The 125,496-nt window shown below is 46.3% G+C and overlaps 1 protein-coding gene across 1 annotated transcript; it reads left to right on the top strand.

Moving 5' to 3' along the window:
* The first annotated feature begins 24,201 nt into the window (after nt 1–24,201).
* SLCO3A1 (solute carrier organic anion transporter family member 3A1) lies at nt 24,202–125,156 on the top strand. The gene is made up of 10 exons (XM_035131226.2): nt 24,202–24,597; nt 52,356–52,821; nt 97,964–98,062; nt 103,438–103,704; nt 110,170–110,334; nt 113,074–113,272; nt 114,545–114,683; nt 118,889–119,064; nt 120,584–120,648; nt 121,754–125,156. Exons 1-10 carry the CDS (start codon nt 24,382–24,384, stop codon nt 122,131–122,133), a joined length of 2,172 nt encoding a protein of 723 aa, XP_034987117.1. The 5' UTR covers nt 24,202–24,381; the 3' UTR covers nt 122,134–125,156.
* Nucleotides 125,157–125,496: the final 340 nt, after the last annotated feature.

Raw genomic sequence — 125,496 nt, 5'->3', positions numbered from 1 at the left:
CTGAAAATTCATAGCTGCATTGAGGAGGAGCAGACTTCATGGGGAACCTCCAAGAACTTGTTCCATGGTCTTTCAGTATGATGATGACAGCCAGGATGAGCTCCTCCCCAATCTCCTGTACAGAAGTCTACTTTCAAGAGTGATTGCTATGCGTGGGGTCTTGTAAATGCAAGGGCTTAATTGAATGCATTCTGGCACCATTCGAACATAGATCTGGAAGAGGGCCAGCAACTCTCAGCCCAGAGCTCCTGCTGTACCTATGTGCTGTAACAGAAATGACTCTCACTCCTCCTTTTCTTGCCTCCTTTGTTATGTAACATCCTTGGTTCTAATAAGGATGAACTAATAGCTCAAAGCTCACACAGAAAACTGCATATACTGGCAAGTTTAAGTGTTGTTACCTCCCAACCAGGACCCCTCACTCACCCATTTCTTGAAGCAAGCGCATCTTGTTTATTTATTTATAGAAATATGTGCCACAATTTTATATAAAAATATTAAAAGGGTTTACAACAAAAGGGCATGTGAATACACAAACAGCCACACACACACACAGAGAGAGACACACACACCCCCTAAAGCAATAAAAACTTTTAAACCAGAGATCAGCGCTAACTGTTAGAAAGAAAGCTTGATTCGAGGTTTTCAACCATCATGCTATGGGTACAGATTGTAAAAGGTATGGCTTGGGAGTTCAAGAACAGCATGAGGAGTCTCAGACTGGTTGAAGTTTATGAAGATGTCTTGCCAAACCCCTGCGTCCCTTCCACCAGCTTGGTTTCATGTGTCTGTCAAAGGAGCCTCACCAACTTGGGGCATGACCAACGATGCTCCTGGAAATGATCTCAGTGATGGAGCTGGGATAGAAGGGGGTAAAGGGGTCCCTAAGACATTGGCTTTCTGATAACAACCTGTTTGCCTTGCCTCATTAACCAGCAGTTGGGGGCTTGGGGGCAGGGGAGACAGGCTAGTATTAGCAATGAGAGTAAGAGGAAATATTCTCTGCTTCCCATATAGAAGGCTGCTTATATTCACACTAACTCAGCACTGGCAACATGGATGGTCTGCTGTTCTTCCCCAGTTTTATGTGGAGATACGTCCACAGTTCTACCTCCATGGTCGGAGGTATTACATCTCTGAATTCCACTTGCTGGGAACTGCCAGTGGGCAGAGTGCTGTTGCGCTCATGTCCAACTTGCAGGCTTCCCACAGGTCAGCCACTGTGAGAACAGGAAGCTGACCTCGATAGGCCTCTGGCCAGATCTAGCAGCTTATTCTTATGTCACATCAGGGATTGAAAACTTGGAGCTTCTGCAAGCAAAGGTCTGTCCCTGAGCTATGACCCTTCCTCCTAGAACATTTAGAAGCATTGCAAGCTGCCTTGGATTGGGTCAGACCAGTCCATCTAGCTCAGTATTGTTCATGCTGACACAAAATATGTGGTTTCAACAGGGACCTTGAATCAACCGAAGTAGGCAGTTTCTGGTCCAAGTAGATGGCAGGCAAGATCAGGACCTTGGCCAGCTCCTTGCTCTTGGCTGAAGCATTCTCCTGCTCAGGAAGCTAGCGCCAACCAAACGTAAGTCTGAACAAACCTGAAGTGTGGAAGGCTCTGCCTACCTGGAGGAGCTGCCTGGCTACTTAAAGGGCCCTTGACTTATTTTGTAGCCCTTGATTTCTAAAAGGCTGGGGAGACAGAAGTACGGCAGCGGAGGCACCCCCTGAGTCAGAGGATTGTGGCAGGCCTGAGTCCTCTGTTCAGGAGAGTGCAGAGTAAGATGCTGGTGGTTCTGTTCTGGAGGAAGCACCCTGAACCTTGCCCTTGTCAGAGTCCTCCATGGGGGAGGCTGCAACTGTTTGAGTGTGCATGCAAACCCTTGTGTGTGCGCACAGGGGGAGTTATTTAGGCCTTGGGGAATCAGGGGAGTATTAAGCCTATTTGCGAAGATTGAGTTTGCATATGTAGCTGTATTTGATTAGGTAATAGCAAGGATTAGCAGCATTTATAGCACAGAAGTTAATTGTACGCTAACAAGGTAATTAATTGACTGGTGCTTTTGTACCCACTTTTTGACTTCTACTTTCCCCTGAATTAAGAGCCAAACTACAAGAGAGCTCCATGACGAAAGGATCTGCCTCATTTAATTTAACCTGCTGCCTCCAACCTGATACCCTCGAGATGTTTTGGGCTAGCTGGAAGTGGTGGGAGTTTGAGTCCACCTGGACGGCACCAGGCTGGGGAAGGCTGCAGTAAGCAAGTACTCAGTTTGGATTTGGCCTCTGAGCCCTAGGAGAGGAGCACCCCCCCCCCAATAAACACAATTATTTTGCCCAGTATGACTTGCCTAAAGCAAATTGCCCTGTAAAGTTCATACATGCCCTGTTAAAGCTCGGACATTTTTAAGCCAAGAGATTTGTTCACGAGTCTTTGTCATCTTGTCTAGTTAGGCTCTAAATATAGTCGCTGTTCAGGGAGGGTGGGGGCAGTCAAAACTCCATGGCTGTCTGGTGCAATTCAACACAGGCATGGTCTGAAGCCCTCCCAGGAGGGAAAGGAAAAGGAAAACTGAAAATATTGCTCTGGCTGGGAGGAAAGGAGGAAGGAAACAGAGAAGGTAGAAGGCAGGAATGGGATAGATCTCTCTCTTCCAAGGAAATAATCTCAGTGACATTGTTGACCTGGAAAAGCAGAGACATTATTTTCCTTCTGAGAGATAAAGTTCTGTCAGCAGAGCAAAACAATAATAATAATAATAATAATAATAATAATAATAATAATAATAATTTTATTTATACCCCACCCTCCCCAGCCAGGACCGGGCTCAGGGCGGCTAACATCAAAGTATATGATACATTAAAAACATAAATCAAACAATCGATTAAAATACATCTGAAAATCAAATTTGGAGCAGAATGAAATCAGATGGCAACCCACAGATTATATCTATAGAGGTTGGGAGCACTGAGTGCTTGCCAGGCCCAACTGTTTGTGCTGGTCTTATATGAGCCAGGGGGAAGGGTTAGGGAGGCCACTTACACACAGGGTCTTATTAAAAAGAAAAAAGAAAACGAGGGGGCGGTCAGACTGGGCCCCGACCAAAGACCTGGTGGAACAGCTCCGTCTTGCAGGCTCTGTCAAATCCTGCAGGGCCCTGGTCTCTTGCGACAGAGTGTTCCACCAGGCTGGGGCCAGGGCCAAATACTATCTGCTTTTATGTTCTTTGGGATTTTACTGCCACAGATCTCCTGGGGGTACTTATTAGGACTGAAAAGCAGGGTGATGATTAAAATTAATCAATTAAAAAGCATACATTCACATCAAGGATCCCTGTGGATCACATCAAGGATCCCTGTTAGCTAGAACTAACAGTGGCTAAAACTCTCTGCAGGATTTGGTCATATAGATCAGTCAAACCCACAACCCTGAGATTAAGAGTCCGGCTGAGCTTTTGGGGGGCCCACTCTGCCACAGCGTTCCTTCTGTAAAATCGACTCGCTATGTTCCCAAGGGCAAAGCCAGGAGAGATTCAGGCAAATAAATGCTGTACTCATCTCACACTGGGACAAAATGCTGAAGAAAGCACAGACGGGGGATAAAACAGTCGTGCAGCTTGAGTGGCTTGTTTGTGTCCTCTTGGGTGGGAAAAGGAAAGTTGGAGATCAGGTGTCTTGTGTAATACAAGAAAGCCATTCACACAATTGGAGTTTGCTTACAGCTGTTGTGCTTTTGTGTACAAGTTTTGTTTTGTTTTGTTGCCCTGGGCTTCTCCCCTGAGCTTTCTGAGTTCTGGGTAGCAGACTAAGACCTTTTTGTTTGTCCCAGCTTACTATATTTAATGGATTTAAGCTGTTGGGTTTTTGTTTTGCTTTTTAAAGTTTTATTGCTGATTATTGCTTCTACATACATTTTAGCACTTCTTTTAATGCTCTTATTTTATTTTTAACCAGTGGTAAGGTAGATTTACCATTTTAAATCAAATAAATGAAAAATGAAGTTTTCAGTAAACTGAATTTGGTTTTAAAGATAATTTTTTTATTAAAAAATCCTCTGGTGGCTGAACCTGACACTCACTTGTAACTGATTCTGAGCTCTCTTTGGAGAGGGTTTTAAATAACTAGCTAATGAAATAAAACAGGATCTGAGCCAATAATGTTGACTTGGCTTCTGCTACATCCATAGCTTGTGCAAGCTGGTGGATCAAATTGAATGGGCTGTGTGGCTTCCTTCCATCCCCGAGAGCCAAGAAGCTGCTAAAGCTCATTTCGCTCACTGCAGGCAGATGAAGCTTGGAGAGAGAATGAGAGGTCAGGCAGGGAATTGTGATTGTAATGTAGCTGAATATATCTTTATTTGCATCTTTTGGGCAAAAAGAAAAGAAAAAAAGAAGGGACAGTGGATACAATCTAGCTGACACCTCATTTTAACTTCTCCAGATCCTCAGCAATTCCTCCTTCGGCTTGCAAAATTATATTGGCAGAGTTGTTTTGGAAGACTGTCATGCACGGCAGGGAGTCTTAGTGTGAACATTTGATGGAGAAACCCAGAAATTATTCTCAAGATTCTCACACTGCAGTCAAGAGAAGGATTTTGTGTGTGTGTGTGTATGTGTGAGTGGGGCAGGGTCCTAGACAGCAGATCACAAGGTCTAGCTGAAATAATTAAAAGCTGGTCACCTGTCTGACATTGTTTGGTTCTGATACTGCATTTACAAACAACTACTATGCTATCCCCTTCTGTCGTCCCCTTCAGAAGGGGATAGCATAGTAGTTGTTTGTAAATGCAGTATCAGAACCAAACAATGTCAGGCAGGTGACCAGCTTTTAATTATTTCAGCTAGACCTTGTGATCTGCTGTCTAGGGGACGACAGAGGACAAGATGGTTGGACAGTGTTCTTGAAGCTACGAACATGAGTTTGACCAAACTGCGGGAGGCAGTGCAAGACAGGAGTGCCTGGCGTGCTATGGTCCATGGGGTCACGAAGAGTCGGACACGACTAAACGACTAAACAACAACAACAACACTATGCTATAAGTAAGACCGTGATAATAGTCAGCATTTACCCAGAATTACATTTGACTGAGTCATATCCACTCATTGAAATCAATGAGCTTAAATTAGCCCCAATGATTTCAATGCATCTATGCTGAGTATGTTTTTGGATGTGTACACACACCATACATTTAAAGCATAATTAATGCACAGGATTTGTCCCCGAAGAATCCTGGTGCCTTTCATCACTTGTTAAGAGTTTGGGGGATTGCAGCTCTGCAAGGGGTAAGCTACAGTCCCCAAGACTTTTTGGGCTAAGTCATGCACTTTAAACATATGGTGTGTGTGCAGCTCTTGTTGTTGACAAGCCGTAGTGTTTTAGAAGGTGTATGATCTCATCAATTCCTACCCGGAAATATTATGTGACCATTTCCATATTGGGCTGAGATTGCCTTCAGAGCTCTGGGTTAAAGGCCAGATTTGAAGCAGGTTGTCTCTCAGAGAACCAGTGTGGTTTCTGCATTTAGTTTGGTTTCATAAGTTCCCCCTTCCCTGTGTTACGGAAATCACGGGAGGGGGGGGGCATATCTTTGAAGTTGTTAAATGTTATAAATATTATGCATAAATGTATCATTTTGACTCGACAGCTCAGGGAAGTTACCTAGCTTAAAAATCATATAAAGTCAACTCCAACCCTATTTTGCCCTTGAAAATAATAGCTGGGCGATTTGAGAGATCACTGGCCAAATGCTTCCCTCCGGAATCGGCCAGGTGAAAGACTATGTAAACCAGGACCTTATTGTTCTTTTCCTGAGGGTGCTCAAGAAGTTCCTCCCGGTACTTATCACACATCTTGCTTCTGCCCTGAGCCATTATCTTATGTTAATCTTATTTACCCTTATGTTAATGTTGTGTAGACCTCCCCTTTTCTGACGTTTTAGCTATGTAACAGTGATGTAGTAATGATGCTTTCAAACTGTATTATGGGATTGAGGTGGGAAGTTTGAAAAGTTCTTGTCACCCAACTCCTGGTGTTCAGTCTTGGCTTGAACCTGCTGCGCAGTAATAAACTTTGCTATTTTGCTCCGGTTGGTGGCTGGACTCCTTCATTTCATTCTGCAGTGGACCGCGGGCTCGTGCGCGACAAGCTGGGTGGCAGAGTAACCTCACACCCAGAATTTTCCTTAACACCTGAGAGTAAATTCCACTGAATTTAACAGTTCTTGCTTCTGAGCAGACATAGTTTGGATGGCAGCCTTAGCCAGGAAATGACAAAGCTCTCTGACAGATGCACTTAGTTCATCTGGCATGGGAGAGTTCCCAGGTTTGCACATAGTAAGGAGGAGAAATCTGACCTTTTATTAAAGAGAGAAACAGTAGGGTGTAGTGGTCAGAGTGTTGAGTTGAGACCTGAGACACTCAGGTTCAAATTCCTACTCAGCCATGAATCTCAGTGGTATTTAATGGCCAGTAGCTATTAATAAAACCACCACTGCAATTTCAGCAAGGTTCATAATTTCCATTTAGGATATTGTTGGAGCTATAATAGCCTATGAGTGGGAAACCTTTGGCCCTCCTGTTGATTTTGAGCTCCAGCTCTCTTTCGCCAAGCAAGCATGGTTAACAGTCAGGGATGATGGAGTTGTAGTACAACATAAGAATGCAAGAGGAGCCTGCTGGATGAGGCCAATGGTCCATCTAGTCCAGCATCCTGTTCTCCCAGTGGCCATGCAGATGCCTGTGGGAAGCCCTCCTGCAAGACAGGAGCACAACAGCACTCTCACCTCTAGTGGCTTCCAGAAAATGATATTTGCTGCCTTTGGTGGTGGAGGCAGAGCATGGCATTGTGGCTGGTGGCCACCAATAGCCATATCTTCCATGAATTTGTCTAACCTTTTAAAAAGCCATCCAAGTTAGTAGCCATCACTGACTCCTATCGGAAGAAGTTGCATGAAGACGTCCTTTCTTTTATCCTGAATCTTCCAACATTCAGCTTCCTTGGATGTAGGGTTGACAGACTCAATAGAGGACAGGACTTCTGTGCCTTTAATTGCCCTGCTCTCTTTTGAGTCTGGAAACCTTAAAGAGAAAGCAGCAGACCCTTTGCTTGGAAATTAAACAAAGGGGTCTGCTGGTTTCTCTTTAAGGTTTCCAGACTCAAAAGAGAGCAGGGCAATTAAAGGCACAGAAGTCCTGTCCTCTATTGAGTCTGGCAACCCTACTTGGATGTCCCTGAGTTCTGGTGTTATACGAGAGGGAAAAACACTTTACTCTCTCCACTTTCTTCATGCCATGCATAGTTTTATAAACTTTCATCATGTCACCTCTCACTTGTCTTTGTGTGTGCAACAAATCAACAAAAATATTTAAGCAGGAGGGAGGGGACATCTGAAGGGCACCAGGTTGGAGAAGCCTGGCTTAGCCATTTGGCAACCCTTCCACCTGGAAACAGCTTTTTATTTAGGCATTTGGGCCTAGATTATTCATCCAAGCCAGATGAGCATCCCTCGTGGACCAGGTGTATGTAACAGCTTCCTGCTCTTTGTAGTATGGCTTTCTTGCTGATCCAGAATAATGCCTCAGATAAACAGTATGATGTTAATGGCTGGGGAGTAATTACGCAGTGTTTGGTCTACAAACAAACCGTGTTTATTGAGGAGCTTTTGCTTGTTTGCCACCAGCTGCAGGGCCAGCCAGCACTGAAAGCTCTCAGCAAACATCCTGCCATTTGTTTTTTTTTGGGGGGGGGGACTCAGGTGTGGTGGGTTGGCTAATATGGTGGATGCAAAACTGTGCACCAGATACAGATGGGTATATCTTCCCATTTCTTTCAGTTTCTCATTTTTCCAATCTTATGTTATACACATCCATGTGTGATTTTCTTTTCTAAAGTCCTCCTGAAAGCTCATCAGCAGAATTTCTCCTAATATACACATTTTTGAAAAGCACTTTTCCCTGATATGATGTATTTTAATGTTATTTTCACTAATATATGCATTTTAACACACACTTTAAAGGTAAAGGTAAAGGGACCCCTGACCATTAGGTCCAGTCGTGACCAACTCTACTCTGGGGTTGCAGCGCTCATCTTGCTTTATTGGCCGAGGGAGCTTCCGGGTCTTGTGGCCAGCATGACTAAGCCACTTCTGGTGAACCAGAGCAGCACGCGGAAACGCCGTTTACCTTCCCACTGTAGTGGTACCTATTTATCTACTTGCACTTTGACATGCTTTCGAACTGCTAGGTTGGCAGGAGCTGGGACCGAGCAACGGGAGCTCGCCCCGTTGCAGGGATTTGAACTGCCGACCTTCTGATCGGCAAGCCCTAGGCTTTGTGGTTTAGACCACAGTGCCACCTGCATCCCAACACACACTTTACCTTAGTGTATATACATTTTTGTAAGCAGTTGTTGGTTGGAGAAGTGCACTGCAAAATTCAGAGAAAAACCAATTTTGGGGCAGAGGAGCTGTGTTTGGGTTTGTGTATTGGTTCAAAAAGTGTGGATCAGGTAGTGTAAGGTAAACAAAATGGAATTTCTCCCCTACCCTTAGAGGTGGCTAATCTGTAGACATCCAGGTGTTGATGGGTCTCAGCAGTGCTTTTTTTCTAAAAAAAAGTTTAAGGGTACTCTCATTCTCCTACTCGTATTGAAATACTGCCCCTCAATGAGGTCAATCTTAGATTCACAAAATGTTTAGGGGTATGCGTACCCCTGCGTCCCCCCAGAAAAAAGCACTGGTTCTCAGCCAATCAGACTCCAAGATTATCCATGACAGCACTTCCCACCTTTAGATGGAGCCTCTCAAAAAGGTAAGCAGTAATGACCCAAATAGATGCAAGTTTTCATGACTCTTGGTCCAGGTTCCAGCTTCATATCTCAATGGAAGGAGGACTGAACTGAGGGTGCAGTGATATATCCTGTTCTTATTTTGATCTGGAAGAAAGTGTTTAGCTGCTTAGTGCTACTGCCGATACCACTGCAAGTAAATTTAAGGTCAAGAGGATGACAGGCCAGATTTGGCCATCAGGCTGGTAGATGGCCACCCCTGCTTAATTTAAATGATTTTTAAAATTCCATTTAGGAATCACTTCACATAAAACATCTCAAAGCAATTCTGCTGTAAAAAATGGTTTCCATACATAAGACCAATTCCATATATGCAGAATTAAAAACAATTCCACGCATTACAACAACTAAAACAATTTCACGCATGAACACAGGTGAAAACCTCCACCCAAAAGGCTTGTTGAAAACACTAGTTTTTCAACAGGCACTGAAAAGAAGATAGATAATCGTCTGTTTGGTAAGTAACAGGCTCTGATGCCAAACCCTCCAACTCATACCGGTAGCTTCCACTATATGTTTTGATCAATTTCACACTGCAGATTGTTTGTTGCCTAAACGGAACTGCTAGCTACACGTTACTCAAAATCAGTCTGTGATATGCAGTGCTCCCCACCCCCCCACCCCCCACCAAGAAAAATAGGTGCTGGAACTCACCATGAAGTTGTTACAGTAAATCACTGGGCAGCCCTGAACAGATGCTGGTTTGGCAACAGTCATGTTCACTGCCCATGAAGGTGCTGAAAATTACTGCAAGCTGTCTCCCTAGCTGGTTTGGTGCAGGTCTTGGTTCTGGTGCAGGTCAAATAAATGTGTGCCCGTCTCCCTCGTTGTCTTAGGTTCAGGCAGAGGGCTAGGGCAGCTCAGAAAGGCCCTCGCGCAAATGCTCATGTGTGCAGTGGTAGAGGCCTGGCTGGAAAGCTTACGGCCCACCACTGCTACACAGGAGTGAAGTAAAGGAAATGCAAATTGGCTTCACCCCATAGCTTTACCAATCGTGGCTAGGAGCAGCTAGGAGCTAGGTGGAGTTATAGGTCTAAAAAATGTGTAGACTTGCACACACTGGCCAGTTTCCATTTTGACATGACAATGGGTCATTTTGGGCTTCTCAGAAGTACATAAAGGCAAGAACAAGGCGGGGGGGGGGTGAGCATCGGCTTGCAATGGCACCCACCTGAGAGGTGCCAGAACTGTGGCAGAGAAAAAGCGCTGGTGACAAAGCATTTGGAACAAGGTACCAGATAGCTTGGCATGAAGAACATTGTGAAGCGAATCTGGGTAAACAGAATGCCAAGGGAGGGTTGTTGAAGAGGGAAGCTATAACGCTGGCCAGAACCCGTCAATTGTTCTCATCTGTTTTGGAAGTGCTGCTCATTTGTCTTTTTCTCACAGCTGCATCGTAATATGATATTTGTAGGATTTTCAGGTGTGAAGTGCAGCTGAGATTTTAAAAAAACTCCTTGAAGCAACTATGATTTACTTGCGTAGCAAGGAGAATGAAGACACTGTGGATTCCAGTATACTACTCAGCTGTCAGAACCTTTAGATTTGACCCATCATTTTTGTATTTGTGAATGTAGGTGACTACACTGGGTTACTTGAAAACCTGCCTTTACTGCTAAGAGATGGAATCAGTCACCTTTTAAAAAGAGGTGTGGAGGGAAGAGCTCTTTTTAGGGGGACTGCTGCCTTTGATATTATCTTCAGAAAGGCAGGCAAAGGCTTATCTCTGGCTCCTTGAAAGATTTTTTTGCTAACTGCTTGACAGCGCTGCTCTGTCTTTTTCTCTATCCTCGCTTCAGCAAGGATAATAACTGTTGTGAGCAGAAGCTCAGACACAAAAGTGGTGGGAGCGTCATATCACATTGAATCAGGGGAATAGGTAGGCAACACTCGTTTCCCCGAGAGGCATCAGGAAGAATGGTATTGCTCACCCATGTGGGTCAGTCACTCCATTGCAAAAACCTTGAGAGTATTTCTAGTTTCCAACTAGACTAGTTGGAAAAGGACAGATTAACCACCCAGCCCCAACTTTGCTACCACTATGCCCCATCTGAGCACCATCTGGGCAGGAAGAGGCTATTGATGGCTAAGCTCTGTCTCCACGGTTGCAGTCTGTAATGCTTCTGAACAGCAGTTGCTTGGGAACCATAGGAGAGAGATTGCTCATGTGGGTTTCCCATTAGAGCATCTGCTTGGCCACTGTGAGAACAGGATGCTGGACTAGATGGGTCATTGGCCTGATCCAGAAGGGCTCTTCTTATATCTTTATGTTAGGTACGCTGCAGTGATGCCGGCGTAGAGATGGATGAATCTGTCCATTTCTGTTTCTCGTTGTTTCTCATTTTTCCAGTCTTCAGTTCTCTGAATTTCCACATGTTTTCACTTTTTAAAGGCCTCACAAAAATTCGCCATCTGTGAGAATTTCTCCCACATTTTCTATGCAATTTTGCCTACGGCATGCATTTTTACAAAGCCATGATTCCTTTTTGTATCTTGTGTGTGTGGGGGGGGGGGTTATGCATGCTTTATCCTAGTATATGTGTTCTTGTACACAACATTTGGCTGGCAAAGTGCATTGAAAAATAGGGGAAAGTGTAAATTTAGGAGAATTGGTTCATCTATCATTTTGGAAAGTATAAATTAGGGGCGATTCGCCTTTAAATGTGAACTGAATTGAATTTATCCCCCATCCCTAGTTGAGGCTCATCAAAACACCTTCTTCAAAGCTCGAAGTAGAAGCAGCCACCTGTAGTTGTCTTAGCACATACTGCTGCCCTGTGCCCAAGGCAGCTGATGGAGCATTTCGGGATGACCTTCGGAGCTCACCATTTTTGCAGGGCTGTGCTGGGCAGCATAGGGAACAAACCCCAGCAGGCCATTAATCATGACCAAGCGTGAGATTTGTGATGGTCCGGCTTAATAGCATCCTGGCAGCCCTTCCAAGATTTAAGTCAGCACTTTCTGCTAGCAGAGCCTCTCTCTGGCTGGACAGCGTTTTACTGCATTTTACATTTCACAGCACCAAGAGGGCAATAAATTTTGGGAGCAATAAATGATTAGCTGCTAAAGGTTCTTTCAAGTTTACATTTGCTTTGCAGTAATCACCACTGGGTAACAAGCTGGTTGCATGTTGCTGGTGGCACCGAGCATACCGCTTTGTAAATTACTCATTTCCTGCTTTTACCAGTTTCTTTTACTTAGTGGTGAGGGGTGGAGAGGGGCTTGCTCAGGACGTTTCAGAGTTCCTCTACCAAAGAAAGTGGGGAGTTGAATATCAGTTATGTAAACAACCAATCTTCTGGGCTTTAATGCATTCCTAATGGTCATTCAGAAATGCAATGCATTCCTAGGACCATTCGGATGGAACGAATATATTTCAGTGGCCATTCTCAGTCCTGGAAGGTCAGGAAGGATCAGGTGGGGCATAGACTCATGACACAAATTTGCACAAAATGTGCACACATATTTATAGACAGGCAGGCGTTTTAGGGAAATTTTCAGAGAGGGAGAAAAAACCCCACTAAACTGTAACTGAGATGTAGCCAATGTGGTGCCCCCTCTGAATGATGCTGGTCTACTTTCCCCATCAGTGCTAGCCAATGGTAGATGATGTGGCAGTTGTAGTCATTAGAGGGTGCCATGATGGTTATTGTGTTGCCCAGGCTAACTCGGCCATGAAGATTTCATAGAACCATAGAATTGTAGAGTTGGAAGGGACCCCAAAGAGTCATCTTGTCCAACCCCCTGCAATGCAGGAATCTAAACAAAAGCATCCATGACAGATGGCCATCCATTTGCCTCAGGGAAGTGGAGGGGAGTCCCATCAATACAGCACTTCACAGCATGCCTAGCCACTCTAAAGACAATTTAGAGGGAGAGGGAGAGAGAGAGAGAAGGACAGGAGAGCCAGAGCTCAACACAAAAGATTCAGGACTCTCCTGGAAGACAGGCAAAGGGGGACAGCACAGCATTTCCTCCAGCAAAGAGCCACCCAGGCTGATGGAGTATAGGACATATTGGATCTCAGGTGATGGAGAACCACCTCTATCATTAGGCAGCATGAGGCAACCACCACAGGCAGAAAAAAAATCCACATGAAAAACATATTTATTCTAGTGCCCATTTCTCCTCCTTTTAAAGACTGCTGTCAGCTCTCAGGCCAGGAGGGCAGGTAGGGGAGCAGAGTCAATGGACAGGTAAGCCGGGCTAGCTTTCGTAAGCCTCCAGATCAGGCATCCCCAAACTTTGGCCCTCCAGATGTTTTGGACTACAATTCCTATCTTCCCGACCACTGGTCCTGTTAGCTAGGGATCATGGGAGTTGTAGGCCAAAACATCTGGAGGGCCGCATCAGGGCCCACTGGGAGCTGTCCAGGGTGCTGATGTGCCTTTCGTTGAAAAGAATCCAGCAATTGCCACCACTTCCCTGGCAAACAGTAAGCTCTAGCAGATGAGATAGAAGAGACAATTGGCCCTGGCTTATACAAACACTAGAACTGTGGTAACATTTAAAAAGTTTCTAAGTTTTGCACATTGGACCTAGTTTCCACATGATTCAGTTTGCATGGGGAGACATAGTGGGATCATGCAGGCTGGCTGTGCCCTAACCATTGCATCCTGTAGTGACCCCGTGCTGTCTGTGGGGGGGGGGGTAGGATCTGGCTGGGGACGACGACTACTGAATACATGTAGGCTGTCTCCGCACACCTCCATGGTCTGGAACCCAGCCCAATCTAGCATCTCCCACATGGTTTAGTGAACATTGACTGCTGGTGAATTATTTCAAAGACCCAGTTCCTTAATGCTTATTTCTTTTTGGAAGCTTGGCATGAATTCCTCACATCTTTCCTCACCTGTGCCACACACTCTGCCTCCTGCAAATCAAAGGATGTAGCAAGTGGAATTGACAAAGGGAGATTCTCTCTGCAGGACAAATGCTCATAGGTTCTGAAGCAATGGCTCTATTCATCTACTCACACTTACATTGTTAAGAATGACCCTCCTTACCACCACCCACCATGATCTCTCTCTGTGTCCTCCCTGGAACTTAATTACATTGACATTCATGTCTTGAAAATGTACTGAAACAGGGAGAGATAAACTATCCCCAACAATGGCTGTCTGGATAGCTGACACAAAGAATAAATCCTCTGTGCATCTCTCTGCAATGGACTCCATTATCCAGAGTGGGAAACACCTCCTCAGTCTTAGGAACTCAAGGGTTCCTTTTTTGTACATTGCAAGGCTGCAAAACTGGTTTTGGAATGGAGTGAAAGTTTATGGGGAGCTGGTTCTGTAGGAACTAACTTCTACTGTGTCTGATTCCACTGTTGGAGTTGCTGGGAATGACAAATAGGAAGAGTTCTGATTCACTCAGGTCTTGTTTGAAAGCTTCCCAGAAGCATCTGGTTGGTGAGAGCCAGTGTGGTATAGTGGCTAGAGCAGGCATAGGCAACCTCGACCCTCCAGATATTTTGGTACTACAATTCCCATCATCCCTGGCCGCTGGTCCTGTTAGCTAGGGATCATGGGAGTTGTAGTCCCAAAACATCTGGAGGGCTGAGATTGCCTATGCCTGGGCTAGAGTGTCAGGCTAGGACCTGGGAGACCACATTTTAAATTCCCACCTGACCATGATCCCTTCATTAGCAAATTCAGGATCTCTGTGTTTGCAGGATGTTGGAGATAAAGAACGAAAGACAGCCTTCACCTTCATGCCCCATTGAGCTCCCAGAAGCACCTGACTGGTGCCAGAATCCTGGACCAGATAGCTAAGGTGATCTAGCAAAGCAATTTGTACATCATTTCCTCTATAAAAAATAAAATAAAATAAATAAAGACTTCCTGGCACAGAAACAGCTTCTAAAGGAAAAAAATGCATCTAAAATTATGGAAATCAGTCTATCTATATTCATAAACTGGCAGGGTTCAGAGGCACAGATGACAGCCAAACCTCTTTATGGTGTATCGTTTTAAGTGCCTCTACCATCCTTTTCAATAATATCTCCAGCACTAGCAAATGAAACAGCGGCAATACAGAGGCATCCCTCCCCTGCAGTGAAAAGCAATGAGCACTGAGATTGCTCCTTCAATGACTGGATTAGTTCATTAGTCCGTGTTTTAGTGATCCCCTAAGTCAATACAGGGTGGCTGAGGGCTTGTGGGAGTTGTAGTTCAATTGCAAGAAATATAAAAGCATGTCATTAAAACACATGGTAATGTATCCATCAAAACATTTTTAAAATCAACATTTAAAATGGACAATAACATAAGTATGTTTTAAAAAGCATAAGTATAAATAGGCATTAAAACCTAAACAAGGTTTGCCTCCAAGAGCCGGTGAAATGCCAATACTGATGGGTAGGAATGCGAGGGGGGGATTGGATTCTGTTCACATTTTTGATGTTAACCTACACAATTTGCATTTGCAAAACAATAATGAAGCAAAACACAGGCATCCTTTGGAATTCACGCTTCTCCAAATTTTGCAGGGCAGCCCTCCAGCCAACTAATGTGTGCAAAAATGCATTTACTAGGGGATAGTGTGCTTGGAAGTGCACATATTGGAACTAAGATGCACAGATGCATTATATTAGGGAAATTTGCTTTGCAAAAATGTGTGTATTAAGGAAAAATTGCATAGAAGAATGTGTATGTGAGGAGAAATTTACACTGAAATGTCGGTGAATTTTCATGAGGACTTTTCCATATATCTATATATGTATCCACAAACTGATGTGGAAATGTGAAGAACCAAGCTTAAGAAAGGAAGAATGAGAAACTGATTCTCCCACCCTCCCATTGATAGGATATCTCAGGACTATGGCCAACAATAGGATTCCCAGTGAACATTGAAATACACCCCACTTTACCTGTGTACTTGTAATAGAGACAAATGGCTTCTGGCCAACTATGTCCTACTCGAAGTCGAACCATTGAAATTAATGGACCTAAGTTCACCACATCCATTTATTTCAGTGGCTCTACTTGGAGCAGCCTTGGTTATTTCCTTCCACACTAGTTTCTCTCAGTAGACAAATCTTCCTTATTGAAATGGGAGCCTGATTCTTGGCTATTGTTTGTAATGAAAAACACATTAATCACCCACACCTGACGAGGAGCAGGTAAGAAAATTAAATCTGGATATTCCTTCCATTCCCCCAGGCAATGAATGTTTGAGCAAGTGACACTTCTCATGTATTTAATAACAACAACAAAGGAAAGAGAAGGCTGGCTCAAGGCACGGTGGGTTTTTTTAAATGAGCGGTGGGAAATGTAACCCCTTGACAAGAAATAAGATGTCTTGCTTATTACTGCGCAAGCTGGTTCTTCTCAGAGCTGCATGGAGGAGACAGTGTGTTGCATTGCCAGCCTTGAAAGACCTACTGCAGAGATTTTGCTCTGACAATTGCATCTTTTCCGTCACAGCATCTTTCTCCATCACAAACTCTAGATGGGGGAGAGGGAACCAACTTTTACAGACCAAGGGCCACATTCCCTTCTGTGTAACATTCCAGGGGCCACGTGTCAGTGGTGTGCAGGGCCAGACGCAAATATGGACAGAGCAACAAATAATAGAATCATAGAATTGCAGAGTTGTAACAGACCACTAGGAACATCTAGTCTAACTCCTTGCAATGCAGGAATCTTAACTCACAACCCTGAGACTAAGAGTCTCGTGCTCTTCCAGCTGAGAAATGCCAATTTAACCCTTGTGAAATACGGTAGTTTTACAAATAACCCCCCCCCCCCACACACACACCCTCCTTCTAGACAAGCAAGAAACATTATCAGAATTCAATGACATACAGTATTTCACTCACTCAAGAAGAATGTGAGGAATAAGGTGGGGACGATTTCCTGAATCAAGGAGAGCCAGTTATAGAGGACTGGCAGTTCTCACAGACAGCTAATCTCATATTGACCTAGTTTCATTCTGCAGCCTTCTAGAGTAAATAAAATGGCAGCTTCAGGCCAAGAACCCCTGTGATTTCTGCCACCCCATCTCCAGAACCAGGACGTGCTGACTTTAGAAATACAGTACGTATTAACCTTTGCCTCAGTGTGCAGCTGCCCCTTGTGGCAAAATACTGACATTGCGACTTGAAGCATTTCCCAGCACCCAGCACTTAGGCCAGGCATCCCCAAACTGAGGCCCTCCAGATGTTTTGGGCGGACTGCAATTCCCATCTTCCCCGACCACTGGTCCTGTTAGCTAGGGATCATGGGAGTTGTGGGCCAAAACATCTGGAGGGCCGCAGTTTGGGGACAGTTTGGGGATGCCTGACTTAGGCTCTGCATTGGCTCTGTGCATCCAAGTTGCCATTTGGGTCCTCTTGGATGGGAAGAGACATAAAAGGCTTCCTGTTTGGGCTGCATGTCAAAATACTTCCTGGCTCGACTCCTCACTCACCTCTGATAGGTCCCCAACCTCAAAATTCTAAGAGAAGGAAGGCAGTTTTTACCCCAACTATTAAGTTGGCCAAAAGTTCAACATTCTGAATTTTCAGTGCAGGCCAGAGCAAGAAGGGTAAAATGTTTTATTTATTTGTTTGTTAATCTCACTGAACCAAAATGCATATACAGCTTGACTGTAAGAAAACCTCTAATTGGTTTACAAAAATATACAATGAAATGAAAACATTGAAATGATTGATTAAAAATGCGTATTTTAAAATATTCAAAAGATAGTTAAAATCAGAAACAAAAGTCATGTAACTACTGCGTGTCGTCCGCACTGCCTAAACAGAAATGTTTTAAGCTGGTGTCGAAAGAGTACTGCTGCCACACTACAAGATTGATTTATTACAAGTGCAGAAGGAGTATTGTTATGTGGCACCCGAAACAGTGCCAATTCCACAGATCAATATGGTTGAGCAGGCATTTATGGAGCAAGGTGTTCCCACAAGTAAAGTGGACCCAATCTATTTCCCCACACAGTTCCTGTTTTAACCTCATGTTGCACCCCCCCCAAAAAAAATCCTAACCCAGGTACTTAGGGGCTGAAGCAAGCTAATTTCCTCTCTTCTTTCTCCCCTCTTCACTTCCATCCCTCCCATCATCCAAAGACATGCTCACAATTGTGTGGAATCCTAAGCATTTAATATTCCCCCTGCAAATGCTAATGTCAGCACAAGCTTGTGTCCACAGGCTGAAGCTGGGGACCCTCCTGTGGCTGAGAAAAAGTGCCTCACAGCAGCACGCAGTGTGTTTCAGAGCCAGGGCTGCTATAGGTTTGGATTTCCACTCCGAAATTCCCCATACAAAACACCTCTCAGCTCATAGCAACCATCCATCTACATAAATTACCCTTGGAAATTCCCTCCGGGTCAACATCCAGAACACTCAATCATAGGCAGAAGTCATTACTGCATCAATGGGGGATTTATAGGCATGTGCAATATGTGCAGAATTAGGGCCCTGTGTAGCTGAGGGCCGCCCGAGATATCAGTATACATTGTTAACTGAGAAAATACCTTTGAAATGTGGCATTATTGAATTCTGGTATTTTAGTTGGTTGTGTTGTTTCTGCTTTTCATTTCTCCTACTCCTTGATTAAAGTCAGTGGATTAGAGCAGGCATAGGCAACTTGGCTCTCCCAGTGTTTTGGAACTACAACTCCCATGATCCCTGACCACTGGCCCTGTTAGCTCGGGATCATGGGAATTGTAGTTCCAAAACATCTGGAGAGCCAAGGTTGCCTATGCCTGGATTAGAGTCTATAAGGGCAACCAGGGCTAAATCCTACCAAGTTAAGCAACTATTATTACAGTTTTTGGTTTAAAGAGTAGCACAGGCATCCCCAAACTGCGGCCCTCCAGATGTTTTGGCCTACAGCTCCCATGATCCCTAGCTAACAGGACCAGTGGTTAGGGATGATGGGAATTGTAGTCCAAAACATCTGGAGGGCCAAAGTTTGGGGGTGCCTGGAGTAGCACAAGGCTCTTTGCAAAATGGCTTTTAAACAGCCCTGTGCTGCACTTTGAACTCACAACAACTGGGGGTTCAAATCACAGTGTCACTGGACGTCATAGTGAAGACTGATAGGTGAGTTTGGAGTTCTTGACTGGTAAGACTTTCTCCCTGTTAATTCTAGAGTGCACTCTCTCACTCTCTCCTGCTAGAATTTGCTGACTTCTTTTTATGAAAAGGTCTTTTAATTAAATTCAACATCTCAAGGATGTTTGCATACATACGCACACAAAGTTCAACTGTGCCAAGCTTAATGAGTCCACTATCTCAATGAAGCTGAAAATTGTGTTCCATTCTTTTAAGTGATGAAGCAATTGAGCTAATCACACTTTACTGAGCCAAAAAATCACCTAGGCCTAGCGCACTATTGCCAACTGACAGCTGTCATGTCTTAATACACAAATGCCACAGGAGAAGGAACGGGTGAAAGTTAGCAGTACACCGTCTCAGTTATTTTGTAAGCTGCAAGGCAGACCCAAAGGAACAGGCTAGCAAAAGACAGAACATTTGGTGAACTGGCTGTGCTGTTGAGGCTGGCAGTTCAGTTTGCCAAGCAAAGAACAGAAATCAGCCAGTTCACTTAGCCACCCACCCAGCTCTTCACTCTCATTTTTTTTGTGGGGGAGGTTCCATGCATTTTCACTATGGCCAGAAATGAATACTGTTGGATTGAGGAATAAAAATGAGCTGTAAAATTAATTAGAGCTTTAGAAGAGCCCGATTGGATCAGGTCAAGTCCAGCACCCTGCTCCCACGGTGTCCAAACAGATGCCTGTGGGAAGCCTGGAAGCAAAACCTTAGTGCAAAAGTGCTCTCCCCTTCTTTGATTCCCTTGTATTCAGTGCAGTGCTGGAATAAACCCTGTGGAGGCCCCCAGGCAGTCAAAATCTCAGCCCCCTCCCCACATTGAATGAAGAAAGCCTGATTGTAATTTTCTTTCAAGATCAAATCAATATTATTTTGATCCGTTGTTGTGGGGCCCCATAGGTTGGTGCCTACTCTGTTTATTTGGTAATTCATCACTATGATTCAAAGGCATATTGCTTCCAACAGCAGGTAGGGTTGGCTCACCCAGGGGGCAAGATGAGGCAACTGCCTCAGGCGGCAGAATCCACCAGGGCAGCAGATTACGATTTTGATCTTCCCCCCCCCTCACTTATTCCTGGTGAAGATACTCCCCCACCCCTTCTTCTCTGATGGGCCACATGGATTTAGGACTACTGTACTGCATCTTGCTGGGTTGGGTTTGATGTGCAAAGATCTGTAGGTGCATAGATACCTATTTCTATGCAAAGGGTGGTGCTGGATGACCTTTGGTGTGTCCTTTCTGCTGATATATCATGTTATGAGTGTATTTATGAGTGCGGAGGGGGGAATGTTGTACGTGACCGGCATATTTATTTCAGCTCATTACCTTCTCACTGGTTCTGGCCTGATCATTTTGCAAAATGTTTATATGCTGGAAATGGTTCCTGCAGTGGTAAAGTGCAGCTGCAGAATGGGATCCTGGCCCCATTTGAAATTAATGGGAACTTTGCAAACAAGAATTCAAGGTGACCATGGACTTTAATGACTATGCACACCTACAAGCTAGGACTGAAGGGGCAGGTAACCAAACAGGCTTCCAGGCAAACATAGTTTATAATGAGGCTCTTGCAGAATTCCAGTTGGTAATGCTAAGAAATGTATTTATAAAACAACCTTCCCCAATTGTGGGCTGGCTTGATAGGATTGGTAGTCCAAAACAACTGGAAGGTGCTGGGTTGGGGAAAGTTGGTTCAAGGTATTTTTTTTCCCCCATGAATGGCAGCATGTTTGCAGGTGACCAGGTATGCTGGACTTGCCAAGATTCTGGACACCCACAATCCAGATGTCAACTCTACTGATCCTTGGACAAATTGTTGCTACGTAACTAGTTTACACATCAAGGCTTACAGCGTGATTTCTTTGTACATAACAAATGTCGATTGTGCGAGTGAATGGGCTCCATTGAAATACCTGGAAAAGGTTGAGAAAAGGGTGACCCAAATGATCAAGGGGGTGGAGCAATTCCCCTATGAAGAACAATTGCAGCATTTGGGATCTTTCAGTTTAGAGAAAAGGCAAGTAAGAGGCGGCATGACAGACATTTATAAATTTACACATGGCATGGAGACAGTGGATAGAGAATTTTGCCCCCCCCCCTCTTTTCTCTCGCAGAACTAGGACTCACAGACATCCCTTGAAGCGGGATGTTGGAAGATTCAGGATAGATAAAAGGAAGCAGTTCTTCATGCCACCTGCTTGGTTGGCTTGAAAAGAGGATTAGACCAATTCATGGGCTTCTAGCCATGATGTCTGTGTTCTTCCTTCCTTGTAGGACACAGCAATGCTTCTGAATACCAGTTGCTGGAAGCTGCAGGAGGGAAGAGTGCTCAGGTCCCACAAGCATTTGATTGGCCACTCTGAGAACAGGATACTGGACTAGATGAGTCAATGGCCTGATCCAGAATAGGTTGTTCTTATGTTCTTATGCTGAATTATGTTTTTTATGTTACTGTTCTACGGTGGTATTTTTGTACGCCACTTGGGGAGTGCATACAGAGAGTGGTTCAGAAATACTTTGAAATAAATGTAGTTAAATAATAATGCACATGCTGGCCACAAATGCAGTGTGATTGTGAATGACCCCTATGCATTGGTAGTTACCAATGGGCTTTTGCATTCAGGAAGAATTTTCAGACAGTAAGAGCTGTTCAACAGTGGAACAGTCTCCCTCGGGAGGTTATGGACTCTCCTTTTTTCTTCTTCTTTTCCAGTTTTGATGTTTTATTGTTCATTTTCCATATATATACAATGTGTAATCATATTCATTTCTATCAATCCAATAAAGATATCAATGCTCACAAAAGATACATACAATTTCGACTATGTGTTTTCTACACAAATCTATGACTTCCCATCCTCTCCATATTTTCCCTTATAGTAAACATATTGCATGATTGCATGATGTCCGACTCTTCGTGACCCCATGGACCAGAGCATGCCAGGCACTCCTGTCTTCCACTGCCTCCCGCAGTTTGGTCAGACTCATGTTGGTGGCTTCGAGAACACTGTCCAGCCTTTTAAAACTCCATGGACAAAGACAACAGGCATTTAAAGGCTACTACCGTGTTCAAATTACAGCTATTTTTCAAATATTTCTTCAAATTATCCCATTCTCGAATGAACTCCTGTCTGGGTTTGTCTCTAATTCTCTCCAAAAGAGAGGCTAATTCCACATATTCTGTCCATTTCAATAACCATTCAGCCCTGGTGGGGAGTTTGTCATTTTTCTAATACGTCTGGACTGTCCTCCCTTGGAGGTTTTTAAGCAGAGGTTGGATGGCCATTTGTCCTGGATGCTTTAGCTGAGATTCCTGCATTGCAGGGGGTTGGACTAGATGACCCTTAGGGTCCCTTCCAACTCCACAATGCTACGATTCTATGATTTGGTGCCTGTGGTTCTCCCCCTTTTCCCTTTTACTCTCAGGAAAACCCTGTGAGATAATCCAACCAGCATGGCTATTGGATTTCCTGGCAGCTCATGTCCTAAAGATATATTTTTTAAAATAACTTTTGCGAATAAATAATCCCAAAATGTTTAGATCTTTGCACATGCCTGTGTGGTGTGAAGGTGTGTTTGCTCCAGGAGCGATGCACCTTCCATTGGAATGAATTCCCAGGTTAAGCTTCACAAGAGCTTGCACTCTAAAAGCACCATCTGGAGGACTAGAGAGTTGGAACAAAACACCCTGTAGAGATGGCTGGCTAATTACAGTTTCTCCTTGAAAATGTCTCTCCTTGTCAGTTGGGGAGCGGCCACGAAGAAGCCAGAGGAAATTGGAACCGGACGATCTGCAGGAGGCTGGGATGGAAAGCTCATGGTATGAATAAACAAATGTGTCCACAACTTAGTCCATGTTGGACAACATGTACCAAGGCATAGGGCGGTAATTTGCCGCCCTATTAAGTCACAGGGCTAGACATTTATCATCGTCATTCACCCTGCCTCAAAAGTGGGCCAGACCTGGTCTTCCTCTCATTTTCCAGGAACAGCGGAGCCTCATCCTGACCTCTACTGTCCAGCCCAGCACTCTCTTCACTTCCTTCTCCACATCTGGTTCCCAAAATGGTTCTCTTTTTCCACCCTTAGTAACTTGGTGGGGGCCTCGCAGCCTTGCCCAAACCCACAGCCTCACCCGAGCAATTTTGTTGCATGAGGGCAAAGCAGAAGATGGCATCTCACCCGCCCTGTTCCATGTGCAGAAGCTGCCTGGCCTGCCAGAAGACTCAGGGGAGGGAGGACAATGGAGCACAGGGCAGGCAGCAATGGTCACCTACTTGGACGGCTTCAGAAGAGGATTGGACAAGTTCATGGAGGAGAGGGCTACCAATGGCTACTAGCCGGCATGGCTATGCTCTGCCTCCATGGTCAGAGTCAGCGATGCTTCTGAATGCCAGTTGCTGGGAATCACTAGAGGGAAGAGTGCTCTTGAGCTTGGATCCTGCTTGCAGGTTTCCCACAGGCATCTGGCTGGCCACTGTGAGAACAGGATGGTGGGCCTGATCTGGGTGAGCTCTTCTTAGGTTTGTGTATCTGGAGCTGCAACCTCCCTCTGCCTAATGGCAGAGCTGGCCCTGCTCCACCCTCCTGGAAGACTCCAGTGCTACTCAGGGGCCAAAGAGGAAACTCCTTCCCCGAGTGGCAAAACCTTGCCACATAGGAAGCTGCCTAATACTGAGTCAGACACATTGTTCCATCTAGCTCAGTATCATCTACACTGACTGGCAGCAGCTCTCCCAGGTTTCAGGCAGGGGGGTCTCTCCCAGCCCTACCTGGAAATACTGGGGGTTAAACTGGCAAGCTTCTGCATGCCAAGCAGATGTTTTACTATTGAGCTAGGGCCCTTGGCTAAGCTGCCTCATACCATGGCCCACCTAGTTCAGTGTTGCTTACACTGACTGGCAGCAGCTCTCCAGAGTTTCGGACAGGGGTCTCTCTCAGCCCCTCCTGGAGTCGGATGCTGAGAGTTGAACCTGGGACCTTCTGCATGCAAGGCAGATGCTCTACCATATCCCCCTCCTCCTTCTCCTCCAGGAACAGCGCAAAACCAATATTTCCCGGGGAGTGGGGGGAGAGAAAAATACAACGACGACCTGCCCCGCTTCCTCTTCGGGGCGCGCCATTCTCCCCTCTTGGCTCCAGCCCAGCAAAGGCGCAGGCGGGCTGGGCCAAGCAAGCAGCAGCAGCAGCAGCAGCCGCGCTCTGTAGCCGGTGCTGGAGCGGCGGCCGAGAGAGGGAGCGAGAGGGAAGGAAGGAAGGAAGGAAAGCAGGAGGGAGGGAGCCGAGCAGAGCGGGCGGAGGAAGGAAGGAGGGAGCGGGCCGGCCATGGCAGCGGTGCGAGCAGCAGCGGCGGCGGCGGCAGGAGGAGCCCGCAGGAGGCGAGGCGGGCGCGGGCAGCCGTCGTTGCGCGCCTGATTGGCCCCCGGAGCCGCCGCCGCCGCTGCTCGCAGGCGGCCGGTGGGGACGCGGAGAGGGCCAAGGAGGAGGATGCAGGGCAAGAAGCCCCGCGGCTCCTCGGGAGAAGGAGGAAGCGGCGGCGGCGGGAGCAACAGCAGCGGGGACGGCGGGGAGCTGCAAGGGGACGAGTCGCAGCGCGCCAAGAAGAGGAAAAAGAAGAGCTCCCCGTGCGTCTCCAACATCCAGATCTTCCTGGTCTCCGAGTGCGCGCTCATGTTGGCGCAGGGCACGGTGGGCGCCTACCTGGTGAGCCAGCGGGGCCGGGGAGCTGGGGGGGGGGGTGAGCCGGAGAGGGGGTGCGGAAAGTGCGGAGGAGGAAAGTGGGTGCCACCTTCTTTTGGAGAGGAAGAGAGAGGAATCGGGCATGCGGGTGGCATCTTTAGCCCCTCTCCGCTGTAGCGTCAGCCAAGGCTGCGGACGGTATTGAGGGTCTGGGGGCGAGAGGGGTAGGGACCCTCGCTCTATCTCTCTCATTCCGACCCTCCCCGCGCACCTCTCATTCCGGGTCCCGTGCCAGATTCGGCAGGATGGAAGGTGATGCGAGGAGGGGCGTGTTTGGTGCAGGTGGCTTGATGGACAGCCAGCAGCCTCGGTTCCCTCCTGATGCCCAGGCAAGCTGTCCGCGGCAGCTTCCTCCGGGCATCCTGAGCCTTGCCGTTGAGCTTCGGTTGGGATGAGCAAGAGAGGGGGAAGCGTGGCCTCCCCTGCCCGCAGTTAATGGGGGATTGACACATACACACACACACACACACACACACACAGAGGGGGGGGTGGACCCTGGCTGCGGTAGTTCCTCCGGAGTAATCAAGTGTGGGGTAGAAAGAATCCCATATTTGCATAGGTGGTATGCAGTATTCCCTTCCTAGAGATGCTGTGGCTGAGGGGTCCACTGGGGATATACATTCCTAATGCTAATAATTGTAATCATCAACTTGAATTAAGCAGAGGCCACTGTGGGTCAACCCCTCCGTGACCTGATTAACTCTACCCGCTCTGGTCTGACACACAGAAGCTGAACTAACAGAGGCAGTGACATCTGTGTGTCTAGCTGGCATGGTGATTGACAGCCAGGAAGCCCCTGGTTCAAATGTGCCTTGGCTAGGAATGCACCCTGCTGCTTTATGATGACTGTGGCCTCCCCCTTGCCATTTCATAAAGGGGGCAGTTATTATTACAAGGCTGGCATAAAGGTATCCCAGTTAAGGTACATTCAGACATTTAGCCACAGTTGGGTATGATTAAGCCCTACTCCCCCAACTACTGTACATGTGCATGCTGCGAAATGAGGCCTAAGAGCACAAAAACTGCATTTGCTTAAGCCACTTTACCCTTTTCTCCTCTCCGTTGTACATTCTAAGTGCCCACATTCTAAGTTACCAGCTGACCAGAAGGGGGGAAATATCCTTAACTGTGCCTTGCAATCTGCAGTGATCAGCAGCTTGAAGTGCTTCAAGACCATGGAAATGAGCATTTTCACACCAGAGTGCTGTTTAAAGGCTCAAGGACTGGTCAAATAAAGACAATAAAAACCGGCAACCCTAATTGTAAGCTTTGTGGGGCAAGGGCTTGGCTTTTTCCTGATCATCCTGTTGACTTATGTAATTGTAGCTGTGAATAATAATAATAGTAATTTAATGTACAGCTACATACTGTAGGCTATCATGTGAATATAATTGTGTCCATCCTGCATGTTTTGCTGGCAATGGGAAAAGGTGAACAGGAGTTGCTAGCAGCAATGGCTATATGCTAAGGACTCTGCAGCATCAGGCCGGAGGCCTTTCTAGTCTAGCATCATGTTCTCATAGCAGGCAACCAGATTCCCAAAAGGGCAGCCAGCCCACAAGCAGGACCAAAGCACAGTAGTGCTTTCTCCCCGTTTGTGATTCCCAACTATCATAATCAGAGCCACACTGTCTCCTACAGTGGAGGTAGAAATATGCTGTCCTATGCAAGGCTAACATATGATGTCCTCCCCGCAGCCTTCCAGGTGCTGGTTTAAGCTCCGTAAACAAGTGCTGGATTTGGGAAGGAGGTGTGAGGCTCTGGCAGAGTTCTAGAGCCCTCCCACCTCCTTCCCAAAGTCCGCTAAGTGCTTGCTTGGCTTCAGGAAGGAGGAAGGAGAATTCTAGGATGCTGCCAGAGCCCTCATGTTTCCTTCCTGAAGCCAGGCAAGTGCTTACTGGGCTTTGAGAAGGCACCCGCCTTGGTTGAGCACTCAGTGCGAGCAAATCGGTGGCACTGTCTGTAAACTACCTCTCGACTGCTGCAGACCCTCAGACATTTCTCTGATGAAAATAGGGACATTCTATTTAATGACGACAACAACGTTTGCACCCCAGCCACTCTGGGTGGCTTCCAACATATATAAAAACTTCCCTATGCAGGGCTGCCTTCAGATGTCTTCTAAAGGTTGTATAGTTACTTATCTCCTTGGCTCAGGGGGTCGCATAACTCCACCCCCTCCAACATTTCTCTGATGACAATATGGACATCCTAAAGAATAGCAGGACATTCCTAGATCAACTCAGAAACCGGGATGGCTTCTGTAAATCTGGGACTGTCCCTGGAAAATAGGGACACTTGGGAGGGGGGGGGCGCCTGCTGCTGTTGCATTCAGGTTGTGCTTGGGGGCTTCCCATTGGGCCATTTGGTTGCCACTGTGAGAACAGGGTGCCGGGCTAGATATGGACCTTTGGCCTGACCCAGCTAGATTCTTCTTACGTTCTTCTCTGGTGAGCCACTGCAGTTCTATTTAGGGCCTGCGTTCAGCCATGAGCTTCTCACCTGGGTCCTTGCCCTGAAGGTGAAAGGGAAACAGGGAGAAGCAAAAGCGGAGAAAGGTTTCTGCAGTCACCTGGCTTGCAAATCTCCAGTGCAGACCACCTTGCAAGCAGGGGGTGGCAGTTAGCAAGCTTGGTTTTCTCATTAAGTGACTCAGCATTTGCTCTGGGGTTGCCTGCTATCTTTCCCTTTGTACGATGGGGTGAGAACAAGCACACTTTTTGGGGTGGCAGGGGGTGGGGTGGGAGATAAAAGGTTGCACTTGGAATCTGAGAGTGCAAGGCAAATGGGTTTGATCGGGGGGGGGGGGGGGACCAGCTGTCCTGCTCTGAGATCAGATGTCAGGGCACCTGAGCCAAGGAAAGCAAATCGGAAGAAGGAAGAATGGGATACCGCCTCACTGTTCCTTCTCTCACTCTGTTTCACCTTGCTGGATCTGAGTGACAGTGTGTCATTCACAAGCACGGGGTGCGTCTCATGTCTGGGTTGTCCTGTGTTTGATACAGGCAAAGGCCACGAGACTGCACATTTGCCGTTGGCTGATTCTGCCCAATGGGTTTTGTGTGGGTGGGTGTCATTAGGGAGAGGCAGCAAATTCCCTCGGTTGGCTCCTGTGAACAGATGGAAAGAGAAAGAGCGGAAAGAGTTTGAGATGTGTGCTGTGAAATGCAGGCCTGCACTGGGTGTTTCAATGTGGCCTTGCATGAAGGCAATATTTCATCCGGAGGTGCCGATAGCTGCACAGGAATGAAATCCAGGTGCAAGCGCATTGAGGGAAGTGCGCCATTGTGAGCTGGCTTGACCATTCTGCTCGAAATGCCGTGGGTTGTAAAATTGTCAGTAAATGTTAAAAGGTTCTGAGGAACTGTGCTTCGAGCCTTCCCACTCTGCAGTTCTTTGCTCCCTTAATTGGACTTTTTACACACCCTCTAATTCAGATTGCTATTTTGGCAGCTGATGTTGAAATCCAAGTTGTTCCATTGCTTTACAATAGTGTGAGTGGGCTTGCTGTTTCCTTGTTATAAAGTATGTGTGTGTGTGTGTGTGTGTGTGAGAGAGAGAGAGAGAGAGAGAGAGAGAGAGAGAGAGAGAGACTCTGTTCTCTAATTGAAATTGAAAATATCAATAGCAGGAGTTGTACCTCTTCTTTGATCTTGCCGTCAATGTCGTGGATTGAACCTATGAGTCCCGGGCCCACCCCCAGTCCAGAGCTTCAGAGAAGCTGTGCTTTTGCTTAACACTCAGTGTGACCACCTTTACCTTGAGTGATTGGAATGCTCTGTGAGCATTCTGTGATATCACAGCAGCACAGATAAGCAGCAGAGCCTCAGAGCCTGAGCCTCAGAGCTTGCTTGGAAGGCCTATTTGGACACGGCATGATATAATCCTTCATTTAAAGCATTTGTATTCCGTCATGCCCCATGTTGGCTGAAAGATTCCTGCATTGCAGGGGGTTGGACTCAATGACCCTCCTGAGCCTTTCCAGCTCCACAATTCTATGATCCACGCCCAAGGCAGTTTGTTCCAAAAACATTAAAATCTACCCACCCTCCTTGCCCAGGAGAATATGTGGAGGCTGGTTGTCAAATTACCACTTATGTAGAGTCTATTTTACTCCGGATGGGCTGTGCAGGAAAGTGAAATAGGCAGATGGGGGGTGGGGTCTGTTTTGGCACCTTGCTTTTCAAATATCTGTAGGTGCCTCCCAGTGCTTCACTTCGATTTTGCTTTGGGAGAGCTGGAACTCAGGGCCAAAGCATTGGCTTTGCCTGCAGAATATCCCAGGTCAAATACTTATGCATGCAGAAGTCCACAGGCTTCTCTCCAGCATCATTTATGTAAGGACCATAACATGGTCCCAGGTTCAGTTCTCTGCATCTCTAAGATTTGGCTAGGAATGACCCCTGCCTGAAACCACTGCTGCCAGTCAGTGTAGGCACGACTGATTGTGGTTTGACTCAGTATATGACTGTTTCCTGTGCTCTTGCCTCCCATTTCAGCGATCCCATTTCAGGTAGCAGGACAGGAGACGACCCCCCCCCCATCTTAAACCTGCACACTGCAACACAGTGGGGCTAGCCTGGAGAGCAGTCTTCCCCATATCTGCGCTGCCTCCCCCCAGAACATTGAGCAAAGCAAGACAGCCAATGTGCCTCTGGTGCTTTGCTAGTTTCCCCACCCATGAATGCAGCAGCCAATGAAAGTTGTAGGAGGGTGGAGAAATGCACAGTAAAAGGACATTGTGCCTTTTGTTTTATTCACTGTTGCAGGGGAGGGAGGAGGTGAAATTTGGAGCTGCTGGCTTTGGTGGGGCTCAGCTATGTTCTGGCACTCTGGCCAAAGGATCTTGGAGAAGTGCTATCAGCCGTGGTAGGGACTGCTGGGTTCACCTTTTATAAGGCACCTTCAGGTGCTTAGATGATGTACCCCTGGCTTGCAATGTGTGGCACAGAACGGATTCAGTGCCAGTCCTCCTCAGAGTAGACCCACTGACGTTAATGGACATTATTAAGTCTACATTCAGACACTGAGAATTTTTGCATTTGTTTTTTTTTTACTGGTTATAATGCTGACTCTTCCTTGCTGTGTTATGAAGTGGTGACTTCTTGATTGACAACTCCTGGATTGATTTGACAGCCAATCCCTCTTCCCAAGGAACTCCGGGGAATTGTAGCTCCGTGGGGAGAACAGAGGTCCTCTAACAGTTCTCAGCCCCCTTAGCAAACTACAGAATTCTTTGGTGGGAGCCATGATAGTAGCTTTCCTAGCTACATGCGCTGAAGTTAACGATGCAATTAATTACATTGGTGGATAGTGGGACAAATAATGTAGGTTTTAGCAGAGCTCGAACTGTGGCAGAATGGAAGCAGTGCTGATTGCAATGAAGACCCCAGCTGCACTAACATTTTAGAGCAGTGTCATACCACTTTAATGGTCATGGCTTATCCCAAAGAATCCTGGGAACTGTAGTTTGTTTAGGGCTCTGGGAATTTTTAAAGGAGATCTTTATTCTCTTCCCAGAACTACAATTCCTAGAGTGTTTTGACAATCAATCCCGCTTCCCAGGGAACCCTGGGAACTGAAGCTCTGTGAGGGGAATTGGGGTCTCCTAAGAACTCTCAGCATCCTAAACAAACTACAGTTCCCAGGATTCTTTGGGGGAGCCTGATTGGGAAATTTGGTAGGATACAGCTTTACGTGGATAGTGCAGGTGGGTGGTCCTAAGACAGGCATAGGCAAACTTGGCCCTCCAGTTGTTTGGGGACTACAACTCCCATCATCCCTAGCTAACAGGACCAGTGGTCAGGGATGATGGGAATTGTAGTCCCAAAACATCTGGAGGGCCAAGTTTGCCTATGCGTGGCCTAAGAGTCCAATCAGTTTCTCAATCATCTCTTGCCTCTGGTGCCCCCTGCCACACCACCTTGGAAGGTTGCCCATGCCACCCTCACTTGAAAAATGTTCCTCACCCTGGCATATAGAAACCTTTTCCTGTTGTCTTGCTGCCAAGAAGCTATAAAGAGCATTTTATTGCCTCCCTCCAACAAGAACAGAACAGCAACTGGAACCTCTGCACCCAGAGAGAAAGCCTACTTGCAACTAAACTATATAACGTGGCCAGATATGCTTATCTCCGCATCTGGCAGGCATAGGCAAACTTGGCCCTCCAGATGTTTTGGGACTACAACTCCCAGGGATGATGGGAATTGTAATCCCAAAACATCTGGAGGGTCAGGTTTGCCTGTGCCTGGTTTAAAGCACCCTTTTCCCAGCTGTTCTTGTGGCCCCTTTGAAAACTGTGAGAGGTTCTTTTCAGACCTAAACATTCCCCCCAGCTGTGTCAAAACTACCACCATACTATGAAAGTCACGAACCCAGAATTAGGCCACTGACAAAAGCAGGTGAAACTGGAAGGTTTCTGGAGAAAAATGAGTAGGCTGAACATGTGCCATATTGTCATTATTACAACTGATTTATTAATCTCCTTCTAAACTGCTGTTTCAGTGTGATTTGCACATAAGATAATTAAAAACAGATAAAACCACAAAAGCCGCAAGTACATATAAAACAAGACTTAAATCTTAAAAGTGGACCTTCATGGAAAAGACCCATTTATCTGCTGGGAAAGCCTGTCAGAACAAAAATGTATTTGACTGTTTCCAGAAAGTGCAGTAGTGGGCACATGTCAAATCTCAACAGGACTGCTTTTCCACAGAACAGAGTCAGCCACACTAAAAGCCCTCCTTTTCTGTGTTATTATGGAGAGGGCTTCTGAGATCTTTGGAATTTGCAGGAGAAATTCTCCCACAGACGGCGGCAGATGGTGAATAAGGGATAAGGCAGTTTCTCAAGTTACCTGTTCCTGAGGTGTATGGGTACTTAATATGTATCAACAGTATTATGAAAATTGTTGGTCCCAGACTAAATTACCTCAATAGCCATTATCAGAAGAAGAAGAAAAATTCCAGGGAGGCCCAAGTACATATATTTTCGATTGTTCTACAGCCTTTCTTTAGACCAGGCATCCCCAAACTTCGGCCCTCTAGATGTTTTGGACTACAATTCTCATCTTCCCTGACCACTGGTCCTGTTAGCTAGGGATCATGGGAGTTAGCCACTACACCACACTGGCACATTGTATGTTCATCCTAACACTAGCAATGCAGCATTGTATGGCAAATGATAGAAATTTACTTTAAAAAGGTAAAGGTACCCCTGGCCGTTAGGTCCAGTCGCGGACGACTCTGGGGTTGCGCACTCATCTCGCTCTATAAGCCACGGGAGCCGGCGTTTGTCCACAGACAGCTTCCGGGTCATGTGGCTAGCATGACTTTGCCGCTTCTGGCGAACCAGAGCACCACACGGAAACGTCGTTTACCTTCCCGCCGGAACGGTACCTATTTATCTACCATACTTGCACTTGACGTGCTTTCAAACTGCTAGGTGGGCAGGAGCTGTGACTGAGCAACGGGAGCTCACCCCGTCGTGGGGATTCAAACTGCCGACCTTCTGATTGGCAAGCCCTAGGCTTGTTGCTCCACCTGCAACATGTTGCTTGGTCATGTGCATCTACAGGAATTTTTCTTATGTGTATGTGCATGCACATGCAAAGTACAGTGGTACCTCGGTTTACAAACACAATTGGTTCCGGAAGTCTGTACTTAACCTGAAGCGTACTTAACCTGAAGCGAACTTTCCCATTGAAAGTAATGGAAAGTGGATTAATCCGTTCCAGACTGGTCCGTGGGGTACTTAAACTGAAGCGTACTTAACCTGAAGCGAACTTTCCCATTGAAAGTAATGGAAAGTGGATTAATCTGTTCCAGACAGGTCCACAGAGGACTCAACCTGAAGTGTACTTAACCCGAGGTATGAGTGTAATTGGGTCCGGAAGTTCATACTTAACCTGAAGCCAACTTTCCCATTGAAAGTAATGGAAAGTGGATTAATCCGTTCCAGACAGGTCTGCGGAGTACTTAAACTGAAAATACTCAAACTGAGGCGTACTTAAACCGAGGTATGACTGTAGATACTACAAACAAACAAACAAACAAACTGTGAGAGAGAGGGCGTGCGGAGAGCAGCCCACTCTGCTCACTTCCACCAGCTGGGAGAGCAGCAGCAAGAGCAGTAAGTCTGGGAGGGAAAACCAGGAAGTGGGAAAGGCGGGTCCAGGGCTCTGCAGAGTCCTGGAGGCTCAACTCCAGGTTGGGAGCAGGGAAGCAGGGGCGGAGCTACCTTCAGCAGGGGCTGGAAAGGAGGGGGTAGGTAGACCGGCACCTCAGGAGCCTGGTTTGGGACCACGGTGGAACCGTAGAGCCAGGAGGAGGGGCGTTTGGGTACCCCGTCTTAAATGCTGGGTCAGAGCCCACCAGAAGCCATTGCAGGATTCTGTTCCACACTGAGCAGACATGGCAGGAGACGTCTTTGCACTGTAAATAGCATGCACAATAAAACTCTGAAAATCCAGACGATGTGGTAGCGTGCTTACTTGGGGAGTAGCCACCCCCATCTGTGACACAAACAAACAAACTTAACCGAAAACTGAGAATGGGTAGGTTTCTTGCAAAACGAATTAGGAGAATAGTGCCTGAAATATTGTGCCTCATATCTGAAGGTCTACAAACGCTAGAAACTGGGAATCAATAAAACTGGAATTTATTGAAAGCTGGGAATCTGGGCATTAGGGTTCATCTGGGGCACGGGGAGTTGTTGCCTTGCTGACCCTGTGGGCAGTCATGTGGTTGGTTGGTCAGACCAGTGAATGGGCCCAGAACGTATCCACAGCTGGGTGTGGACACCAGGGATGTGGTCCAGGCCAGGTGATGGTGAGTCCAAGGAGCAACCGTTCTCAGAGTTCTCGGGGAAGAAGGGTCGATTCTTCAACTGCTCTGGGAATGGTAGGTATGCGAGGGAAACAGGGGACCAGCTAAGTATAGTCATGTTGTTGATGATGATGATGGTAATGATGTTCATCTGTGACAGAAGGGGTGGGGGGAATCTGTCAAGGATTCTTAAACTGTGATTCCTCCATTGCAGCAGGTTGGACCAGATGATTCTTAGAGGGCCTTTCATCTCTACATTTCTATGATTCTATGTCTCTCAGCACCCTTAACAAACTATAGTTTCCTGATTTGGGGCAGGGTGGTGGTGGCAGCCATGACCGTTAAATTGGTATCGCAGTGCTTAAAATGTATTCTGCAGATGGCACCTCTATGAGATCGTACCTGACGCAGACTGATTATGAAACTGGAGGACGTAAGGCATAGGTGATGTAATTTCTAGGGATTATTTTAAATGGGTTTACGAAAAGCATAGTGAAAAATGTAATCCCACTTACTGGGAAAGAAAGTCATTATAAAATGCTGTGCTATATAGATGGTATTTGATGCCTGCCAGGTTAAAAATAATTTATAATCTTCAGCATGATATATGTGAGGAAACCAGGAATGGACGTAATGAATACATTCTAGAACTGCGCCCCAAGTAAGGCCTTTTTGACAAGAGATTATAAATATAAGTAGCATGGTTGGATGTAATGTAGTTTTAAATCCAAATACACAACCATGGTCACGCTTGCACGTGGACTTCGCTGGCCCCTTCCAGGGAAAAACATTCTTCATAGTGGTGGATTCCTACACCAAATGGCTGGAGGTCGCACTGGTACCGTCCACTTCTACGGCGGCAGCCATCCGGGTACTACGTAAGCTTTTTGCAACCCACGGGCTCCCTGACACCCTCGTCTCGGACAATGGAACCGCATTCACGTCAGAGGAGTTCCAGACCTTCACAGCGCAGAACGCCATCCGCCACATCCGCTCAGCACCATTCCACCCTGCCACCAATGGCCAAGCGGAGCGCATGGTGCGGACCACCAAGGACAGCCTCCGCCGCATGACACAAGGGGACTGGGAATACCGCCTTGCCGCATTTCTTCTAGCACAGCACAGCACCCCAAGCACAACGACGGGCCGGAGCCCAGCTGAACTACTAATGGGCCGGCGCCTTGCAACTAGACTGGACCGACTTCACCCCGACAGAGCTCAGGATGAGGTAGTGGTGGGGAAAGGCAGGAACCCCCGGACATTTGTGGCCCAGGACGCAGTGTACGCAAAGAATTTTGGGGCAGGCCCAGCATGGGCACCCGCCACAGTCACCAAGGTGACCGGTCCCGTGTCGTACGAGGTACTAACGGAAGGGGGGCAATGTTGGCGCCGCCACTGCGACCAGTTACGGCGACGATTCCCAGGAGGAACCCGGGAGGAGAGTGGGACAGAGGGGTCCCAAGGGGACCGCAGGGCAGTGAGGCCTGTAGAGCGAGAGGGGTGGGCAGGGGAAGCAGAAGCAGTAGGCACAGAGGGGCGCCCCGAGGCTGGAAGGACACCGGAACCAGAGCCACAACCTAGTGGTTCAGTGGCGCCAGACCAGACAGCCCCGGCACAGCCAGCAGCCTCGGAACACGAGCCAGAACCAGAACCCCTGACCAAGGAACACCCCAGGCCACAACGCACACGGAGGCGGCTAGCAGACCTTGGGGACTACGAATGCAACTTCCCGGGCAGGACTGGAACTTAGAGGGGAGGGGTGTTATGTACTGAGCTGAATCCTAGAACAATAGGATTCAGAATCAGCGGGAGCTACCCAATCCAACTCCAGGTGGAAGTGAATCCGCAACCTGATTGGCCTGCTGGAGCAGCCAATCAGGCGGCTGGCAGAAGTGAATCTGCTACCTGATTGGCCTGTAGGAGCAGCCAATCAGGCTGCAGGCAGAAGTCAATCCAAAACCTGATTGGCCCACAGGTGTAGCCCTGAAGTAGCCAATCACGCAAGGCCCATTGTGTAAATAATGTATATAAGCAGATGGTTTTGGGAAAAGAGCCATTCTTCTTCTCCTCTTCTCCTTGATGACTATGAGCTGAATAAAGAGCATGAAAATCACTCTCGACTCCGAGTACATTTCACTCCCCCACAACAAACACTCTGTGAGGTGAGTGAGGCTGAGAGACTTCAGAGAAGTGTGACTAGCCCAAGGTCACCCAGAAGCTGCATGTGGGGGAGCGGAGACGCGAACCCAGTTCCCCAGATTAGGAGTCTACCGCTCTTAACCACTACACCACTCTCAAACTGTCTCCTGGGATGACAAGACCCCATAGGTCTGCCCTATGTGCAACATGGTTTTTTTGTGCAACTAAGAATGCACCCCAGTATCCTCTGCAATGTGCAAAGGATTTCATGGGAGGGGATACATAGGAAGCTGTCTTATTCTAGGTCCATTGATTTGCCTGTCTGGTCCAGTATTGTATCCTATGACTGTGAGTGACTTTCCAGGGTTTCAGGCAAAGAGAGGTCCCATCTACCATCTACCACATTTGACCTGATCTTTTATAATAGGAAATGCCAAAGAATGAAACTGTACCATTTTGCATTCAGAACAGTGCTCTGTTAAAATTGAGCGACAATCTCAGACTTTGGGCCCAGTGTTGTAAGAACATAAGAAGAGCCTGCTGGATCAGTCCCATGGCCCATCTAGTCCAGCATGCTGTTCTCACAGGGGCCACCCAGATGCCTGTTGGAATCCTGGCCCCAAGCACAAGAGCCCTCTCCCCTCCTGTGGTTTCCATTAACTGGTATTCAGAAGAATTAATGCATCTAGCTATGAAATCAGAGTACAGCCATCATGGCTAGCAGCCATTGGAAGCCTTCTCCATGATTTTGCCCAATCCTCTATGATAGCCATTCAATCTGGTGGCCATCACTAAATCCCATGAGAACGAGTTCCATAGTTTAATTATGTGTTGCATGAAGAGGCCCTTTCTTTTGTCTGTCCTGAATATCTCAACATTTAGCTGGATATCCACAAGTTCTAGTCTTCTGAGAGAGGGAGAAAAACCCTTCAGCATTTCTCTGATGAAAATCATCATAATCATTATTATTTATTATTATTTATTATTTATACCCCGACCATCTGGCTGGGTCTCCCCCGCCACTCTGGGCGGCTTCCAACAAATACCAAAATACATTAAAATATCACAGATTAAAAACTTCCCTGAACAGGGCTGCCTTTAGGTGTTTTCTAAATGTCAGGTGGTAGTTTTATCTCAGTGTCCAGGCTGAACAATGGGGGTGGAGACGCTCCTTCAGGTATATAGGACTGAGGCCGTTTAGGGCTTCAAAGGTCAGCACCAACACTTTGAATTGTGCTTGGAAACGTACTGGGAGCCAATGTAGGTCTCTTAGAACCAGTGTTATGTGGTCTTGGCGGCCGCTCCCAGTCACCAGTCTAGCGGCCGCATTCTGGATTAATTGCAAATAGGGACTGGATTAAATGAAAATAGAGATATCCTAAGCAAAAACAAAAGGGACGTGGGTGGCGCTATGGGTTAAACCACTGAGCCTAGGGCTTGCCGATCAGAAGGTCGACGGTTCGAATCCCCGCAACAGGGTGAGCTCCCGTTGCTCGGTCCCAGCTCCTGCCAACCTAGCAGTTCAAAAGCACGTCAAAGTGCAAGTAGATACAGCGTTTCCGTGTGCTGCTCTGGTTCGCCAGAAGCGGCTTTGTCATGCTGGCCACATGACCTGGAAGCTGTACGCCGGCTCCCTCGGCCAATAACGTGAGATGAGCGCCGCAACCCCAGAGTCGGTCACGACTGGACCTAATGGTCAGGGGTCCCTTTACCTTTAAGCAAAAACGGGACATTCTGGGCAGCGCACGTGCGCTGCAGCCAGGGGTGGTGCGAGCCACCCATGGGGGCGGGACAAGCTTCCCATGGGGGCGGGGTGAGCCAAGGCAGGAGGCACTGCGTGGAGCCCCTGCAGCCTCCCCCTCAGCTGTAGGGTGGCTGAGGCAGTGGGCAGACACAAGCCCCAAGCTGCTTGAAAGAGCAGCGCGGAGCTTGCAGGCAATACGCACGCCGCCTCCCCCTCAGGAGAGACACATGGCTCAGGCTCAGGCCCTGCGGTGTGGCACCCAATGCCCCCCACCTCACCCAACTACGCCTCTGGATTAGGCAGATTCATGGAGGAGAGGGCTGTCGAAGGCTACTAGCCATAAAGGCTGTGCTCTGCCTGCAAAGCTGGAGGCAGCCATGCTTCTGTTTTCTGGAAATCACTCGAGGGGGGAGTGTTCCTGCAGTGGTGGGTGCAGGAGTTATTTTTTTAAACAAAAGATATATTTTTGCCCAAAAGATATATTTCGGCCCACGCCCACCGCACCCCACTTCCTACGCCACTGATTCTGGGATCAAATCAGAAACCGAGACAGCTTCTGTGAAGCAGGGACTGTCCCTGGAAAACAGGAACGCTTGGAGAGTCTGCATGCATGAAGTTTAATAGACTTCGATCATGTCCCCGCCTTTCTTCATAGCTGGGTGGCTCAACCCCTTGATCTGCCTGGTTGTCCTTTTCTTGCATGGTTGTCTACACTGACTGGCAGCAGCTCTCTGAAGATTCCAAGTGGAGCCTTTCCCAACTCGCCAGGGACCAAACCTGGCTGCTTTGGCATTCCAAGCACGTTTCCTTTAGCAGATATAACTATTAATTTATTCATTAGGATAACTTATAGCCAGCCTTTCCAGAAAACACAATAATGCTCAGAGTGGTTAACAGCTCCAACGCCCCCCTCCAAAAAAACCCAAAACCCTAGTAGAACAATTAAAGCAAAAAAAAAAAAGCAAAGCAGAAGCAGCACAGACAATTAAATCATCAGAGCGGGTTCAGAATATAAATAAAAATGCAAGCATGTGGGGAAATGGGCTGAGGGATTGGAAAGGGTTGCGGGTACAATAATTCTGCCTTGCCTTGCTAGCTTTGGAAGAGGAGAGGTGTGTTCCTCTTCTCACCAGTCTTATCTGCCATCCTTGGGACCCCCTGAGATACTCACCAAAACCACCTGTAGCCTGGAACTGGTTGGGTGCAGCACAGCTGATTGAGGTCCAAAAGGGACACAGCAGCAAGCAGCCTGAGAAAGCTCCCCAGACACCCTCCCGGGCACAAGCCTAGAGGGAGAGACTAAGGTGGTGTCAGTTTGTTCCAGAAACTCTTATAGTTGTGAGATTTTGGGGGTAATCTGTGAGATTGTTTGGCCCCAGGGAGAGAGCCAGGGGAGATTGTGGCTGAGAACCAGGAGGCTGAGCGATATTGAGTGGGGAAGCATGTCAGAGGAAGGAATTTATATCAGTATTCATTAGCATTAATTACCGTAATAACTAATGTGTGCTGTATGCAGGTTAAATTTCTTTCTAGATTATTTGTTTCATGATATGTACCATATATACTGCTTGATATTTTTTTTAAAAAAACACTCTCAAAGTGGTGTACAAAAAGAAAACACTGAAACTATCGGATTTTTTTAAAAAAAATATTTTCTCTTTCTCATTTCTCATCTTTTCTCTCATTTCTCTCTCTTTCTTTATTATTTATTTCAAAACAAACAAGTAAACAAGTAAAAGCACATATAGCCTCTTCTTTTTCGATTCATAGAGTCATTTTCGCACCTCGTTTATGTTCTGTTTGAGACCTCATGCAGCCGGGGGGGGGGGGGGGGGGAGGGGAGTAAGGCAGAGAGACGAGAGGGGGTAATGTTATTTCCTTCTATTGCATAGTGTTTGTGTAGGATTTCGTGTCAGCATCACGTGGGTAGGTCCTTTATTTATATTTATATTTTTATTGGCAGTTTGTGGCACCTGCCACAGTGCCGGTGATATATAAACAGCCTTTATTTATTCAGAGCATGTGCCCACATCCCTGTGCTCCCCCCGCCCCCCCGGCACAACCTCCAAAATAAAATATCCCTGGTAATGTTTTCCAGAACATTCGCCAAGATGGCACAGCAAAGGGGGCTCTTCTGCAGCCTCACAAGGCCTCTCAGCTGCCATTTGACACTTATGAAGGGAGTTGGCTGTGCCGCCTGCATCGCCCTGTGTCCACATCCAGATCCAGCTTCCACTTTGCATAGCTTTTATGCAAATGCAAACCCACGCTGCCTGCTCAGAGGCGGCTGCATGCACCCTGCTATTTTCATGTTCTCGTAATGTTCTGTTTATGTTCTTGTTTGGATCCTGTCTAATTATCCCATAAGCACTTCGAAAATAGAAATTAGGGTGGACTGAAATGGCACCGGCAAAGGCCTCACTGAGCTTGGGAGTTTCAGCCTGTCGGGTTTAGTCCAAGATCGATTTCCTTCACAGTGGTCAGCTTCCCAGCAGACTTGCCAATACTGGCTTTCCCTGGTCACCTGTGGCAAGGAAGAAGGCCCTCCAGGTGATCAGGCCGGGTATGGTTCATCTAGGCTTCGGCTGACTATGACTGCACTGCTAACCCTTCTTACCTGGAAGCAACCCCCACAGAATTCTGTTGGGTTTACTTCTGAGTAGGCATGGTTAGGATTGCAGTGTAAATCAGTATATTGAGGGCAGGTAGGCGAGAGACTTGATGGGTTTGTAACTCTTCTGGCATTTATATATTTATGTGATTTATTATTTATTATGGCTTTTAGGCAATTATATATAATAGAATATATTAATACTACTAATAATAATTTATTATTTATACCCCGCCCATCTGGTTGGGTTTCCCCAGCCACTCTGGGCAGCTTCCAACAGAAATATTAGAATACACTAATTTCTTAAAGATTAAAAGCTTCCCTAAACAGGGCTGCCTTCAGATGTCCTCTAAACGTCTGGTAGTTATTTTTCTTTTTGACATCTGGTGGGAGGGCGTTCCATAGGGCGGGTGCCACTACCGGGAAGGCCCTCTGCCTGGTTCCCTGTAACTTGGCTTCTCGCAGCAAGGGAACCGCCAGAAGGTCCTCGGCACTGGACCTCAGTGTCCGGGCAGAACGATGGAGGTAGAGACGCTCCTTCAGGTATACTGGACCGAGGCTGTTTCTATTCTATTCTATTCTTCTATTCTATTCTATTCTATTCTATTCTATTCTATTCTATATTTCTTCTTAGGTTACACCTTGGGTAGGCAAACTAAGGCCCAGGGGCCAGATCCAGCCCAATCAACTTCTAAATCCGGCCAGTGGACGGTCCGGGAATCAGTGTGTTTTTACATGAATAAAATGTTTCCTTTTACTTAAAATGCATCTCTGGGTTATTTGTGGGGCATAGGAATTAGTTCATATTTCCCCCCCCCAAAAAAAAAAGTCCGGCCCCCCACAAGGTCAGAGGGACAGTGGACCAGCCCCCTAATGAAAAAGTTTGCTGACCCCTGGGTTACACAGCCAAACCCAGAGCTGTTTTTAAAATATATGGAAACTATACAGGATCAATATGATTTAGGCTGTTTTCCTATTGTGTACTGCTTTGAAAGTAGGGCCTTAAGCAGCATTATGAAAATTAGAAATTACATAAAGAAATGAGATGAATACAGGATGAACAGTTGAGCTGAACGTCTTAAAAAGTCTGGGTGACTCATCAGAATCCTCCTTTACCCGGTGCTGAAAAGGCAACAGGGGCAGCAACAGTTGAACTTCTCTGGGGCGAGTTACAGAGGTGGGGTGCCAAAGCAGAAAAGGCCCCGTCCTGGATTTCCTCTCACTTGAGATGGTGCCAGGACCTGCAAAGAGGCATTAGAAAGCAGAGAGGGACACGTGTTATTGCTTCTAGGCACATCTGGTGTCTTTTCAATATTAAAATAATGGTCACGAGCTGTGGGGACGAAGGCTGCTTTCTGGTCTCCCTGGATGCCTCCTAATTGATGTCAGGAATGCATATATAGAAAACAGCAAATCCGTATCTAGGTGCATGGACTTTCATCCTCAATCTTCTCCCTGCAACTACGGGATGAGAAAACTGGTCTACCTTCCAAGGCTGTTGTAGGATTTCTTGGGCACATGTTGAGCACTTCAACTGCAGGTGCTAAGTGTTCTTATTATGAGGCCTGTCAGACAATTAGTGGCATTTCAGTTGCTTAGTCCCCTTTTAACCAGTCATCAATTTATCCTTCAATTTTTTAATTATTTTTAAAGTGGTCAGTTTGCAAATAGCCAAATCCTCAATGATGTTGGCGTCATGAGAGGTTTGGTGGAGCAGAGCAAGTCAGAAAGCTTGGTTTTGAAAAGGAGATGAAACTATGCCCTGCAATTGGATTTCTCTTCTCTGCTCCCCCCCCCCTCATTTCAATCTTATAAAGCCCCCATCCTTCTTAGGAGAGTGTTGCATACCTCTTTCCTTCTCTCTAACATAGAATGTTTGTGCTTAATAATAATAATAATAATAATAATAATAATAATAATAATAACAATAATAATAATAATAATAATATTTCCCACCCTGAAGCTGATCTTGTGGCTTATCTTGAAACAGAATTATTCTTTTTGCAGCAAGAAGCAAAGCTCTCAGGTCTGACAGCTTCCAGGGTTGCATTTTTCAATTTTTTGCAGAGCAAAGAGCCTGATTTAATTTTCTCTCCTCGGTCTTTAGCCTTCGAGAGTGCCAGAGAGCTCCAGTTCAGGCTGACCTAGTTGCAAGGACCCAACATCTGCCAGAGTCAGGGGGTGCTTCAGATAAAAGACTGTCCATCTGGGGGATGTGTTGCTGAAGAAAGCAGTTCCATGCCTGCTTTGGTCTGGCTGTTTAAACCGAGGCCTTTGGAGAAGTTGATTGTTGCTCACCAGTCCTGGCTCTGAATGTGGCTGGCTGGGTGAACATAGGAAATTGCATGTATCAGACCACTGCCACACATAGCTCAGTATTGTTCCCACTGACTGTCAGCAGCTGTCCAGAGTTTATGACAGGGATGCTTTCTTAGCCCTACCTAGAGATGCTGAGGACTGGACCTGGGGCCATCTACAAAGAGACCTCGTAGTGGGAAGGAGACTGGGAAAGGGAAGAGCTGTGTTGGCAAGGAAAAAGCATACTAATTGGGAAAGTGAGGGGGAGCTGGGCCAGTTTGGGCTGAAAAACAAGGCCATCTCTGTCCTCAGATTTGCAATCTAGAAGACACAGCATAAAAGGAAGGAGGGAGGAAGAAAAAAGCAAGCTCATTCCCCAGTTCTTAAAGTTAGTGTTCTTATAACAACTAGCTGGGATGGAAAAGGCTTAGGTAGCCTGATGAAATTGCTACTTCTCAGAGACAGTTGAAGGAGCAGAAAGGTAAGATCCTGATGGCACAGCCCTGCTTCACCCCCCCCTTGCATCCTGATGGAATGGTTGCAGCTACAGTAGGTGAGTTGAAGGAAAGCCAAAGGCAGCAGAGCCAATGAAACAACCTCGCTTGGCTTCTCTCCTGCTGCAGCCTGATGAAATTGCATCTGTCTATTTGTTGATTAGATCCAGCTTCATCTCCTCCCATAGTGTGTGTGTGTGTGTGTGTGTGTGTGTGTTGTCATGCCTGTTTCTCTCAGGCTTGGTTCACACACTGTGTGTCCATCGCACGGGATCCATGTCAGGTGTCAGCTGGGCAGATCAAGGCTCTGGTGCTGTACTGAGAAAACCCAGAAAGAAAGAAAGTGCTTTTACACTTTCTGCCTCCCGTGCATTTAATTTGTGAGATTTCAGCTTGCCAGCCTTCAGCCGCCTAAGGTTGAAATCTCACAAATTGAATGTGCGTAAGATCCGGGACGTGGGTGGCGCTGTGGGTTAAACCACTGAGCCTAGGGCTTGCCGATCAGAAGGTCGGCGGTTCGAATCCCCTTGACGGGGTGAGCTCCCGTTGCTTGGTCCCAGCTCCTGCCAACCTAGCAGTTCGAAAGCACGTCAGAGTGCAAGTAGATAAACAGGTACCGCTCCAGCAGGAAGGTAAACGGTGTTTCCGTGCACTGCTCTGGTTCGCCAGAAGCGGCTTTGTCATGCTGGCCACATGACCTGGAAGCTGTACGCCGGCTCCCACGGCCAATAACGCGAGATGAGCACTACAACCCCAGAGTCGGTCACGACTGGACCTAATGGTCAGGGGTCCCTTTACCTTTAAGATCCGAGTGCACTGCATTTCCATCTCTGACATTCAGCCTCCTCCTCTCAATACAAGCTGCAACATCTTAAAACACTGGAGAAATGCTGATGGAGAAGCTGTGCTAGTCAGTTGCAGCAAACACACAATCCCTTGTGGTACTCTGAAGCAGTAACATATTTACTGTGGCAAAAGCTTTTGTGGACCAAAGCCGACTGTATCATATGCTCGGGGTGTTATTCTCTCTTGGCAGATACTAGGCTTGCTTGCTTGGCTTGGGATTTCATGTAGGTGATCCTCCTGGCTCTCCAGAAAGAACTAAACATGTGTAAAGAACATGTGTAAAGAACCCTAGGCAGATCTGGCAATAAGCTATCAAGTTGTTGTGTTAATTTTTTAAAAAAGATTGCAAGAAAAGTGTATGCCTCTCTGGACTGCATTAGACTTGTTTCATCTTGGATCCTGTACCCCAGGGGTGGCCAACTCCCAAGAGACTGCGATCTACTCACAGAGTTAAAAACTGGCAGTGATCTACCCCCTTTTGGGGGGTTCAGGTCAAAGGTTTTTTTTAGGAAGGAGGAAGGCCCATTTGGGGGGGAGGTTCAGGTAAAAGTTATTGAGTTTTTTCAGGGAGGAGGTAAAATGTTGAGCTTTTTTTAGGGGAGCCACAGTTGTTCAGCTTCTTTGGGGGGAGCCAATGATCTACCAGTGATCTACCGCAGATGTCTAGTGATCTACCGGTAGATCATGATCTACCTGTTGGACATGCCTGCTGTACCCAATTCAAAAGATCCAGTGGAGTTAAAGTATTTCTAGTTCAAATACTAAAACTTGAGGACATCTAGTGTTGCTGAATGTCTGTGCATAGTTAAACTATGGAACTCGCTTCTGCAGGAGTCAGTGATGACCGCCAACCTAGATGGCTTTAAAGGAGGATTAGCCATATTTTGAGGGCTATCGATGGCTGCTAGGCATGAGGGCTGTATTCTGCCTCTGCTTTTAGAGGCATTATACATCTGAATACCAGTTGCTGGAAACCGCAGGAGGGGGTCATGCTGTTGTGCTTGGGTCCTGTTTTTTGGCTTCCCATTGGGGTGTCTGGTTAGCCAGTGAGAGAACAGGAGGCTGGATAAGATGGGCCTTGTGCCTTGCCCTGTAGTGCCCTTCTTACATTGGTTAGTATATTAAAACCATCTATGTTCCTTACTTAGGCTTTTAAAAACTATGTCGGGTGGGTTAATGAATTCCAATTCATCCTCTTCTCAATAAGATGCAGCTTTTGTTCTTACCACCTACATCTCTGTGTGCCTGTGAGATGTGTGGGAGGGAGATTACTTGTGGTGTTTTTAGCAGCTTGGCAGGTAAGTGTGTGTGTGTGTGTGTGTGTGAGAGAGAGAGAGAGAGAGAGAGAGAGAGAGAGAGAGAGAGAGAGAGAGAGAGAGAGAGAGAGAGAGAGAGAGAACTTATATAATGCTTGTAAGTACAAAATTTGGTTCCCAGGAGTTTGAATTCCCAGCACCCTAGGGTGCAAAGGCTCATCTTCAGGAAATATGGAGCAAGTGAGAATGAACTTTTGTTACATCTAGCAATTAAAATGTGTCAGAAGCACTCCAGATGCAAATTGGTGTTGTTTGTTCACTCCAAAATGGAACCTTAATTTGCCAGGGGATTTATTTTACAAATTATTCGGAATAGAGGAGACTAATCAGGCATCCTGGGGCAGCAGCAGCAGCCTCCTTTCCATGTTGCTGCCTCATTGCAGCTGAGCGCCTCCTTCCTTGCCCGCATTGGTTATATTTGTTTTTATTAAGGGCATTGTTAACCTGCCCTTCATTAATTGATCCCCAGGATGGGTTACACCATCATTTTAAAACAATTTAAAATGACAATTGAGACGGTGATCTAGACCAAACAAGGGGCACTCCTGATATAAATTGAATACAGAAGAGCAAAATCCAGCACAGGGATTGTAGCCCCTGCAGCTGAACTTCCCTACAGACCCTCACGGGTGCTCAGATTGGCAGAGGGGACCCTCAGAAGTTCAGAGGTAGCGACAGCCCGGGGGAAGGCATTCTCTGTGGCAGGCCCTAAGTTGTGGGATTCCTTCCAGCAGTGGGCCTGGCACCTTCAGCATATACCTCAAGAACCGCTTCTCCCTATATGAACTGACCCATACTCTGTTATCATCAGCTGAGGTCTTTCTTTGGGTGCCTCCCCCACGAGAGGTCTGCAGGGTGGCCACATGGGAACAGGTCTTTTTAGTGGTGGCTCCCCATTTGCAGAATGCTCTCCCCAGGGAGGCTCACCTGCCACCTTCATTACATATATTTAGGTGCCAGGCAAAAACATTTCTCTTCAACCAGGCATTTGGCTGATTAACATTCTACGGCCTTTTAAATGTTTCTAAGGAGGTAGGTTATTGTTTTGCTTTTACTTTATTATGTAATTTGTGTTTTCATTTTGTATTTTTACATTGTGAACCACCCTGTGATCTTCAGACAAAGAGCAGTACACAAATTTAAATGATTATGATCATGATGATCATGATGATGATGATATAGCTTTTGCCTTATGCTGAAGATGTACCTCTTTACATTGGCCCTGGACATTCAAGAGAGAAATAGATTTTAGAACCTGCTCTGTTTGGTATTTTGGTTTAAACTGTTTCAAATGCTGTATTTCATATTGCTGTGACACACTCCTGGGGAAAGGTGGGTCGTAAATCTAATGATAAAACTCATTAATTACTAATAAATTACTAATCACCCAGCTTTTAAATGCCACTGAAACATCAGCCTTAACTGTGCCAGGCATGCTTCCAGGAGCAGGTCATTTTATAGTTGTGGTGCCACCACTGAAAAGGCCCTGTCCTGTGTCCAACAAATTGATTGGACCTTTATGAGACGCCCTAGATCAGCCTTTGCCAACCATGTGGCAAACCCTCCTCATTTAATCCCCACAACAATCCTGTGAGGTAAGTTAGGCTAAGAAGGCAATAACTGACCTAAGATCATTTAATGAGCTTTGTGGCAAGTGAGGATTTGAACCCCTCTCTCCTGGGTCCTAGTCCAACACTCTAACCACTGTACCACACTGGCTCTCTGCAAATCTGTCAGCTAAGAGTCTGGAGTCTGAGTCTTTCAATGCTTCCCACTTTTCCTGTTACTTGTTACTTACTTGGTAAATCCCATTTTTGTTTGACAGGCGGATATTTTGGGTGGATGCTGAGGTCAGCAGCTTTTCACCCATCAGGCTGTTTCTGTGGGGATGATGATGAGCACAGTTATCTTTTGACATTGGAAGTCAGTGTTTGTGACAGTAGCAGGGAATATCTCGTAGTTTCCTTTAACTGGACTGGGGAGGGGGGGGCGCAGGGAGATGGGTCTTCTCACAGAATCATTTCTCAAAGCATGTTGTTAAAATGAGAACGAATTTTGGGGGGTAGGATCCTGAAGCTGATCTCCTAAATACATAATTGCTTTGCAAAACGATAAATGAAAATGGTTCCCTACTGTATGTTTTTTTCAGAAATACCTGTGATGATATTTGGATTCAGAGGTGCCTTCTTTTCCTTTTCTGTAAGGAGATCATTACAAAATGAACACTATTTCTGATGTTAGACCAGGCATCCCCAAACTGCGGCCCTCCAGATGTTTTGGCCTACAACTCCCATGATCCCTAGCTAACAGGACCAGTGGTTGGGGAAGATGGGAATTGTAGTCGAAAACATCTGGAGGGCCGAAGTTTGGGGGTGCCTGCGTTAGACCTTCTCTGGGAAATGTTTGTTTTTTCTAATCATTCTCAACCCTTTTGCACTGCTTTCTGAACTGTATTGCTGCACATCTGTCCTTGTTTGCATCTCTAGAAATGCTGCCAGCAAAAACATGGCCTGTTGCGCATGGATCTGAGGGCCATTGAACCTCAGGGCTTATTCACACTTCCGTTTGCCCCACTGCTTTCCCCCCAAAGAAAACCTGTGATCTGGTGCTGAATCAGAATGAATGGCCATCAGGTTTTCCCATGGATTGCGATCTGTTCCAATTTAGCCCCAAAGAGCAGGTTTCCCGGAGGAAAGCAGAGGGGCAAGGGCAAAACCGCTGGAACTCGTGCCTTCAAAGCATGGGACAAGTCGGAAACTGCTCAGCCCCTTGCTTTCTAGGCATGGAACAAGCAGATGTGTGGATGAACCCTCACAGTGGATGCTTCTTGTCCCAACGTGCAAGCCATCCCTCCTTCACTCAGTCGCAGAAGAAACCGCAAGGCTCTTTGTGTTTGAGGTGCTATTATTGGTGTTCTCTACTTGCCAAGAAGTGTCTCCAAGGAGATATGGAGCAAAGACAAATTCAGGAGTAGGTTGTGTCATGTAGGACAATCCCAGGCGTGCCAAAGTACTAGGAAGGCATTCTGCAGTGATGCTTTCAAGTATGGCTTCTCTGTGTTCTTAAATGTCTCACAGAAGGAAGATCTATCTCTATCTATCTATCATCTATCTCAGTAACAAGGACTGAGAGATTGAGGGGGATGGGGGGCTCGTTTTATCTCACTGTAAACAAGTGGTACAGTGACAAAAAAGTATTTCTATTATCTATCATCTATCTATATCTATCTATCTATCTATCTATCTATCTATCTATCTATCTATCATCTCTGTCTATCTCTGTCTAGTACATTTGTCTGTGTGTTGGAGAACTGCATTGCAAAAACCAGATGAGTGCAAATTCTGGAGGTTAACTGTTTCCATTTAATTCATTTTTACAGGAATTAGGTGCACCCACATTAAAATGTGAGCCAGACAAACGTCTTCTTGTACCCCCACGTCCCATGCACAGCAAGAGTTCTCGCTCACAAGATTCTTATTCTGCACTGCCTGCTGTTTTAAACGGAAACCGTAGTGGCAGAAACACTACTATTACACTACTGAAAAATGGCTAAGCATTACACTGAACCTCATCATTTTCCCGTGAGGGGTGTATTAGGACTGAACTGTATTAGGAAACCACAAACAGGTCAGAATTGGCAGGTCCCTTTTTGTCAAGTTCACCTGAAGGAAGGTTTTAATTGCTGCCAAACTGCTGGAGGTGAGAGGTCTCCTCTTTCAAGGAAGTGGCCATGGCTCACGGGGAGAACATCTGCTTTGTATGCAGCAGGTCCCAGTTTACACCCATGGCATCTCCAATTAGGAGATAACCCTGCAAAATCCTGGGGAGCTATTGCCAGTCAGTGTAGACACCAGATAGACCAATATTCTGACTTGGTCTAAGGTAGTTCTGTGTGGTGCTATGAGAGCTTTACAACTAACGTCCCTGAAATCTTCTAAGGACCTTGAGGGGATCCTAATACCCTTTACCCTGTTTTGCATAGAAGAGGTTCCAGATTAAATCCCTGGCTCTTCCAAGGCGACTTACCCTCCAGAAACTTGACGTACACACTAGTGGCATGCGGTGAAATTTTTCATAGGGGAACAGATGTGCCGCAAAGAAGGTCCGAAACACAACATTGTGGAAGCAGGCACATTTCACCAAGTTGCGATGGCCTTGGCACAGTCTTTCAGCCAGACTGCACATGCACAGGTGCATTCTCTAAGCAGGGAAATGTTTCTTTAACTGAGTCCCTCTCCATATTTTCTAACTAAAGTATACACACACGGTATGGTCTTTCTGGTCACCACACCTTCACTTGAATGCTTGAAACTGCACGCTTTTAGTTGCTACAGGGGGAAAAAACAAACCTGTGCTGTGTTGTCTTCAGAACAAAAGGAGACACGTTGAACGCAAAGCACCAAACACCACGTGTAGTTATTTTGTTCAACGGACTATTCCTGTTCCTCAGCTCCAGCCGCTCCTGCTGATGACTCATCAGTCGTAAGTGGAAGCCAAAGCAGGGCTGCACAAAATGCGTTTGCACGCAGGAAACGAACCAAGGGAACATCTCTCAAACAGAGTATTTATCACGTCAGAGCGATAAATATTGTGATATGAAATTGAATGTATATGAATGAGTTGGACACACTTTAATACTCGAATTTACCAGGAACATTTAGGGGACTAGCCTAGTTACCACAAGTCCACTGACTGCACGCCATGAGACTGAGCTAGATGGACCAAGAATCTCATGGTTGTGTGGCGATGTCCCTCGCTCCCCAGGAAATAAGACGCAGTGAATTGATTTTAAGTGGTTGAAAAAGGCCACAACTTTATTGGTTTTGGATGTTGAGCGGTATTGGCTTAGGCATTGGAACCTAACCGACTGGAACCACCCGTGTGTTACAGTCTGGGAGAAATTAACCACCAGAAAGGAGCCCAATGATGTACATCTACTGAGACACCTCCTGTGGCCACCGTTGGGGGGTGCCATAAGGCCCTGACCTCCGCAGGCTCAGGACAAAGCTACCGCCCCCGGAACCCCTTTAACGGGATTAAATCTCCAATTTCTGGGCAGAGGATGACGTAATCTGCCCCCCTTTTCTTTTATGCAAATTTCCAATGCCTAACTGCCAAACCAAGTTGTGACGAATTGCTATGAGGTAGGCGAAAAAAACAGTTTGGCTAGTCCAAGTGGAAAAAGTCCTACCAGGCCCCCGGCGAACCAAGGCGACCAACCGAAGTCCATAGCAGCGTCGGCCTAACCTGCCTAGCCTAAAGGGTGGGTGGATGGGTGATCCGATCGGTCCGAGAGCCGGGGCGGAAGAGACTGAGTTCCTGCCTCCGGCTGGTTTAAAGGGAGTGAAGCCCCACCTCCCGGCCGACCCTATTGGTCGGCCCAGGTATGACGGAGGCGGGAACTCTCAACTCACGAGGGGGCTGAGTTCTCAGCCCCCATTGCGAGAGTTCGGTCAGGCCACGCCCACAACACCACCTCTGTGGGATGCGGAAGTGGCTTTTCCTATGTTCCTATGTTTCACCCGTGGCTCTGTGGTGGCACACCTGCTTGGCACACAGAAGGCCTCAGGTTCTACCCTCAGCACCTCCAGTTAAAATAAATAAGGAGCTGGTGCTTATAAACACCTCTCTTTCCCTAAGACCTTGGAGACCCACAGCTGGTCAGACAGTGCCAAGCAAGATGTAGAAATCATTTATATATACACCTCATTGTTTTAATTTTTTTTAAAAATGCAAAAGCTTTAGCTCTTTATATATGCAAATGTTGTAGCGGCCATCCTAGGCTCCTTTGGGAGGGTGGGATATAAACCTGAATAAACAAACATCTGCTATTTTGGGTGTATGTTTTCATTTCACTCTGGGGTGGCTAGTGGGAAGCGATTCATAAAGAAATATAGATGTGCTTATTTTAGCTACTTTGAGGCACCCAGGTGATGTTCTGGACTGCTGTTCCTGTTGGACCAAACTAATGTGGCCAATTGTCAGGGATGATAGGAATTGTACATGACAACATCTATATGTCACTACATTGGCTTTGTCTGGCTTCAGGAATACAAGAAATTGCATTTCCCCCTTTAATTTTTCCATACTAAGTAATACAGACGAGTCCAGTAAAACTTATTCTCTCTTCTGCCCAGTGATCTTTTAATGTCCTCTCAGCATTCCGATGTTCACTGAGGGCATATCTAAGAGGACAGAGGCTGCCAGAATCTCTTAGAATCAAGCTACTGAGGACATCATCTACTTTTTGAGGAGGTTCTGATTGCCTCTGGTCCTAACTATTTTTTGCCTTTCTCCTAAGGCTGTCCTTTTTTGTTTTAAAGGTCTTTACTATTTGGGCCGTGTGTGTGTGTGTGTGTGTGTGTGTGTGTGTGTGTGTGTGTGTGTGTTCTAAGTCTTTGATGTGGATGTTTTTAAAGGCTTGCTGCAGAATATACATTTCTCTCCAGAACAGTTTCTGCGTTTGCTCCTTTCAGGAGGAACAATTTTCTGTGTGCCTATTAATCTAATAATGCTGCCGAAAGAGCTTATCCCCTGTCGGCAAGAGGAGAAAGTTCTGCAACAGAATATGGCGGGTCAGGTGTTAAGTAATCTGACCCCAAAACTGCATTCCCTCAGCCGTTTACTCCATTTCCCTCATGTTTCCTTGTCAGTTTATGCATTATATTTGAGCTTCCACATGCTGTAAAGGCCACTTCCAGAAAATTAAAGGAATGTTGTGCATTTTTTGCGTTCATTTCCATTTTATTTAATTCCAGAAAAAAACCCTGTTTGCAGCCCCCTTACCCCAGAAAATCAGAGAAGTGACAAAATTCAGAGCAATATAACAGCTTACAGTTCTTTTCTGCCATTTTCATGGGGAAATTACAGGGGAACGGAAATATGCATGTGCGGAAAGTGTATTATTATTATTATTATTATTATTATTATTATTATTATTATTATTATTCCCCAGCCACTCTGGGTGGTTTCCAACACATATAAAAGCATAATAAATTATCAGACATTAAAAGCTTCCCGATACTGCGTTGCCTTCAAATGTTTTCTAAAAGTTGTATAGTTATTTATCTCCTTAACATCTGATGGGAGGGAGTTCCACAGGGCGGGCGCCAGTACCGAGAAGGCCCTCTGCCTGGTTCCCTGTAACATCACTTCTTGCAGGGAGGGAACCACCAGAAAGCCCTCAGAGCTTGACCTCAGTGTCCAGGCTGAACGATGGAGGTGGTGACACTCCTTCAGGTATACTGGGCCGAGGCTGCTTAGGGCTTTAAAGCTCAGGACCAACTCATTGTCCAACAATGTTTGTTGTTATGTCACACCATGCCCACTGGTGTGAATGAAAATTAGCATGGCCTGCTGCCTTTCCATATTTGAACAGGTACTGCAATGAGAAAGGAACGTTGGAAAATAGGACACAAGCACGCTAAAACTCGTTCTCTTTCCTCACAGGTGAGTGTGTTGACCACCTTGGAGCGGAGATTCAACCTGCAGAGTGCCGACGTGGGTGTGATTGCCAGCAGCTTTGAGATTGGGAACTTGGCTCTCATCCTGTTTGTCAGCTACTTTGGTGCCCGGGGTCACCGGCCTCGCTTGATAGGATGCGGAGGGATCGTCATGGCTCTCGGGGCTCTCCTCTCAGCGCTGCCCGAATTCCTGACCCATCAGTACGAATACGAATCTGGGGAGATTCGGTGGGGCGCAGAAGGGAGGGATGTTTGCGTGGTCAATGGCTCTGCCAGCGATGAGGGACCAGACCCGGAGCTTATCTGCAGGAACAGAACTGCCACCAACATGATGTATTTGCTTCTCATTGGAGCTCAAGTTCTCCTAGGGATTGGGGCCACCCCTGTCCAGCCTTTAGGAGTTTCCTACATCGACGACCATGTGAGAAGGAAAGACTCTTCCCTGTATATAGGTAAGTGGTGGAGCTTTCCAGAGTATCGTTTTGGCTGTTTCTTGTCCTCTTTACTTTGTTCTGGGTAGATTTGGAATGGTGCCTTCTGAATTCTTGTTCATCGGGTGAGAATCCTCATCATCATTCTTCTTTTGCGATCACTCGTAGCCGAGGAAGATTGTCTTCCATAAACACAATTTTAACAATGGGTCCATAAGTGACTGTGGAGGCCAATTCTGGATCCACACGACCTTCCACAGTGGGGACATTGGTTCCCAGGCGGGAGTTGATCACGGTGTGGATTTGCCAAGCATGCCTTCCTCTTAGCATGTTTCTCCCTTGCGTCCTGAGTTCGAGTGTCTTCAAAGCCCATGACACCTTTGGTAAAGGCTGTTCTCCAACTGGAGCGCTCGCAGGCCAGTGTTTCCCAGTTGTCAGTGTTTATACTACATTTTTAAAGATTTGCCTTGAGACAGTCCTTATACCTCTTTTGTTCACCACCAGCATTACACTTTCCATTTTTAAGTAGAGTAGTTGCTTTGGAAGATGATCATCAGGCATCCGCACAACATGACCAGTCCAATGAAGTTGATGCCGAAGAATCACTGCTGATCTTTGCTTCTTCCAGTACACTGATATTAGTTCGCCTGTCTTCCCAAGTGATGTGTAAAAATTTTCAGAGACACCGTTGATGGAATCTTTCGAGGAGTTTATAAGTGGTCCATGTTTCACAAGCATATAGTAAGGTTGGTAGTACAATAGCTTTGTAAACAAGCACTTTGGTTTCCCTGCGAATGTTCCAGTCCTCAAACACTCTGCACTTCAATCGGGAGAAAGCCGCACTCGCAGAGCTCATCATTATATTATTATCTGATGGACATCTAATGAAGCTTAATGTTAGAGGATTGAGGATCAATAAAAGAATGAACTTCTTCACACGGCGCATAAAATATGGAACTCGCTCCCACAGAAGGCAGTGAAAGCCACCAACTTGGATGGCTTTAAAAGAGGGTTGAACAGGTTTGTGGAGGAGAAGGCTATCTATGGGGACTAGCCATGATGGCCATGCTCTGCCTCCATGGATGGAGGCAGTAATGCTTCTGGGTTCCAGTTGCTGGAGGCCACAGGAGGAGGAGGTGCTCTTGTGTATGGGCCCTTCTTACAGGTTTCCCACAGGTAACTGGGTGGCCACCATGAGAATGGGGTTCTGGGCCAGAGGGCCCTGACAGAACAGGGCTATTCTTACATTCTTAAGAATAAACCTCTACAGCACCTTCCTCTTTCCTGATGACTAGTTTAGGTCTCCATTTTCTTTCTTTTTTATAAATTTATTTATTTGGTTTTTCAGATTAAAATTTTACAGTCGCATATTCAGCATACAACATAAAAACAAGATTCCAAGGACTCTTGGACTTCCCTCCCCCCTTTGTTAATCATTTCCTCCTGCATCTTTTATTACAATCCACATCTTTTCTCTCTCCATTGTATCCAAAATTCACCATTAAACTACAAGTGATATATTCCAACCCTACTAACGATTTTTAACTGTTTACAATGGTCTTTAAGATAAATTATAAACTTTCCCCATTCCTTATTAAAATTTTGGCCTTCCTGATTTCTGATTCTTCCGGTCATTTTAGCCATTTTGGCATAATCCGTCAACTTGATCTGCCATTCTTCTCTGGTAGGGACTTTATCTTCTTTCCATCTCTGGGCCAATAACATCCGCACAGCCATGGTAGCATACATAAATAGTCTTTTCTTAGGTCTTTTCATTCACCTCCCCCAGGAAATAGCTGCCATTCCTACAGAAGAAACCTGTGTGCCTCGTGGCTCGTGGCTCCGAAAATTAGTTATTTTGGAACACAATGCCAAAATATTTATAATGGGGGAAATGATGGCATCTTGAAACCAGATGGAATTTGTGGGTATCCATGCTGGGTGGATGTAGGGGCAGATTTGGGCTGTGCGATGAGTGCTGAGCCATGGAGCTGCGGTCTCAAAGCCCAGAAAACAAGGTGCTGGACTTTGAGAAGGAGGCATGAGGCTCTGTCAGGCTCCTAGAGCAGTGGTTCCCAACAGGTGGTCCGGGGACCCCCAGGGGTCCGCGAGCTATGCCAGAGGGGTCCGCAAGATGTTATTAGAATAAAAAATATATTAAATATATTTCGTATGATAACAGATTTTTTGTTTTGGCCACTTCCTACATGAGCAGAGTCTAGCGCAAAACTAGAATTAGATAGAGGCAGTAGTTCTGCTGTATGCCGTTAGGTGGCGCTTTACAAACACTACTGTTTTGCAAAGAGGCAGCATGCGCATTCTACTAACGCTCACCTCCCCAAGATGCTTTGCGCGCGTCGGCTTCATTTGTGCACTACTGCGCAGGTACCCTGTCTTCTCCATTCCCCTCCCTCCTCCCTGGCGCGCGCTGCCTCTTTGCAAAACAGTAGTGTTTGTAAACAAAGTGTTGTTTTTCACGGAAGCTACAGTTCGCGTAGTTAAAAATGGACCGTTGGTTAAAAAGTGGTTCGTTAAAACGACAAAGGCAGTAGGCTGATGGAGTATACTGATGGAGTACTCTGTTGTAACTGTAAAAAACGTATAAATATAAAATATAAAAAGACTCTTAATTTGGCTCTCACTTTTTAATTTTAGGATTAGGAATTAATGGGGGTCCTTGTCACAATAGCGGCTCGATGAGGGGTCCTCGAGAAATTTTTGTTGGGAACCCCTGTCCTAGAGTCCTCCCTCTCATTCCTAAAGTCTAGTTAGTACTTTGGGACGGAGGTGGGAGGGCTCTAGGACCCAGACAGGGCTCTCATATCTCTTTCCCAAAGCTGGGTGCCTCCTTACCTGCCTTTGGAAAGGCATTGAGAGGATGGCGGGGCAAATTTTGGCTTTGCACAGGGTACCCTAGGACCCAAGTCCACCACTGGTGGCTGGAATAGGGAAGTTAAGGGTGTGGCAGAGAAAAAACAATGATGAATAGCTCCTCTTGCCTCGTCTATGAATTTTTTTATATTTTTTTGTAATTAGAATGGCAGAAAAGAGATAACCATTCTATTTATTCATGGTGGTTGGCATTAGAGAAAGCTGATGATCTGTTAATAATCCTTTTGGGCTGACAAGCGTAATGAGAGAGTGGTTAATTAGGAAGATATTCTCCTAATGTTTTCTGCAAGTGAAATCTCTAAAGCACCCTTAAGTTTTTATATGGATCATTTTTTTATTGACTTCAAAGTTACCAATTATGGTTTTCTTATCTAGGCAGTAAGGTTCCCTCCTCTCACTTTTCATTGCCTTAAGTCAGTTGCTGGAAGATTCAGGTTTCGTTTCTGCCTAGTGGGAAGTAATATGTTTTCCATATGCCCTTGGGATCACAAGCCAAGACTTGTAAGTTGTTCTTGTGTAAAATAACAGAGGAAGACACCAACACTTTTCACAGACGCTTGTACCGATGTCTTTCGAAAGATTCAGAAGCACCAACCAGACATCATAAGAGGTCAACAATGATTTACAAGGAGCTAAGATGGGGAAGATTGCTTTGCCTGGCATCTTTCATCAAACTGAGGAATAGGTGGCTGCCTACCTTTAGCGATGAGAAAATCCATCAATTTCAGTTTCCCTGCTCCTCATGTTTCCAATCTTAACTTTTACACCACATTTTCACATCGGTTTGTGATTTCTTTCCAAAAGTCCTCATAAACAATTGCATTTTAGCATAAATTTCTCCAAATATACACATTTTATGCAATAGCCACATATTTTACAAAGTGATTTCCCCTACTATGACTTATTTTCTACGTTATTTTCAATATATGCATTTCTTTGGACACTTTACCCTGTATGTGCATTTTTGTACACATGGCTTGAGAACAGCATTGCAAAATTTGGAGGATTACAAAAGATGGCCGTGCTTTGGTTCCCGTATGGTTTCAGAAAGTGCAGATTTGGTAGGTTTCATTCTCAATGCAAACTGAGTCTGATTTCTCCCTTATCCCTACTTACAGTACATCCCATTGCTGCCCCAAAGCCACCAGTAATGGAAAGCGGAAGGGATAAGCCACCTTCACTAAAGGCTGAGCTGGAAAACCAGGTATAGGAAACCCTGAACTGCAGTAATGGATGCATACCTGTTAGAAGACCCCTGTGGGAAGGTGGTCAGGTCTGGGGGTCATAGGGTAGAGTGGGCATCTTGAAGGCTGGGCTGGCCTTCTCAGTCACTTTGGAAAACAAAGAAGAAGAATCCTTTTCTGTGGTTCGATGCATTCAGCCTTAAACTTTTCCATCAATGGTGGCTGGGAGTCCAGTTGGGATTTGTGGGGCAGAAGGCAAAGGAGCCCAGCAGAGGCTGGAGCCAGAGTCAATGGCGGGCACAGACAGCCAACTTATTTGTTCATTTTACTCAATTAAATCTAGATCCCCCCTTTCCCCCAAAAGGAGCCTAGGGCAGCAAACACTTCTGTGATGGAAACACACAATTAAGAATTAATGTTATCCCCTAGAGCATTGTGGATCCAGGAAAAGGGTTCCCACTGTCATTTTCATTTTGTGGGAATGCTTTCTTTCTCACCACTGGCCAAAGTTGAACTGGGGCAGTGGAGTTTTTTCCTTGGGATCTGTCTTCCTCACTCAAAGGCCTCACATGAACCCAGCCTGGCTCCTCATTGTGCAGCCAGCTTACACAGCCCTGCCCTTTTCTCCCTTGATCTCCATCACGACTGGCTGCCAGGAAGGGAAGCCTCTGTCAACCAGTCCTTCTGGTAGCTATGATACCTCTTGTTCCAAAACACAATTGGCTCAGATGATAACTTGGCAACCCTTGGATTATTCCCCTGTTTCTGCCTTTTAACTTTCTGCACTGCAATCTCACCTTGTTCCTTCTTTCTAATGCATATTTTGTTCCAGGGCTTTCCTGCTTTGCATTGGATGAGTCGGGGGGGGGGGGCGGGGGCGGGGAAGCAGCGTATCCTTGCCTCCTAAATGAAGTTCAGGGCTCCATCCATCCATTCTATGGTCCATTCTCTCCATTGATTTTTGGCATCTGGGACACAGAACATAGATGGAGGCCATGATTGCTGAATGAAGAGCTTTATTTCCGAATGCTTTCCTTGCTTCCAGAATTCCCAGGGCATTCTGGAATCCTGGTCTGGGTCAAGGGATGGATCTGCTCAGATACTCCAGCCCTCCAAGCAGGATATATCAGTTTCCCCCCTGCTGTCCCCCCCCCCAATTGTCACAATATTCCAAGGCTACGGTGCATGCTCAGTCCTCATTGGACTATGGAGTTTTTTGGGGGGCAGGGGTATTTGGCTACCACTTTTAAAAAAAGTACTTCTGAAAACTTTGGGTTCCCTTGGGCATGCAGATACCTCCCGCTTGTTCCCCCTTGGCCCCATTTTTGTGGCAGTCATGACAGCACACACCACCTGAGTTTGTTGTTAGAAGGATTGATGCCAGGCCCTGTAGAAAGCTCTGTAGTACGTGCTGTAAACGTTGTGAGACAGCCACAAGAGAGTGTTGCTGTAGCAACTGTTTATGGGAATAGCAGGAAGGAAGGAAGGAAGGGCGGGGGAGTGCTTTGGAGTCAAACCAAATCCAAATTCCCCCGCCCTCTCCGAGCTCAGAAGAGGATGTTCAAACTGCCAGCACATTCAGCTTTCCGCAGGCACCATCCTTTCCTGGTGCTGGGCACTGCATCTTCCTTAGCACCCAACGAAAACAAAAGGCTTGAAACCAAAGATTTGACTGCTTGTTTCAAACCAGGATGTGATTCCTCAGCCCTCTGCAGCTCCCAGCTTCCTGGCACTTCTCGTGGATCATTTTGTCTCTTGTCAAGGTGGCTCATAAGAGCACAAGGAGAGCCTGCTGGGTCAGGCCATCTAGCCTAGCAGTCTGTTCTCACAGCAGCCAACCAGATGCCCCAAGCAGGACAAAGCACAAGAGCCCTCTCCCCTCCTGTGGTTTCCAGCAACTGGTATTTGGAAGCCCTGCTGCCTCCGGCTGTGGAGGCAGAGTGCGACCATTGGGGCTAGTAGCATAGCCCTCAATGCAGGCCGTCAAAGCCCTGTGTTTGTTTATTTACATCATACAGTTCATATGCAGCTTGATTGTAAAAGAAAAGAAAAGCCCTCCAAGGAGTTTACAGAAAGAATAAAGCAATAAAAATATCAGTAAAAACAATTAAAAACAACTACTAAAACACCAGAAAAATAATAATTAAAATCAACAGTAAGGTAAAAAAGCAGATTGCAACACATGTCAGCAATCTCTACATGTCTTGATAGGCTTCTCTAAACCAAAGTATTTTTTAGCAGGTGCTGAAATGAGTACAGTGAAAGCACCTGCCTGGTGTCAATAAGCAGGGAGTTCCAAAGTCCGTGCTGCCACACTCAGAAGACCAAGGTCTCCCGAGTGCAGAATGGGTATTGTGTGGCACTAGTGACAGTGCCAGTTCCTTAGATTGAAGCGGTCAAGCTGGAGAATATGGGGTGCGCCAATCTTGCAGGTAAACTGGTCCCCAGTTGGTAAGAGCTTTATGTACCAACGTTAGCCCAGTAGGAACTGGGCAACCAGTGCTGATCTCAGAGTATGGGTGGTATATGCCGGCAAGGCCTCATTCCCGTCAGCAGTCATGCTGCAGCATCCTGCAATAACTGCAGCTTCCGGATCAAGTGCAAGGAGAGCGCCATGCAGAGTGCATTGCAGGAATCCAGTCTTGACGTAACCGATGCATGAATTGTGGCCAAGCTCTTCCTGGTAATGCCAGGTTGATGGTTTGTAGTCCAATAAGAGAAGGTGGATCCCCCTTCCTTTTAATTTCCTGTGTTGATCTGGGGGGTTGTCGACACAACAGATACCGCAGTGTGAAAGGAACATTAGAAAACAAGATAGAAACACTAGCATTATAATCTGGAAAACCAACGCAATATTCCCCACATCTGAACGTACAGCCTTATCTGTTTTCCATGGAAAGTACTCAACAACATTTTTTACTAATCCGAGATGAGAGTCATTTAGTAAAGTCTTATAGCTTCCATTCCCTGCCTACCCAATGCTGCCCCTACAAAGGGATGTAATAGTGAGAAATGAAAGAGCTATAAATACTAGCCATCCACTAACTGTTCCCAGAAGTGCCATATATATTCTTAACAGCAGGTGTTCTGTCCATCTCAGAACGATTCCTCTTAAGATTAAATGGCAAAAATCTACAAAGATATTGTGGTATCAGCCGCACCGTCATTGATCCAGGAAAAACCTGAAGCCTTTTAAATTATTGCCCTTCCTCCGGAATCATTGTTTCCCAATATCCGTTCCTTAGTAGACCAGGCTCAGGTTGCCCACATCCCTGTTCGCGGCAGCATTAACCCAGAAAATTAAATGAAAACATAAATATTGTTGCAGTTTACTTAGAGTCATGCCATAATCAATTAATGGAAACACCTTCTATGCTTTGCAGGGGCACTTAAGCGGATGTATTTATTAAATTACAAAGCGGGGGGGGGGGAGAAAAACGTTCACTGCAGCATCGTCACTCTGGGTCTCTGGCAATTGCTCGGCAATTGCTCCACTTCACGTCATTTTGCTAATAGCTACCGGAGGTCTGAACGCAACGGGCAAGTCAGGGAGGCAAACGAGAGCAATACAGTCAGATCAGCTGCCTGGTTTGCATGAGATTGGTTGAAGCCAGCAGGTCGTAACCATAACTGACTAGTCAAATAGACTGCATCTTGAGAGGCTGCTGAAAGCTTCACCATTTCCAGAATGCAGCACGTCTGTGTGCATAATTTCGCAGGACCATCGGAAGCAGTCTTATATTTATTTTCAAAGTGGTATAGCTACGATCTAAAGTACTAGGCATGTATCGTCTGCTTGGTGCCAAAGTGCAAAGCATCTTATAAGAGGCACACAAAAGTCCTGCCCTTCTCTGTATATCTTCTCCTTTTCTGGGTTCTGTTCACCCCAGGAGCAGAGGAAAGGAGCACTGGATGCAGGGAGTGGGGTTGTTGGTTTGTGGTTCCCACTTCCTGCTTTTATCTTGTGTTTTTATCTTGTGTTTTTATGTTGCAAACCACCCCGAGATCTACGGATGAAGGAGGGTATAATAATACTGGTCTGTCTAGATCAGTATTGTGTACACTGCCTGCCTGTTGCACTTGAGGGTTTCGGGGGGGGGGGCTGAGCTCTCTCTCTCTCTCTCTCCCATCCCTACCTGGAGATGCCATCAGGGACTGAATCCTGAGACTTTCTGCATGCTCTACCCCTGAGCTGTGGCCTTCTCCATTTTGCATGATGTTTGCACACCACTGACGGGTCATTCAGTTGCTTTTGTCCACTAGGACTAAGGGCAGAAAGGGTGTTTTTTTTAAGGCTTCCTTTGAAGAAAAAAAGGGCTCATTACAGCAGAGGAAAATGTGGAAGACATTTCAGGTGGCATGGAAACAGAATAAACAGGCATTACAGAATAAATTACAGAGACTGGAACTGCAGAGCTGTAAAGGCTTTTTCAATTGGATGAAAAGGGAGGGTTGGACCTGTTGCTCCACCTGCCTTTGCTTCTGGCCCTGCCCACCACTTGCATCCGGCCCCCAGAAAGGTGCCTGCAAGGGAATCTGGCCCTCTGGCCCCAAATGGTCCCCCACCCCTGAGGTAGATGTACAGATAGCAGAAGTGGTGGCAGAGTCTGCCCCAAAGTAGGGAAGGGTAGACTTTAGACGTAGGATCAGCTTTTTCTGTTTGTTTGCTCGAACCCTGGAATCCATTAACCATTCTCTCGGCTCTTCCTCCAGCCTTCGAAGGCCTCTGCCCTCCCCACACCCACCCACCCCTCACTCACCACGCTGCCCCAGCAGTAATAATAGCAGAGGGAGAAGTGGGTGTTGCAAGATATTTTCAAGGCCTGTCGGGGAAGATTATTCCGGCTGCCCTCAGCCAAATGAGCAAGACGGAGCTCTGAAGAATTCAGCGATGCCCTTTTCACCTTCCACCGAGAGCTGAGCAATATGCTGAGTGATGCAGGACATAATGTTAGCAGAAAACCACAGCCTTAATCACAAAGTAGCTGGTGCGGCTGGATTATGATTGAATTTGGGGCTCTTCCAGGTTCTCACTAGTTTCGGGTGGGATTCAGTGCCAGCAGATTCAGGGAGCTTGATGCAGCCAGCCCCTCTTCCCAGGGAATTCTGGGAATTGTTACTCTGGGAGGGGACCAATGGTCCCCCAGCAACTCTCAGCACCCTTAACAAACTACCACAATTATTTGAGGAAAGCCACGACTAACACGGTATCCTAGTTCCTTAAATGTATGGTGTGGATGTTGCCCAAAAGTGTTCTTTGTTCACAGCATAGGGCACTGCCTTTTACCAAATCAGGCCATTGGTTGGTCTAGCTCAGGGGTCCCCAAACTACGGCCCGGGGGCCGGATGCAGCCCAATTGGCCTCCCAATCCGGCCCGCGACGACCCCCGCCGCTCGCCGCCGCCGCCCGCTCTTACGGTGCGCAGCACAGCGGCGCTCTTCCAGGTCGGAAAAAAGCGCCGAAAATCCTTTGTGCGCATGCGTATGGGCCTCTCCTGACCCAGAAGAGGTCATTTCTGGTGCACTTCCAGGTCGGGGGAGGCCCATACGCATGCGCACAAACGATTTCCGGCACTTTTTCCGACCTGGAAGCGCGCCGCCACGCCAGTAAGCGCCCGTGCGCATGTGCACGGGCGCGCACTCCCCCGCCCGCTGCGCGATCGGCGCAGTGGGAACCGGCCCAAAGCCCAGTAAGTCTGGGGACCCCTGGTCTAGCTCAATAGTGTCTACACTAACTGGCAGCAGCTCTCTGGGCTGTCCAGCAGGGAGTCCTTCCCAGCCTTACCTGGAGATGCTGGGGATTGAATCTGGGACCTTTTGCATGCAATGAATTTAACTTGGCATTGTCTATAATGACTGGCATTTCAGACAAGAGAAGTTGGGGGTTGAACCCGGGATCTTCTGTATGCCACACAGATGCTGTGCCACTTCTTTCCCTTGGAAATTGCCTTGCATCCCAATAATGGGATGCATGAGTTGGCTGTTCTCCGCATTCTCAACAGCAACTTCCTGTCCTAAATACAGCTTGTTGCTTCTCCTCTGTTCATGTCGGATACTGAATAAAGGGCAGGTTCCTGCAGTGGCGATGGTATGTGGGGCTACCTTGGAAGGCGACTCAGAAACTAAAACTAATCCAGAATACGGCAGCTAGGCTGGTGACCGGGAGTGGCCACTGGGACCATATGATACCAGTCCTAAAGGATCTACAGTGGCTCCCAGTACATCTCCGAGCACAATGCAAAGTGTCGGTGTTGACCATGGGTGGGCAAACTAAGGCCCGGGGGCTGGATCCAGCCCAATCGCCTTCTAAATCCGACCCGTGTACGGTCCGGGAATCAGTGTGTTTTTACATGAGTAGAATGTGTGCTTTTATTTAAAATGCATCTCTGGGTTATTTGTGGGGCATAGGAATACGTTTTTTAAAAAATAAATAAAAAATCCGCCGCCCCCCCAAGGTCTGAGGGACAGTGGACCAGCCCCCTGCTGAAAAAGTTTGCTGACCCCCTGGTGTTGACCTTTAAGGCCCTAAACTGGCTTAGCCCTGTATACCTGAAGGAGTGTCTCCACCCCCATTGTTCAACCCAGACATTGAAATCCAGCTTCTAGGGCCTTCTGGCAGTTCCCTCACTGCAAGGTTGCAGGGAACCAGGCAGACAGAGGGCCTTCTCAGTAGTGGCACGTACTCCCATCAGATGTCAAGGAGATAAACAACTATCTGACTTTCAGAAGACATCTGAAGGCAGCCCTGGATAGGGAAGTTTTTAATGTTTTATGGTTTATTGTGTCTTTATATTTTGCTGAAAGCCACCCAAGGTGGCTGGGGCAACCCAGTCAGAGGGATGGCGTAATAATAATAATAATAATAATAATAATAATAATAATAATAATAAATATTTTTACTTGAAAATGAGCTGAGCTTTCTCCATAACAGAGAGATTTCCAGGCAAAGTTTCATTGAATCTCATGGACAAAGAACACATTAATTATATCCTGAGCAGGGGGGTGCACAACGTCTTATCAGATTTCCAGATAACACTAACGAGAAATCTGTTAGCTTTCAAGGTGCCGCAAGAAATTCTCTCCCTTTGTGTGTTTGCTTTATGAAACCCACAGGGCGGTAGCCTTTGGATCTGACAGAGGGATGTTGGGTCTGGGCTGCTTAGATAACAAATATTTTACTACATGTAATCAAGGAGTGCTTTGTAGAAACTTTTGTAGCTCGTTCATAAAGAGCTTGTTGTCACAGCATCTGGTTGCAGACGTAGCAACCCTTTTCACTGTCCTTTGTTCCAGAACAATGGAGTTCTTATCCATTCTCTCTCTCTCTCTCTCTCTCTCTCTCTCTCTCTCTCTCTCTCTCTCTCTCTCTCTCTCTCACACACACACACACACACACACACACACACACACACACACACCCTCCCACCTGCAAGATCTTGTGGCCCTGGTGATTAATAGAATTGTGCTAAGTCTCACCAAACCCCGACGTATCAGTTTGGCTGCCTTCCATAGGCCTTGTAACACACTGGACTTCTCTTACTGGCTGAGGAAGCCAGCCTACAGCTTCCGGGTTATGTGGCCAGCATGACTAAGCCACTTCTGGCGAAGCAGAGCAGTGCATGGAAACGCCGTTTACCTTCCTGCCAGAGCGATACCTATTTATCTACTTGCACTTTGATGTGCTTTTGAACTGCTAGGTTGGCAGGAGCAGGGACCGAGCAACAGGAGCTCACCCCGTCGTGGGGATTCGAACTGCTGACCTTCTGATCGGCAAGCCCTAGGCTCTGTGATTTAGACCACAGCGCCACCTGCGTCCCTTTAAAGTACATCGCTTCCTCCAAATAAGAACCACTGCTTTAAACATGTGGGGGAGATGGGATCTTAGAAGCACCATGCAGGCTGTTCCTGGTTGACCATGATGCCAACCTAGGCGTCATGGATTGGCTGGGTGCAGAGGAGTGGTGGGAGGCACCAGCTGGGGAACCCCCAGGGGAAGAAGGCTCAGAGCCAGGGGGTTGGTGGAGGGACGACTGAGTGATTTGAGGAGGAGGAGGTGTCAGAAACTGTTGGGTTTCTATTTCCTCTCACTGTGCAGTCATAAGACAGTCACAAGACTGTGTCGATACATTCCAGCAAATACTATTTGAATCACGGGAGCGGATGTGATGCTGTATTCTGTTTCCGTTTGTTGTTGTTTTCTTCTTCGGACTTCTCTCAGCGATAGGAGACATGCTTTCCTTTGTTCTGCCTTTAACGTAGCACTAAAAGTAGCTTAGTAGCACAAACTTCTGCCTCATTCCGTTGTGTTTACTCTGCAAGATTTATGGAATATGTGCCCGGTGTCTCCAAGACACGGGTCATCAAGACGTCGGGGAGAAAGGCTGTTTTTGTTCCTGCGTTATGACTGGGGGATCATTTCCCCACTCCCCACGCCGAGTACACCGACAGAAACGGGGTTTAGTGAGCAGGAGGAGTCTGTGTCAGAGTGCAGTTCAGACTCTGAGGCTGAAACAGAGGCAGGAGGGGGGCGGTCAAGAAGCTGCTGAAGAATCCAGGGAGTCTCCCCCTCCTGCTGCATCCAGCTCCTCTCCCCCCTAGTCTCAAAAAACCCACAGAGAAATGAAAAGAGCAGAACAGAGATCGGTTGTGCACAGATGCAGTTTGAGACCACGTGGGGGAAAACCCTGGACAGGAGGAGCCTTAGAGAGCCGAGGGAAGTCCTCACAACTGTGTCATCGGGCCAAGACCTCCTAGGAAGGGTTGCTGAGACCACTAAACCTGAGCTACATTTTTGTTTCCTTGAATAGAGTTGACTTCACTGGCATTAGTGACTTATTAATTTAGTGCTGACTCCAGCCCCTCTCACACTATTTGGACCTTGGTTCCGATCTACCGGTAATAGGGTTCTTCTAAATTTTTTAAATGATGTCTACATATTTGACACCTTGTGATGCTTGATCTCTGTATTTTGATGTCCGTCTGACAAGCAATAATTTTTGATGGCATTTGAAGGCTGTGAGTCTCCCCCGCCCCTCCACCGGGTTTTCTTTCTTTCTCGATTCATAAGCATATGACTTCTAATGTTCTCCATTTAAAAACATACCCAGAGCAGTGATAAGCACAGCAGGAACATGAATGATGAATATTAATGTGGATTTTTGGGGGGAAGGGGGAAGTTATTTAACATAGAAAGTTAATGCAAACAAGCCTCATTTTATGCTTGTGACTGCTATTTGTAATTAGTGTGTGTTGCAATTACCCTGCAATCAAGACCACCTGGAACTTATTAGCAGTTGGCTAACTACTCGCAGGCTTGTTGTTTAATCAGTCTAGGCATCAAAAGAATAAAAGCAGTAGGCAGAGAGTTGAGTTTGTGGTTGAGGAATGTGGGAGGTTGATGGACTCTAGGGACCAGACGGGGTGGGCATTTGTAAATCATCATTATTCTTCGTAATTCCTTTAATTTCTATATCACTTTATATTTTTAAAGAAAAAAAGCTTGAAGCAGTTTACAGCCTACAATAAAACATCAAATGAAACAGGGGTCCCCAAACTAAGGCCCGGGGGCCGGATGTGGCCCAATCGCCTTCTCAATCCGGCCTGCAGACGGTCCGGGAATCAGCATGTTTTTACATGAGTAGAATGTGTCCTTTTATTTAAAATGCATCTCTGGGTTATTTCTGGGGCATAGGAATTCGTTCATTTTTTCCCCCCAAAATATAGTCTGGCCCCCCACAAGGTCTGAGGGACAGTGGACCGCCCCCCTGCTGAAAATTTTTGCTGACCTCTGCACTTACCTAATGGTAGAAGAGGGCAGATATATGCACAATAACCCCATTCTCATCATTCTTCATTGGGAGAGGTGCACAAATGCCTCCCCTCTGTTTTGGTGCCTTAGATTTTAATTTATTTATTTTTAAATCTCCTACACCACCTTCTACGGAAAGCCCCGAGCTTGTGCAGAACACTTTTTTTAAAGAAAGTGTATATACCCACCGCTTTGCGTGCAAAATTGAATAAACTGATAAACTAGGGCAGAGTTATAATCGCCAGTCGAATTTGAGTGCCACCCAAAGCCTGGGAGTACAAGCCTGTACTATTAAAATAATTTAAATAGTAACTGCAGCTCCACGCAGCTTTTAAAATGTTGTACGCTTCAGGAAAGCTCTTGATAAAGGACAGCGAGTACCTTTATTCATTTGGAGTAAGTGCTAAACAGAGGAGGCTTGCATGGATGCCTCTTGAAAGAGTTTTTTCCCTTTTTGAAACCCCTCCAGCTGTTTTGGGCTATGACTCCACTCTCCCCGACCCCCAGCCAGCAGGACAGTGTTGATGGGAGTTGCAACTGGAGAACAACAGGCTGTGAAATGCTCCAGGAATGGAATGCTCTGCAGTCACTGTAGATAGTACTAAACTAGATCCTGTTTTCTGACTTGATACAAGGCATCTTTGGGAAGAGCCGTAGCTCAAGGGCAAAGCTTTCTGCTTTGCATGCGTAAGGTCCCAGGTTCAATCCCAGCAGCATCTTCAGGCAGGGCTGGGAGAGACCCCTCTTCCTGAAACCCTGGAGAGCTGCTGCCAGTCAGTGTAGACTGTGGTGAGCTAGATGGACCCGTGGTCTGAGGAATACATAGGATTTCTCTGAAGGTGAAGGGGCAGCATCCTATTGAGCAGACATTTGGGCCTGGCTACCATGTCCAGCCAGAATATGAGGAACAACTCCCCCCCAATAGATGCTGCAATGCCCTAAGTGTGATCATGAACCTGGTCCTCTACAAGTTACCTAAAAACTCGGGACAGGCCTGCCTGATGTTTTCAGCCCAACCTAGAGATGGGCCATCTTTTCTCTTCCGTGTCAAGATGAAAATCCTTCTCAGATTAAAATTTAAGCATTAACACTCCTGCAAGGTAATTAGGGAAAAACCTAGGCCATGCTTATAAAACGGGGGCGTATATTAATAGCATTCATGCCATCTCAGAGGAAAAGGGAGTGAAAGCCAGCCTTCCTTTCTCGACGTGCCGTCCTTTCCCAAAGTTTCAGGGCCACATTGCCTCTTGGGGGACCTTCAGGTGGAGGAGCTCATGTCCATGGTGGGCAGGCTGCTGAAGCAAAAGTGGTCGGAGCAGCAGTTGTGACTTACTTTTGTCCGAAAGTCACACCACACCTCTCTGTTCTCCATCTAGACAAGCAAGGGACATTATCACAGCTCAAGGAGGCCTGCCAGCCAAACAGTAGAACTCAAAAGAGTCGTGAAGCAGGTCCAGTGAGAGGTATGGCCTGGGCAAGGGAGAGTCCAGAGGGGCCAGACAGAGATGCCTGGAGGACCAGCTTCTCCAGGGTTTCATCCAGAAGATGTTAGGACCTTCTGCATAGCTCTGCTCTGCCGCTGAACCATGGACACTCCAAAAGAACATCAGAAGTTACTGTGCATTGAGTGGGATCGTTGGGCACCATCTAACCTGACTGGGAGTGGCTCTCCAGGGAGCGTACCTGTAGATGCCAGAGATTGAACCTGGGGTCCTCCATATGCGCAGCAGGTGCCCTGCCACTGAGCTGAGAACCTTCCCTGAAGGTGAGGACCATGACATACAAACAGAATGGAAGTCATGGAATGCGGCACCCATGTCTTGTTTTCTGGTATCTCATTAATGGCTGCTGCAGCCATTAAAACCTGCAGAAGACCAAAGGAGAGGCTGACTCTGTTGGTGATCTAACCTATTTACAAGTCTGGCTACAGTTGATGTGGCTATTTTACTGTATTTTAAAATCAATGCACTGTCAAGGCAGCAAAGCCTGTTGAGCATTTCATCTGTGTTTTTTATACAGGGTTGTTTTGGGGTTTTTTTTTAAATCAATGCTGAGATCCAGTTCAGCAGTGGAAACCTCATGCAATTATTGAGTGCAGAGGTGCTCATTGTCACATTATTGATTCCTTTTCATTCACTAGCCTGTGCCCCCTTCATGGGCAGCTGAGTCAGCTTCACAAAGTGTCGAGGAGTGAGGAAGAGAGCCTTTTGCAGAGATTGGGTATGTGGGTGATTTCATCATCGGAACTGAAATTGGGATGATTTCGGCTGCGTTCAAATGGCAGTTTATTCCCTTTCCTTGATGTTTCTCTAACTGGTGATTTCTGCGTTAGTTTTTTGCTGTCACATGTCATAAAAGCCACTTCCGGATAACAAGCAGAATATAGTTCATGCTAATTTCTGTGTTATTTGATTCCAGAAAAATAAATAAATTGCAGCCCACTTAAGCTGGAAAACGCTGGAAGTAAAGTGATGGGCTCTGGGATGGCATATCGCCAAATAGTTGTTTCCTGCTGGTATCGTGAGAGAACATAAGCAAGCATGGGCAGAATAATAGTGGTGTTGTCCAATGACATTTGTTGTTGTGGCACACTACACCACACATGATAGTATATGGGTGAAAAAGCCACAGGTCCTCAATGCAACAGGTATTGCGGTGTGAAAGGGACGTTAGAAAAATGGGGTCCAAGTGCTCACATCATAATCAGGGAAACAAAAATGATATTCCCTATGTCCAAGAGAGTGCTCTTGCATCCAATATTTTGCTAGTGGGCTGCTCACTGGGGGATTTGGTTGGCCACAGTGAGAGCAGGGCTCTTTTTCGGTTTGGCTGCAATATCTCTCTGTCTCTCTCTCTGTGGGTCAATCTCTCTCTCTCTCTATGGGTCAAGCTAAGCAATGATATCAGCATATTCTGGAGCAGCTGAGGGCTTCTCAGGTCTGGGAGTCCCGTTTGAGAGAACATTTGTTGGGAAATGTGTGTGTTTCGAGTTCAGGACTTGCTGCTCCATGGAAGCCTTTCCGGAGCTGGTTTTTCTCCTCTGTTTTGTTTGGAGCCACAGAAATAGACTCCTGAAAAATTGAACAACCTTAATTGCATTTTGCACTACACATAATCCCACTTCAGAAGAAGCTCACTTCATTTGCACTCCCAGCCTGCTTCTCACTCTCCCAACCGAGACAGGACTGAAGCAGCACTTCAGTTTATCTGCACCTGCCTTTGCCAACCCAACGGCCTTCAGAGATATTGGACTGCAACTCCCGTGCAAGATGACAGGAGTTGTAGTCCTAAGCATCTGGAGGGAACCAGGCTGGCAAAGACTGACCTACATACCAAGCTCTGTGGGCACTCTGCGTTGGAGAAGTTAGTCGCAGGTCAAGGCTAACAAGCAATCCTTTGTTAATCCTTGCAGCCTGTCTTAATTTCAGCTGAACTCTCTCTTCTGTCTGCTTTTCCACCTTTAGCCTGATCAGCTGCTTGGCTGCTGCTAATTCCAGTTCAGTCATGTGTTGGCCTTTGGGAAACAATGTCAGACTTGCCTTACCTAGGTCAGGTGAAGGAGGTCCCTCTAGTCCTGCATGGTAGCTTCAGTGGCCAGCCATATACCTGGCTCCAGGAGTCAGAACCATCAGGTGCCTGTTTGGGGCCTTCAGGGGCTTACTGACAAAGCGGGGAGGTTCCTTCTCCCTGCTTCCATTGGCCCTGCAGACCCTTTCTGAGCATCACACACTCTGGCCTCTGTTACTGGCCACATGAACTCTCGCCACTTGGAGGCTGTCTCCTGGAAGAACATCATGGCAAGGAAGAGACCGGCCTGGCTCCATGCATCAGCCAGTGAAGGAGCACCTTCTCCAATGCTCTCTTTCCTCTGCCCTCCCTATTCGTCTTTCCTTTCATGCTGTGCTTATTAGATTTCAGGTAGGGGTGGTCTTACCTTTCGTTGGAAGTCCAGGATTCAGAAACTTTTGGCAGTCCATGTGTGTTAAATGATAACTTTCTGTTTCTCCCGTACAAACACCTGTACACTCGGGAACACAGTGAGGCAAATGGGTCTGTCTGTCTATTTCTCTCTCTCTCCTAGCCCATTGAAATAAAGAGTAAACCCACTGCAGCCCAATCATTTTTGTGAAGTGTCGTCTTCGTCTGCTGCTGCTGCTGCTGCTGCTGCTATAAGGTTCCAATTAAAATGAGCAGGAAATGGATGGCTAAAACTCAGTGTGAATCACCTTTAGAAAGTGCCATTGATAACTGTGTTTCCTTTTTAGTGCTTTCAGTATAAAGAAGTACGTAAGCCCCTTGAATATAGAGCATTCATGTAGTTAGGGGTGTATGAGAGAGAGAGAGAGAGAGAGAGAGAGAGAGAGAGAGAGAGAGAGAGAGAGAGAGAGAGAGAGAGAGAGAGAGAGACTATATGTTCTGTGCAAGTAATCAGATGTGATTTTCCACCATAGGCCCAGCTTTTTGGGTGACCTTTCAAAGGCACACATTTACAGCATGTGTGCAAGTGTTTTGCATGAATTCTTCTTGCCATCTTAATAAGAATATTTGCTTTAAAGGGACAAAGCATTTCACCTCCTGCCTCTCTGCCAAAAGGGCCTTCAAGGTGACTTGCAGCTGAAAAGCATGTGCATGAGACAATCACAGCTGCAAAATAGCAAAAGGATCCTATTATATCTGTCAGGGGTGCTTAGTTTCATAAATGTAGGAACTTGGAAGGTGTTTTGCTTGTAGGTGCAGTTTTAATCTTATATAATCCCACACTTCTAGTTCGGAAGAACTATTTGCTAACAAAATATATTTTGGGAGGTAAGGAATCTTCACCTGGGTCAAATCAACCAGCAGTTCATAGAATCATTCACCATCTGTTTCAATGATGCCTCATGGAATCATCTATCCACATCACCCTGCACAGCTTCTGCTAAAAAGTTCCATGGAAAGTTTTGTCCTAGGGTTGCTGCATTTCAAAAAGTGAAAATCTGGACACAAATGTTTCTGAGCTTTTTTTTGGCAAAATTGCGAAAAGAAGAAGAATACATTTTGGAGCTATTTTTAAGGGAAATCTGCAAAAGCAACACTGCTGACATGGATTGCCATACATCCGGATTTTCCCAGACACTGCTTTTGATTGCAATATTCTGGGCATATCAGGGAAATTCCAGATGTGTGACAACCCTATGTTATCCTCGTCCTAACCCCAGATACTGCCGTATGGTTGAAGCCAATCCTTCTTGTTGAGGGTGACTCCAGAATTGGGGTTGAAGATCAGGCTTTATAATCCTTCTATTTGCATTCCACATCTCAGCTTGTTTTCCTTGACCCCAAGAACTGAATATGAACCACAGATAACTTGCCCACCTTCAACCCACCTAGAATTCCATGTCTTGATTTAAAGCTGGCTTGTGATAGAATCCCAGGACATGGAAAGTGACAAACTTGTTTGGAGGTTGGTGGGATGGGGACAGGGAAATGGAACAGAGTATCCTGGAAGGGAACGTGGCTAACTCGACTTCTGAACAGGATCATTCCACATTGCAATATTTTGTTGGAGGTTCTTGTAGTTGATTGCCCAAGTCGGGCTCTTGAGTGCCTACCAGCTCCCCCATCCATTTGGAGAGCCAGTGTGGTGTAGTGGTTAAAGTGTTGCACTAGGTCCTGGGAGACCAGGGTTCAAATCCCCACTTACAATGCAGTACAAATTTAGGACTTGAAAGTGGAAAACCTGCCGAAGGGAAGGAGGGAAGTCATATGCTCGGCAGAGCACAAAGTTTTTGGGTTTGTTATTGTATTGTCAAAAATATTGTTTAAGGAGGAAAAACATTTTTAACTTTTTTTAATATACAATGCAATACAAATTTAATAGCATAAGAGCCTGCTGGATCAGGCCAATGACCCATCTGGCCCAGCATCCTGTTTTCACAGTGGCCGACCAGATGCCTGTGGGACACCGGCAAGCAGGATTTGTGCGCAAGAGCCCTCTCCCATCCTTTGGTTACCAGCAACTGGTTTTCAAAGGCATTGCTGCCTCTATCTGTGGAGGCAGAGCATAGCCACCATGGCGAGAAGCCTTCAATGGTCCCTTCCTCCATTAATTTCAGCTCCCTTGTTGGGTTGGGGCTCCTGTTCCCCCTAAGAGAAACTGCAAGATCCCCAGACATTTGGAACGGCGCCGATAGGAAAGGAAGTGTCCTTGATATCACGAAGCGTGTTGCGTTGGTGCCAGACAGATTTCAGCTTTGCACTTCTCCCAAAAAAATGCCAAGCTGCTTGTGCCCTCCTTTGTCCACCGATGAAAGGCTTTCTGTCATCAGCTTAGGAGTTCAACATCGGCTCCTTGTGCACAGCTGAGATGCCCAGTGGGAAGCTTTCCTCTTTTCTGTTGCCAGCCGTTTCCCTGCTGTGATCTGGTTAACGGTATTCAATCTACTGTGGAAGGCTGTCGGCGAGGGATCTGGGGACTTCGGACTTATTTTGGATGCCCAGTTAAAGTTGCCAGATATCTAAAAAAAGATTGAGAGACCTCTATAAATGTCAGCTACATATTTGGGGGGATGGGGTGGGGCTTGGAGTCCACTGATGGAATATGCACAGCTTGTGGACTTAACATATAGAATACGAGAACAAGAAGAACACACGTTTAAAGAAGACTGGAAAATGTTTATTGGATATATAGAGGGGAAATTGTGTATATTTGAAAATGTGGGCAGCATTAAGATAAATTCAACAGTGTAAATAAGTTTTGATGGATGTAATAATGGAATACTGAATGGTTAGTTTATATAAAATATGCAGGGATTTATGTTATGCAAAATGAACCATGGAAAGAGCAGACTGGCAAACGTTGATGGTAGAGTATATACAATTGGCAACAACATCTGCAAGAATAAGAGGGCAAACAAGACAAAAAGCAAAGAAAGAATGGGAGATGCTTAAAGGATATTTACTGAAAAATGGAGTATCGAAAACCCTAATAGCAGGCTTAGGCTGAACCTGGTTTAAAATATATGAAAGAAAATGTTAAGCAGTTATTATATTCATTAATGTGCGATAATCTAGGAATAATATAAATTACAAATTATAAATTATAAATTAAACGGTTTTTAATGTTTTTGTTCTATTTTTTATTTTTTTATTTCTCTCTCTCTTTTTTTCTTACTTCTATTCTACTTTTTCTTCTTTTTCTTTTTCTTTATTGGGTGTGGGAATCTTTGCATATTGTCCGGGTAAGCTTTGTATTTTTGATAAATGTAGAAGAGTTATGTATTGCTTGAATTTATGCTTTTTAAACAATAAAGAATTTTTTCAAAAAAAAGGAAAGAGAAGAAGGGATATTCTAAAATGTAAAACAGAAAATTTAATAAAAATTATGAAAAAAGCTTTGCTCTGAACAAATTAGGAAGATCCCATGGTGCAAACACAAATTCTTCCCCACAGTTGCTTCTGAGCCTCTGGGTCCATTTGCCAGGGTCATGAGCATGAACAGATTGAGTGGCCCGCCAAACCATAAGGGCCATTTCAAATGGCGACAGTCCTCCATAGAGGGGTGTGTGTGTGTGAGAGAGAGAGGAGAGAGAGAGAGAGAGAAACAGAGAAACAGAGAAACAGAGAAACAGAGAAACAGAGAAACAGAGAAACAGAGAAACAGACTGATGGCCTTATATTCCAAACTTCAGGGTTGTTGGAGGGAAAGGAACTTTTAATCCTATGTGTAAAATTGCATCCTGAGTGAATGGCAAAATTTCTCTACAGACGGAGTTCCCAAAAGAACATTTATCTCAGTGCTGCAGCTGGGTTAATTTTAGACCTTGGACTTAATGGCTTTATTTCGGAGAGGGTGCTGCTATTTGGGACGGCCGTGTGTATTGCTCCAGTGGCAAAGCAGACAACAAACATTTCATCTTCCCACTGCCCTGAAACCCCACTACTGAACTGCTGTTCCATGGCTTGCAATGACTTACTACATTCCTTATTTGATCGAGAAGTAACCAGGCAAAAAGTACTTTTCCAACCCTTATTGAAAAGAAAAGAAAAGAAAAGTATTCTGAGCATGTGCAGTTTCTCATTTTATAAACTCAGACAGTAATACCATCGTGACTACAGGAATCAAATATTGTTTGCTTTGGCCGTCCTGACATGAAAAGCTTAGGACTGGGGATGGAGGAAAAAATGATTCAGTTCATATTTAAAGCCAAATTCACATGTGCACTTTCTGAGGCAAGATGCAAACCAAAACCGCTATCCCTTGAAATTCTCACTTTTCCGAATTTTGCAATGCCGTTGGTATTAGGAAGGCGCCTTTACTGTACCTTTCTCAATGCCTGCTAAAAACTTATTTCTTTAAGAAAGCCTATCCAGACATGTAATTTTATTGTGTATATTTGTTTCTTGAGCATCTATATCTTGATAATTTTGCTATCGTCGGTCTTTAAAGTCTGTTCTTACTGCTTTTTTTAAATGAATATTTTATACCATTGAGTATTTTTGAATGGAGAGGTATATACTTTGGTGGGGGAGAAGGTTATCAATGGCTTCTAGCCCTGATGGTTTTGTTCTGTCTCCACGGTCAAAGGCAGTAAATTCTTCTGAATAGCAGTTGCTGAAAGTCACAGGAGCAGAGAATGCCCTTGTGCTTGAATCCTGCTTGCAGGTTTCCCACAAGCAATCTGCTTGGCCCCTGTGAGAACAGGATGCTCAATCCTGTCGATCCTGGCCTGATCCAGCCAGCTCTTCTTGTGTTCTCAAATCTTATGAAATAGATACAAATGTACCATGTATGTGGCCATCCAACCCATATACAGTCGTACCTTGGAAGTCGAAAGGAATCCATTCTGGAAGTCTGTTCGACTTCCAAAATGTTCGAAACCAAAGCATGGCTTCTGATTGGCTGCAGGAAGCTCCTGCAGCCAATTGGAAGCTGTGTGTGTGTGTGTGTGTGTGTGAGAGAGAGAGAGAGAGAGAGAGAGAGAGAGAGAGAGAGGATGCTGAGACCATCTTTAGCTCTGGTGGCCTCTGGTTTGCATCCCAGATGCTGATGTGAGATTTGTTTGCCAGCGTCCCCATCATCTTATGTCCTCTAAATGGTCATCTGGGGGCCTCTGGACCATAGCCAGTATTTGAAATTCACCAGGTGGATTTTGCACCTGACTATCGGCCACTTGCAACCAAGTGAAGATGTCCGAGTATCCAGATGGCACCTGATGTCTCCACCATCTGGAGGTACATGCCTGGGGATCATTGGATCTTGCCCGTTTTCACACACGAGCAACACATCCTGTAGAATTCTACCTGTTATATTTTATCTGCACAATCGAATGAATTTCAGGAACCAAAAAGTCATATTGAAAAATATTACTTTCAAGCCATCTGGCCCCAAAATGGCAACTAGGCATTTCATTTTGGCGACTGCAACCCTGGTTTAAGGAGCCATTTGACGCCTAGCATTTATATCTGAGCTTCTAACCTAAAGTCCAAGCCTAGCTGCACCAACCGGTTTAACTTGTCCTCTTTCATAGCTGTAAGAGAAAAGGGTTCGTTTGCCCAGCTTATAATACAAATTTCCTCTACAGTCACAGAGAGATAGGAGACCTTGCTTTGCCACTTAATGCAAAACTCATTTCTTCTCTGGAGTGAAAGAAGAATGCTTGACTTTTCCGTGATTGGGGCGACCAATTGTTGTTGTTTAGTCGTTTAGTCGTGTCCGACTCTTCGTGACCCCATGGACCATAGCACGCCAGGCACTCCTGTCTTGCACTGCCTCCCGCAGTTTGGTCAAACTCATGTTCGTAGCTTCGAGAACACTGTCCAACCATCTTGTCCTCTGTCGTCCCCTTCTCCTAGTGCCCTCAATCTTTCCCAACATCAGGGTCTTTTCCAAGGATTCTTCTCTTCTCATGAGGTGGCCAAAGTATTGGAGCCTCAGCTTCACGATCCGTCCTTCCAGGGAGCACTCAGGGCTGATTTCCTTAAGAATGGATAGGTTTGATCTTCTTGCAGTCCATGGGACTCTCAAGAGTCTCCTCCAGCACCATAATTCAAAAGCATCAATTCTTCGGCGATCAGCCTTCTTTATGGTCCAACTCTCACTTCCATACATCACTACTGGGAAAACCATAGCTTTAACTATACGGACCTTTGTCGGCAAGGTGATGTCTCTGCTTTTTAAGATGCTGTCTAGGTTTGTCATTGCTTTTCTCCCAAGAAGCAGGCGTCTTTTAATTTCGTGACTGCTGTCACCATCTGCAGTGATCAAGGAGCCCAAGAAAGTAAAATCTCTCACTGCCTCCATTTCTTCCCCTTCTATTTGCCAGGAGGTGATGGGACCAGTGGCCATGATCTTGGTTTTTTTGATGTTGAGCTTCAGACCATATTTTGCGCTCTCCTCTTTCACCCTCATTAAAAGGTTCTTTAATTCCTCCTCGCTTTCTGCCATCAAGGTTGTGTCATCTGCATATCTGAGGTTGTTGATATTTCTTCCAGCAATCTTAATTCCGGCTTGGGATTCATCTAGTCCAGCCTTTCGCATGATGAATTCTGCATATAAGTTAAATAAGCAGGGAGACAATATACAACCTTGTCGTACTCCTTTCCCAATTTTGAACCAATCAGTTGTTCCATATCCAGTTCTAACTGTAGCTTCTTGTCCCACATAGAGATTTCTCAGGAGACAGATGAGGTGATCAGGCACTCCCATTTCTTTAAGAACTTGCCATAGTTTGCTGTGGTCGACACAGTCAAAGGCTTTTGCATAGTCAATGAAGCAGAAGTAGACGTTTTTCTGGAACTCTCTAGCTTTCTCCATAATCCAGCGCATGTTTGCTATTTGGTCTCTGGTTCCTCTGCCCTTTCGAAATCCAGCTTGCACTTCTGGGAGTTCTCGGTCCACATACTGCCTAAGCCTGCCTTGTAGAATTTTAAGCATAACCTTGCTAGCGTGTGAAATGAGCGCAATTGTGCGGTAGTTGCAGCATTCTTTGGCACTGCCCTTCTTTGGAATTGGGATGTAGACTGATCTTCTCCAATCCTCTGGCCATTGCTGAGTTTTCCAAACTTGCTGGCATATTGGGTGTAGACCTTGCTTTGCCACTTAATGCAAAACTCATTTCTTCTCTGGAGTGAAAGAAGAATGCTTGACTTTTCCGTGATTGGGGCGACCAATTAGCAGAAGCCAACCAAAGGGGAAATCTTCTCCATGTTTGCTTTATCATGCAGGAAGGTTGAGTGGGCAATGGATCACCGCCTGGAACATGAAGCCATCTCTCCCCTTTCAGGAACTCTGATTTCTATCCAAACTATGACAAGCAAGGCAGCTGTTCCTTGCTTGTCAAGTGCAAATCTGTAGACTTTATAAATAGCAGCAGGCAGTGTTTCTCTCCGACATCTAACGGTTGGAATCCCAGCCGTGGAAATGTCCCAGTTGCTGGAGTGATGGAGGTCAGCATACTGATTTGGATGCTTCACTGAGTAGTAGTTCGCATCCTGACATCGAGGCGTGCATCAATAAACTGCAAATTAGATGACACCTTGGGACCTTGGGTGGGTTAGTCCCATGGCAGGTGGCATCATAAATTTGCTCCCTTCAAGTCCCCAGCTAGAAACTGATATGGGAAATGTGAGAATTGTAAATGTTGTGAGGAGTTGAGTAGTTTGCAGTTCTGAAATGCTTTAAATATGAGGGTTACTGACCCTCTAACTGCTAAGTAATACTGCTTCAGTGCTAAGTAATTTGGCTTTAACTGACTCTCTAACCCTAGTACGCGTTGCAAAAGTAATTTCTGGGTTCGCTAACATAACAACTGTCAATATTACTTGGATGTCTGCCTGACCCAAACCTGATTTTAGTATCCTGGTTTATCCGGGTGAAGAATTCTGGATATCTCCAAAGCTTATGCTCTGTTTCTGAAATGTTTAGATTGGTCCTAATAAAAGGTTCTGCCCAACTGTAGGATTATTTGAGGGGTTTTCTGGAAGGGCTAACTCATCTGCTTCCTTCTTTTTCTTTATGTGACATTGCACACATGAACACCATGCATTTAAAGCACTATGGTATCGCTTTAAACAGTCATAGCTTCCCCCAAAGAATTCTGGGAGCTGTTAAGGGTGCTGGGAGTTGTCAGAAGACCAACACACACCACTGCCGCCGCCACTACCACATCCCCTTCATAGTGCTGCAATTTCAGAGTGGTTTAACACTCAAATCTTTCTTCCCGGGGAACCCTGGGAAATGTAGCTCTGGGAAGGGAAGCACCAGAGTTCCCAGGATTCTTTGGGAGAAACCATGACTGTTTAAAGTGGCACCGTAGTGCTTTAAATGTGTGGTGTGAACACATTAATAGTCCACTTTCTCCGTGGTACCCTGGACAGCTTCACTACTAGGGATGTACAAAACCTCACAGGTAATTTTCCCCAAAACATAGAGTCATTGGCAGGATTTAAATAAACATTTGCAATATTATTTGTAAAGAACAAGAAATATAATAGTATGACAATATGGAAGTATACACAGACAGCAGATTGTAATATGAGCTATAATACACCAGGGAGGGAAGTTGAGGGAAGTCAGTAGGGAAAGGGAGAAATGGAAATTTCAATGTAATGTATTGATTGCAGATATTGTTATAAGAGGGGAAAAAACCCAATAAAAATGATTTTTTAAAAAACAAACCTCACAGGTAATTCCCCCCCTACTCCTCCTGATCCATATTGCAAAGGAAAAGATGGGAGGTGTGGAGGGAAGAGAGATTTATTGCCTTTGCTGGAGATGAGCATGGACTCCTGTTTCCTACCTAGGGAAGAAGTGTTCCTTTCCCTTTTATTAGGTTTTATTTATAGACCCCAAAACAAAAGCAAATTATTGAAGTATTAAAGTGAAAGAGAAGTGATAAATACTACCACTGGCCACATACCTCATGGTTCTTGGGCTTACTGCAATACAAAGCTTTCCTGATTCGCCTCTGCAGCCTTAGGGATATTTAGATTCCTCTTAAAATAATTCCATGCAGTGGAGTGTCTTCAAAAAGTCCCAACTGTACCACTGAGGGCTAGGGAGGTGGGAGGGTGGGGGATATGGGGTGTTCCTTTTCTGCTATTATGCCTCATTTGTTGTTTTCATTTTTAGCTTTGTAAAATTATAGGAAATCCAATAAAAAAAAGAAAAAGTCCCTTGGATTATATCTGCCTTGGATCAATGTGTTGTTTTTAATGACTTGTACCATCCCCAGTTTGGCTGCTGTATCTGGGGGGGATAAGAGGATTTCATGTTATCTGCTCACCTGCGAAATTCATAACACCTTTGACAGGGAGAGTGGGGATGATTTCTCATGCATTTAGAAGGGTAAATAAATATGGTTCCATATTGTTAGGCCAGCTGCATATCTAGAAGGGTTCCTGGCAGTCGACAGTTTTGAAATCCACTGATACAGTTCATGAAAGCAAATAAGAGTGAGGGAAGGTTGTTTTTCCGCCCATCTGACTCCCTCTCTCATTCATACCAATTCCAAGCTATTGCAACTTGAAAAGGCATCAGCAAAAGAGAACGGGTTCTTGATATTTGAGGGGAAAGAAGCGTATATAAAGTGGGAAGGGTTGTGGCTCAAGGATAATGTGCCAGCTTTGCATTCTGAAAGTCCCAGGTTCAATCCTCAGCAATATGATTATTATTATTTATTTACAGCATTTTCAGCCTTCTCTTCAGCCAAAAAGGCTCCCATACAGTCCCTGCCTACAGGCTTAAAAAAAAATCATGACACACAAGGGGAAAGGGATGTGGGGAAGAGGGGAGAAGCAAACTTTGGGTGCCATTTCTTAAACGGTGGTTCTTATAATGAACATAGAAACAGCCCAGGGGAAGCCTGATAGAGTGGCTATCTGCAGACCTGGAGAGCCAATCCAATTTGTTGTGGAGAGCAGGGTGCGTGGGGAGGAAGCCGGTGGCCATTCAGAGGTTTTTGGACTCTGGATCCCATCACCCCTGACTGTTGGCCATGCTGCGTGGGGCTGATGGGAGTTGGAGGCCAATAGCATCTGGAAGACCACAGGTTAATCACCCCTGAGCTAGATGGGTCAATGGTCATACTTCTAAGTATGGCAGCTTCTTACGTTTCCAGTCCTTCTTTGGAAGTTTATTAGGGGGTCCTCAGGGTAGGGACCTGTAACGATGAATGCCCTTTGATAAAAGGCAGTTGGCACAACCATTCCTGAAATGTGAAGTCACACAAGACTACTGGGTGGAAGATTCAGGACAGACAAAGGAAAGTGCCTATTCAGTGCACAGTTGAACTGTAGGATTTGGTCCCACAAGAGACTGTGCTAGCCACTGACTTGGATGGTTTCAAAAGAGAATTAGACAAATTCATGGGGGAGAAAGCTATCAGCCGCAGGAGGGGAGACAGATATTTTGCTCAGCTCCTGCTTGCAGGCTTCCCGTTGTGGCAATGTGAGAACAGGATACTCCCCTAGATGGGCCCCCCTTTGGCCTGATCCATTGGGGCTCTTCTTACGGTCTTATCTTATGCATATGTTCTAGGTTCAATCATTCTGTTTACACCAGGCAACAATAACTCTTTTGTTTAGGCTCAGCATCTCAGGACAGAAAACTCCTACCCGAAACTGAGAACCACTGTCAGTCAGTGAGCTGGATGGATCAGTGGTCCAATTCAGTATAAGGCAGTTTCCTATTTAAAGCAGTCCATGGGGACTAGGATCTTGTTTTGTTTTTAGGGGAAGTGCCATAGTGCAGGAATAAATCACCAGTTATGCATTCAGAAGGTCCCAGGTTCAGTCCCTGGCGTCTCCAGGTAGGGCTGGGAAAGACGACCTGTCTGAACCCCCCCCCCCAAGAGCAGCTGCCAACCCGTGTTGACAATGCTAAGCTAGTTAGACCATTGGTGTAGCTCAGGATAAGGCAGCCACCTCTGTTCCTGCTGCACTGCCTTATGCTGTTGGAGAGGATTTTGCAGACAGAGCCATCAGGAGGGAAAGGGAGGCGAGAAATCAAAGTATATTGTTTCTGACATTATTTGCTTTTCCCCGGCAGTTCTCAGCTTTTGACATTTCTCTGGTCCTCCTTGTTTTCTCATCATCCACTGACCTGGAGTTTCATAGCTGCGCAGCTCAAAGGCTGTCATTAACTTCAAATTTTGTGGTCAGTTGAGTTATCATTCTGGCTGTAGGTCACTGAATCAAGTGTGTTCAGCCTGCCCCACTCCTAAGCCTCCTTCCTCTCTTATAAACCCATTACAGGCAGAGTCTTGTGCAGGTGAAATCATGAATAATATTTGGAGAAGCATCAGCGAGACCTTAATTAGGAAAATGACTAGAGTGTGCAAGAGGGAAATGTCACCTTTCTGCAACTTTTATGCCTCCTATTATTTTATTTATTTCTTACATTTATTTATATCTCAGCTTTCCTTCCCCTGCAATTTGTCATCACAGCAACTGTGTGAAGTAGGTTAGGCTAAGAGACTGTGATTGGCCTGTGAGTTTTATGGCTGTGTGGGGATTTGAACCCTGGTCTTACAGGCCTGGTCCAACACTCAAACCACTGCATCCCTCTTAACTGGTTCTCTGTCTTTGTTCTATCAGGAGGAGAGGGAGTTTGAAGTGTGCTAAGAGGGAGCTTCGATGAGCCTTTGGCGTGAACCAGGAGCCAGACTCCTCTCAAGGCATAAGAAGGAGGAAGGCCGGGGGGGGGGGGCTGCAATTCAGATGCTAGTAGTAGTTAAGGAAAGAGGCAGAGGTTAGTGACAGAGCCCATACTCTGCAGGCATAAGATTTGCAGCATTTCCAGATCAAGGTGGGGGTGGGGGAGAGGAAACCTTGGAGAGCACTTGGAGAGCACTTGCCCTACATACCCAATAATGTCCCAAGTTCAAGTCCCAACACCTCCAGGTAGGCAGAATACAGTCATACCTCGGTTTAAGTATGCTTTGGTTTGAGTACTTTCAGTTTAAGTACTCAGCAGACCCGTCTGGAACGGATTAATCCACTTTCCATTACTTTCAATGGGAAAGTTCGCTTCAGGTTAAGTACGCTTCAGGTTAAGTACAAACTTCCGGAACCAATTGTGTACTTAAACCGAGGTACCACTGTATATCCCTGCCCTGCACTGAAGATTTGTGTCATTAACTTGAATCTTCAAAGGGAGCCTCTTTTTCTATTCCAAAAATGCAAAATTCGCCACAGCATTTTCTTGAGTAGCCCAAGGGTGCCGCGACCTGCTGAAGGTCACTTGGCCTATTGAAAGCAAAGCCGGGAGACAGATGGTGGAAAATAAACATTCCTCCGGCCCCCGTAGGAGGCGGGGAGGAAGGCTGAGCAAATAAGTGGTTGGAGAGCCCTTTGGTCTTCTGGGTGCTTGTTGCATCCCTGTGAGACAGTTGCCGCAGCAACTGCAGGGTGTTAAATCGCCAGAGTATCATAGCAATCGTTGACTTCCCCAAGCATGTTTGCAACTATTGTTCCGTGACATTTTGGAGCAGCATCCCACCAGCTGCTTTGTCGTTTTAGAAACCAGCAGGCTGTCCTGGAGGACGGCACGGCTCAAATGTTCTGCCTTCCAGGAGAGCCCTTGCCACAGAACGCACCTGCCCTGGGACCCCAAACGCTACAGAGAGTTCTATAGCTCCTTCAAGAGCAACAATATTTCTATGGCACATAAAATGTCTGTGGACCAGAGTCCAGTTGCATCTCATGAATAAAGTTCTATCCTCCCTTTGAGAATATACAGACACTTGAGTGCAGGGTGGTGGCGAAGTATACCGTGGAGTCAAATTGCAATGAATTGCAAAAATAAAACTACACCCTGTGATAATTCAGATGAAATTTAGATGTAAGGTATTGCAGCACAGTGACCATTCACAAATGTTTTTGTGATCTTGGCATTGTCCAAGTGCTACAGAGGATTCTGGGGGTGGGCAGAAGGGAGATCGGTATCTGACGGTAGATTTCAGGCCAATTTTCAGTCAATAGGCAGAGTTTGGGGGGGAAAGGTGTTTTTTTCTAAATTAGTTTCCTGAAATGAAGAAAGCTGGTGGTTTGTGGAACCAGGAGTGGATCTGTGTGTGTGAGGACTCTATGAGATCGGTTCTGAGCCTGAAAACAATTTTCCTGGCTGAGTATCTGCTCAGAGGCACCCTGAGCCATAATGCTAAGTGTAGCCATTTTGATTTGGCTCTGGTTGGTGGATCCACCAAGCCTGAAATCTGCTGACCTCTGTCCTTAGGCATACTCCATTCATGGTGGTTTCTGTTGGGCCCCACTGTCACTCGATGTAAACAGAATGTGGGACCTAGAGCATGGCCAGAAGAACTTGAAACTAGGCCTCCTGGATCAGCAGCTCAGCAGCCCATGTAGTCCAGCATCCTGTTCTCACAGAAGCCAATCAGATGCCTGCAAGCCGGACCTGATAGCCACCTCCATGAAGCTGTCTCTGCTTCTTTTAAAAACCATCCAAATCGGTGGCCGTCACTGCCTTTTGTGGAAGTGAACTCCATAGTTTAACTGCACTGTGTGAAGACAGTAATCCCTTTGGTTGGTCCTAAAACTTCCACTCATGTGGCTGCACATTTCGGCAATGGTGTGCATTCTGCCATGCAGAGGAAAAAAAGAGATAGAAAGAGAAAGTGTGAAACCCAGGCTCCTTCTGGCCTGACTATTATAGTCAGCATGACAGAAGGGATAACAGATCCAGTTTATACCAGCTGTACTCAGCTTCTCAGAAGGAATAACCCAAACAGTCTTGAACATCCTGCCTGGAAGCAGCTTCCAGAAACCTCTTGAATTAACTAGAATAGGAAAGATCTCTGCACATCAGATCAATACTTTCTATACTAAGAAATGCAAATTGACACATTCATCATTACCAACCTGTACATTCAGGAACCTCTAATGAGCTTTCACGGATGACCACATAGGAAGATGCCCTAATATCAATGATGTGCATCTAACTCAGGGGTGCCTAAGATGCTGTTGGACTCCAGCTCCCATCAGCCACAGCCAGCATGGCCAATAGGTAGGGGAGATGGGATATGGAGTCCAACAACATCTGGGTGTCCACAGGCTTCTCTCCACTAAATGGGTTTGGCTTTCCAGGTTTCAGGCAAGGGGCTACCTGGAGATGCCAGGGTTTGAACCGGGGACCTTCTGTATGCAAGGCAGGTGCTCTACCGGTGAGCTACAGCCTTTCCTTGAACAGAAAGGAAGCTGCCTTATGGAGGAGGAGGAGGAGGGAGGGTAAGATGTTTCTAAAGCTTGAGAAAACAGAATACTGCTGGGCCACCCATTCACATGTGGAGCTACACTGTTAGAGACTATTTAAGAGATAATTGCTGGAATGCCAAAGGCTAATAATAATAATAATAATAATAATAATAATTTTATTTGTATCCCGCCCTCCCCGGCTGAGGCCGGGCTCAGAGTGGCTAACATCATAAAAACAACACAATAAGCATAAAAACAGACATCAATTAATTAAAATACATCTTAAAATTAATTCAGACAAGTTAAAATCCAGGCAGGTGGCAATTATCAGGGTGGAATTGGGAGTGGTTAATAATCTTTAAAAGTGCATTCACCAGCTTTTTTAAAGAACAGTTGCAAAATGCTCCCCAAACGTCTGCTTTGATCTGATTTTAAATAGAATAAGGAACAGAAGAAAATGCCTTATACAAGGTTCAGATCGTTGATCAGCCTAGACTAGTATTGTCAACAGTGACTGGTCGTGGCTCTTCACTCTTCCAGACAGGAATCTTTCCAAAGATGCTGGGAATGGAGTCTGGCACCCCCTTTTCCCTGCAGTGAATTTGTTTGGTTACTGAGCTGTACATTTTGGAATGCAATTTTCTTTCTTGCAGTGGGAGAAAGTGAACAAGGATCTGGCAGCTTGCTCGTTAAACCGAACCAATGTTTTAAGACCTGTTCTAATCTCACTGAGAAAGGAGCTCAGTGTGAGACTCACACCAGGGTAGGCTGTCCAACCTTTACACCTGAGTGGTTGTTCGGGGATCTTCTCCATCTCTTTTGCTGATGTTTCTGCAGTGTGGGAAATCCCACAGACAGCCGCTTATGGGGAACGGTGTAAAGTACATAGCCCATCTGAAGGGAGCGACCTCAGTGGAGAGATTATTTTTAGAAGCTGCTAATTCCACTTCCACCATTCATGGTGCTATTTTTAAAAGCAACTGTGTCACAGAGTCCCTTGAGTTTGAGTGAAAGATGGACAATGTCCCTAGCACTGGACACAGAGAGCCAACTGCAATTCAGAAGCTAAACTGCTTATTTTAGCTGCCTATGATTCAGCATAGTTTGGGTGTTATTTCCATGAATTGGAGGGTGTCATTCTTGGGAGAAATAGGGTTTATTCACTAATCCGCTATGGCCAAAGCTAACATAATTAATTATGTAATTACTTGCCAATGGATTTAGGTAGGAAAACTACTATCATGACTTCCACACACAAACTTTTTGCACCCCTAACAAACTACCATTCCCAGGATTCTTGGGGGAAGCCTTGACTGTTAAAGTAGTGTAGTGGTGCTTTAAATGTATGGTCCAAATGAGGCCTGAGCCCAGTGTTTAGGCAGAGAGAGTTCTTTCCCGTTTCCTGCTTCTCCGTCCTTTCAACAACAACAACAACAACAACAACAACAATTTATTATTTATACCCCGCGCATCTGGCCGGGTTCCCCCCGCCACTCTGGACGGCTTCCAACAAAACATTAAAATACAGAAATCAAACATTAAAAGCTTCCCTAAACAGGGCTGCCTTGAGATGCCTTCTAAAGGTCTGGTAATTGTTGTTCTCTTTGACCTCTGGTGGGAGGGCATTCCACAGGGTGGGTGCCACTACCGAGAAGGCCCTCTGCCTGGTTCCCTGTAACTTGGCTTCTCGTAGCGAGGGAACCGCCAGAAGACCCTCGGCGCTGGACCTCAGTGTCCGGGCAGAACGATGGGGGTGGAGATGCTCCTTCAGGTATACTGGACCGAGGCCGTTTAGGGCTTTAAAGGTCAACACCAACACTTTGAATTGTGCTCGGAAACGTACTGGGAGCCAATGTAAGTCTTTCAGGACCGGTGTTATGTGGTCTCGGCGACCGCTCCCAGTCACCAGTCTAGCTGCCGCATTCTGGGTTAGTTGTAGTTTCCAGGTCACCTTCAAAGGTAGCCACACGTAGAGCACATTGCAGTAGTCCAAGCGGGAGATAACTAGAGCATGCACCACTCTGGCGGGACAGTCTGCAGGCAGGTAGGGACTCAGCCTGCGTACCAGATGGAGCTGATAAACAGCTGCCCTGGACACAGAATTGACCTGTGCCTCCATGGACAGCTGTGAGTCCAAAATGACTCCCAGGCTGGGCACCTGGTCCTTCAGGGGCACAGTTACCCCATTCAGGACCAGGGAGTCCTCCACACCCGTCCGCCTCCTCTCCCCCAGAAACAGTACCTCTGTCTTGTCAGGATTCAATCTCAATCTGTTAGCCGCCATCCATCCTCCAACCGCCTCCAGACACTCACACAGGACCTACACCGCCTTCACTGGTTCTGATTTGAAAGAGAGGTAGAGCTGGGTATCATCCGCATACTGATGAACACCCAGCCCAACCCCCCTGATGATCTCTCCCAGCGGCTGCATATAGATGTTAAAAAGCATGGGGGAGAGGACAGAACCCTGAGGCACCCCACAAGTGAGAGCCCAGGGGTCTGAACACTCATCCCCCACCACCACTTTCTGAACACGGCCCAGGAGGAAGGAGCAGAACCACTGTATGACAGTGCCCCTAGCTCCCAAGCCCTCTAGACGGTCCAGAAGGATGTTATGGTCGATGGTGTCAAAAGCCGCTGAGAGATCCAGCAGAACTAGGAAACAGCTCTCACCTTTGTCTCTAGCCTGCCGGAGATCATTGACCAGTGCGACCAAGGCAGTTTCAGTCCCATGATGAGGCCTGAATCCCGACTGGAAGGGATCCAAATGGTCCGCTTCTTCTAGGCGTGCCTGGAGTTGTTCAGCAACCACTCGCTCAATCACCTTGCCCAGGAATGGAAGATTTGAGACTGGGCGATAGTTGGCTAGAGATGCTGTGGATTCCTGCATGCAGAAGCTTTATCGGGTGCATTTGAATGTTCAGAACAAAAGTTGAGTATTTCAGAAGTCCTTGCCTAAGCCCAGTAGGATAGGCCAGTGTCATTGTCCCTATATTGCGGGGCAGGTAGTGACAGAGATTGAGGCTGACAGGGAGTGTAACTTGCTTAAGGCTACCTATTGAAATTGCAGCGGTGGTGAGATTTGAACTGGCGGCTTCCGACATCACAACCTCATTCTCTTTGACGCTGCATGTCACCAGCAGAGCCAATGTGCTTCTCGTGAGTTTCCATAGGAAGGTTGGGGGAGGGAGAGATCACAAACTGCTTTTGTGTTTGATTACGGTAATCTGAGACGGGTGAAAGTGTCGGCCTGAGCTAATTGGCCCTTTCCCCATTTAATCCCGGCGCATTGCAGGCTCTCGAAGGCAGATGGTTTTGCTCTTTCCCTCCTGCGCATGTGATGAGCGACTCCTTTGCTTGTGCTTTGTAGAGCCTGCAGCAAATTACTTTTAGAGCTTCAGAATTCCCTCCAGAGAGAAACATGAGAGCATTTGCACAAAGGTCTCCTGAGTTACTTAATGGATTGCATGAAGTGCTATTAAGCACCACAAAAGAATTGAATCGGAGCTCCAAGTCAGTTTGTGGAAGCGAAGGGCTCACACGCTTCCCTGGACACTTCACCCATGCTTCATCCTCCCATCCCTTTTCCTCCAGAGGGCTGAATGCTGCCGGTTTAGCCTTCATAGATGTTGCAGTGAGAGTCGCAACAGTGATGGTTGGTGCCAATTGGGACTATTGCTTATTGGGGCATAAGGCAGGGAGGGCAACAGTAGGTGGCGCCAGAGCCCATGGCAAGCAGTTCCAGCTAATCCTAGTTTTGCCCCCATCCTCCTCCCTGCTGAGTTTTGCAAGGGCAACACTTGAGATGAAGGAGGTGGCAGCTGACAGCCAGTGCCACCCTCTGGAAGAAGACAAGCAGGTGGGCACTAGATGTGGACAGACTGAGGTTCATGGGCCAGTGCTGCATTTACCTGAATGGACCAGCCTCTCTACTGATCTTTATTTACAACCAGACAGAAGTGACAGCTCAATGGTAGAGCATCTGCTTTTGCATGCAGAAGGTTCCGGCTTCAGTCCCAGGTAGGGCTGGGAATGTCGCCAGTCAGTGAAGCCTAGTAGATGCTTAACTTGTGGCCACCCAGATGTTGTTGGACTCCAGTTCCCATCAGCCCCAGCCAGCATGGCCAATGGTTAGGATGATGGGAGTGTGTGAGGGGCAAGGGGTATCGCGAAGCCCCTCCCCTCCTGAGTTCCAGCCCAGCCCAGAGCACGACTGAGAGCAGGGAGAGCTCCAGCTCCAGTGGGGAAACAGGAAGTGGGATCCAAGGCTCTGGCAGGGTAGAAGAGCCAGCGTCCCAGGTGGGACAGGAAGGAGGAAAGAGGGGGGGCAGACCCATCCCCCCAACTCCGGAACTTCGCAGAAAGCGTCGGGGGAGGTTCTGATGAAAGCTGAAAAGATGTGTCTCTGTAAATAGCTCTACCTTTAGCACTGTAAATACGCAGCACCAATAAAAAGATAAAATGCAGAGCGGTGGAGAGTCGTTACTCTGAAGTAGTCCCATCCGACCACTGTGACAGAGTGTGAGTCCAACAACGTAGGAAGGGAGCTATGGGTTCCCCATTCCTGATGGAGGAGGCAATCATGGGAAGAAGAACTGAAGAACATAGGAGCCTGCCCATCTAGTCCAGCACCCTGTGCTCACAGTGGCCAACCAGATGCCTTGAGGAAACCTGCAAGCAGGACCCAGGCCACAAGAGTACTGTCCCCTGCTGTAATTTCCAGAAACCGATATTCCCTCCGACTACGGAAGCAGAGCAGAGCCACAATAGCTAGTAGGCATGAATAGCCTTATCCTCCATGAATCCACCCAACCTTTCCTTACAAGTTGGTGGCCATCATTATGTCCTGTGGCAGTGAGTTCCATGGATCTGTGTGAGCTTCCTATAAGCATCTGTCTGGCTGCAGCAGGGCTAGAAAAGAAAGTGCTGGCCTGGATGGACCTTTGGTTTCCGACCCAGCAAGGTAGCCCTTCTCATTCTCATGAGCTTGGATTTGGGGCTGGCCCAGAGATAACACAACCTGTATTGGCGCACAACACCTGCAGTACCTGAAATCTTTTTTTATCTTGTGCTTGCTGCAGTTGCAACAAGCTGGTGCACGATTGTGCGGGGGGGGGGCTTCCTTTCCCCGCCCCTCCAGAGCAGGCCTGGCACTTTGCCCAAGTAATTAAGTTGACGGGAAGGAGCAACGCGTGCTCTGCTTCTGCCACGCAGCCGCCTATTGTCTGTGTGACAATGGAGCATCTCAGGACCTGTGGGTTAATTATCATCTTTTCCGGGACCTAAATAATGGATAATGGCGCTCAGGGCTTTGGCGTGTTGGCCTGTAATCAGTTTATTAGGAGGCAGATGAAGACGGCACAGCGGGATGGTATTATTCCCGGTGAAGGCCCTGGAAATTAAATTGCATGGCATTTATGCATAATTTGCCAGTACAACAATCTCTTAAAATCCTGCCTTTTTGCCCATTTGTTTGTCTCATTTTTTTCATTATTTTTTTAAAAAGATTATTTTAAAGCTGCTTGCTAAGAGAAGAGATAATTGGAAAGCACTGGCAGCTATGTTTTAGCAGCCAGCATGCCTGAAACATGTTGCCATATAAATAGCTGTCAAATTCTCCCTTTATTTATTTGGGTAGTTCTCTTTACATTTTTATTCCACCTTTGGTTCCCACTTTGGAGGCCCCTGAGGGAGCAGACAATAGCAATATTTATACAAATAAAAGAGAGGAGGACAGAAGAGGACACAATGCCTTTTCAACTCACACTGGAAATATTGGATTTTATTAAATGCTCACCAACAGCAACATCCTTTCGCAGTAAACGGAATAACAGCAGGAAACCAATGTGAATTTGGCCGATTATAAAGCTGTACTGTTCAAATGTCCAGAAGAACCTTAAAACCTTCCATAGAACTAGGGATGGGGGAGAATTTCAATTCAGTTCACATTTAAAGGTGAATCTGCCTAAAGCACGGCACTTTCTTCACGCCTCATTGCCTTTTCTCTAAATTGTAAAGTCTTGAACACTGCAACCTTTCTTCATGGGGGACTTGTTCCATCCCCTTGATTATTTTGGTTGCCCTAAACCTTTCCTGACTCTACAATTTGAAGCTCAAAAAGGGCTGTTAACCCCCAAGCTTTTCAGAGTCAAACATAGGAATCTACTGTCAGGGACCTTGCTGAGGAGGGCGTATAGATTTGGAAGAGTGGTTTGCAGAGGGGCATAGTTCAGAAGGCAGAAGCTGGGAAATACTGGATGGGGAACAGCTAGGAGAAGAAACACGGGGAGAGAAGGGGTTAACAGATTCACAGTCGTTGGACAGCATTCCTCCGAAGGGCTCAGAAAGTCTCAGAACAGAAAGCACAGAGGTTACAAACTCAGATTACAAAATGTAGGAGTGATGTAGATTAATACGGACGGAAGGGGGTATGATCCTTAATTGGGAGCACCACCATTTCTAAGAGATGTGTTCTTTGTTATCTCACTGTGATTATTAAAGTTTCTAACTGGTAAGATGTTCCTTTCTTTGATCTTCTTATCTACTGCCATGGGGGGAGGAAGCCGATTCCCCTAAGCCTGACATCTACTTTGGTTTCTAACCCTCTTGGCCCCATGGGCATATTCGGGGCCTCTCCAGTTATCCTATCATCATCATCATGCATTCATGATGATTTGCTATCAGGGTGGTCATACGAGTTCCTGCTTTCATTACTGCTTGTTCCTGAGAAAGGTCTGCTTCATTTCAGTCAGCACAGGCTGCCATCAGCTCCCAACATCATACCATTTGTGCTGGGTGGGGCTGATGGACATTGCGATCCAAAACATCTGGAGCACACAGGTTTGGTGAGGGCCGGGCGGCCACCTGGATCGGTACACCCGATTTTGCGTCCAGCTTTTGGTTATTGTTGCTGTGAAAACATGGCAGAAGCGGAAAAACCTCAAGTCCTGCCAAGGCAGAGGCTGCTGTTGATTTATTTGCCTTATCAACGTAGCCATGAGAGTAAAGGGAATGTTAAAGTAACCCTGACAGATGTTTAAAAAGCCTGCAGCTGTTAATTAATGAGAGGCAATGCCAGGATGACTTGCTTTAATGTTCTCCTTTTATTCTGGTGGGGATCAAAGCAGTTCCAGCCAGGCGCTTGTACCAAGTGGGGTGATGGAGTCTGACAGCGCTAGCATCTTGGCAGGGGGGAGGGGGGGAGGGAGCAGAGAGATAAGAGTCAGGGGGGAGGAAGGGAAGGGTTTATTTTTTTATTTTTTTAAATAACAATGTTTTTGTAATTGCCGCAGCAGCGCACCCATGAATAATGGAGAGCAGGTTTCACCTGGCAAGTGAGATTTTGCAGCAGACGGGAACCGCTTCAGCCAGCCAGGAGGCAGGGGCTGCGTATTAGATTTCTCTGTCAAGCTTACTAAAAGCCACCCGCCCACATGCCTGGAGCGACTCAAACTTGCCTCCAGACAGGTTCCTGTAGAAGCAGGAAAGACTCTCCTCTTGAACCCTGGAGGGCTGCTTCCCAAAGTCAGTGTAGACCACAGAGTCTCAAACTGTGGACCGTGTAGTTTTCCAGAAAGGTTGCGGAGCAATCAAGAAAGTGCATCTGTGGCCTTGCATTTGTGCATCATGACAAAGAGCTGCCGATGGGAACAAAAGAACATTGAAATTCTGCCTTATCCCGAGTCAGGCCACTGGTTCATCCAGAGCAGAATTGCCTACACTGACTGGCAGCAGCTCTCCAGGGTTTCAGAGAGGGATCTCTCCCATCCCTAACTGGGACCTTCTACATGAAAGACATAATGCTCTGCCACTGAACTGTGGCCCTTCTCCTTGATACAGAAATCACAGAAACCTAGGAAGTTGTCTTATAGCAGGTTAGACCACTGGTCCATCTAGATCAATATTTGTCTACACTGACTGGCAGCAGCTTTCCAGGGCTTCAGACAGGGGTCTCTTTCAGTCCTGCCTTGAGATGCTAGGAGTTGAAACCTGGGACCTTCTGCATGCAAAGACTTGCTGGTGCTCTCTTGAGTAATAATAATAATAATAATAATAATAATAATAATAATAATAATTTATTATTTATACCCCGCCCATCTGGCTGGGTTTCCCCAGCCACTCTGGGCGGCTTCCAACATAAAAATAAAATAAAATAATCTATTAAACATTAAAAGCCTCCCTAAACAGGGCTGCCTTCAGATGTCTTCTAAAAATCTGGTAGCTGTTTTTCTCTTTGACATCTGATGGGAGGGCGTTCCACAGGGCGGGCGCCACCACCGAGAAGGCCCTCTGCCTGGTTCCCTGCAACTTGGCTTCTCGCAACGAGGGAACCGCCAGAAGGCCCTCAGTACTGGACCTCTGTTCTCACTAGAGATTTAAAAGGCCTTTGGTTGGCCATGGATGATTAGTTAACTCCCCGTTGCCTCGGCTAAAGGTTTCTTTTTTAGAAATGAATTATGTATCCTGCTGAATTGTCACTGAGCTCGCATATACGTAATCCATTCAAAGCACACAGCTTCCCTCGAGGAATCCTGGGAACCGTAGTTTGTTAAGGGTGACAGGAACTGTCGCTCTGCAGAGGGGAACTACAGTTCCCATGGATATTTGTGGGAAGCCATGTGCTTTGAATGGATGGTGTGTGTGCAACCTCAGCAGGAGAGCACACTTTGAAGGCAGAGGGCCCCAGGTCCGATTCCTGGCATCTGTTAAAATGACTTTGGAATGACCCTGGGAGATACCAGGCAATGCAATGGGGTGTGCATGAGATAGAGCTGTAGTGGTCCGAGGTTGCAGTGGCTCAAAGCTCATTCTCCTCACCCTTTGTGTTGACTGGAGCCAATTGGAGCGAAAGGAGGTGAGTCAGCCATTGAGGATTGGCTGCTAGTCTCACTCTGGAGAAATTGCTCAGGAAGAACAGTGAGGAGGAGTTTGTTCTGCATGCTCCAAAGCTAAGCATTGGACCACTTCTCACTGGAGCACTGCAAATAATTTACCCACATCTGTGCACCGAAAATAGTAGCTCTAGCTGAAAGGCAACACGTGGAGATTGGCACTGATCATTGCTATGCGCCCATAATTATTATGAGTGTACAGTATAATTAACAGATTATTGTGTGATTTTAGGTGGCTGTATTACCTTAAAGGTGGGCATGGCTAGGAGGGATGTGTCTGTGACTATCATTAAGGGATCCTGAATTTGCCACCACCCTATTGGTGTGTGTTCACAAATCAGGCAAATTCATGTGTTCAAGCAGATTTGAGGTTTGGCTTGCTCAGCAGCCAACATCCCGCCCATTGGCCTGATCGAGTAGCACCCTTTTTACGTTCTTAGGGGAGGAAGAAAGCTTTGCACTCCACATGCAGAGAACAGGTCTAGGGTGTGGCAAAGGAGCGGTGGATTCAGTGGCATAGTGGGGGGGGGGTCATAGAGGCAGTTGCCCCAGGCACAAAGTTGTTAGGGGTGCAAAATTTCAACACTTGGTGCTGCCTCAGTACAGTTGCCCGCTTCCGTCACATTGAAAACGGCTTCTCCATGCGATCCAGGAAGTGGCAACAGAACAACTTTTCTTTTCTTATGTCTGTTGCTGTGGTCTCCTGGGTGACACGGACGCCGTTAGGCAGTCGAACGCTCACGTGCGCTCTGTCCATTTTCCTCTCTCCCACTCCACTCCAAGCCGCACATGTAGGCACCTCGGTTAAATATATCCCAGTAATCCCTTCCTGGGGGGAGACACGCCCCTTTACTATCAGCCGGCCACAGCGGGGAAATGTGGGGCAAGCAGGCTTTTGAGATTAACATGGGCTTTAAAGAGGCAGCCGGTCATGTTGGCTGAACGAAGGCAATCACATTTTTTTCAGAGGTTGAAAAAGCAGTCTGCAAGAGGAACAATCTGCTGCGGAGATCCCCCCCACCCCGCCCCCAGCTTTTGTTCTGGTTAAACAGGTTTGCATACCCTCCAACATTTCTCCGATGAAAATAGGTACATCCCATTCCATAATGATGATTTTACTATTTAATAATAATAATAATAATAATAATAATAATAATAATAATAATAAATAATTTATTATTTATACCCTGCCCATCTGGCTGGGTTTCCCCAACCACTCTGGGCGGCTTCCAACAGAAAAATAAAATACAATACAGTAATCTACTAAACATTAAAAGCCTCCCTAAACGGGGTATTTATACCCCAGCCACTCTGGGCAGCTTCCAACATATATAAAAACATAATAAAACATTAAACTCTTATATATATATATATATATATATATATATATATATATATATATATATATATATATCCCTTCCCTATACAGGATTGCCTTCACATGGCTCAGGAGTCGGATAACTCCATACCCTCCAACATTTCTCCAATGAAAATAGGGACATCCTAAGGGAAAGTGGGACATTCCGGGATCAAATCAGAAACCAGGAGGGCTTCTCTCAATCAGGGATGTCCCTGGAAAACGGGGACACTTGGAGGGTCTGGGTTTGTAAGGTTTGGGTATTGTGTCCAAAAACTGCAAAATCTGTTTGTGTAGAGGTAGCAAAGAAGAGGCTCTCAAACCACTTTCAACATTCTGCTATCTGTCTTTAACCTTATGGTGCCCCCCAAACAGGGGCAAAACTAGGCTTTTTTCACCGAGGTCAAAGACCCAGTATGGCACGTACATACACACACATACATACTGGGAGCTTCAATGGCATTCCACTGGAGGCTTCATCCGGGGCAAATAACCTGGCTAGCCTCGCAACCCGGTAACTGGTTATTAAGCGATTTATCCTGATTGGTTTGCACCAAGTTTGCAGAGAGGTTCAAGGATGCCAGCTATTTGTTGAGCGTTCGCCTTGACTCATTCTGCAAAGAGTTGCATCGAGAAGTGTTCTCTACCACTATCCTGTGCAGTTTTCTGTCATATGCCTTACTGCATATATATATATATATATATATATATATATATATATATATATATACAAAATCTCCAATTGAACGGTTAGGGTGGGGCGGTGGAGTTGTGGTTCCACAGCTCCCAATCCACTGCGCAAGCTGGATCTAGCAGTTTGGGACTGAACCCTGAAATGGCGACAGTTTGCAAGTACCCCCAAGAGTCCTTGCAGAAAGGACTCTGATATTCCCGTCCTAAGATATGGGCATCCCAGATTGCACCGGGGCTGTTGATGGTCGCCATGGCATCTTTTCCACCCCTCTTATTTTGTAGACACTTTTTATAGTCTGCTTATGGCTGACTGGGCATTTGCAGCGACAGTGGCCGCAAGAATGTTAATAGCATCACAGTGGAAAAGTGAGAAAATACCATCTAAATAGGAGTGGCTACAAAAACTAGCAGAGTACACAGAGTTGGCAAAATTAACAGAAAGAATGAAAGACCGTACAAATCAAACCTTTATTATCAAATGGGACTTATTTAAAGAATACCTCAAAGATTGTTGTAGCAATATGAAATCTGTGGCAGCCTTTGAATAACTTTTGTAACACAGTGTTTAAGTGCAAAAAAGTAAAACATTAATGAAAATGTTATTGTTAAAAAACAACCAAAACAATTTGTGTGCTACGTTAATACAGGTTTAAAACATATGGAGATGACAGGAAGTCGACTGAACCTTATGTAGATTCTGTAAAAGTGTAAACGATATTATTAATTTTTTTGTTATTCTCATGATAATTTTGAATCTTCCTTATGGTTTTTTAAAGTTTAATAAAGCATTAAAAAGAAAGACTGGGCCTTTGCAAGGTTACAAAGTGCTCGTTTTATTATTTTCCCTTCGAAAAGGTATTGTTCTGTTGTACAAAATGGTGCTCATCTGCAAGTAAATGTGTTTGGCATTAAGCAGCGGAAGCAAATTTTATTCTTGTGATTGTGGTGGTGCTTTGGTTTAATGTGAGTTTAGAATGCTAAACGACACGGGCTCAGAGTATTTAGCCCGTGTTGGAAAACTGTATTTTGTTTAGTTAATATCCTTTCTCTTTATTTAAAAAGAAAAGAAAAGAAACCCTCTGTCTTCTTTCAATGCTTAGTGCTTTAGCATACAGCATACTCTAGTGGTGAAATCTCAGACTGGAGGAAGCGAGAAATAAAAGAAAAAAAACACCCCAGTAATCTCTCAGATGTTTAGACTCATAGAACTGTCGAGTTTAGTCTGGTCACGTACAAACTGTGCTTTTGGTTCAGTTTCTGGAGGGCAATATTTGCAGTTCTGTTAGCAGACTTGTCAGAAGGGAAAGTGCCTTGAGGCGTGTTTTTTTTATCGGAAGAAGAAAGAAATCCTGTCCGACTTCAACCAGAAGTCGGGGATTTAGTCCCGCTGGCCCCATGCTATGGATTTCTCTTCCAACAGAGGTTCAGCCGGCATCGGTCACGTCCAACGCCATACATTTAAAGCACTTCAACAGACATGGAGGATCCTGGGAACTGTAGTTTGCTAAGGGTGCTGGGAATTGTAGCTCCCAGGATGATTTGAAAGTGGTCATGACTATGAAAGTGGCATAAGACTGTTTTGCTTAGTTATTATTATTTTTATTGCAAATAATTGCATCCCATCTTTTTCTCCAAGGAGCTTAAAGTGGCATGCATGGGTCTCCACCATTCTCATTAAATCCCTGCAACAACCCTGTGAGGTAGGGCAAGCTGAAAGGCAGTGACTAGTGGAACGGACTCCCCTACCTAAGAAAATCATCAAGTCAGGAGAAGGCTTGGTATAGAGCAGTGTTTCTCAACCAGTGTGCCTCCAGATGTTTTGGGACTACAACTCCCATCATTCCTGACTACTGGTCTTGCTAGCTAGGGATGATGGGAGTTGTAGTCCCAAAACATCTGGAGGCACACTGGTTGAGAAACACTGGTATAGAGCTCTTCTCCCATGAGCTGCTAGCTTTCTGTGTGAAGGGAATGCTTTGTTCTGGTGGAAACGTCAATCATCAGAGAACTTTTCTTTCCTCACTGCTCCCCAGCGGCAGCTCAGAGTGCTACAACCCATCCACGTATCGAGCACCTCACTGAGGACTAGATCCTTGTTCCAGGACGCGCCTCTCACTGTGTTGTTGTTTTTCTGTGTTCCCTGCAGGGATCTTGTTTACAATGCTTGTGTTCGGACCAGCCTGTGGATTTATCTTGGGTTCCTTCTGTACCAAAATCTATGTGGATGCCGTCTTCATCGACACAAGTAAGGAGGCACTTGGTTACAGGCGATGGGTCTGTGCATGGCAGGGTGGGCGGGGGACCACTTGAATTCTGGAAGGTGTAGAATGGGAAGAGGCTGGCTGGCATAATTGTAAAACAAAACAAAAAAACTTGGAAGCATTTTAGGCACTTTTAGCAAGGATTGTAGCTCAGGATAGCTCACAAGTTTCTCATACAGAAGGTTCAATCCCCAGCATCTCCAGGTGGGGCTGGAAATCCTGCTTGAAATCCTGCAGAGCTGCTTCCGGTCAGTGTAGGAAACACTGGGTTAGATGGAGCAACGGTTTGACTCCATATAAGGCAGCATCTTATGTTGGGGAAAGGCCATTGCTCAGTGGTAGAGCTTCTGCTTTGCATGCAGAAGGTCCCGGGTTCAACCAGAGGTGGACCTCTGACAGCATCTCCAGGAAGGGCTAGGAGAGAGGCCTGTCTGAAATCCTGGAGAGCCGCTGCCAGTCAGTGTAGGCAATAGCAGGTTGGGCAGACAAGGGTTTGACCTGGCAAAAGTCAGCTTTTTACCTAAAGCATGTACTCAACCACTGAGCTGTGCTTTCCCCCTGAAAATAACTTAAGACCTCAGTCCCCATTTTTTTGGCAGAGGGGAGAAAGTGTTGATTTATTTATTTTATAATAATTTTTATTAGTTTTCCAATTATAATCCAGTGATAGCCTCATTATAACAATGCCAGTTTAAAACACAATTACTGATATCAATCATTCAAATACCAAATTATATAATTTAGAGAAGGTGGCACGTGCTAGAATTGATGGGTTTGATGATTTTCTTTATTTCTGCGTTCCAAAATCATAATAATAATCCCTTATACAACAGCTGCATGGGGTCACAAAGAGTCGGACACGACTAAACGACTAAACAACAAAAACAAAAACAACAACAGCTGCAATATTTATAACTTCTATTCGTGTTGACACATTAAATAATTTATAAGACTACAAGTGAAGATCTCATACTATATCATCGTTCTTCCTGTGTGTGACATTTATTCTCTCCATATCGTTTCTTCCTGTCCTTGTAAATTGTTATGCCTTTTGCTGCTATCCGTCATACCTTGAGCTGAGCTGATATCCCAATGTGTTCCAAAAAATTCTCCCTCCCTCAGTCCCGTGCTTCTTTGTTTTTGCTACTTTAACAATAGCTGCAAAACTCGCTGTGTTGATTTAAGCCAGAGCATAGGAATCTGTGCAATAGCATTGGTTCATTCCAGGTCAAGGGAAGTACAGTATTGGGCTATTCTCTATTCTGCCTTGGTCAGACCCCACCTGGAGTCCTGTGTCCAGTTCTGGGTGCCACAATTTAAGGAGGGTATTGACAAGCTGGAACATGTGCAGAGGAGGGAGCTGGGTATGTTTAGCCTGGATAAGAGGAGACTGGGAGAAGATATGATAGCCATCTTCAACTATCTCAAAGACTGTCACATGGAGGATGGAGCAAGCTTGTTTTCTCCTGCTCTGGAGAGGAGGAACCGAACCAATGTACAGTGGTGCCTCGCAAGACGAATTTAATTCATTCTGCGAGTCAATTCGTTTTGTGAAAAATTCATCTTGCGAATCGCTGTTTCCCATAGGAATGCATTGAAATTTCTTTTTTTGCCCATAGGAACGCATTAATTAAATTTCAATGCACTCCTATGGGAAACCATGATTCGCAAGACTAATTTTTCGCAAAATGAATTCATCTTGCGCGTCACCATCAGATCACAAGACGCATTCGTCTTGCGAAAAATTCGTCTTGCAGGGCATTCGTCTTGCGAGGTACCACTGTATTCAAATGACGAGAAAAGAGATTCCAATAAACCATCATGGAGAGCGTTCTGACATTAAGAGCTATTCCAACAGTGAAACAAAGTCCTGCAAGAGGTTGTGGACTCTCCTTCCTCGGAGGCTTTTAAGCAGAGGTTGGATGGTCACCTGTCATGGATGCTTTAGGTGAGATTCCCTCATCGCAAGAGGTTGAACTAGACAGCCCTTGGGGTCCCTTCCAACTCTACAGTTCTATCATCCTTCAGGGTTTCAAGCGGGAGTTTCTCTGAGCCCTACCTGGAGAGGTTGAGCATTGACCCTGGGGCCTTCTGCACACCAAGCAGATGCTCTTCCGCTGAGTAATAAGATGCTCTCACATGTGGATAGACCACAACTCCCCTCAGCCAGAATGATCACTGGTCAAAGATAATGCATGGTGACAACAAAAACTGGAAGGCACCACATTCGCTACCCTCCCAAACTGGGAGTAAGAGGCTAAGGAGGGCTGTCAAGAAGCAGTGGCGAAGGAAGCCTCTCTGGTACCCGGGGCGGGGTGTCAAGGGGCGGGGCAAACCGCCCAGCAGCACACGCGTGGCACCAATACAAACTGCGCCACCCATAATAACAGCACACGCCCGCCCTTAGCTGCCCTACAGTGAGTGTAGCCCTTGGCTGGCCGCCATTTTGTCACACACACACCCCCAGGGTGACACCCGGGGTGGACCGCCCCTTTCCTACGCCCCTGCCAAAAAGATCTCTCTCCTCCTCTAAGAGGGGAGTTGGCTGTGGGAATAGGGGCACAGCCTCACTTCTGGACGAGTCTATCTGTGGCTGCCAGCCGTGAGGACTGTGCTCTGCCTCCATAGCTGGAGGCATTAACGTTTCTGAATCCCGGTTGGTGGAAACCTCAGGAGGGGCGAGGGCTCTTGTGCTCAGGTCCTGCCAGGGCCGGCTCTAAGGCAAGCCCGTGTGTCGCAAGGGGCTGTGTGGCTGTGCCCGCTGCGGCTGTGCCTGCTGCAGCGATGCTGTGCGCTGTGCCCGCCCGCCACGGTGAGAAATGGGACGGGGGCGCGCCGGAGCGATCATATGCTTAAGACGGCACTGGGTCCTGCTTGCGGGTTTTCCTTTGGGGGCATCCGGTTGGCCACTGTGAGAACAGGATGCTGGGTTTAGATGGGCTATACCCTGATCCTGCAGGGCACTTCTTATGTTCTCACAGTGCAGTTATGGGAGGCTTGCCAAAAATAAAAAATTTAAAAATATCATTTGCTTTTGCTGCTTATTCTGGAGCAGCTGATGCGGCTGCGAACAACTTGCAATTTATTTTCTTTTTTAAAGGAGACCACTGTGGCCAGCAGAGGGAGCCATAAAGTAACTGTTTCTCCATCCCCACCTGGTTTCCTCATCCTTTCATCCTTCCTTGCCTCGCTTTGCAGCCTCGCTTTAAATGGCATTTCTGAAGTTTCCATAGATGTCTAGACACACCCCAGCTTGCTGTGACTGTAATAACCATAACCCCCCCCCATGTGCCTGGAATTTATTTTCTTTTTTAAAAAAAAAACTCCAATGTGATTGCAATGTGATTGGGGTTGGAAGGTACCCCAAGGGTCATCTAGTCCAACCCCCTGCAATGCAGGAATCTCATTTTTTTAAAAAAATAAATATTTTTTTTTTTAAAAAAAAAATATTTTTATTAATTTTCCAATTAAAACCAATTATATCACATTCAATATTTCAAATTATACACATATATATATCAATCAAACCGAATGTTATGCCAAATCATCTAAATAATTTATTTTTGGGTTCCCATGCTTCAAGAAATTGGGAATTCCTCGCAACTGTCCACTGCCGTCTTATTTCTAAAGTTCAAATCGTCCTCCAAGCTCATAATATTCCAAATCTTCCCCTTACAGTCACATAGGTGTTTTCCACTTTCATCCGATTGTTCCAGCTGCTGAGATAAATATCAAACGAAGTTTCACAGATGTTCTTTCTCCTGTGTGAGTTAATCAATCCAGCCTCCCCATAAATCTTCTTAGTGGAGCTCCCTGTTGCGACGAAGTAGCAGCGCCATCTTGAAAGGCTCAAACCACTTTCATTTTCTCTCATAGCCATGAAGATTTACGATTTATTTATCTTTATAGAATTTACAGCTTTTTCAGGCAGGAGACCCAAACATCCAACCATGAACTCTTAGTAAATTAATGGATCTCCTTGCCCTATAGCTGAACTTAGCTTCAGGTCGCTGCTCCAATTTAAAGTGCGTCACAGCTCATAAATCCTCCGAACGCGTCCAGAGCTCCTTCCGTCTGACTAGGGGGGGGGCTTTTCTCATCGGCAACTTCACATCTTTAAGAAATATGCTCAGTAACAACAGCTATAGAGTTCAACTCACACAGTCTTTTGCTTCTCTTTCACTCCAAACAAGCCAGGACATCGCGTCCGGGAAGGTACGAGGCAACAATATGAAGAAAAAATAAAAACTTGCTTCCCTTATCGCTCCGTCCCCATCAATCCTTCTTCCAGATGCCGTACATTCTTTGACTCCTCTCACTCAGCAGCTTAAAATTCTCAGCAGTAAACAGCGCTTCTTCCCCTCCTTCTGAAGTATGTCCATAGATTTAAGCCTAATTATCTTCTTTAACCATGGAAATCCCCGCCATGCAGATTAGCGTCCGGGAGTCCTGGCCGTCGTAAGTGCTCAGCCCAAGCTCCCCCCACTCCAAAAACAGTCGGAGTGGGTCTGGGGGCATCGCGGGCCAGCGGCCCCTCTCCGTAACCCCCGGAGAGGGTAGGGGGTTGCCATTTACTCCCCTAGCAACCGCCAAATTCCTTACGAAGGTCAGAGAGATGGAAAACAGGTCCGCCATTCCTGCAGGCGGAAACCGGAACCCTAAAAAAAAAAAAAAAAAAAAAAAAAAAAAATATTTTATTGGTTTTTACAAAAAAAAAAATCAAAACAATACAGAGAAAATACTTTTACCATATACATATTTGAGATCCTCTGAATCTTATGACTTCCCCTGCGTGGGTCCTTAAAATAATTTTTCTAAAACTACATATCATCACGTTCTTCACAGTTTTCATCTCTCTAAATTATCCATATTTATTGTTTCTTTACAAGTCATTTTCAAAGTCCAGATGATGTTTTTATGTCTTTACAATGGTCTCCGAAGTAAATTATACATTTCCCCCATTCTTTCTTAAAGTCATTATCTTCTTGATTCCTGAGTCTCCCGGTCAGTTGTGCCATTTCCGCATAGTCCAGCAGTATGGCTTTCCATTCTTCCTTGGTCGGAACTGTTGGTTCTTTCGATCTTTGGGCTAGTAGCATCCTTGCAGCTGTTGTTGCATATATTGCATATATATAACAGTCTTTTCTGGTCTTTTGGGTGCAGGAATCTCTATTAAAGCATCCATGCCAGGCAGCCATCTGCAGGTGCCAAAGATGCCTTCTGCATGCAGAGCATAGCTGAGGTTTGGGGTAGCCCCAGGTAGACCACCCCCATGACACACCTCCTTCAGTCCCTGGTGGGGTTTCCTTATTATCTCCCGCCATGGTCCTCAACAGCCTTGTCTTTCTGTCCTTTGCAGGTAAGCTGGACATCACCCCCGATGACCCCAGGTGGATTGGCGCATGGTGGGCGGGCTTCTTGCTCTGCGGTGCCTTACTTTTCTTCTCGTCTCTCCCGATGTTTGGATTCCCACAGTCCCTGACCCGCCGGCCGGAGCTCTTGGCAGAGGTCGAGCAGGCCATGCTGCCAGACAGGGACTACGAGAGGCCAAAGCCCAGCAACGGGGTCCTCCCGCGAAACACCTTGGAAGTCCCCGACGACGTCTCCTGCTTCCAGCAACTGAGAGGTGACACTATCCCCTCGTAGCTTGTCTGGCGTCTGCGGGAGGCGACAGGTCAATGATTGGTTAGATCAGAAGTGGGGGGGGGTCCTGAGAGCCGCATTCCTTCATGGGGAACCTTCCAGGGATCACATGGTCATGGTGGAGCCATTAATGCAGATTTTGCGTTTAAGCAGTAGGCTAGTTTCTGCATGCCCTTCTCTGACTCTGTATCCAAGAAAGCAAGGGCAGGATCGAGAGTTCAGGAGGGCTGTGTTTGCCCCCCCCCCCGGCTGGTGGTTCCGCACTCCTGAATTTAAGCCATTGCCTCCTGTGGGAGTGAGTTCCATAGTTTAACGATGTGCTGCGTGAAGTCCTTTGTTGCGTCTTTCTTGAATCAGTGGGCAAACACTGAGCATTTTGGTCGCTGAATCTCCCTTCCACATCCTCCACTGCACTAGGGAGACTGGTGGCGCTGCGGTCTAAACCACTAAGCCTCTTGGGCTTGCCGATCAGAATGTCGGCGGTTCGAATCCCTGCGACAGAATGAGCTCCCGTTGCTCTGTCCCAGCTCCTGCCAACCTGGCAGTTCAAAAGCACACCAGTGCAAGTAGATAAATAGGTACCGCTGTGGCGGGAAGGTAAACGGCGTTTCTGTGCGCTCTGGTTTCCATTGAGCCAGAAGCGGTTTAATCATGCTGGCCACATGACCTGGAAAGCTGTCTGTGGACAAATGCCTGAAAAGCAAGATGAGTGCAACACCCCATAGTCACCTTTGACAGGACTTAAGCATCCAGGGGCCCATCCAGGAGACACAAAGTAGGCCTGCCTGGCAGATGCACACGCAAGACAGACACACAAAGAAGCACTTTTTTCACACAGCACGTAGTTAAAACTATAGAACTCCCTCCCACAGGAGGCAGTGATGGACACCAACTAGGGTGGCCTTCAAAGAGGGTTGGACAAATTCATGGAAGTGAAGGCTGTGTTCTACCTCCACTGTTGGAGACAGCAGTCCTTCTGAATACCAGTGGGGAGACTTGCTGATGCTCTCAGGTCCTACTTGGGGGCTTCCTAGAGGCATCTGGAGAACAGGATGCTGGAATAGATGGACTCCTGATGTGATGCAGCAGCCAAGCTCTCAGCTCTGCCCAGTTACCACCCCTCAATATCTGCCACCTGAGCCACCTGTCTCACTCTGCTTCATGGTAGAGCCGGCCATGACTGCAGGTTTAAGTGGATTATCGTGTGGTACAGCAGGGCTTTTTTAAAAAAATGGAGCTCGGCTAACCCCTGCTCAGATTGAAAACTGAGATTCCCTAGAGGAATCCAGACTTCCTTTTGCCTTGCAATTTATAGGCACACTTTAAAAGTCCATGCCCGTCTGTTGTCGTCGTTTTTGTCCTGGCACTTTCCGTGGGGCAACCAACCCACCTTTCATTGCCGAATTGGAGCAAATGGCAATCCACTGAAAATCTATTTGCTGCAATTCAGTGGTAGGACATGGGTTTCCTTGGGGAAAGTGCTGTGACCAAAAAAGAAGAAGAAGAAGTTCTGTAAGCTTGCAGGCATTGTGAGGTTTGCTGGAAGAGACAGTGAGCTGAAGAACCATAAAGAAATATCAGGAATGCATATCAAAGCATTGTGAGGCGTGAGGCCAGCTCAAAGCATGAGGGGGTTCTAGGAGACCCCCATTCTCTGCTGATGGAACCTGTTGGAGAACCAGAGATGGGCAGTCACTGCAACATCTGCACCCTGAGCAGCCCCAGGGGGCTGAGCCTGCCCTCCAGGTTAATTCCCAGCAATGCCCTGATATAGTGTTGCTTGGGATGCAGGTGGCGCTGTGGTCTGAACCACTGAGCCTCTTGGACTTGCCGATCAGAAGGTCGGCGGTTCGAATCCCCATGACAGGGTGAGCTTCCATTGCTCTGTCCCAGCTCCTGCCAACCAACCTAGCAGTTCAAAAACACGCCAGTGCAAGTAGATAAATAGGTACTGCTGCGACGGGAAGGTAAACAGCGTTTCTGTGTGCTCTGGTTTCTGTCATGGTGTCCCGTTGCGCCAGAAGCGGTTTAGTCATGACCCGGAAAGCTGTCTGTAGACAAATGCCGGCTCCCTCGGCCTGCCAACGAGATGAGTGCCACAACCCCCCCATAGTCGCCTTTGCCTGGACTTAACTAACCAGGTAAAGGGGTCCTTTACCTTTACCTTTATACCATGTTAATTCCCAGCAATGCCCTGATATAGTGTTGCTTGGAGTGTTGTGGGGGCCCTGAATGACAAAGCCAGGCCAGGGGGGGGGAAAGACATTTTGGGGGAGGGGATGACATGAATTTTGGGCCCTATCAATGCCTGGGGGTCCCAGCAAGTGCCCACTGTTGCCAGGTGCCAGCGTTGGCCCTGCTGAGTCTAATGAGATGGGTGGAGGAGAATAGTCCGCTTCGAGCTTCCAAAGTGAAATGTGAGGGTGGATGAGGAGTTGCAGTGAGGTTAGTGTAAGATCTGTGATGGGGCAAAGATTCCTTTGAAGCACAGATGCAGGTGGAGAAATCAATGGAAGCACCTGCTCCTTGATGTTGGGCTTATCTTGATGACAGAACAGCCAGTGTCTTCCATTTGCCCCCCAAAAAACAAAAAACAAAATTGGTTGGCTAGAACTAGACAAGCAAAAGCCCCCTGGTGATGTCTTGCTGGGCTGCACCATTTCTGACTACAGGGAGGGTCAAATATCTGGATGTTTCTCTGCATTAAAACCTATTGTCTATACATCCTAAACCAGTGTGGTATGGGGCAGGTGAGTCTAAAATCCTTCCTTGCCAGGGGGCTGTTTTGCCCGTAGTCACGTCTTGCCACCAGTTCTTGCTCCTGCATTATAAAACTTTGAGCATCTAAAGAAAGAGACGGCAGTCAACCCCAGGAGGATATGACAATTGCTTTTCAAAGAGAAAGAAACAGAAAGCAGAGTGAGAGAGGATAGGATTTGCAAAACGCAGACAGGCCCTGCTGAGGCTTCAGCTGCACTTCAGAGAGATAATTTTTCAAACGTTCTGATTTTTCACATGTAGGACTCACAGAGGAGTTAGTTGCCAGGTATCAAGGCAAGGTGAAGTTCTTCGCAGAACCTCGGCACACTCCATCTTGCTCAAGCGGGGTTATCTCTGGAATAATTAAAATACTCACCCAAGCAGAACAGGCTCTGCCTGATTCATTAGCTTAAGAGATGCTTTGCAACCTAAGTCTTTCTCTCCTTCTTAGAAACAAAGAGAAACTCCTGCATGAGCTTTGCGGAGGGAGAGTTGGGGCTTAGAAAAGGTTAATTGAAAATGAAACTGGGGGTTTCACATACACACATACGCAGAATGGAGTAATACCGGGTGCAACTCTTGACATATTCAACAAAGGGATGTCTGGATGTGTCAAATTCAGTTTCTCTTTTTTCCAGTCTTAGGTTCAGGTCTCCACATTTCCAGATCCAGATATTACCCAGCCCTACTTTTCGCCTCTACTTAGTTCCATCCTTATTTCAGTCATCGTAATATATCAGTATATCGTGATGCTTAGCTGGTAATAATAATTTATAATAATAATTTATTATTTGGACCCTGCCCATCTGGCTGAGTCTCCCCATCCACTCTGAGCAGCTCCCAATCGAATATTAAAACAATACAACATTAAATATTTAAAACTTCCCTAAACAGGGCTGCCTTCAGATGTCTTTTAAAAGTAGGATAGCTGCTTATTTCCTTGACATATTGCGATGTTGAAAACCAGATATTGCCCAGCCCTAATGCCAGCCAGTATTAACTGTGGATTCACCCTTTCTATGGGAAATCCAGTAAGTCTTAGCCTGCCAGTTTGCCCTGACATAGCTCAGTTGGTAGAGCGTGATACTCTTAATCTCAGGTTCATGGGTTCGAGCCCCATGTTGGGCGAAAGATTTCTGCACTGCAGGGGGTGGGAACAGATGATCTTCATGGCCCCTTCCAACTCTATAATTCTGTGGTTTTGCATGGCCATTTCCCCCCCAAACCATGTCCACCTGTCAGTCAGCTGACATAACTGGGAAGAGTTCATTCCTCAGCTGGCTAGGCCCACCAGTTCCACACAGGGAGTTCAGTCCTGCTTCATGGGTACATAGGGTTGCCAGACTCAATAGAGGACAGGACTTCTGTGCCTTTAATTACCCTGCTCTCTTTTGAGTCTGGAAACCTTAAAGAGAAACCAGCAGACCCTTTGCTTGGACAGCAGACAAAGGGTCTGCTGGTTCCTCTTTAAGCTTTCCAGACTCAAAAGAGAGCAGGGCAATTAAAGGCACAGAAGTCCTGTCCACTATTGAGTCTGGCAACCCTATGGGTGCATTCCCTGAGGGGGATGTGCTGACAGAGGAGGTCTCTCCCTGCCACCTCTGTGGTTCAACTCACCTGTCACCATGGCATCAGATGACTGACAAGTGAGTGGCCCTGCCCACATGTCAGAGTTGGCCCATAGAATGAGGGAGGTAAGGAATAGAGATCAGACCCACTGGGCCAGACCTCTGCAGCACACACACACACACACACACACACACACACACCAAACCTGTTACCAGCAACTTCTTTGAAATAAGTCCCAATCTGGAAGCATCAAGAGAAAACCCTGTTTGCCTCTGTTGGAAAGATCATTGATTTTTAGAGCAGTGTTTCCCAAGTTTGGGTCTCCAGCTGTTTTTGGACTACAACTCCCATCATCCCTAGCTAGCAGGACCAGTGGTCAGGGATGATGGGAGTTGTCATCCAAAAACAGCTGGAGACCCAAGTTTGGGAAACATTGCTTTAAAGAAAGGCAAATACCCCTTATCCAGAAACCCAGTAGTTAGTGCAACATTTGGGACAGAACCAAATCCTCAAATCTAAACACCCAGAAGTTTAGTGCTACTCATACAGTAATCAAAAGTGATTTCCTGTGTAATATGCTCTGTAGCCCCTAGATGGCCCTCTGAGCCTCAAAGCAGTCCAGGTATGGTTAGATGGCAATGGTGTTCTTAGGGATCTCATGTCTGCTTGTATCTATTTTTCTGTTGAACAAAGGGGCTAGCCAAGCCAACGCTGCATGGAGCCATTAGGCTAAATCAATACAAAGTCATAAGAATAAAGATGAGAATCTTACAAAGAATCTGATGCAAAGTCGGAATAAAGAATGTACAGAATGGGAAATGCCTGGACTTTAGAAAAGGTGCCCTGCAGCAAGTCAAGCCATTGCCTGATTGTGGAGGTAGAAAGCAGACATCATGGGTGCCTGCTTTGCAGAAGGCTGAGCTACTGGTTCGTGGAGTCATAGTTTAAAAGCAAAGGAAACCTTGTACACTCCACAAGCCTGAAGTCTGTCCAACCCTGGCCTTGAGTGCATTTCCATAAGAGCATAGGAACACCAGAAGACCTCCTTGTCATCTAGTCCAGCATCCTGTTCTCAAACTGGCCACCCAAATGCTAACAGGAAACCTGCAAGGAGGATGCAAGCACAAGAGCATGCTCCCCGCCTGCAGTTTCCAGCCACATGTATTCAGAAGCATGACTGCCTCTGACCATGGACAGAGGGTGTTAGCTATAGACCTGTGGCTTGGGAAAGCCAAGCACATGTGCCGAGGCTCAGTCACGTGGATCTAGCAGCATAAGACCCATGTGACTGAGCCCTGCCAATGTGGTTGGGTCATGTGGAGTGTCCTCGGACCCAGCCACATGGGTCTTATGCTGCTTACAGACAACCAGCTGCCCCGCAGCTGGGAAAATGTCTTTAGGCAGCCTTCCTGTCAGGGAACCACCAGGGGTCAGCGAAGAGCCTGGTGGATCAGAGCGAGGGCTCTTGGACGCTTCCAGAGCCCCAGCACCTAGCGCCTGGCAGCTGCCCCCCCCCCCCCGGAAGGTGGGACTGAGGCTCAGGAGGAGAGGCAAACCCTTAGGGATGTTGGGGAGATGGGAGCTCCAGAGGGAGAGTTGCAGAGGGCAGACCCAAGCACTCAAGAGGAGGAGGCTCCAAGAGCCACCGCGCCGGTCCCTCAACTGAGCAGCTCTAGTGGGGAGGGTGCTCCACCAGCACCCTTACCCCAACAGAGGAGGGGGGGAGAGGAGGGACCAACGGAGGAGGTTCAGGGTGCCCCGGGGGTTATGCTGGTGGAAATCACGAAGGGGGGGGGCGCTTCCAGATTCTGAATCGGATTAGTACAGTCAGGTTTTTTTGATGCTCTGTCTTGTACATATGTACATAATAAAACCCTGTAAAAACCAAGCACGGGGTTTGGAGCCGCTTACTCGTGAGGAAGCTACCTACACCATTACACTTCCCTAACCTGGCATCCTCTAAATGTTTTGGACCACAACTCCAATTATCTCCGTTCAGCAAGGTCATTGTGAGCCAAGATGCCTAGAAGCTGGGGAAGATCTTCTTGAGGGCATCTGGGGAAGCTCAGAAGGTAGCCCCCTTTCTGAAGACCCCTTTCCTCTTTTTTCTCTTCTTCAGTGATCCCTAAAGTAACCAAGCACTTGCTCTCCAATCCGGTCTTCACTTGCATTGTCCTTGCGGCGTGCATGGAGATCGCCGTGGTTGCTGGCTTTGCAGCCTTCCTGGGGAAATACTTGGAGCAGCAATTCAATCTCACAACGTCGTCCGCCAACCAGTTATTGGGTAAGTAGCCAGAGCAGGCCATCAGCTGGGCCATAGTTCTTTTCGGGGTATATTATGGGGTGCCAGATGCTGTGCTGCTTACACCCATGCCCACATACACCCCTTGCCTTTGCCATCCCAGGCTTGCAGCAAAAGCTTGGCAGCTCACAAGTCATGCCAAAACAGTCTCATGCCTTCATGCTTGCATAACTCTTTTCACTCTGGTATGAATACAGTGGTACCTTAGTTCTCAAACTTACTGTAATGCATTCCGGAAGTCTGTTCCAAAACCAAAGCGTTCCAAAACCAAGGTGTGCTTTCCCATAGAAAGCAATGCAAAATGGATTAATCTGTTCCAGACTTTTAAAAACAAATGGGATGGGGGGGTTCCTGTCATGTGATGGCTGGAAAACACTTCCTGACAATTTCTCACTGTTTGAGAATATGTTTTTAACTGTTTTGGAATATTTTAAACAACTTTTTAAAATGCTGCTCTTAAAAAGAAGTAGTTTTATTATCAATGTGTTAGACACCCTGGGCTCCTTCAGGAGGAAGAGTGGAGTATAAATTGAATGAATAGGTAAATAAATAAAGCAGCTGCCCCTTCAAATATACTTCAAACAAACAGCCCTGCGAGGAAGGCTATGCTTAGGGATTGCCCCCATTTCATCCCATCAGCTCTTTGGTTAGCAGGAATTTGAAGCAGTCCCACCCCAATCTTTCCAAAACATTCTTCCACACAAGCTCTCATAGTAAGCTATGTTTTTTGTGTTCCTTTTTATTCATATGCAAATACATATGCAGATTAAATTAATTGACCCAAACCCATGCCATTTATCAAGACTGGTTTCTTTAATCAGGTGCTAGCCTTTCCATTCTGTGCCAAAGGAACCCAAGCTCTGAAACAAGAAATTGTCAAAGCCTGAGACCTGCATAAATTAAGCACATGAGACCAAACAGCGAGGTTGCTCTCACTTTGCTTAATGTACCCTGCAATTTTTTAAATATTTGTTTCTCCACAATTCATCCACACTCTTATCCCTGGAAATGCTGTTCAGCAACCCATTGGACTACAGAGGTTTCAGCAAGTCTTGCTGTCAGTTTTTCAAGCATATCTTTGAAAATTGTAAGGTCTGGGATCTTGCTGTTTTTTTTAAAAAAAAGACAACCAAGGATCTCACAAAACTGACCTCTGAGTTCTACATTTTGCAACTTTTCGGTACTTTCATGGAATTGTGCCATTCCCCACAACGTGAAAGCCAAGGAAAACAAATTCTCTGCAACCTGCAATAGTTATGAACATATTCACTTTCCAGAGGGCCAGTGTGCTGTAGTGGTTAGAGTGTCAGACCAGAATCTGGGAGACCAGGGTTCAAATCCCTATTCAGACTAATCTACCTCACAGGGTTGTTGTGAGCATAAAATTGAGGGAAGGGGAGAACCATGTATGTCACCTTGAGCAACTTGGAGGAGAGCCAGGATAGAAATGTCATAATAATAATGTGGAGGAGCCCAGACAAAAGCCATTCCACCCTCTCAGTTGCTGTAAGGTCACTCAGCATTGCTCACATAATCTCAGTCCTATCATCCAATCCTTAAGGCAGGGGTCAGCAAGCATTTTCATCAGGGGGCTGGTTCACTGCCCCTCAGACTTTGTGCGGGGCCGGAATATATTTTGAAAAATATAAATGCCGTGCAAGCCGGTCCTACAGCTGCCTCCAAAGAGGAACACAATCTGTTGACGAGCAGCAGCTGCTCCATCGGCCCGTCCTTGCGGAGCTCCCAGGCGGGGTGCACCACATGCTGTGGCCCATCAGCAAGCTGAAGCCCCACGACGCGCCCCTCACACTGCCCATGGCATGGCCCAGACCCACTGCCCACCTGCCAGCCTCTCCGTCTATGCCCACGCCGGGTTTACCTCAGCCACGGGCAGCAAGGCTTCCTGAAGCTTTGGATTGGCTCCAGGAGTTTCCTACAGCCAATCCGAAGCCGCACCAGCATTTCCACCTGCCCAGAGGCTTCCGCGCTTCGGATTGGCTGCCTGCCCAGAAGCAGTGCCAGCATCGTGGAAGTCAGTCCCCATGTGGCGAGGCGTCTGCAGCATGTGTGAACTGAGTGGGTGGCAGGTTCCGTGGGCCGGATTTATGAGCCTGGGGGGCCACATGCGGCCCATGGGCCTTAGTTTGCTGACCCCTGCCTTAAGGTCTAGAAACTTGGTTTTTTATTTTCAAAAGAACTTTAAATTATATTTATTTCCCTACATTTCTGATCCTCCTTCTTCTCCAAGCAGCTCATAGTTCCCGCCCTCCCCACTTAACCCCCACAAGTCTGACACTCTAACCACTACACCACATTGTATCTCTAATAATATAAAGTATATATATATAAATACAATGGTACCTTGGTTGTTGTTCCGGGAGTCCGTTCGATTCCCGGAACGGTTCGAAAACCAAGGTGCAGCCAAGGTGCAGCTTCCGATTGGCTGCAGGAGCTTCCTGCAGCCAATCGGAAGTCGTGTAAGCAGCATCGGACATTTGGCTTCCAAAAAATGTTCGCAGACTGGAACACTCACTTCCAGGTTTGCGGCATTCGGGAGCCGATTTATTCCACAACTAAGCCGTTCGACAACCAAGGTGCCACTGTATGTGCTTTTTTTTTAAGGGTTCCTAATGTTTCAGGAAGTAGGTTTTCCACACCTGCATGCACAGGGACTGAAGCAAATTGAAATGGAAGCTATGAACCCCTTTCCTCTTTGTGCAGGCATGACAGCTATTCCCTGTGCATGTCTGGGCATCTTCCTGGGTGGCCTCTTAGTCAAGAAGCTGAGCCTGTCTGCTCTTGGAGCCATCCGTATGGCTATGCTGGTCAACCTGGTTTCCACGGGCTGCTACGTCTCATTCCTGTTCCTGGGTTGTGACACAGGACCAGTGGCTGGGGTCACTGTTCCCTATGGAAACAAGTGAGTATGACCCGTGAAACGGACTTTGAGCCACAAACACTCCTGGGGTTTATTCCTCCATGTCCAAAATCATCCTTTGCCAACCCGGTGCCCTTCAGGTGTTTTGGGTTACCAGAGGGATATGCTTGGTCCAGATGTTAAGAAGAGAAAAGGCCAAAGTCCCATCTCACTCACCAACCTGGAAGGAAGGGCTGCACCCAACAGGTCAGGTTGTGACTGAGCTGCTCCTTGAGGATGAGAGGAAAGGTCCCAGCCTTGGTGGCCTGGCACCTTTAAGAGCAGAATCTCTGCTGGAATTCTTTCATTTGGCCATCCTAACTAGAGAGGTCTAATCTAGTGGGGGGGGGGTGGTTTCCTTCAGCAACCCTGAAGGTATAGTTAGGAAGCCTAGATGCAGGTAGGGTTGTCTTTGGGCTGGCTTCCAACAGAACCTTTAGCTGCTCCTGGATTTCCCAGCATGCACCTGTCCCAATTAAGAGACACAAGATGGCTGCTGATGTAGACCTTGGTAATATGATGCCCTGTGCGAGTCCAAAATTTGACACACACAGCCAGCCCTTGCGCCCCAAAGCCAGGCTTTGCAAAGGAGGCATTAGGAATCTAGAGACTTCGGGAAGGCACTCGCTTGGCCCCTGCATTCTGGGGGGGGGGGCAGTCAACCTGCCCTAAATCTGCCTCTGACTGATCAGTATGGCCATCCCTAACCTCTGGGACCTTAAGCTCCTTCTGTTCTCTTTCTTGTCTTCCATGCAATCAGTAGCCAAGGAAGAGTCTGAGACCATAATACCATGGTGCCATACCATGCACAATGATGCTTCTCCCAAAGAGTCCTGGGAAGTGTAGTTTGTGAAGGGGGCTGAGAGTTGTGAAGAGACCCTTATTCCCTGCCCCGCCCCCACCCCCCAGAGCTACAGTTTCCAGAGTGGTTTAACGATCAGTCCCTCTTCATAGGGAATTCTGCAAATTCTGGGAGGGGAATAGGGGTCTTGGCACCCTTAACAAATCTACACCTCACAGGATCCTTTTCAGGGAGGGGCCTTAAAAGTGAGGCCTTTTTCCATCTGAAACTCACCCAAACTCAGTTCCGCCACCTCTCAGGTGGGCACCATGGTGAGTTTCTTTCGCTAGAAAAATAGCACTGCTTAAAATTATGGTGTGAATATGGCCTGGGTGTAACTTCTGGGGAGGAAAGAAATGCTTCGGAGTCACGCTTCCTTCTGACCAACCGCTGCCCTCCCCTCACCCCCCACCCACCCACCCACTTTCTTCCAGATCAGGATCATCGTCCATCCTGGCACCATATTCCGCCTGCAATAACAACTGTAAATGCCAAACTGATTCCTTCACTCCAGTCTGTGGGGCAGACGGGATCACGTACTTATCTGCCTGTTTTGCTGGATGCGGTACCATGGTAATCCATATTTCTTTCCTCGATTGATTGGATTTCTTCTTGCCTGCCTTTCACAGTAAGGTCCCCGTGCGGATTGCGGCATTCGGTTACAAAACAAAATGCATTTGGGGCGCTGTGCAAAATCACGACCCTCCCCCCGAAAAAGTCCTTTTTTTTCAGGGTGAGATTGTGGCACCCAAAATGGCCGCCGTGCTCTCAGACAAAAAAAGTGGGTTGTCCCAGTTTTATCAGGACACCTGAGGGGTATGTATGTCTTTGAGCTCTGGCGATGCCTCTTGCTTCTCCACGTGGAGCATACAGAGAAGGGCGTGTGAGTGTGCATAGAAGCTCACCAACTGTACAAATTTAAAATTGACATTCGTAGCTCCACCCGTTTTTACCCTCGCCCCGCCCATCACTTGCACAAAGCCAATGCCCAGAAAGGAATGTGGCCCTCACTCCCCACTCTTGCCTTAAACAAAATGGACAGAGCCTCTGCTAGTGGCCCAACCCTCAAAACAAAGAGAGGGAGAACAGAGCCGACGGAGAAGTGCTGGTGGGCATCAGTGACATGAGCAGGTGGGGAATTCTCCTTTGCCAAAAGCGCCAGGCAAGGCCTTTGGGATGGAAGGGAGCAGGTGGCCGTGGAAGAGCTTGCTAGCCATTGCTGGCAAAGGGAGCCTGTGCTTCTTCCGGAGGCTCATTGTGCCCAGATATAATCACTTCCTCAGCTGCATCTTCTTCATCCTCCTTCCCATCCCAAGCCCCTTTCATATCCTCACTCTGGAGAGAGACAATGACAGGTTGTGAATTCAGCAAATCTCTAAAAGCTTGACAAAGAGAATAATTTCTCTTTGTTCTCCAAAGCCTGAAATTTTGATAGAAAGAAGATGACTGATGTGTGTGGACAAGGCAGAGTTGATATCTAAGGACTAAGGGGTGGGTGTGGGTGGGTGGGTGTGGGTGTGTATCTAGACCTAGATATTTCAATAATTTAACAGTTCAAGGCGAGTCAGTTAGAATAAGCCCTCCTAGCAGGAAATAAAGCAATTCTGTATCTCCCAGCATCCTTAGGGAGCAACAGCCAATGATTGTGAGACACATTCAGAAAATGCTGTTCAGTTCTTCTGGGGATCTTACTAAATGCACACACAAAAAGCGGAAGAAAAGCACAGCAGATTTTCTGTGCAGCTGAAAGCTCACAGATCCAATTATCCCCATTCTTCTCTGCTCCTCCTTTATCACACTATGCCATTGTGTGGCATTTTCCTGGTCCACTGATATCATCAAAAGCCTTCCTCACGCTTTCCTTTGGCAACAGGCATCAGAGAGCCAGAGTCCCTCTTCGGACACACCAGTGGGGAACGACAGCATTGTGACTTTTTTGGCAGGGTTTGGACAGACACCTCTTTTGTTGTTGTTGTTGTTGTTGTTGTTGTTGTTGTTGTTGTAGCATGAATAATAGCCGTGGGGAGCTTCCCTCTAGCCACTACACTGCTCTTGGGGCCAGAAAAGTGAAATCATGGTGGAGGGGGGCCACATGCAAACTTTCTGGAAAAGCAGAAGATTGTAAGCTTCAAGGCACAGCGGAGAAAGGCATATTGGAGCCAGCCTCCTTCCCAGAATAGCTAGAAAGACTTTTAAAAACTAGGAAGCAAAGACTTTGTGTTGTCTTTTATGCCTTCCTACATAATAGGGGCTTATTACTTCGCTCTGAGGGCAGATGGGAACCTCTGCACTCGGACAGAGGCGTAGCTGGGGGGCACGCTGGACGCTACACCACAGGGGCCACCCCTATGGGCAGATCGCCCTGCCTCCAGGTGCCGGAGCTGCTAGCTATGCCCCTGTACTTGGGACCCCCAAAGCTCTGCTGTGTGCACTGCTACAACCTGTCAGACAAGGGTTTTGAATAGCAAAAGATGCACCAGTTCTCTTAAGGCAGCCTTCCCTAACCTAGTGCCCTCAATTATTATTTTTATTAATAGTAGTGGTAGTATTTATATGCCAACCCTCCAGCAAATTAAAACATCGAGCACAGTAAAAAAAAAATCCAACGTTTAAAACTTCCCTATACAGGGCTCCCTTCAAGTGTCTTCTAAAGGTTATATAGCTACTCATCTCCTTGACCTCTGATGGGAGGGCATTCCACAGGGCGGGCGCCACGACCGAGAAGGCCCTCTGCCTGGTTCCCTGTAAACTCACTTGTTTTATTTTTGTTGCTAGGGTACGAATTTTTCTGTTTTAATCCTGTACACTTCCCTGTGATCCTCGGAAATTTAATAAATAATAAGAATGAAGGGTGGGGCTGAAGAACATGAGCAGGGGACCAGGAGTTAGATCTGTGTGCAACATAATCCCTTCGTTATATTTGCAACTGGCTGGGAGATCAAAGGGAATACAGCCACTTTCTTCCCTTTCTGATTGCACGTTGATAAAGCTTATCTTGCCTGTCTCTGGCTTTCAGCCCCTGAACAAATCCCCTGTAAACCTGAAGCTGTCTGTTCCCCTTCTAAGGGTGTGTGTGTGTGTGTGTGTGTGTGAGAGAGAGAGAGAGAGAGAGAGAGAGAGAGAGAGAGAGAGAGAGAGACAGACAGACAGACAGACAGACAGACAGACAGACAGACAGACAGACAGACAGACAGACAGACAGACAGAGGGAAGCACCTCTGTTATTATTTCCCTACTGCTGCTGATTCCTGACTTTCTGCAAGAGACAGAGTTAACATCGCAAACCAGTATCTTTTGCCTCTTCATTGTTCTGAGGTTCTGAAATGAGGCTGCAAAGGGCTGGGCAAATTTACTCTTTTTAATGCACTCTGGCATAATTAGGAGCAGTGGGTGAAAGGGGGGGGAGTAAATCAGAAAGTAATTAGAAGCTTTAATTTGAAAATGGTTTAGCCTAATGCAGGGACACAGTGTCTTCCTTTTATCCCTGTATTCACGAGGGGTCTCAACCCATGGTAATTTTCTTTTCTTTTTTTAATGGTAATTTTCTCACAGTCGTGCTTATTTGAAAGACTTGAAAGAGCCAAAGGGAGAACCACAAAGGCGAAAGGAATGGCACACCACTAGAGCAAAAATGGTCGTATTCTGTCCCTTGGCAGGCGGGCAGATGCAGGAGGGGTGTGTGTGTGTGTGTGTGTGTGTGTGTGTGTGTGTGTGTGTGTGTGTGTATGTATGTACCTCCTGTTTTCCTGCCTCTTGTCTGACTTTTACAGCCAATATTGCAGTGGCAGAGTTGACAGTCAGGCCCACTGTGATCCTCGCAGGAGGGCAGAGCAGAATCCTGGGTGCAGAATCTCTTTATGGACACAGTTGCAGAATAGGCATACTTCAGTTATCCAACCCCCAAGCCATCTGAAGGAAGCTCTGTATAGAGATTTTATTTTATTTTTAAAAAATGTTTAATGTAGGGCTGCCATACATCTGAGTTTTCCTGGACATATCAGGGATTTGTCCATTTGAATTTCCAAAAATTGTGATGTATGGCAATGATCTTTTGGGGGAGATTTTTTTAAAAAAAAAAAAAAAAAGCTCAACAACCAAAAAAAACCATCATGGCAAACTAGGCAATCCTAGTTTAATGTTCTGTTGTGTTTTTATATATGTTGGAAGCTGCCCAGAGTGGCTGGAGAAACCCAGTCAGATGGACGGGATACAAATAGTAAAGTTGTTGTTGTTGTTGTTGTTGTTGTTGTTGTTGTTGTTGTTGTTGTTGTTGTTAAATATGACATCCCTATTTTCATCAAAGTAATGTTGAAGGGTACATGATGGTGTGTCGGCAGTGCCTCTCAGAAGCCAGAGCATAGTTAAATACAGTTTGCAAGCGGGCTACAGGTTCCCTGAGAGCCAGTGTGGTGTAGTGGTTAAGAGCAGTGAACTCGTAATCTGGGGAACCGGGTTCACTTCCCCGCTCCTCCCCATGCAGCTGCTGGGTGACCTTAGGCTAGTCACACTTCTCTGAAGTCTCTCAGCCTCACTCACCTCACAGAGTGTTTGTTGTGGGAGAGGAAGGGAAAGGAGATTGTTAGCCGCTTTGAGACTCCTTCGGGTAGTGATAAAGCGGGGTATCAAATCCAAACTCTTCTTCTTCTTCTTCCCCGTGGCCCTCTTGCCCTTCCATGGCTCCCAGACTAGGATGAGTGGCATGTCCACACCCTGTAGCAGAAAATCCGCTGCTCTGTGTTTTGCCAGCAGAGCCTCCTTAGCTGGGCTTTCTCTTCCAGAACCTCACGGGTTGCACGTGCCTCGGTCTGGTCCCTGCGGAGAATGCCACGGTCGTTCCTGGAAAGTGCCCAACCCCAGGATGCCAAGAAGCCTTTCTGACATTCCTCTGTGTGATATGTGTCTGCAGCATGATCGGAGCCATGGCTCAGACGCCCTCCGTCATCATCCTCATCAGGTGAGAGCCTTCGAGCGTTTGGGGACTGTGGTAACAGAAAAGGTGGCCCCGCTGGAACTGGAGCAGAGCTTGATCTGAAATTTAAAGAGCTGTGATGCTTTAAACAGCCATGGCTTCCCCCCTAAGAATCATGGGAGCTATAGTTTGCTACGCATGCTGAGGGTTCTTAGGAGACCCTTATTCCCCTCAGAGAGCTACAATTCCCAGAGTTCACTGTGAAGAGGGATTGATAATTAAACCATTCATGGAATTGTATCTCTGTGGGGGGAATAGGGGCATCCTAACAATTCTCAGCAGCCTTGACAGAACCCATCATCCAGAATTCATAAGAATTAAGCCATGACTGTCTGAGGTGGTATGATAGCACTTCAAATGCAGGGGGCCCTGGTTATATCTGGATATCCTCCTCCTCAGTTTGAAGCTGCATCAAAACTTAGCATCTCTTTCAAGGCTCACAGCAGAGACTATTCCGCTGGGGAAACTGGTGCACAGCCCTCCCAAGGAGAATGTCAATAATTTTTTTTTTAAGCCCTCAAATCTCAAAGCCACACACTCTTTCCTGTGTCTGTTCTCAATGCATTTTATGCTTCTGTTTGATGTTAGAGAAAGCTCTGCAAACATCTCTGTCAATCTACCACTCTCTGACCAATCCGTTGTCTGCACCACTCAGCCAATCCCAATCCGAACATGTAACTATGGGAAAGAGGTCCCTCATCTAAGCGGAAAGCTAGGTGACTGATGAGGCTGCCAGAAACTCAGCTCCTGTAAGAAGGCAATTATTCTTACTCTTGTCATGAGACCTGTCCAGCCCAGCCGCTATAGCAGATACGAGAAGAGACTGCTTCATAAACAGCCCAGGGTGCTGGAAGAGGTGGGCCACTGACCTGATCCACCAAACTCGTCCTAAGTTTTTTTGTTCACACTTTTGACCCGAGGCCAATAGATTATTGTTTTTTATCGCCTCTCCCTGCACATTCACACTCCTTGCGAAGTTCTAACTTTTTTTCTTTCTTCCTTCCTTTCAAAAATTCAGTACCTACAGATGCTGGGAGCAGGTTGGGGAGGGGGCTGCAGAAAACAGGATGGTCCTTTTTGCAGCCTATCTGGAGGCTAATGATTCTGACCACTGTTGGAAGCAAGTCACTGGACTACAGGGTCCAATCTAAAAGTTTCCTGTCATATCCAGCATATAAAAAATGTGAATTCCTTATGTGATGGTTCACAAGGGGTTGTGATTTGCAGGCGGTGGATGGGAAAGTCCACAATGCTGCTAGATTTCTTAACTTACCAGGAAGCTGCAACTTTTTTAAATCTCAAGGCACCTAGAAGTGGAGTGGTAGGGAAGGGAGCACATTAATGATTTAATTTCTGAAGATGGGACCATCTTGGTTGATAGCAAAATATAATAGTGGTATGCATGTACATTAATTAAAGCCTGGAGCAAGGAACCATTTTTATACACCCAAACATATTGTATATATATACATATATCTTGTTTGCTTGAATTTCTCCTGTACAGAACAGTGAGCCCAGAGCTGAAGTCTTACGCTTTGGGAGTTCTCTTCCTTCTCCTCCGATTGTTGGGTAAGTAAAACTTAAGCTTTCTTTTCATTTTTTTTCTCGTGATGCTCTGCTGCTTCAGGCAATGACTTCAGCAAGAGCAAAGACTAGACCAGGCCAGCACCATGGAGAGCTCAAGGGGGAGGTTCCTAAGAACAGAGCTCAGGTGTTGCTTCAGCGAGGATTGGAACATCTTTTTTTAAAAAAAGATTTTTATTGGTTTTCACATAAACACAGCAGAACTGATAGAAAGTTCTGGACGTTCCATTTCTCTCCTGTGTAGCTTGATGGAATGGGCTGCTGTAGATGACAGTTAAGAGAATTCTTTTAGCAGAGCTGATGAAGATGCTAAGGATGTTCCAGGGACCCCAGCAGATATAATGGTATCTCTTCTGAGACGCTGCTTTGTGGTTTTCCATAGGCATCTGGTTGGCCACTGTGAGAACAAGATGATGGAGTGTTGGCCTGATTCAGCATGGTTTTTCTTGCTTTCTTTTCTTATATATAAATTTTGTTCATTTAGTCTTCAAATGTTTACATACTTTACCATCAACAGTACGTTTAATTTATCCATTGACTTCCCATCCCCCCCATTATGTTCTGTGTTTATTCTTTAATGCTACATATTTTAACTTATTACATTCCATATATACATCCTAAATTATTAGCCTTGATGTCTTTCTACTGTTGCTGCTCATATTTCAAATCCTCCTTGTGTTTTCAAGCAATTATAATAGTTCTTTAGATATTCTACAAAGGGTTTCCAATCCTCATAGAATGTTTCATCATTTTGGTCTCTAATTTTTGCTCTTAGCTTGGCCAGTTCCGCATACTCCATCATTTTAATAAGCCATTCTTCCTTCGTTGGAACCTCATCCTTTTTCCATTTTTGAGTATACAGTGTTCATTTGCGTACATAAATAAATTAACCAACTTTTTCAGTATATTTGTTTCTATCATCCCTAAGAGAGAAGCTTCAGGTTTCTTGGGGGAACATCATCTTAAACATCTTCTTTATCTCATTATAAATTATTTCCCAATAGTCCTTCGCTTTTTTGCCAGTCCACCACACACGGAAAAAAATATCCCTTCTTTCGTTTTCTCACGTTCTTATCTTCTGCTTTCACAGGTTTTATCCCACCTCCCCTGATCTTTGGAGCGGGGATTGATTCCACGTGCCTGTTCTGGAGCACGTTCTGTGGCGAGCAAGGAGCATGTGCTCTGTACGACAATGTTGTCTACAGGTACCTGTACGTGAGCATTGCAATAACCCTAAAATCGTTGGCGTTCATCCTGTACACCACCACTTGGCAGTGCTTAAGGAAGAACTATAAGAAATATATCAAAAACCATGAAGGTGGACTAAGCACTACTGAGTTCTTTGCCTCCACTTTGACCCTGGACAACCTGGGCCGGGACCCCATTGGCCAGAATCCATCACATAGGACAAAATTTATCTACAACCTTGAAGACCACGAGTGGTGTGAGAACATGGAGTCTGTTTTATAGTGATTATGAGGGTAGATTGCTAACCCAAAGTTCCTTTTTAAAGTTTTAAAAAAAAGATAGATAAGATATATGGGGAAAAATGTAATATAATATACAAGGATCTTTTGCAAAATGGCAGCCACCACTATATCTCAAAATCTACTGTGATGTTCCAGAACACTCTCATACATAGTTAGACTGACAGAGGAGGGAACTCTGTCCTTTTCTGAGAAGCAGGGCTAGGCAAGGTTCAAGAGAACAGGAACATTCTTAAAATTTGGCATCAGAAATGGAGGTGTGGAGCTGTACCAAACATGTTGGCTGGTGGTGACATTATGGATGCGCAAAGCTCGCAACATTTTGGGATCCAGAGTTTTAGTAGAGACCTGTCTGCCCTTTGGCATAAAGACAAAGAGAAAGAAGGAAGGAAAGAACAGAAGAAAGAAAAGCCTTTTTCCAGAATAAGCGCCATTTGAATCTCAAGTACCGCTGGGGGTAACCTTTGCAATAAGAGCTAAAAGGATGCAAACTTGGCTGCTGTTTAGTCCCAGCATTCTCCTCTTTCTGTCTCTGTCTTTGTCATCAAAGAGGGAGCCACATCGAAGTTCCTCAGTTGATCCAACTTCACCATCACGAACCACAATGCCAGAAGTCATATCTAGGCAGCTGTTGAAATGCCCCAAACCAGCCCGTGTCACATCACCATTCAAAATGCACCAGCATCATTCAGTTGACATCTCTCTTTCCATTTTGGTATTGGGGGGTAGGGCTTTGAACCTGGCTGTGCCAGAATAAGGTAGGAAGGTGGGACGCTGGATAATCCATGCCGAACATGCTGTAAGCCAGCCATTTTCCAACCTGGGATCCCTCCAGATGTGTTGCACTACAACTCCCATCCGTCCCAGGAAGCAACAGCTTGGGCTGATGGGAATTCCAGTGCAATACATCCGGAGGGCACCCAGTTGGGGAAGGTTGCTGGAACTTTTTAAAAAGTACATACGAATGAAGAAGACGTTTAAGGGTGAAGAGAGATGTTACAGTTTAAAAGTGGTGGAGATGACATGGTTGCCCTTCCTGTATACCACTGTGCATTTTTGTATTCTCTCATAAGCTCTGGAAGAAAAAAAAATTCAGTGCAATTTGGGTTGAGCCAGGTGAAAAGTTGGAACGTGGTTGGACTGGGCTTGGTTGAGGGTAGCGCCTCTCCCCGCTGCAAATGTTCATCCATTTGTACAAGGTTTGTGATTTTTCTTTTTTTGGTAGGGTTATGGTGAATGAATATATATACAGTGGTACCTCTGGTGACGAACATCATTCGTTCCGGAGGTCCGTTCTTATTCTGAAACCGTTCTTAACCTGAGATACCACTTTAGCTAATGGGACCTCTTACTGCTGCCGCGCTGCCGGCACATGATTTCTGTTCTCATCCTGAGGTAAAGTTCTTAACCAGAGGTACTACTTCCAGGTTAGCGGAGTCTGTAACCCGAAGTGTTTTTAACCTGAGGTGTTTGTAACCCGAGGTACCACTGTATAGTGAGAACATATATATGGGTGGTGGGTTTGTTTGTTTGTTTGTTTTTAAATACAAATCCTGATACTCAAGGGGAAATTACTCACCTCCATATGGGAAGCATTTTGTTTATCCACTTAGGGCCGAGGGGAAATGCCTGCCATTTTGCCCCTCTCTTCATTTGTGAGGAAATGGTGTAGGAAGTAAGCAATGAAATCAAACCGTTTCAGGGACACCTTCCTTTTGCTACATTTATCTCATCTGTCTCTTAAACCTGTAAAAAAAACCTCTCTTTTTCTGCTGTGACAAGCAAGACAGGGAGGGAGGGAGACTGATGGCTACCAGCCAGCATGGTTTTAGCCCAGAATGCCTGCTGCAGCATTGGGAAATTTTGGCAAACAACTGGCTTTCACCTGTGGGAATTCTCTTGGTTCAGCCCACTCCCTAAGGTGACACAGTTTCTCTGCATATGTGCGGCTCAAAGGGCAACCACCCTTTTTCTACCTATGGCACCCTTCCCCAAACTAGCTGGCTGGGGCTGATGGGAGTTGCAGTCCAAAAACAGCTGCAGGCAACTAGCTGGGGAAAACTACAGGCCTCTCTCACCAATGCGGAACAGCCATTCCTTGGTCACTGCTAGGTGACCTGTTTTTATTGAGCATTCATCATGATTTGTTTGTTGGGTGATTCGATTATGTTGGCTATTTAATGAGCATTCGTTCTGATTTGCTTGGAGGGAGGTTAGGTGGCCTAGCATCAAAGTAAGTATTAGCCCACACTTTCCAGTGCATCCCACCCCCACACTCACACACTTTTTCCGTTGCAAAAAGGCTGATTTGGGGAGAGAGGGAACAGATTGTTGTGCAAAAGTGACCTGAATTTGCCGGCCTGTAATTAAATCACCAATTTTGACAGTAGCATATACAGAGAAAATTAAAGGAGGCAAATCACCCTCCTCTCTGATGATCAGATCAATCTTTTGATGAGCCAATAACACCCATAGGTCATCAGAGGACAGGGGGCTGTGTAACTATGTGAGAGAAAGAATGTGGGCTGGACACAACCAGTTTTGGCCATACTCACCACTGGCATGAGGTCCTTGGAGGGGTGGCCAAACATGAATGTGATCCTACACAACAGCCACTCCTGTTTAGCAGAGGCTAAAACTGGTGCAGGGTCTATTATTATTATTATTATTATTATTATTATTATTATTATTATTCATTGTTTTTCTCTTCTTCAGTACTTGTAAATCCAAGTTGATTAAAACTGATATATTTAATACAGTCCCAGCAAGCACAGCCGGAGTCAGGGATGGTGGGAGTTGTAGTTCAGTAACATCTGCAGGGCCAAAGTTTTCCTACATCTGTTATCCAACAGCAAACCTGGCCTTGCCATGTATTGCAGCTTCAACAAGGAGTCACAGCCAGTCCAGGTTCTCTGATCCGTTTTCATGATACATTCTTTTGGTCTCATTCACACTTCAGACACCTTTCAAAAAGGAGTATGAGAGCCTAACTGTGCCCCTTACGCTTTGCCAGGTATTTGCAGGGGACCAGTTTTTCACCCAGCATGCAACACTGCCATTGCATTTCACTTGAGGGTTCCACTAAAAGGGCATTGCAGTCAGATCCCAATAAAATTGACTTGCAGGAGGGTTGGGTGTTACTTCAATAATTCAAAAGCATTCCCTACCCTGGCAGGCTGAAGAGATATAACCTTTCTCCTACTTAAGGTCTCTTCCACCATGCTTCATCCTTGATCTGTTGAAAATGTAGGTCCAACAGGAGAAGCTTCAGCACTAATTTGAATGTTAACTTAATTTTGCCCACTGCCATATATGCGGAAACAAGAAAGGTTGGCCTGCAAAAGGT

This window comes from Zootoca vivipara, chromosome 14 (assembly GCF_963506605.1).
Source record: "Zootoca vivipara chromosome 14, rZooViv1.1, whole genome shotgun sequence".
NCBI classification, from domain to species: Eukaryota; Metazoa; Chordata; class Lepidosauria; order Squamata; family Lacertidae; genus Zootoca; species Zootoca vivipara.
Note: the sequence above shows the minus strand (reverse complement) of the source record. Positions and strands in the feature narration are given on the sequence as shown.

Bases quoted from the DNA above. Each gene is read 5' to 3' on its own strand.
- SLCO3A1 (XM_035131226.2), top strand. From the start codon at position 24,382: ATGCAGGGCAAGAAGCCCCGCGGCTCCTCGGGAGAAGGAGGAAGCGGC. The intron at 24,598-52,355 runs GTGAGCCAGCGG...CTTTCCTCACAG, and splicing joins GCACGGTGGGCGCCTACCTG to GTGAGTGTGTTGACCACCTT. The intron at 52,822-97,963 runs GTAAGTGGTGGA...TGTTCCCTGCAG, and splicing joins AGACTCTTCCCTGTATATAG to GGATCTTGTTTACAATGCTT.